The sequence below is a fragment of the Candoia aspera genome, chromosome 1 (assembly GCF_035149785.1).
Source record: "Candoia aspera isolate rCanAsp1 chromosome 1, rCanAsp1.hap2, whole genome shotgun sequence".
Lineage (NCBI taxonomy): Eukaryota > Metazoa > Chordata > Lepidosauria > Squamata > Boidae > Candoia > Candoia aspera.
Genome location: NC_086153.1, coordinates 115064606 through 115186367, shown reverse-complemented (window position 1 = coordinate 115186367; position 121762 = coordinate 115064606). Strand labels below are relative to the sequence as shown.

Sequence of the window (121762 nt, the reverse complement as noted above, 5' to 3'; positions counted from 1 at the left end):
GTTAATGATTTGGTTTTGCATTACTGTCACATTTTGAGCTGACAGTTGCAGGACTGTTAATACGACTCGAGAATCAATTGCTTTGTGTTACGTACATCCCCGGTGTTTGGAAACTATCATGGTATCAAGAACTGTGTGGAGATGCCATGAGAGTAATCCTTCGTTAAAACATTTTTTGTAACATCCAGTCATGTTTTTGGAAGAAATATTTACATACATTAATTTGACTTTGACACAAGGTTTAATGTTTTGGACATCCTTTGAATGTCAGCCCTATTGCATGGAAATTGATGGCTAAAACAAGGAAATGGATTTTATGGGCTTTTCTTATTGCTAAGAGACTAATGCTTCAACGCTGGAAAGATAAATATATGGCTCCAATTACTCGGGGAACTGAAGGCCTGATGTTACTTGCCACTTACAAGTTACACAGATTATACATGGATGATTATGTTGTTGTTTATTTGTTCAGTCGCTTCCGACTCTTCGTGACTTCATGGACCAGCCCACGCCAGAGCTTCCTGCCGGTCGTCAACACCCCCAGCTCCCCCAGGGACAAGTCCGTCACCTCTAGAATATCATCCATCCATCTTGCCCTTGGTCGGCCACTCTTCCTTTTGCCCTCCACTCTCCCTAGCATCAGCATCTTCTCCAGGCTGTCCTGTCTTCTCATTATGTGGCCAAAGTATTTCAGTGTTGCCTTTAATATTCCCTCAAGTGAGCAGTCTGGCTTTATTTCCTGGAGGATGGACTGGTTTGATCTTCTTGCAGTCCAAGGCACTCTCAGAATTTTCCTCCAACACCACAGTTCAAAAGCATCTATCTTCCTTCTCTCAGCCTTCCTTATGGTCCAGCTCTCACAGCCATATGTTACTACGGGGAACACCATTGCTTTAACTATGCGGACCTTTGTTGTCAGTGTGATGTCTCTGCTCTTAACTATTTTATCGAGATTTGTCATTGCTCTTCTTCCAAGGATTAAGCGTCTTCTGATTTCCTGACTGCAGTCAGCATCTGCAGTAATCTTCGCACCTAGGAATACAAAGTCTTTCACTGCTTCTACATTTTCTCCCTCTATTTGCCAGTTATCAATCAAGCTGGTTGCCATAATCTTGGTTTTTTTGAGGTTTAGCTGCAAGCCAGCTTTTGCACTTTCTTCTTTCACCTTCATCATAAGGCTCCTCAGTTCCTCTTTGCTTTCAGCCATCAAAATTATACCTTCTTCCAATAAGTGGAATTGTGGAGATTGTGGGACATTCCTGATGTTTCTTTAGAGAGTGGGTTCCCATGAGCATCTTCATCACTGTAATCATCTGCATGGATGATTATACTAAAATATAATTCTTTATTTAAAACTTTTAAAAACTTTATTACAACCATATACAGTTGTGCTCATAAGTTTACATAACCCTTGCAGAATTTGTAAGATGTGGACCATTTTGTAAGTAAGTAAGGTAAGTAAGTGAACATGAGTGATCAGACAAAACACTTTTTAAATTTATAATGTGATTCAAATTAAACTATTAGGCATCACAGAAGAGCACGATCATTAAATAAACCATTGCAATAAAAGAAATAATAAAATGGTCCTGTTCAAAAGTTTGCACACCCTTGAATGTTTGGGCTGATAATACAGTATAAAATTGACACACGCGTTGAGATGGCAATGAAGGGTAAATATGCACAGCTGTGCCTTGTTTGATTGCAATTAGTGTGTGTATAAACAGTCAATGAGTGTCTTAGCCCTTGAGAAATGCTGCACTGATGTTGCTGGTTCCTGAAGCATTGGGAAAGTGAAAGAACTGCCAAAGGATCTGTGAGCAAAAGTAGTTCAACTTTATAAATCAGGAAAAGGATATTAAAAGATATTAAAGGATGCTGAAGATGCACAGCTAACTACAGCCCAGGCTTTTGCATCTCTCTTGCTGTTTCACATCCTGGTTACACCCTTGTTCCTGCTATCCACTGTTGTTAGATTTGCTGTCAAGGCCATCATAAGATAGGTGATTTAATTACAGAGCAGTTACAGTTAAATCAACAAACTATGATTAAGCAAATTGTGGCTTACCCAATGGGGGAACCTCACCATTATACCTTCTTCCAATAAGTGGAATTGTGGAGATTGTGGGACATTCCTGATGTTTCTTTAGAGAGTGGGTTCCCATGAGCATCTTCATCACTGTAACTGCATGTATGAATGCAATATTACAGAGCTTTACTATCAGAACCAAATCAATGCTCTTCAGGTGAATGATCTGAAAATGCCAATCAGTACTGTTCAAACTCTGATCAGGAAATGGAAAATTAGGGGTTCTGTTATATCACGCCATGGTATTACTAAGATTGCATCAGACTAAGAAAGATGTCACATACCTGCCAGCAAAATTTGTTTGAATGCAAAGAAAAACCCACAAGCAACTTCTACTGAAATATGTGCTTCTCCGAAACCAAGTGGTGTGGCTGCTTCAGCAGGCACAATAAGGAGATTCTTGAACAAATAATAAAGGCGGGATTAAAATAAAATAAAACAAAACAAATAAATAAATAAAAATGAGCTGCAGGTAAATTTGCCAACAAACCCAAACCAAAAAAAAAAAAAAGCCACTGCTGCCCCAACACCACAAAACAGCCTGCTTACAGTACACCAAACAGCAGCTAGAGCAGCCACAAAACTGGAACAAAATAATTTGGACTGATGAGACCAAAATTGAACTTTATGGTCATAACCATAAATGCTAAGTTTGGAGAGGAGTCAACCAGGCCTATGAAGAGAAGCCCCCCATCCCTTCCGTGAAGCATGGAGGTGGATCTCTGCTGATTGGGGGGGGTGGGGGACAGGTGAGCTACACAAGGAATTTAGACAAAATTGATGGCAAGAGCAAAGCAGCGTATTATCAGAAAACACTGGAGGGAAATTTGCACTCATCAGCCTGGAAGCTGCACATGGGGCACACTTGGACTTTCCAATATGGCAATGATCCAAAACATAAGGCCAAGTCGACCCTTCAGTGGCTGCAGCAGAACAAAGTGAAGGCTCCGGAGTGGCCCTCACATCATTGAGCCATTTTGGGGAGATCTCAAACATGCAGTTCATGCTAGACAATGAAAATATACAGGACCTGGAGGCTTTTTGCCAAGAAGAATGGGCAGCTTTACCACATGAGAAAAGAAAGGGCTTCCCTCATTCACAACTATCACAAAAGACTACAAGCCATCATTGATGCTGAAGGGGGCAATACACAATATTAAGAATTAAGGGTATGCAAACCTTTGAGCAGGACAATCTTATTATTCCCTTTATTGCTATGGTTTAATGATTGTGCTATTCTGTGATACCTAATAGTTTAATCTCAATCACGTTACAATTTTTTTTAAAAAAAGCATTTTGTCTTATCACTCGTGTTTACATGAGTCCACATCTTACAAATTCTGCAAGATATGCAAACTTACAAGCACAACTGCGTATCTATGTATGTATGCCATATGTATAAATTTTGTGATGGTTTTTCTGTTTCTTATGGTGTTATTTTTCTTTGTTCTATTTAAATAGTTTTTAATAAAATACGAATAAAAAAACTAGATGTGGCTCATTTTTTAAATGAAATGGTTATAGGGTTTTTAAAAAAAATCTAATTCATACCAAGGGAGAGACCAGGAAATAAACAGTGCAAGAAGTTATCTTGAGCTGTGAAGTTTTATTTTATCAGATGGATGGTAAAAGCAACTTATTCTTCCTTTAAGCCTGAGGCTCTTGTGGTAGTACTGCTCTGTCTTGGACAGCTATTTTAAGTAACTTCTTATTAAGCAATTTACAAAAGCTTTGGTTTAGGAGTTTAAAATACCTGCAGTTTCAAGAAATTACAGTTTAAGATAAGGTAGGAAAAAATATTAAGAGGGACTTAACCAGTGGAATAATGCAGTTCTTTTACTTTACAGAACATCTTGGCAAGTTTAGAAAATGGGAGAGCATTATGAAGGTACAGGTAGTCCTTGCTTAACAACCATATGTTTAGTGATGGTTCGGACCTAGGACAGTGCTGAAAAACCCGACTTGCGACCGGTCCTCACATTTACGACCACCCCAGCATCCCCACAGTTGCGTGATCATGATTTGGGTGCTTGGCAACTGGTTTGCATTTATGACCATCACAGTGTCCCATGGTCATGTGATTGCCATTTTCGACCTTTCCAGTTGACTTCTGGCAAGCAAAATCAATGGGGAATTGCATGATTCACTTAACAACATGTGGTTCACTTAATGCCCACTGTGATTTGCTTAATGATTGCTGCAAAAAAGTTCATCAGATCAGATTTGCTTAATGACCGCTTTGCTTAGCAACTGAAATTCCAGTCTCAATTGTGGTCATTAAGTGAGGACTACCTGTAAACATATCTTCCAATCTTCATGATTTGATTTACTATATGGATTCCAATTATCAAAGTCGAATCTTATATAAAACTGTTTATTCCAAAGCTGTTTTAAATATCTTCCTATTAAGTAATTTTAAGAAAACTTCGGTTTAGGAGTTTAAAATACCTGCAGTTTCATGAAATTACAGTTTAAGATAGGGTACTTTAAATTCTGCACTACATACATTGTAAATACTTTGCAATGTTAGGTTCTAATGCATGCAGTGTGGTTTGTCTTTCAATTCAATATTGGCCTGGGAGGAATATGATCAGGTAGATATCAGACAGGTGCTGTTTTCTAAGTACTGGATATACACCCCCTTTGTAATTTATGATTATTGCATCTGTACAAGGAATAGTATTTCCTCCAAATTCCACTTACAATCCTTCCTGTTTCATTGCTAACTTTCCTTGCATCAGCAGTGCCAGCCACATCTGGACCCCATGAAATCATGCAGCAATTATTACACAAATCTTTGGTTTACATATGAGAATGGACAAGTTCAAGACAATGTCAGAATTTACTTTAGTTCTCAAACTTGAATAATCTGTATTTAGATTATTTCAGATCTGATTAATTTCTTCAAACAATGGACACCAGGGTTACAAACAACAGAATGTCTTTATTAGTAATCACAAACAATGCATAGCTTTTGCAATGAAAAAGGGTTGGGGAGAAAAAGTCCTTTGCAAACGTGTCTCAGTATTTGCCTTCGGCAGAAGGCAAATATCACAGTGTAAAATGATAATGCAGTCTTTAACAAAAATATCCTTGCATTATCAGACAACCAGCAACTGTTCAGCAATATTGAACAATTTCAAGTATTCAAAGAGATTATTTTTTTGGCTGTGTAAAATCCCATCCCCTCAACACAGGGTCCACTCACACAGGTGACTTAAAAGCAAACTATTTTTATTTATGGTTCAACTTCCTCTCTCAGAAGCAAAACTTGCTTCTTTGCTTCTTACTACTCAACAAACAGAACCTCAGGAACTGCCTATTTCTTAATGATAATGAGGATATCAAATAAACCTTAGAATAAATTACCCAAAGTATAACAGAAAAGGAAAAATATGATTTTTGACTGTTTCCAGATACTGGCAAGGAAATTAGGGAAGAGGTCTGAGCTCATCATGGGTTGCATAGTCTCCTGCAGTGACACGGGAAAATGCAAGTTTGAAGTCTTTGATTTCTGGCCCCTCTGAACATTAGTGTACACGCCTTGATGAACCCTTCAGACTTGGCACACTCTACAAACTGTCTGAAGCAGTCACCAACTCAAACCATTGCCTAAGCGCGTCACTGAGAGTCTCTGGGAGGGCATTCACATCTCTGAGAATTATGTAGAAAGGAAAGGGAAATTCTTCCATGTATGACCTTATTTCTGGCAACTCTCCAGGGCGTGTGAATACAGGTACTTTAATGTCCAAGACTGAATCCTGTGAATTAAAACAGCAAATTGACAGAAGTAAATACTGGATTACACATTTAGACTTTCTTTTCTTATAACCAAGTAATATTTACTTCCACATATACACACTCCTGTTAAATTAAATGAAAATAGTCAAAAGTACATCTGAAAAAATTAGGTTTTTTCTCCTTGATAATCATGCCCCCAAAACCTTTTAACTTATAGCCACTCCTTGTTTAACGACCACCTCAGTTACCAACCATTTGCAAACATGGCAGTAATAAACAGTAATAAAAATTTCATTTTCCAACCAATGCTCCTCTTTACAACCACATTTTGTGCACCTGACAACAAAAGCCTTCAGTGTGAAACTGATTAAGGTCTGGTCAGTTTCAGTCTGCAGGGCAGCTGGCTGGAGGGTTCTAATCAACCAATTAAGGTCACAGAGCTGAGTTTATTAACTTGCCCTTTGCACTTTTTAGGGAAGCACTGAGCTAGGGAGAAAAGCAGCTCAGAAAGAGATAGCTTGTTTAAGCAATCTCACTGCCCTGTGATGGGGCAAAAAAAGGAAAAAACGGGTCAGGCCCAGGACCCTGTATGAGAGAACTTTATCTGAATACGATGGCAGCAACCAGGGATCTTTGCAGTCTCTCCCTCTCTGTCTCTGTGTCACATGTTCACTTAGTGACAATTTTGCTTAACAACCAAGTAGTTGGAACAAAACATGGTTGCTAAATGAGGACAGGGTGTATTTATTCCACTAACAAACAAAGTCAATTGTTTTGGATTATAAATGAGAAGATTCTAAACAAGGAATAAGAAGATATAAGAAACAGTAAAAGAAACACATAACAAGGTAATTAATAAATGGTTTGCCAGGTTCTTTTTGTTTTATAGATTTTTTAAAAAAAATAATCCTTCATGTACCTTTATAAAACACTGAATTAAATTTGTCTTGTAAGTTCTTGTATTATATAGGAACAAGCAGGACTGAAATACAGACTGGTTGTGGATCTTTGCAGATTCCAGAACCCAGTGTCTGCAGCAAAATCAAACTAAAGAATCAATTCATAAGTTTGGCAGAAAAAGAGAAATTAGACATGGCTATAAAGAGATATATTTTGCAGGATGGACAATCTGCATTTATGTGACTGGAGAATTTTTAACATTTGGCAAGCTCAACAAGAACACTGACTTATTGTTGCTTTTAATAATATAAAATCTGGACACTTTTTATTGCCACCATTTGAAAGGAAACTTAGTAAATAACTTATCCAATATTATTAATTTCTAATTATGTATAACATACATTTTCCAACAGTTAAAAGTAGTACAGATGCACCGTTAACTCACCCGTGAATTAGGGTTGTCCAATATTGCAAAAATAACAAAGATATTTGCATTCTGTACAGACTGAACAGCTGCTTTGACACGTTCCTTGCCCTCAAGGAAAAGACCTCTTCCATCTGATACTATGAGGAGTAACTGAGCAGTTTCTAGTAAGAGACGTATTTTCAGTTGTTAAAAAAAAAAAAAAACAAACTATCAAGCACAGAGAAAACAAGAGATATTCTAAGAATTTACAGAAGCTCTGTACTGTTTAGTATTTTAAAAAATGAAAAAGTCCCAAAACAGTTGTTTTCTATATAGGATAAACTGAATGGAATCTAAACATTTTTTAAAGGAGTAAAACGTAATTAATATTGGTGAATATTCTGTACATAACAGAAGAAAGAGTCCAATCTTTCTAGTAATAATGAATTGGGGAACCAAGAATTCAAATATTTCTTCTTTACATTATTTATTAAGAACTACTATTCAATAGAATTGTGTGAAATACTTTGAAGTTCAAACACCTTTGAGTGGCCCATTCCAACACTGTTCCAGTGTGAAGTGCAAAGAGGACCATTCAGCTTTGAGATGTTGTGATCTTAAACACCTTGCACACCTTTATTCCATCAACAATGTTCTCATAGACAGCAATGCTTCTTACAGTCAATGCAAAAGATTTTATTTATTTATTAAATTTAGAGGCCGCCCAACTCCAGAGTGACTTAGACAGCTTACACTTAAGGTATGCTACTCTGTGGCATCAATGATTATAAAGAAGGAGGCAGAGACATACCTGGATTGATGTTTGGAGACAAATGCTGTGCTGCAGCAAACATATCTATTGATGATTCTAAAAACTGTAGAAAAACAAGAGAAAAAAATATTGTGAAACCACCTCCACCCTGAAATGGTCATGCTGATTCTGAGACAAAGAATGGAACAGGAGTGTCCTACTCTGAACTACAGACCTTTAAGACTTTATCTTTTCAAATTCAATCAGAAGCAAACCAATAAGCATTGTTGCATTCTGAGGTTTCCTGATAGAACAAAGTAAGTAATTATTTTCCTCAGTATGAACTAGGCAATACCCTTGGTTCCGTATGTTAGAATTCCTTCAGTCACTGCAACAGCATGGCACAGGAGCCATTTCTTTGCTGGGAAGTCAGCAGAAGTTTTGACAATGGCTTGGTTTATGAGTACAGCAGTATGAGCAGAATCCTGATAGAGAACAGTCCAGAAGAGTGGAAAATGGCTTCTATATAAACACAATTAAAAGAATGCATCTGCTCCCATAATGAGCAGATGAGATGGTGCAAACCAGTCTACTACATATTTTATTCAATTATACATTATAGACCAGCCTTGTGACATGGGTGTCTCCAAGGATCAAATTTCCACAGGGCTCTGCATACATCTGTAATACCCTCAAGGAAACCTACAGAAATAGAAGAGCTTAGTTTAGCAGCCACCGTAATTTCACAACGAAAATAGTAATTTTTGATCCAGAACAAGAGCTGTTGCAAAAGGACATTAAACATGTTCAAGTGCAAATTTGAACAAAGCTGTGCAATGCTTCAAGGGGTGGCTCTGTGTCTATCAACTGAAATGCCTCTCTGATGCTGCTCTGTGAAGCATGAAGGTGCCCAGTACTTACTGGAAGCTTGTAATGACTGAGCTGAAGTAGCTGCTTCAAAGGCCTTCAAAGGTCCTGGTATACATGAACGTGTACAGTAGACACTTTCATGGACACTTTCAGCAAAGGGAAGTGGCCCACCTTGATGCTTGATGCAGAAGCACTACAATCCAATCCCCAACCCTCATAGGCAATCCAGTAAGATATTATGGTTGATGGTATCAAAGGCCACCAAGAGGTCCAAAACAACAAGGAGGAGTGCACGACACCTATCCAACTCCCAACACAGGTCATCAAAGAGAGCAATCAATGCCATCTCTGGGCCTGAACCCTGGCTAAAAAAGGTCCAGATAATCCATTTAACTAGGGTGTAAGAAGTTGGTCCACCACTACTGTCTCAACCATCTTTCATAATAAGGTAAGGTTGGAGACCAGAAGGTAGTAATTCCCTGGATCCAGGGATAGCCTCTTCAAGAGAGGTGTCGACAATCTCCCAGATCCAGGTGTTCACCTCACTGCCCACTCTTTGTAATGGCCAGGACTGCTGGGGCCTAAAAGGCAGGTGGCAGATGACCATCTAGACAGCAACTTATCCACCTCCTTGGAAGTCAAAGACCAAAAGGAGTCCCAGCCACCATTAAGGATTCTGCCCATGCAGAGTTAAGGCTTCAGCAAATCTGAGCTGATTCATCAGTGAAAAGCTATGCAAATCAGTCACAGTCAGCCAGTCTGTCCATCAGTTTATTACAATCTTAGACCAGTACAAGCAGTATGTCCATGAGTGCTCTATGAGTACTTATAAATCTATCTTAAGTGACAGTAAATAAAATTTAAGACAAAATTAAAAAATGTTTATAAAATAATCTGATTAGAATCTGTGAGTGAAGTCCAAAAGGAGCAATCCATGCCTAGGTTATAAGTAGTATCTAAAATTAAATAAAAAGTGATAACATCTAAAATTACAAAGATGTGATGGTATCTAAACATTTACGTGAAATGTGGTAATATGTAAAATTATAAAAAAAACAATACATCTGTGTAGCAGGAACTTGGCCCATCAGTGTCCTGCAGACCTTCCATGCTGCTGCGCAAAACCCAGCCACATGCGCTATAATACAAGGCTATGCATCTGAGCACAGGCCGGGTCTGAGTGACCCAGAAATCAGTCACAGCAGGAGATTATCCTGTTGCCTTCCCCCCGCCCAGTAGGGAATTGGTCATCCTAATTAAGGCCACTGGACAAGAGTCAAATGAAGCAATAAGTGAAGAAAAGTAAACACACTCTGCCTCCCTTATTGCCATAACGAAGGCCTGAACAGGGGCATGTATCTGTGGTTGGTTGCATTCACTTCTTGTCTTGCTTGAATGATGCTCCAGGCATTGTTTCTGATGCTTCATTTCCAGAGGGTCATGGAAAAGCAAGGCACCAAGTGGGATCAGCCACCAGTGAGAAGACTCCACTTGGGGGCAATGCTGTTCAGCACACAGCACACTCCCTGATGCCAGGTACATAACAGACAGTGGACAGAACTGCCTGCCAGAGAGCTAGGAAACTCCCCAAACTCCCATAGGAAACCAGCTGGATCCATTAGGTGTCTGGGGCAGATCATCCCAATGATCCCCATCACCCTACGGAGGTCACAGGTGACTCTTAATTGTAACCAGACCAGGGGGTGTTCTGACCATAATGATGGAATCCTCTCTCTCTTCAGAACATCAACTAGCTGCTCAGAGAGAAAGACAAGAACCAAGGTATTAGTGCCATTATGGTTTGGGCCCAATATTACTTGAGAGAAGTCCATGGTTGCCATGGAGGTCATGAACTCCTGAGCCTTATCACAACCAGCTCCCAGGAAGGCAGACTGAAATCCCCAAGCGCCAACAGGCGGGGAGTCTCCACCAACAGCCCAGAAGCGATTCTAACAGTTTGGGGAGGGATCCTGCCATGCAGCAAGACGGTAGGTACACCAGCAGGGTACCAGATTTGTCTCTACAACTCAGTCAAAGATGAGACAATTGACAACACGGCCTTAAGAACTTTTAAAATGCTGGGAGATACCTGAGCTATCTTAGTCTTCTTTTGTTCAAATTTGCAGAGCTGTAGTACTCTTGCTCCTGATCGGTCATTGAATTGTTCATGGAATGGATGTAATAGCTGGACTGACTCTCCAAAACTAAAATAGAATGATACACACTTCTTAAAATTGTGTCCTGTGCAAGAATTACATTAATTTTCACTACCTAAAGTCAATAAAGGTTTAAGGCGTTCTTACCTACATATAGCAATTTGTCCCACTTCTAAAAGGGTCAAAGCGTTCCCAATCACTGCTAAGGATTCATATGCAAGCTACAGAAAACAAGTTGATACAGTTGGAATTCACTGATGAGTAATGGTAGTGATATGTATTATCAGTACATTTTAATATGAACAACTTGGCACAGAATTAACATTTAAACTGCAAAATTCTAAAAATGTTTCCCACGGATAAAACCCTTTTTTGAAGCTTGTGATAACAGATGCTCTCATACGAACCCCATAAGGAATTAGAAAATTGCAGCAATGACACTTTCTTTAAACCTCCTACTCATGTAAATATCTCAAGTACTAAATAGTCACTGAGGCAGAAGCAAAGATGTCTGCACATCCACTGAAGTGCAATGAGATGTTTAAACCCTGCTGTTAACTCTATATGGGAACTGGCATTTGGGAAACCTCAGGTGGTAAATGCACAAGAGCTGCCAGAATGAGCTACAGGCAGTCCTCAAGTTACAATGGCAGCTGGAACTAGAATTTCCATCGCTAAGCAATGCAGTCATAAAGCGTGACGTCACGTAATCACATCGCTTAGTGATGGCAATCCTGGCAATCACAGTTGCTGTTGTTAACTGAATCCCACTGGTCGTTAGCCGAGGACCTACCCTGATCCAAGCCACTCCTGGCTTGGTCCCTCCCAGCCCTGAGCCTTGGTAAGGCAAGGCACTGCCTCCTCTTCAACTCCCCCACCTGCCTATCTCCCCCTATCTCTACCCTTTTAGCCGCCTTGCACTCTGCCTGCTGTGCCAGGCTTGCCACCCTGAATTCCCTGGCCCTTCCGCACCTGGTGGTTTTGCTGCCCAACACTCCCTGGCCCTGCCACCACTGTCGGCCTTGCTGCCTCCAGCTGACCTTTGCTGGCTTCTTCCTGCCGCAGCTGACGAGGCACACCCTGACTGGTCCTTCACGAGGCAGCTCCTGGCCACGCCAAGACTTCTTCCCAAAGCCGTGCTCACCCCTTGTCCAAATCATGTGCGGCCTTCTCATGAGGTTTTGGAAGCAAGCAGGGGCAGCAGAGCCAGTGAGCACAGGGTGGCAAGGCTGGCAGGATGCAGGGCCAGCGGAGCACAGGATGGCCAAAAAGGCAGAGATATGGGGAGATAGGCGGGTGGGGGGAATTGAAGCGCCCCTGTGGTTGTAAATGTGGGCAGGCTGCCAAGTACCCGAACTTTCATCACGTGACCTTGGGGGTGGCCATAACTTTGGGGACCAGGCATAACTTATCATTCGTTCAGCGCCGCCTTAACATCAAACGGTTGCTGAACGAATGGTCGTAACTCAAGGACTACCTGAACAGCATGAAACACAGAAGATATATTATTAATTCAGTCTTGTAAGTTCACAACATTGCTAATTCATAATTTTTGTTTTACCTGTTTTGAGTGATTGTCTATCATACTGGCAGAGTCATCAAGGGCCAAGCATATCTGGTACTGCCGTTTGCTGGGTTTGGTCCTTCGTAACCAGATTTTATCTTTTCGGAACTGACTTGCAATATATGGAATTACTTTGCGCATGTTCAACCTTTTTCCTGTTCTATAATCACCTCTGGTAATTGAGAAAATTTGAAACATTAAGAGTACAACATTTTATGAAAATAATTAGGCAGAATATGAGTTTTGAGCAACTCAGCAGAAATTTAATTGTCAGAAATATGGGTTGAAGATTGCTAGAAGAAATTGCTAGATTTCTAGATATGTGCTTATGTGTATATATATGTAGTTGTCCTGACAATTGGGAAAGTTGCTGTTGACAGAGACCAAGGTTTGAAATAATTTTAAGTATTCTTCACAGTTCTTCTAAAAATAAAAACCTAAGGGGAAAATCCAAAGTAGTAGATACCAGTTCCAAAAACTGCTATTACTGTTACTTGCCACATAAACAGGACCATGTATTACTTCCACATTCTGGCAATCTCAATGAATTCTGCAATCTGTATGAATTCTGCCAGCTGAGCCAATAGGACATTGCGTATTATGCATATTTTATTTATTTATTTATTAATCCAATTTATCACCGCCCATCTCCCCCCGAGGAGGGACTCTGGATGGTTTACAATAAGAACAGAGTTAAAACAACAGAATATAAAACTATACAATAAATATAGTACATAATAAAATATAAATATACTGAAGCCCAGATGGCTAATTCTAGTTTTATTCATCATGGAATGTGTCTGTCAAGGATACTGAATCTCTGCTCTTACGCTTCAAAAGTATTTACTTAGCCATCTCTCTGGCACATTGTCCATAGATTTGAAAGCATATCTTTACTGTCATAAGGGCTAGAATCTTTTTCAATAAAAAATAAAAGATGAAATATTCAGGAATATTCATTCTGATTGTATTGTCAAATTGTACAGTTTTGTTGCATGTGTGCAAACTCCAAACACAATCGTATATATCCACTCAAATAGACTTCAGTCTGCAAAAGCTTATATTGCAATAGAGTTGCTAACCTGTTGTAGCAAAGGAAATCAGACTCCTGAATCGTCCTAAAAATATGAACTGTAGCATATAAATGAAGTAAATCATTAAGAATTAACACACTGAGAAATGTGATGATAGCATTAAATGGAGATATATGGCCGTTGAACTTAAAATTTTAATCCAATCAATATTTTAATGTACCCACATAATGAATACAGGTAGTCCTTGTTTAGTGACTGTAACTGGTTCCGGAGAAATGGTTGCTAAGCAAACCACATGACCGAGAGACAGAGATGCTGCAAAGATTGTTGCTTGCTGCCATCTCATTCAGATAAAGTTCTCTGGTACAGTGTCCTGTGCCTGACCTTGTCCCCCCCCCCTTTTTTTGTGCTCTCGCAGGGCTGAGAGATTGCTTAAACAAGCTATCTCTTCCTGAGCTTCTTTTCTCCGCAGCTCAGCACTTCCCTAAAAAGTGCTAACTGCAAGTTAACAAGCTCAGCTCTGGGACCTTGATCAGTCCATTAGAACCCTCCCTCTGCTGGCTGAAACTGACCACACCTTAATCAGTTTCACAATGAAGACTGCTGTTGTCATCAATAGGCACAGTTGCTGAAAAACGAATTTTTTTTATTACCATTTATTACCATCACATTTGTGAACAGTCGAGGCAAGTTGCTAAAGGAGGACGATCTGTGGTCTGCATTTGAAAAAAAAAAAGCCACTGATTTTGGTGTGACAGGAATTCTACTGTGAAACTCTGCTCTGCTGAACAAATGGTTTAGCTGGTTCCTGCTTTTCAGTCTACTTACTTCAGCTTGGCTGCCTGAGTTGGTTCCAGGAGGAGTCGGAGTTGCTCGCAGAGCTGCTGTGAAAGAGGCTCAGTGAGCAGAAGGTACCCCTGCCATGTCTCTTCAGCGGCTGCGTCCTCCTACAGCATTCAAGGTGCAAGACAAAACCCCCACAAAACCCATTAGTTAAAAGGGGGGGAAGGGGGAGAAGCCAGATGGTTTCGAAAACAGCCAATTATTTTGCTGTCTGCAGAGTGCGTTAGCACTAATACAGAATACACATCTGCTGTGTCTATAAAAATTATCTAAGTATTTTTCCCCCAGTGATGATGTATTAAAAATACCAGGTGTGGCCATACTTCAGGCTTCCAAGATCTATTAAAAAAAAAATCCAGAAATGTCTTTAATAAAAAACCTGGTTAAATCATTTCTTAATGCCTTGATGTCAGAAATATAGTAATTCTCCCACAGACTTTCAAATGCATTATTTTATTATTTAAGTGGTTTGCTATACAATTTTATGATTATAAAAATGCCAGTTATGTACTACAGAAGATTATCAAGATCAACACCACCATCACTTTGGGATGATTAAACAATAGTATTTAACACGACTGCCAAAACAAGGTTTAATTACCCATCTCATAATATATATATATGGATATCCTTAATTAAATATGTCACCAACCTCTAAAGGATTTCTAATCTTCCAGAGTTCAAGCTGCTTCTCCAGTTCTTGCCTCAGCTCTTCAGGGTTTTTAAAAATGTGCTTAAAATACAACAAATTGAAATCAGAATCCAACACTATGAACAGATTCGTTTTAGTGAACGTATAAATACTCCTTCAAAGGGTAACATTAATTTTATTCTATTCTCTAGGGTTGTGCAAAAACGGTTCCAGGAATGGGATGCTCTAGAAAAATCTAGAATGTTCCATTTCTCCGCCCATCTATGCCATTTTGCCAATTCTGAGGGTACTCCAGCAGTTTTCTGAAAGTTAATCCTCCGAACTGGAAGAAAGGTTCTCTCGGAAATCAGTAGTCCAAGCTAGAATAGCCAGTTTAACTTCTGGAGAAATGCTAGATCATGCCTAGAATACCATGAAACAAAAGAGTAATGCAACATTCCAGAATTACATGTTTTTTCCACATTATCCCCTGTCCTTTTTCAAATCTACACTAGTAGGAAATATTTCAGCTTGGTTCCTTTCTGCAGTGAAATGGCTTAGATTTCCAACAGGTCCCCATGCTTTTTGACATGTACAAGAACTCAACTGAGGAAGTCATTTACAGATTTGGAGAAAGTACCGTCAACACAACTGATTATATTCAGCCTTCTCTCTCTATTGTCCACCTGAATCAGATGAGATAGTTCAGGGGACTGCACCAGTATCTGGAGGCAGTTACAGGCTGGATGAGGGCTGATGAAACTGAAAATGAGTCTTGATAAGAATGCGGAAACTTTCCAGCTCTAGGTCTCTCTATTCCAGTCATTTCAATGTAGAATTCCTCGCCTTCAGGCATTGTCAACTCTTCAGTTTTGCAGTTCCTTGCCTACGTTTTGGAACTCTCTGATGCACTGACTACTGCTTTCTTTAATTATTTGGGATTTTAGTTGGTTTTTATCGCTCTGCTGATTTATACTTTAGTAATTTTATAATTCTAGAACATACTGATTTTTAAAAAAAACCTTTTCTGGAATCCTTGAGTAAAGATCAGCTTATAAATTAAATTAGTTACAAGCAATATGCTTTTTAAAATAAATTATACATTAATAAAATAAAAATACAATATTATGCATTATACTTATTGCCTCTCCTAGATCATCAAAATCTGCTGAGAATTGTAAGAGGACCTTGAATTCTGGTTTCCCAATTCTCCAAATAAGTATTTGCACCATCAAAACTAATATCATGACTTTACATGTATTTTTAAAACCATGAGGGCAGAGCCAATTTGTACTTTTAATTTTTTTTACAGGTATAATAGTAACGAAAGCAAAGCAATTTTATGCCACTTTAATGCAGATATATCTGACTCTCTATATACTGACTCTAACAATGTAAAGTAGTAACATTAATAATCTGTTTTTTCCTAACTCCAGTTTTATCTCCCCATCACAGTTCCAATCAACTGCATGTGAAAGTCCTTCCCCAATTTGAGCCCACTCTATTGATCGTACATCATCTGAGGCTGTAATCTGCAACAGCCTGCAACTACAGCAATATTGTGATCACATTAAGATTCATCTACTTAAATCAGTTAGCACATATTTTGGTTTAAAAATGCAAGCTGTCTTCTACCTGTACATTGGGATCCTTCAAAAACTGATGAGCGGTATGTATAGTAGAGTGCTTGTTTCGGTCCGGCTTTACTTCTGACAGTAATGTGTTTGCTGCACTTTCTTCAGCATCTTTAGAATTGGGAACTTGGCTGTCTGCCTCTGTCTGCTCAGGTCCTAAGATTGAATTATACATGCTTGCTAATTACTGCATGCATCCATATCCATTCCTGTACTTTACTGTGGCTAGCTTAATACATAGCCATAGCAGTGTCTTCGATAAAATCAACGAATTATTATTAATTAGTATTAACTTAATTTATTAACAATATTTCTGTTCTATTTCCACAAACATTCAGGAAGTTATTTCTTAAAAAAACTAATTCTCAAGGCAGTAAGCTGATGACTTACCCGATTTGGAAGCTGCAGACATTTTTACTTCTGGATTCAATCTTTCTACCTCCAAAGTTCTGAGATCCTCAGCAGTGTGATCTTCTGTTTCCATAGCCAGATCTTCAGAAACTGTTTCTTCACTGTCTTCATTAACAGGCAAAATTGGTTTTTGTTGTTCTTCACTAGCTACATCTGGTGGGAACATAAAATACCGTTTTCTCTTCAGATCACATAAAAAAAACCTTAAAAGAAGTTCTCCAGCATCAGCACAAGAGCCATCATACAAGTTGGAGCTGGTCTATTAACAGTCTAGAAACAAGCATGGCATTTTTCAAGCAAATTGACTTTTCTCCTCAAACCAGCCCACCACAGCCATCAGACAGGGATCTAACTGCTGATGTGCAAAAATAAAGTATTTTTGCTAGCGGTTGAGCATACAACACAGCACAGCTCTACACCCTGTCAGTCAGTACTAAGTCTCTTGAGTTCAATGGGATTTAAATTTGCACAGATGTGTATCCTGGGATGTAAAGCTTTTTCTAGGCTGAGGGCTGCACTTGACTTTTAAGAGGCAACAGGAGAGGATGTACTCCAAAAGGCAGTCCACGGAGGATGACACCCCCCAAAAGCATTTCATTTCGTTTACATTTAAAGCTAAGCAGGATTAACTTAGTCACCATCGCTATTTTATTTGCAAAATTATTTTATATCACTTTCCGTTGCAAAGAATATTAAAATGGTTTATGCACCTAACAATAGTAAAAGCAGAATTAAAAATTATTCTCCAGTAACGTATTTAATACTTTTCCCTTTCTGGCTCATGAGCAATTACTATTTGGTAACAACATTTGGGGTTTCTGGGGGCCACACCCAAGGCTTAGGAAGGCTTCATGCACAGTCTTAGGATATACAGCATGGGTTTAGAGAATATACTGTAGAGAATTAGCTGTGAAAGAATGAAAAATGTATTTCTCAAAATAAACCTGAAGTGTAAATGAATGTAAAAGGCTTTCGACATCCAGCCATCACATATCTGTTAGTGAACAAAGAAAAAAAATTGTTTCTCAAACTGTGTTGCTGCAAAGAGCTTAAAATTACTATTCCCTCTGATATCTTATGAATGCTGCCATACCATAAGTCTGGGTATCATAGGATTCACCGCCTTGTTTAATGTGCTCAAAAGTGTCAGCTTCACCCAGACGTTGTTCTGGCTGAACTGGCCTTTGCTCGGCTTCCTGGCTAGACTCTACAGTTCTCAGTCGCTTGTGAACAGGTTGGCTCTGATCTCCTGTTGTGCGTTCATTGTCAGCTAGTCCTGGCTTTCTCTTAAAACTCTGAAACACAGGAAAGGACAGTCAGGTAGTTTTCAGGGAGGCAAAGCAAAACCAAATTCCTATTCAGAATTACAAATTCAGAAAGGAGAATACAAAGACAAAGGTCCTGTTCCTTTTAATAAGAGAAAAAGCTTCTAGAGATGCAATACAGATAGCTTTGGGGGCTGCTTAGAGAGAGATATGAGGGCTGTGCATGGCTCCGGAGCCTCACATTGCCTTTTTATTTGTTCAATCATGTCCAATTCTCAGAGACTGCCTGAACAAGTCCCTGCAGTTTTCTTGGGAAGGTTCTTCAGAAGTGGTTTGCCTTTGCCTGCTTCGTAGGGCTGAGAGGGAGGGACTGGCCCAAGGTTCCCCAGCAGGCGGGACTAGAAATCTCAGTCTCCCGGATTCTACCCTGAAGCCTTCACCACTACACCAAACTGGCTCTCAAACTGGCCCGCACATTGCCCACCCCTGCCTTAAAATAATCAATTCTGGTTATTTTTGAGCTCTGCTTGTGCTAGAAGGCCACAGTGGCAGAGGATAGGAACATCTGGCCTGCAGCCTAATCTTGCTTACCAGGCTACAGATGGGGTACCTGCAAATCACCTTTGTTTAATGATGGACTAGACCAAAGCCAGATGCCCCCCAAATTCTGTTTTACTTTATCACTGGCTCTCTAGTTCAAGCAGAAGCTTTTCTTTTTCTCTTACCCAAGATATTTTTAGGCTGAGAGCCTTCTGTATATGATGGTTCATATAGAATTAAATCAAAATTTTATTTATGGTCCAAGACGAAACACCATTTAGAATTCCAACTCTGAATGGCCATAAGAGGAATAGTGCTAGAATCAAGCCAGTAAGAGACTAATCTGTCACACAAGTTCATTCAATCCTGCTTCTGCATTAATCTATTTTAATAAACACTGTACAAAAGTTTGTGTTTAATTCTATATCATTTCCAGATATATTTTCTCTTCAAATATGTATCAGCACATTGATACTTTTTTAAATTCAAAACTATCTTGAAACATTCAACAGTATGAGAGCCAGAGAATAATTTTCAATCCCATACGTTTAGTTTTTCCTTGCCTTTCCATTAAACATAGTCTTCAAAGACCATTAGTTTGGGAGCCTCAAATTTTAAAAGAGTATCTTACAAATTTTTAAAAGAATAAGACACCTGGGTATTTTTTCTGCTTTGTTTCTGAGAAGCCAGTTGTGCCATTAATTCAGATTCATGTCCTTCTGGCTGATTTGCATCAGCAGTTCCAGTCCCGTGCTCCTGAAATAAGACATACAAAGTAAGATCTTGTTTGCTAAAACACATCACAGGCATATTAAGTTTAAAGCCGACAACTATAGTATCTTTGGAATACAGAAGAACATTAGATTGCGGTTCTGTAAACACCCATCTGTTAATTCCACCTCTGCACCAAAAATTCATGAAATACGTAATTAGCGAAGTCTGGATCATAAGACAGGGAAAAGATCCCTGGTGAAGGATAAAATATTAAAAAACAGGTATAGTCCATATTATTTGGCAAACATAGGTATGATTTGACGCATAATTATGGACCCTTGGCCTTCTCAGCCTTACTGAGAACTTGATTAATTTAGCGATTCAAGAATATAACTGAGGGGGATAGTCAATAAAGTTTAAAGAGCACTGCATATACAAATAGCAGCTGTAACACATTCTGTCACTCTTAGAAATATTTTTCCTTCCTACTAAAGTGGAAATATTGGGAAATATGTAACACTTATGTTTTCCCTCTTTACAGGAAAATGGATGTTGGTACCATCATCTGCCTTATTTTCAGTGTTTTGAGACCTAGCGAACAATATGAACAGCTCCATCAAACTCTAAATCAAAGTCGACAAGAGAAGATGTTCTGAATGTGGGTCGGCCACCAGTTCTTAAAGCTATTACTCCTATAACAAGTTGCTAGGACAGAAACACATCAGGGACATAATGAGCTGGCTGCTAGAGAGGTTGCAAATTTCTCCTTCTGCTGCCATCTAAATTAGGGTTAGGGTTATAGGCTGTGAGATATGCTGAAGTGAGAGACTATGATCCAAAAAGCCAAAGTGAGCTCCCGTGGCTGAGGGTAGATTTGAAGCTGGACCTCCTCCAGTACCAGTACAACTCCTTATAAAGATGCTCCATTTCACCTCTTTTGCCTGATCCTTCTCAGAAGCAGTTCCAGCCAACTCAACAGCTGTATCGCTCTGCAGATTCTCTTCTCCTGCCTCTCCGTATGCCTCATGTTCCATTCTTTCCACAGCCTCAGGCAACTGTTCCTCATTATCAGTATCATTAACAGCCTCATCACTTTTCTGAAGCAATAAAAAAAAAAGAGTCAGCATCAGCTTGACAAAATATTTGAAGCTGATATACATATCAGAGTCAGTTTTGGACTATATACACTCTCTGTTTGTTGCATGAGAAACTGGAGAAATCATAGCATCACCATTTACTGGAATTTTAACCTGAAACTCTCAAGCTCTCTCTCCCCCCACATATATATTCTTCATATAAACTTCTATTAATAAAAATATGTGAAACCTGAGGACAAAGGCCCTGATCAGTAGTGGAAATATTCTGTTCTCTCTCTTCAGCTTTTTGCTCTTCTGCTGTAGATTCCTCTTCTTCGCCTGTATTTGCATCAGAATTCTCTATTCTTCCTTCTTCTTCCATTTTATCTTCTTCACTTTTATCTTCAGAAGACTCTTTTTCAATTTGCTCAGAATCCTGTCTATCTTCACCCGTATCTGCAGGATTCTCTTTTGCTTCTCCTTCATCTACATCTATGGCCTTCTCTTCAATTTCAAAAGGATTGTCTCCTAATGCAAAAAGAGATAGAACATACTTTAAAGAAACCACACTCATACAAATGATCAGCTGGGTGGAATGCACTGAATGTACTAAGACTCCTAAATTCCATACATGCACCATTATTTGCGGGACTGAATACCTGAAAAGACAAAGGACGCACAGGTACAATTCCTTCAGACACAAGGGATCAAGGACCAGGGAACTGAATAAAGTGCAGAGCAAGGATATGCTTTGGATACAAAGCTTTGGACCGGGCATGGGTGTACAAAGGATACCTATCAGTTCCTCCTTAAAGAAGCTGCCTCTTTTCTTGGACTTACATGGTAGCTGTACAATCCCAGGAAATACACATTTGTGCTAAGGGCGCATCAGCAGGGCCAAAAACTGGACACAACATGGACACCTCCTTAACCCAAACACCTATTTTCCTGGGATCATGCAGCTACCATATGGACCTGGGGAAAAACACAGCTTCTTTAAGGAGCCACTGACAGATATGGCATGCATGCCCATACCCCCTCTGAAGGACCTTTTCAGCTTCCCATCTGAAAAACAGCACATCCCTAGTTTATACCTTTCCCACTCATTTCCCCCAATGTTCATCTTTCTATCACTTTAAGGTGTAAATACATGTTTTGAATCAAGTCTTTGAATTACGAAGATAATATTAACCTCAGTGAAAAGGCTACAACCTTTTTACTTCATCAAGCTGATGAAAATTGTTGTAGATGCAAACATAACTTCCCCTTAGCAATGAATTTCCCAATTTTCAATAATATAAGTTACAAATGATCAGAAAGTTTAAAACTCTGATGCCAAGTTTGTAAGTTGCAGCTTTTGCACCAGGACACAAGTCACCCCACTGGAGATACCCATGTGTTTGATGCTAAGGAACATTTAGCCACTTCTACTTCTACCTTCTTCTTTGTCTTCCTCATCCTTCTCTTCATTTCCTAGGTTCAGCTCATGATCAAGCTCCAGAGCTTCAGGTTCAAGCTGTTTCTCTTGCCTTCCATGATAGGGGTCCACCTCATTCTCATCATATTCACACTGTAAAATAGAAGACACTATGAGAAGAATGAAGGTGGAAAGCATGGATGAAATTCTCTCCAGAGGCAAAGTTCCTGAGACTTGGAGTTCTACTGAACCCACCTGAAGCAGAAAAAATCTCAGAATGCATTAAGGAAGCTTATCACCCATTGGAAAAGCTATCTGTCACATCACAGGGTATAGTTTTAAATACATACTGTGATTGTCTCAGTGTCATGTTCACTGATTCAATGTAGTTTATACATCGTAACATTTCACATGCCATGGCTGCTGTGAGACCTTGTGCCAAGCTCTGTATGTGAAATTAGTACAATGGAATGTGTTTGGGTTATGTTCTCTGTTCAAGGCCTTTTCCCGCAGACCATCAGAAACCGTTAGGAGCACCTGGGATTGTGAACTTGAGAAGATTCTACGGGGGGAGGGATTTCATCTGCACCAAGGGTTTTTAGTTTGAATTTGGCGCGCTTTCATCATTCTCAGCTTTCTCTGTGATCCTGCACACTATTCTTTAATAAATCAGATATCTTTGAATTCCTGCTCATGAGTCTGATGGTGTTTTAGAATAGGCAACCATTACACTCATTTAATATCTGCTTGCTCGTTTGGTTGTTAAACTGTGAGTGAATTCTTGTTATTGGATGGAACTTTATGGTTACTATATTTTTCTGATTTGTACTACACTTTGGTAAAACCACATAACAATAATGACAATAACAATAAACATTGTCTAGTCATCAGCGAGACATCTTGCCTCACTGCTTTCCCCACTGTCAAAAACTTAGTTAAAAAATATGGTCAAAATGAAGATTCTTAACAAAGAACTTTATAGATTGCATCTAGGTTTATAAATATTACACAAACATTAATAAGGGAAAGAACAATTCTATATCTCCAATGAGACTGAAAGTAATGGACACCAGTCCTTTCATCAGGGGACACACTTCAAGTATTTACAGTACAAAAACAAGAAAGACGGAAATCTTCTAAATACATATCAAGATTAAGGTGGTGCATGCTTTGAAAATGATTTGGAAAAGTATTTTGGATTTTGCATGAGCACAGCCTCACGCTGCTACTAATTAAAGCAGCAATGTCTTTTTTTCAGGCTTCTGTGCCAACTTTAAAAAGATGCAGTAACTTTAAGAACTGATTGTTTGCAAAAACTGAATTTGTTTAGCCAAATTAACATTTCTTTCTTTATATTTATTTTATTGTATAGATACTTAAAATGAAAGCAGAGAAAAGGGAAAAAAGAAATGGAAAGACAGGAAAAGGGGGGGAAAAGAATACATTAGAGATTTAGAAATGACTCAATAAAGTACCCACATTTTTTTCAGAAGCCTGAAAAAAGAGGTGGCTGTTTTAATTAATTAACAGAGGACTGATGCATGCAAGGTCCAAAGCACTACTAAAACATTTAATGATGCACAGTCCTAGTGAAGACTATTTGGAAATAGAATATTTTACTGAATCTCTCACATACAGGTGCATATACTTTCAGTTTCTTAACTAGTATCCTCTGCTGCCATTTCCTCTTTTAATTCCCTGCCCATTGCACAAATAAGCAAATAATTATGCAGAAGGTAAGATATTCACTGGCTAGTCCTGATGGGCATTGGGTGTAAAACTCATTTTCCGGGAATTCTATGCATGCACAGCATGATTTAGAGACAAATTAACTTGCCACAGCATTCCCAGATGACTAATGAAAAAACAAGAGTCTGTTGTCTATCTCTCCCCTATAGGGACCGTGGAACTGGCTCATCTGCTCCCAACTATGCTTGTGAAATGCAAGGTGGTCTGGGCAATGTAACTGCAGTTATTTCTACAGTAACACTCACTCACTCACTCACTCACTACAAAGAACAATAAGCAGCTCCATACAGAGTTGCTATGCTATTACCTCATCTATTTGTTCATGGATTTTCTCTTTGGTTTCACCATCATCTGCTTGCTTCTCCTGTTCTTCATTGTTGGGTAATTTCTTCTCATTTTGATTGTCAACTCCTATATTGTCATCTTTCGCCACCAATTCTGAATCTCCCTAAATCATTCGAGAAAAATATCCATGCTTCATTAGAGCACTGCCACCAGTGTACACACAGTTCTTAGGTTAACACCGTTATTCAAATTGTTTTAAGAAATATGGTTACCTTTTTATGACCACAGATATTGAAAATAGTTCCCTACTTTAATAGAATGCATTTGTTATGCTTTCTCAACAGCAAACTGAGCTAAACCAATAAAACAAGGTACCACAAAGCAATCTAAATGTCAAATAACACATTTAAGTTCAAATAGAAGTAGATAAATTCATTACATTATACTCAGACTGTTTTAAAAATAAAGCTCAGTGTGGTTTCTTGAAATGTTAATACATACTCTGTTCTAAAAATAAGACAAAAGAGAGACACACATATCAAAATAATAAACAAACTGAGCAAGAAATTTTATTTTTTTAATTCCAAATTGACAAAAGCCTCAAAATCTTTTTTTGAGGAAATGGAAAGCCTTTCAAAAAATTCCAATAAAAGAAATTGACTGACTGGGGTTTATCCTCTATTTTTCTTAGAACACCCGATTCTACTTTTTCCAAAGTAATTAACAGTGAAGAGTAGCTCTTTGGGTGAGTCCAACACACTGCAAGAGGTCAGTCATGTGCTGAAGGCAGTTTGCCATTGGGGTAAATGCAACAGCATCCTCTAGCAGAAGTTCTCCAGAAGTGATCAGGTATTATCAGATACTCTGATATTAAAAGCCACCCTCTCTTTCATTTGTCTAATCTCCTTTTGAAATGAAGTTTTGGCAGCCATTACTATTGTTTTGTAGAGACAAAATCTAATTAACTGTATGAAAAAGCACTTACTTTTATGTAGCCTGAGTGAAAAAAAAAGCTTGAACTGAATTCTATGCAATGCCATGCATTTCACATAATTAATCAACAGTGCAACTCTTTTTCCTTCAAATATTATATTCCTTTAAAATTTTACCTCATCCATCCCTGGTCCGGTTTCTGTTTTACTATCATCATCATCATCATCATCATCTCCTCCCCAAAGCCTCTCATCCAATTTGTCAGCTTCTCCATCTCCAAGATTTCCCATCTGCTTATCCAAGTCTTCATCTTCATCAGAGTTATCATCCTCTTCTATCCAAGGTAACGTAAGTCAAAGTATAAAGTCCAATGTAAATCTTCAAAGAAGGAACTCCCATAATCATAAGGATGGAGCATTATGGGTCTGGAGACAGACTGGAGCCCCATAGGTGAACATATAGAGCGGGGCACATCATTGAGGTGGTGATGGGTAGAGGATGCTATGGCAGGAGCCAGAGGGTGGGCCATTTTCAGGGAAGACACCCCCAGTGTTTGTAACCGGTGGTGTATTCCGGCCCTCTGCACTCAGGCCCAGGCCCTAGTCAGCAGACTCTTAGGGGCCCTGGTCTTCGACTGTTGCTACTCAACGCCAGATCACTCAACAACAAAGACCCCCTCATATGTGATTTGATCACTGAGGAGGGGGCAGACCTGGCATGTATCAATGAGATCTGGCTGGGCCCTGAAGCGGGGGGTGCCCCTTTTGGAAATGTGCCCAGCCGGGTTTATAGTATGGCAGCAGCCAAGTCCACAGGGGTCCTCCTGGACTCATGGCTCCTGCTAGAAGAGCAGGTGGCAGCCATAGCCAGGAAAGCCTTCGCACAACTTCGTGCTGTGCACCAGTTACACCCTTCCCTGGATCAGGAGGCCCTTCGGATAGTCACTCATGCCCTTGTTATTTCCCACATAGACTACTGGTATGCGCTCTACATGGGGCTACCCTTGAAGAATATCTGGAAGCTTCAGCTGGTCCAGAATGCAGCCTCGTGGGCTGTTTTCAGTGCCCCTAGAAGGGTGAGTGTAACACCACTGCTTCGCGAGCTGCATTGGGTACCAGTTTGCTTCTGGGTCCAATTCAGGGTGTTAGTTATTACCTTTAAAGCCCTACATGGCATGGGGCCAGGTTACCTGAGGGACTGCCTCTTCCCCATGACATCAGCCCGTCCCACCCAATCATGCAGAGGGGACATGCTGCGGACCCCGTCTGCAAGAGAATTGCGTTTGGTGGGATCCAGGAAGCAGGTCTTCTCTGCAGTAGCTCCCACCCTGTGGAACACGCTGCCCCCAGAGGTGAGGTTGGCCCAATCGCTCCTGGTCTTCCGGAGGAACCTGAAGACTTGGCTCTGCTGCCTCGCTTGGGGCAGAGAAGGGAGTAGCTCCGCTTGGGGATGGCTGGTACCTTAGAGTGCTCTTCCCACTTATGGACCGTATTAGAGCCTCCTGCCACTTGGATTTTATTCCTATTTTTATTTTATTTTTATATCTATTTATTAAGGGTAATTATATATTTATATATTGTATTTACATTTTATGCTCGTTGTTTAATTGACTATTTTATTGTAAACCGCCTAGAGCAACTCCGATGGGAGGAGATGGGCAGGGATAAATTTAATAAACAAACAAAATGGTTTAACATGATATATCGGCAATTTCTTGTATATAGAGCACCTTTACATTGGGATAAGCAAAGGTTCTCATCCCATGCGCAAAAAGAATTTCTAGAGCAATGGGAATATTTACACTTTTTAGCTAGTCCACATAAAACAGAGATTTAAGATAAAAAATCTCAAATCTATAGTTCTTTAAAGTATTGACAGAATATTAAAAATATTATTTTTATTTCTGGCTGTGTTGTAGTGCCTAAGTATGCTAGAGCTGAGACATTCATTATAGTGATATATTGCAGAATGGGAATTAGAAACATTGCAATAAACGGTTCTTTCAGTTCAAACGTTGCTTTTTAGTTAGAACTGCTACTAACCACACAAATATCTTATTTATTAAATACTTGAGAAAGAGCAACAGCACTGTCATTTTCATGTTATAAACCATGACCTGTGGACTTCAAAATGCTGCTAAACTCTTGGCCTTCCAAGACTGAAAATCTTCATTCCACTTACATAAAGAGGTCAACAAGGAGGGAATGAAGGCTCTGTTTTTGAACTTGGTTTTGCTTAATTTTGTCACAGATACCAGGAAACTGCTGGGGTCACATTCTAAGTTAATTCTGTACAGCTACTTTTGGTTCTATAAATTTCCAACTTCCCTAAGAAAAAAAATCTCAAAAGTGTTTCAATGTTACCAAAAGACCTTCCTAATAACAGTATTACACAACAATGGGAAACCTATTAGTACGTTTTTATTAAATTCAAAGAAAAAAATACTAAACCTCAATATCTGCTCTCAGTTGTATGTTGAATTTCTGGGTTACTTTATATCAGAAGAGAAAGGTGAAAAATATAATGCTAGACACATACCTTGTTTTTCTTTCTCCCCATCATATGTTTTCCCTTCAAAATCTTCAGACATTTCAATTGCATTATCCTCTCCTTCAATATCTGGTTTTGAATCTGGGTCTTCGTTTTCCTTTTCCTGACCCTTTTGGTAAGAATCTTCTACCTGGAATATTTAACCAACCTTTATTTTGATGGGGTGTTTTCTTTAAAGTACCATAAATGCCCCATGCCCCTTCCTCAACTTTCAGCAAGATAATTTTAGTGTTCCCTCTTCCCTGAAGAATGCCGTAATTTATTTTTATGACACATTTTTCAGAACAGAAGTAGACTGTTAAGAGGAGAGGAGGGAGACAAGTAATTCTGAAACCCATTAAATGAATATACGAAAATAATGCAGAGATGTATAGAACATGCCATGCTTTAACCTTTCCTGCACAAATGGAACAGTTGTTTGTGTATGGTCTTGTGACTTAACCAATACACACATGTTTCGGTTGCTTTATTCCAGGCATAGACCAAAATGTGGGTGTTCCTAGCAGAAGTGGTTTGATGGTGGATGGTATGGAAAAAAATCAAGGACATCGGTTGCGGTGACTGAGGAGAGGCAGGCCAGCTGCTGGTATATGCCATGCTGGAAGCTTGACTGATACTGCCAAGACCATCACCATAAGGAACAAATGCCTAGGCCAGGACATTGGTAGCCATAGGGGCTGAGGAAAGGGAAGACGCTGAGAAGACGAAGAGGGGAGCAGGCCATGGGATATGTCAGGCTGGGACAGCAGTTGCAGAAGTGATTGAGGAGGAGGAGGGATTGAGGGAAGGTGCTCAGAAGATTGGGGAAGTGTGGGCTGGTTGGGATATGCTGCACTGAGACACCACCGATGCTAGTGGCTTTGCCTTAATTACCAGAAAATTGCTCTGGGATTGCTTTGGATGTTGTAGTATCAGAAACCTGGAACAATGCAAAGGCTCCCGATTTTGTTTCTGCTGAACTCTGATATGAAATGTTTTCCATTTTGTGCACATCCCTGTGCAATACTGTTTGTTCACCAAAAAGTATAAGTATTTTTTTCATATTTTCCATAAATACTAAGACCCCAGCATATGTCTTGTATTCATTATAAATAGACACTTCAAAAACCCCCTCAAACCTTAACTATTCTAGAGCTACTATTCCACTCACACATACATACCTGATCTTCATTTTCTATCTTGTCACTAACATCCTTTTTGCCTTCCCCTTCTCCAATGCCACCATCTTCATAATCATGGAATTCCATTCCTCCTTGTCCTCCATCATCCTCAATGACTTCTTTTGGTAAACAAAAACCCTAATAATAAAGAACACTCAGCTGAACCAAGTATATCATTCAATAAAATGAACACTGATCCCACCATTAAGGTTTCTTCTAGTTGGGGGCCAAAGTTTTTGTAAGCTTTCTCCCAAACAGGGAAAAATCTACTTCAGTAGGAATCCACAAAGGGTTAGTTACTTATTGACATGTAAATCAATTGCCATATAACTGGGTTATTCACCCAAAAGTTCCTCAAAAGCCCAAATGTAAAACTGCTTTCCTCCTAGAAAAAAAGACATTTCTTTTTATTCAAATCAGGGTCAGGGTCAGAATATCAAAAGAAAGCCAATATGACACCAATTTTTTTTTAAAGGACAAAGGGAAATCTTGAATATTATTGCCAGTTAACTTAACATTTCTCAGAGGCAAATTGGTGGAGATGGTACTCAAATTTTAAAAAAGTAACTAGGCATGCAAAAGAACAAGATTTGCTGGAAGAAAATTAGCATGTATTCTGCAATGGTTAAATCCTGCCTCAACCTTTTTGAGTTTTCTGAGAGTATCAACAGGTACATGGATTAAAGCGATCTTATGAATACTGCATACCTGGCTTTTCAAAAAGCCTGATGAAGTCCTCATCAAAGACTTATGAATAAACACAGAATAAGAGAATCAGTACTTTCATATACTTCTAATTGGTTAAATAGAGCTAGTTTGGTGTAATGGTTAAGGCATCAGGCTAGAAACACTAACCCAGATTTTCCTAACCTCTGCCACTGTGGCCTTGTAGCACAAGCAAAGCTCAAAAATAAACAGAATTGTTATTTTAAGGCAGGGGTAGGCAATGTGAGAGCCAGTTTGGCATAGTGGTTAAGGCACCAGGATAGAAACCAGGAGCCCACAAGTTTTAGTCCCACTGTAGGCACAAAGCCAGCCAGATGACCTTGGGTCAGTCACTCTCTCTCAGCCCTAGGAATGAGGCAAAGGCAAACCACTTCTGAAAAGCCTTGCGAAGAGAACTGCAGGGACTCATCCAGGCAGTCTCTGAGAACTGGACATGATTGAACGGATTTTTTTTTTTAAAATTGGTTAAATACAGAATGTCAATAGTAGGGAATAAATGGGCAATTTTCTCAGTGGAAAGAAATAGAAAGTGGAAGTTTTTCAAGGATCTATGTTGGAACCAGTGCTATTTAACTTGTTCATAAATTATCTTGACTCAGAAGTAAATAGTCAGGTAACCTAACTGTGGATAATACTGAACTATGCAGAGTAGTAAAAGCTAAAAATGACTGAAGAACTCCAGAAGAATATTTTTAAATTGGGTGAACTGCCAATCAAACAGCAATGCTAAGTAAGTGTAAAGTGATGCACATTCAAACAACCATCCCCTGCCCTGCCATTTCACATCCACAGTGTTGGGGTCTCTGCTGTCTGTAACTAATCAGGAAAGAAATCTTGAGGTCACAGTGTATAACAATGAAAATGTAGACTCAGCTGCTGTTAGAAAGGCAAATTCTGGGGTAGAGATGATTAGAAATCACCTGAAAAGAATGTCTCTATACAAATCTATGGTACATCCACATCTGGAATACCATGTACAGTTCTGGTTGCCACACCTAGGACATAGGAGAGCTGGAAAAAGTGCACAAATGGCAACCAAAATGATCAGGAGTTCAAACACTTTTCCTGTGAGAAAAGGCTACAATACCTTATACTCTTTAGCCTAGGAAAAAAAAAGTGAATGACATGGGACAGAATTGAGATGTATAAAATCATGCACGGCATGGAGAAAATGGACAGGGAGGTGAGGATCTCCGTTTTATCTCCACAACAGGCTGGGCTGAGAGAGGCTGGTCCAATTTTACCCAGTGAGTTTCTATAGCTGAGAGTGGATACAAATCTGGGCCACCTCAGTTCTATTCCAACACCTTATCCCTGGGTTCCTCAACCAGGGTTCTCTGGAACCCTAGGGTTACGCAAGAGGTCACTAGGGGTTCCCTGGGAGATCACGATTTATTTAAAAAATTATTTCGAATTTGGGCAATTTCACATTAAAGAAGTAAGGTTCATCCTTTATTTTCAGTTTAAGAACACTGTTAATGCATACATACAGGCCTACTTATGAAACAAATACAATAATTTGGTAACTTCTGGTCTATATTTGAGCCTGAATGTGCAGGGGTTCCCCAAGGCCTGAGAAGTATTTAAAGGGTTCCTCCAGGGTCAAAAGGTTGAGAAAGGCTGCCTTAACCACTACGCCACACTGGTAAAATTCTGAAAATTCAGTTAATCCTATGCTGGAAAACCAAGCAACACGCAACATCAAACACCACTTCATTTCAAAGGCCTTGTTTTAACCTCAGAAAAATGGTACAAAGTAAAGAACATTTTTTTTGGAAAATGAAAGGTCAAGCAGCTAATCTCACAATGACATTCGTACATTAAAACCCATCCCACTGCTGCCAAAGTATGTTGAAAACATTTATTTACAATTTAAAACATTTGGGGATTCTATCCCCTTTGCTTTCCTGGTGAGCTATCCACTTCTTACCTTTTGTGCAAGTTCAGTAAATATGTTTGTCAAGACGAAAAGCAATTTTGCAGTGCTCCTGTGTGTGGCCAAGGAAACCGTGAGGTAGAAAAGGACAATATTGGAATATTTGGAAAGAATTGGTGTTAGACGTACCAGCAAGTGGCAGGCCTGATTAAAAAGCTGTTAAAGTAAGAAAGAAATGATATACATTAGTTATGCAAAATATTTTTAAGTGTCTACATAATCTTTCTCCAGGACTGTTCTTACTCTTTGTAGTATTTATAAACAATTTCAGAAAAAATATTCTCTTTTCTATTCTAACATGCTATTGAGTATTTGAAACAAATGAGAGGCAAGGTGCAAAAACAAGTCTAACATTATGTTTAATATCTTTCCCCTAGCAATATTTCAATTGATAAATATTACCTTGCATTTGTGTGTAGTGTAATCCTCGCCGTAAGATTTCAGTTGCTCCAGGAGCTCAGAAATGACTGAAATTATTTTTTGTATATGCAAAGAATTCACATCGGAACAAACGTCTTCATCCAAGAGTTTAGTTAAATGCCCTGCCTGGAGCCCATCAACTGAGGATTCTTCTCCTGGAGTAAGAAATACAAAATGTGATTATCAAAAATGCATTCCAACTATCTCATGAAAATGTCCTATAATCCATTGGTTCTCCTTTTTCAAAACTATCATGCTACAGAAGTGTGGTGTTCACATACACCGGGAAAATGCCTTTGACATAACAACAGTTGCTTTCAAAACAAGACAAGCAAAAGAATGTTCAGCCTTACCATCTTCCTTTGGGGAGGTACCCTTCTCTTTGTCTTTTCTTCTTTCAACCAAACACTGTACAGAACTCAGGATAATGTGGATTGCAAGCTCTATTTGTTCTGAGAAGAGTTCTACAAATCCATCATCTGATGTTTGGTCCTCTATGGAAATACAGTTGAAAAATTAAATGTGGTAGATCTTAATTTTTACAATGGAGAGATGGATGGATGGATGGATGGATGGATATGTGCACGATACTTGCTTCTTCAGTGGCTGGTTGCCTAAATAAATAAATGCTACTGCCATGAAATTTTTCCCCCATTTGAGTATCTGAAGTATCAAAATACTCTCTATATTAAAACCAGGATACATACTATCCTGCATTGTAGAGAAAGTTGCTGGTTCAGAATTAAGTCTGAGATTCCCTTTGCAAATACAGAAATGACTGCAAGTACAGCTGATAATTTAATTGTATTTCTTTTTCAAATAAAATTACTACATATAGTTGAAACTTTAATCACCCAGAAACTAGATATCCCCCACTCTGCCCCACAGAAAGTTAAGAGTAGCCTGAGGGAGCTGAACTGTGAGGCGCCTTCCCTAAGCACTAACAAATAACCCTAACATAATCTGTCCCAAGATGGGAAAACCCCATAAGCTCCAGTGATCCATTTGAGACCTCAAAGGCATGGCTAGAAAAGCCAAGAGAGGATGAGACCAAAACAGCAGTAACTCAAGTAAGCTTGTCTTTCCTTTTTAGGTTGATCCCTTCTTTTCTTTTGCTTTCCAGCAGGTCCACCCTAATAGGCATATCCAATCTGCTTCCAAACAGCAGCGGTATAAGAAAAATGGCCTCAAGGAATGGGAGATGTCTTGGGGCCTAGCCCCTTAGACTATACTTTCACGTACAAAAAGCCTGTTTCTAGGAAGAAGAAAGAACATTCTAGCATCGTGACCACTGGAGGATATCAAGCAAAAAGAAATGCTTAGGAACAAGCTAATGACTCCTACAGGCAAACAGAGAACCATATCAAATCAATAAAGCCCTTGCATTGCCAATTAGAAGAAGGAAAGAATCATTTTTACCTTCACAGTGTGAAATTGAACTGAAGAGTTGTGTCTTCCAGATAGCAAAATCATCTACACTACTATTAATTTCTCCTTGGATATATATGAGACTCTTGATTAATGCCATCTGTGATCCAACTTGATTGAGTTCAGAATTAGGTGGTGTAAACAACAGCTCAATATCCTGCAGTTGGTTTGAAACCTTCAGCAAACAATCCACTCCTGAACAGCACACTTCAAAGCTTTTCCTGGGAAAGAACATTGAAGGAGACATTTGGAACTGAATAGAAACACCTTTCAATAAACACGGAGTGGTTTCTGTTGCACTTATGAGGGATTTTACATTATATATATACACACACACACATACTGTATACACACACACATATACATACATACAGATTTACAGCATCAAAACAAACTACGCTGTAGTCACAAAAACAACTTTAGAAATTTTGTTCAAAGTATTTCCCCCCCTAATCAGGGTAGTAAGAAGGAAGTCAAGCAGAAACTATTAATACACATTTGTTATATTGTTTTGTAAGATTTGTTTTAACAAAAGAGTCATAAAAATTATGAAACGTGATGGCTGTGAGGCATTAGTTTTAAAGTGAACAGAAGAAAGAAAAAAGGCCATTATTAATGGAGAGCTCGTAAGAACTGGGGACATATAATTTATGATTTAGCCTGTTCAACATTATTGGAATCAGACAGGGTAGGCAGCTGGACAAGTTTACTGAAAAGGGAGGCATAGGAATGTTTCTAAATGTGAAGGTGGAGGATACTATTCAACTTTACAGGGAGTTTCATAATAATTTTATTTTTAATATTTGGAAAATAATGGTTTGATATTTAGAAATACTGGTTCTATTTAAATATTATCAATTTCATTAAAATAGTATTTAAAATAGAAATATAAGTGCTCAACTATGAGAAAAAAAATTGTAAGAAAAGGTAATCACACACACACACAAAGAAATGCAAATTAGAAAAGATTCTCATCTCTGGCTTAACAATTCTGCTTGTGCTCCCACCAAAAAGTCACAGCAAATTTCTAGAATATCTATTTTAAAGTGTAACATCAGAAGAAAGCTAATTTGTTACAACACACAAAGGCGTTCTCTTGCCACTTCCCTGGGCATGAAAGAACGCAACGGCCAGTATCCAAAGAGCAGCAATGAGGTGCACACAGCAGTTTTGTAAAATGTGTTCTTGTAAACAGCACGCCACCCATGCCATATTATAAGCTGCTGTAGATTACCCCACCACGAAAGATCTATTTGAAAAATTATAGTTTCAAAACTGCCTGTAGATGAAGAACTATGGTTTGGGTCCAGGGTTGTAAGTGCAGTTCTGTAAGTACAGTGGTGCTTAAGAGTTTGTGAACCCTTTTGAATTGTCAGTATTTCTGCATAAATACTTGCAAGATTCTGTCACTGTAACCTTATAATCAAAGTAGTATTAGTATTCATAATTTTGGTTGCTTGGCCTGGACTACCTCCAAGGGCTAACGTCAATCTTGCAAGTCTGAGTGCACTTCTCCCCTCCCTGCCTTTTACGTTCCAGAGAACTAGGGAAAGTCAACTCTGAGATGCTTCCTCAAATTGATTTTGTTCATCAGACTTGTCTAGGCTGTGGCTCTCCCTCTTGTCCCTCAAGGTTACTCACAGAGCCCATTACACGATGCAAATGCCAGGTCCTCCACTGGGAAGAACCACTCCAACCTTGGCTTTGTGCTTTTGTGTCTCTAAATCCTGTATGCTACCCAAGTCTCAGCTTTTCAACCCCTGGACTGTGTGTGACACCTGGACTTCGAACTGCTCCTGGACTGTGTTTATCTATACTCTCCTTTGGCTTTGGAGTCTCACAGACAAGACTTGCTTACCTGTTCAGCATTGCGGGTACCATTGTGTGTGCATTTGCACATGCCAGCATTCTGCCTACTACAGCCTGGAAACACTTGCAAACGTGGAAGTAAACTGCTCACAATCCTACCCTGCCTGTGTGTTCAGCTTGAAACAAGGAAAGCCAATAAGGCTAGGCTATCAGCTCCCACAGCACTGAACACCTCTTTGAAACATGATGTACTCTGATCAGCCCTCCTATTGAACAACCTCTGGAAAAGGTATGATCCTATCGAGGTGGGTTCATGTAGGTTGCAGACAAATGCAAAACCCTTTTTGTCCCAGGATGCATCTCACTTACCAGGAATGGAAGAGAGTCTCAGAAGACACCTGTTTTATTCTGTCCACATCTGCTTTCACTGCCTTCACCCCGACTAGCATCTCTTCCACTCCGGAAGCCAGCTGCTGATATGCCGCATCCTGCTTCCTCATCCTGCAGGCAAAGGGCAGCTGTTCTGCACTCACTGGAGTGAGATACTGTGGCTCTGATGGATCCAGTTCTGGTAGTGACTTTAGAATAGGGGAAGAGTCCAGTTCCACCCCTTCAGATTTCATTTCCGTCCTAGGAGTGTTCAAGGTTTGGTCTTCTGGACAGCACTCTATAAACCAGGACAGCTGCTCTAGGAGCACCACACACTGCATGGCAAGATACTGCAATCTGTCAGTCCACTGCTGAACACCATCCTGGGGAGGGAGGACTACTTCATATTCACTTCCACCAGACAGCCTGGCATCAATCTCCTGTATACAGCTCAGCTGATTCCTGTTCAAGGGGTTCACATGATAACAGATTTATTGATAATTAAAATCCAATTGTTACAATTCAGGTGCAGTAGTTTAGCCCTTATTAGATTTGGCCATGGAATTTTTCCAAACAGAGTTTTGTTTTTTGTATATTAATTATGTACTTGATTTCTCACTAATCCTGTAAGAAGACTGTTCTTGTTCTGAGTTTTTTTCCTAAGATGCCCAGGAAGCCTGTGGATTTGTCTGTTCCAGCTTTCCCCAATTGGTACCCTCAGCCGTGCTGGCAAAGGCGGCAAGGAATTGTATTCTCGGTATAGACTGGGCAAGGCCTGAGTAATTTTAGGGATAACAATGACAACCTCAGGTGAGTAGTACTGTCCCCAAAAGAGTGACATTGACATCCTCATCTCTGTTTCATTTTCTTTGGCCAGACTTACAATGGGAAAAGAAAACCCTCCTATGAAAACAAACTATCTGAAATTAGATCAACTCAGCAACTATTGCAAGTAACCCCTAAGTATGAGGTGATCAACTCTTTCAAAAACTGAAAGAAGTAAAATATTCCCCAGGCCAGACAATGAAAGCTTCCCCACAGACTTTTATTTATGCATGATAAGGCCAAAAACCCTGTATACAGTATAATGATAATGAACCATGTCAACTGAAGAGAAGAATGCCTTGGAAAGTCTTGGAAAATAGCAATTCACAGTAAGAATATCATTGTTTTCCTCACAAGAATTCTTGTCTTGCCTAAAAAACAATCCCATTCCCTGGTAAGAATTCAGGCAAGTTATGATCTAAGGCAGGGACTCTCCAACTTTGCAATGCTTGGAACCCCAAAAATGATGAATGTGTGCAACTCCCCCCATGAATAAAACTAATGATTGAATTGGGCTTAAGGTTGGGACACATATAACTAAGTATATTATTTACCAATCAAGCAATTATGTTTTAATTTTTGTATTACCAAGGTTCTCAAACTTTGTGGTAGTGCAGTCACCCACTGAGGCTTCCTTAGACAAAGTGGGAATGCCGTCAAAACTTGCTCCCACTTTGTCTTGGCCAGGCCACAGCTTAGCACCTTAGGCAAAGTAGCGAGCAAAGCCCAGAATGAGCTTTAACCACACTCTCTGTAGGCCTCAGCAATGATGATTTGCTTAACAATCACAGCTGGAACTGATGTTGTAAGTTGGCACAGTCATGTGATGTTTCATTTTACAAGCATGTCACTCAACGATGGAGTTTCTGGTCCCAATTGCAGTCAGTAAGTGAGGACTACCTGTGTACAGTTCTGCAGAAGGCCCCTCTTAGTCTGAGTCTGAATGAGTAAGTTTGAAAAATATATAGAAAACAGAAAGGCAATACCTCAGGAAAACCCACTGTTCTGTCAAAGCAGTGAGAGACTTCCTCTGTTTGACAAGCATCTTCATGAGGTGCGCAGTGAATCCTTTACATCGCTCAACAGTACTTACTCCAATCTCCTGTAAAAAAAGGTAGCAACTCTCAACCTTCTGTTTGTCCAAACAAGTTCCTCTAATAATAACTGTAAAATGCTTGGAATTATAGGCCACACAATCAACTAGTTAGCTATAATTCTACATATCATTTTTAATTTCCCTTCAGCTACTTTGAGATATACATAAAATTACATTGCAAATCTATTCCTTATCCATATTGGAATGACTAATTAAACATTCTGGATATGCTGAGTTTATTATAAGCGCAGCCAACTGCTAAAGATAAGTAATGAAATGGTAGATCATTATCCTTCTCCATTTTTTTCACTTAATTGCTACATCAGTTCACAATATTCCCTCCTACATGGTGCCCTAATGTTAAGCTATAACTTCCAATGTTCTCAGCCAACAGAGGTCAAGGGCTGGAGATGATGGTAGTCATAGCACAAAACACCTAGATTTTGCCACACAGGGTAAGGCTACCCTATAACGAAAGAACACACACTCTAAGACAAAGTACAGTACATCTATCTGAGATAATCTCAAGTCTTAGAATGAGTGGTGCTATTTCACCTATTGACGAATTAAAAATAAATAAATAAAACTTCTGGTTTTGTTTGCTTTGTTTATTACTTTTTACCTTTCTCCTTTCCTTGGTGAACTCAAGGTGATACACATGGGAAATGACTCTCATTTTATCTAAAGCCACAACTCTCTAAGGTAAGTTGGACTGAGAGAAAGTGACTGGCCCAAAGTCACTCAGTGAGCTTTATGGTCAAGAAGGGATTTGAACCTGGGTCTCCATGGTCCAAGCCTAACTTAAAACAAGTGCATTACATTGGCTCTGGGAGTTTTACCTTTGAAGGTGCTAATAATGCTGTCTGAAGCCTACAGTGATGTGCAAGAGACTGATAGAAATATTTCTGGCATCCATCCCAGGACAAAGAGATTTTAGAGAGTAACCTGAAAAGCAAAACAGTTTTAATCCCCTAAAACAGAGGTTCCCAAACTTTGGGTTGAAGTCCACATGGGGCTATAAACAACTTATATAGAGTCACAATTTTTTTTAAGCTGATAAGACTTGAGCAGGCAAAGCGGTAAGCAAAAAGTTTTGATCAAAGAGTAGTTCTATGGGCCTAGACTTCTGCCAAAACCATCTGCCAATCACAGAAATATTTATTCATAAAGGGGCCACACAAATTAATTTACCTTTTTAGCAGTCTGGGATATAGCTTATAACAAACCCCTGCCCTAACAAAAAAAGGCAGAACACTTCAAAGTCTTTATATGATACCATATAATAACACAAAATGCAAGTCTTGCAAAATCTCAATCAGCATTTGATTATAAGCTGGATGATCTGCCCTGGCTTTCCGTGCAGAGTATTGGCTCCAGTAAATCTTGTTAGTTCCAGGGAGGAGTTTGTTTCTGCTGCAAAGAGCAGGGAGAGGACCTCTGATCAGAACAGTGGCAGAAACAAAGGCCAAAGACCCCCTCCTTTCAGACTGCTATTGGCTAAAGTAAAAATAATCTCATAAGGAGAAAACAATATGATGCTCAACTTGCTTACTCTGATTTTAAAATAATCTAATTCATTCTCTCCACGGACTCCAAAAGTCCAAGAAAATATTTTTGCCACCCTTTGTGATGTCAGGACTTATTATGGTACAGAACTAAAACAATACATACGTTGTATCCAATTTATGTGTGCAGTTAACTAAAGCCAGTGCTCTGTTTAAATCCAATGGATGAAGGAAAAGGACATCCTGGGAACTTTTGGAGCGCGACCAAGTCAGGCCTTTGCGATATGATAATCCTAGAAAGACATTTATAGTTGACAATATCTTCATCCTTCTGAGATTTGTAGTTATTAAGTATTTTGGCAAATCTACTCAAAAAGCTTAAGATTCCAAATCTAGTGCTCCTTTGGAAGGAGTGCCTAAAAGAACTACAACCAAATGATAGGAACTATCATCATTAGACACATATACTGGGTAGATATGGCTTTCTTCATATTTCACTGAATTTTCTTTTTTTGTAGGTTAATGTGACACAAAACATCCATTATGGTTTAGCATAATGTTAAGCTATAACACTATGACTTGTTCAACCAACTGTAATTTAAAATGCTGACTTGGCACTATTTATGAATGAATTGTCGTGGTTAGTTTATGTATCTGCCTAAGTTGTGGTTGGGTATTAAGAGAAAACATAGGTTCATATGACTTCCCTCAACATTCTCACTCCAGTTCATTTAGATCTTTATAAACTGCAGTACTCTCTGAAAATAATTATACTCAAGTAAGGAAAAATCCATGAGCATGAGTCAAACTCTCTTAAACCAGAAACTCAGAAGCACAGCACATGCTTTTCATTTAGAAGACACAGGCTCAATCAGCAGCATCTCTGATTAAGAGGATGAGGTAGCAGCTGATGGCAAAGCCCTCCTTGGAGAGGCAATGATTGAATAAAAGCCTAATAGGATAAGTGCTGGAGCTTTCTCTACTCCAGCAAACTTAACTAGAGACAGATTAAATAGTCTTGTAAGAGTTCTGTATTTTGTTTTTTCTTTTACATGAAAATTAAAATAATTCTTCATCCATATGCAGGCTTCATGACCGATGGGAAAACCATCAATATAAACTACAGGGTATATTCAGAGGAGATCCGTGTAACTGTAGGACTTCCATAAACCTGAATCACTATTATCTGTATCCAAGTGCAACTGTTTCATACCACTCCTTTTCCTATGTCACCACTGACTTTTCTACGGACAAAAACTAACTGCTTGCCAATGTGTGAAATTCACCCTATGAATGAGCCCTTAAAAACAAGGGCAGTGTCCCTTTTTTGATTTACATGATATGTTGCAAGAAGTTTCATTTAACTAACCTGTAGTTGCAAGGTGTTTAAAGAGCTCTGCTAGAGCCCTTTGTTTTTGCAGAAGTAAATGTTTGGCTTCAGATTTCTGTTTTTCCTTTTCTGAAGTTGAATTCACAGACATTTTCTGCAATTCGTGGGCAGAAGAAATTATGTCACCTGCAAGGAGGAGGAGAATCCACTGGAGCATCACATTCACTCAGATTGTTTTCTTTTGTGCATGCTAGTGTGGTTTTCTTCAGAAGGAAGAGCAGTTTACAAATGTATTACTTTTAATGTTGACTATTAATAAAACATTAACACCACATGCTTTTCTTGACAACTGGTTAAGTCCAGCATTCAATCCATTTCTAAAACTATTTCTGCCTCACTGTAGGGCTGAATTTTATTTTGCAAGTTCACACACTTTAATTGCCAGATTTCTTGTAATTCCAGAACAACCTGTAATTAGACTGAGTGGTTCTTGCCATCAGCCAAATGACCAAGGGTTGTTGACTTGTGAGAAAGAGACACAGATGGATGTTTGCAAAGTGCTTTGAAGAGTATTTGATCAAACATAAAAACTGTAACTTATTTATTACTTACAAATTAAATTTTGTGCCCATTAAATACGTATGCCAAGCCTTATATAAAATAAATCTTTTTTAAAAGTATGATATAACAAATAAATACAGTAGAATCTAGAACAAGACACATTACACAATGCCAAAATAGTTTCCTAAAACAAACCACCCAATTAAATCATAAAAATAAATAATATTTGGGATTTCTACAATGCTTACCAGTGAAATTGTCAAGATTCTCCACCAAACCCAAGATAGAACTGCCTTTCACTAGGGTTGTGCATATCTTCTTCATTCGCTTTGTGAGTTTAGGTAAGCGGCCCTGAAGTGATTCTGGATGAAAGGTACACCCCTGAAAGTCCTCTAAATGAAGAGCCTGGGAAAAAGTTCACAGCAGGAAAGTCAGAGCAACTGAAACCTTTGTGGAACCAGCACACATATGGACCTACCAAGAGCTACTAGCTTCAAAATGAAAAATGGAACACCTGATATAACAATGGGGCTGCCCACTTGACATCTTCTCAAGGACATCTAGCTGGCCTTTACCAAGATCAAAAAGTTGGACTAGAGACACCCATCTTGATTAGAAAGCCAGCTCCCTGGATTCATCTATACTTATACAGCTCAAGGATATTGCTGGGTAAAATAAGACTTCTGCTCCAACCTGCCAGCTGTCAGTTCCTGAAATCTATTCCTTTAAACTGAAAACATAGGGTCTGGGGGATGTTTGACTGCTGCTTCCCAAAGAAACAAACATTTTCCAAAGAGATTGCCATCATCTCAAATAACCAAAATAGAACATTTTTCCTAATACTCTTGACCTTTTTGAATATGGGAGGGAAGTCAACATGCAACTTCAGTTCTGTAATTTGGAATGCTATAGTGAACTATATGCTGTAAATGCTCTAGGAAAACTTCATATACACCACACAAATCATTAACTGGAAATAGTACTCTTTGAAAACAGAAAGAAGGAATCCAATGCACTGGGTAAAAAATGCTTAATGTATAGCCACAGGTACCTGAATAGCATCTAATTTGAAAGTCAGGTGTTTCTTCAGTATATTGTTTAGGCTCTGAATGTTAGTTTCAACATTCTCTGATGCCTTCTGTTCCTGCAGGGAAATGACTTCTTCTTTAGGCATCTCCACTAAGGCTGGTTGACAAGGTTCACCAAGAGCAGCTTCAAATTTCTTCATAAATTTAAACAGCATCCTAAAGCCCATGAAAAGCCAAAGGTGAGAACAAGGAGAAGAACAGGTATACATTTATCTTTTCAGTTTCTTCAGAACATGATCAAAGTGAAAGGCATCGTTCAAGCTTTGTATGTAATGTTAAGGTTTGCACATAACACTAAACCAGAACATGGTTTATTTGTTCTTGGCTTAGCACAATGTGCAAACCCAATGAAACATGGCTTACTGAACGAACTATGGCTTGTTGAACAAAAATAAAAGATCCTGATAGAATTGGACCTCATCGACCTCTGCCTCACTACCTACTTTCAGTTTGATGGACAAACAACAAATCAAAGAACAACCATGGGATCACCAATCTCAGGACTCATAGCAGAGATTGTAATGCAGTGTCTTGAAAGGTTAGCATTCCCACATATACAACTCAAAGTATGGATCCGGTATGTAGATGACACTTTCGTCATAATAAAAAAGGAACAACTGGAGGAAACACATGAAACAACAACATCTTCAATGGAATAAAATTCACAAGGAAGGAAGAAAACAACCACACACTACCCTTCTTGGACATCCTCATCAGTAGAGGAAATGATGGCAAGTTAGAAACACAAGGAAAGCTACCCACACTAACCAAGTTCTCCATTACCAAAGCAACAACCCAACCTCCCACAAGAGGAGCTGTGTAAGAACATTATTCAGACAAGCACTAACGCACTGCAGCAACCCAGAACACCAGAAAAAGGAAACAGATCATCAATGCAGCATTTTCCAGCAAAATGGATACCCACTTAACTTTATCAAAAGTGCCTGACCACTCAACCCACACAACACAACCAACAGAAGCTATGAAGAGGATAATGCTGCCATACATCAGAAACATCTCAGAAACTACCAACAGACTGTTACAACCATCACCACAGGAGTTATCTACAACATACAGTGTAAGGACTGTAGCAGCCACTATGTAGGACAGACAGGCAGAAGACTAGCAGAGCACATCCACAAACACCAACTAGCAGTCAGAAGACATGATGAAAACTCCTTAATCTCACAACACATGGACAGACTCAACTGTACTTTCAGCTGGGAAACTGTGAGCGTCCTAAACCAAGCCAAATCCAAAAACACTAGAGAATTCCTGGAAGCTTGGCACTCAGACAAAGCAGCCATCAACAGACATACAAAGGTAAACAAAAGACCAGAACACCTCCTTGCCAGCAATCAACACCCAGATATGCAAAGATTAACACCAGGATTAACACCAGATGAACAATCAAACAGTACATTATACCTTAATCAAGGGACTATTAACTCTGTCAATCAACCAAGCAGCAAATAACAGCCCAATCAAGGAACTCCCGAGGAGAGAACACCACCTCCACCAACACAAGCAGGACAAACCACGGTATATAAACAGAGGTATATAAACAGAGAGCAGGTCCCACTTCCTTTTCACACTGAAGATGTTGCCTAGTCTGGCAACGAAATGTCTGCAAGAAAACAACAAGGCTCAGAGAGCACCAAGGACTCCACAGGCAGGCTAGTTAGATCCTATTGTAGTTTTGCTGATTTATTGTGCACTGTAGCACTGGGCACAATACTCAGCAAGACAGCTGCTGAATTTTATTCTTCAATTTGTCTGTCTGTCTTTTCTTAACACTTTGCACAGTTGGTTTTAAAGAAGAAAACAATAGGTAGAAAAAAAAGGAAAAGGAGATCTTGGTGAATGTCAAAAATGGACCTTTTACCAGAACTTCATTTACCTGTGTGTCTTTTCTACAGACTGTTTTACAGCCCAAAAGCTGACGTCATTCCACCTGGAGATTTTCACAAACTCCTACAGAGGAAAACAAGTAACTTCATTTGTTATTATGTCTTAAAATAAACACTGCAAAGTATTACAGGTGCTCCTCGTTTAGTGACCACAATTAGGACCAGCAACTCAGTCATTAAACGAAGTGGTCACTAAGTGAAACCGTGACTGTGCTTATGATCTTACTTCAGCTTTCCTTTGATTTACAAACCTGTGAAAGTTGCAAATACAAGGACTGGTCACAAACTTACTTTTTCATCACCATTGTAATGGCAAATGGTGGCTATACGAGGCAGCTGCAAGCGAAGATTGCCTGTAATGTTTCCAGCTTAAAGAAAAACACTGACTTTTTTATTGAGCTTTTTTTTTTTTTAATTGTATGGCATAGCAGTTCAGTGTTCATGCTGCTTTTTTCTTGCTGGGAAATCCTTGTGAGGTCCAGCAGCCAGATGTGCAGACTATTTAGCCGTGACAAGTCACGTTGCCCAGGGTGCACCACGAGGAGGCTAGTCTACATTGCACTGAGTTGGGCTGAGAGAAAACTCTGACAGCCAGGGATTAGATAACTGTCATTACACCCAGGTATCTCATCCTCACCTTCAGTTCTTTTTCTATAGGATGTCGCAGTTCAATCAGCTTGGCATGGACAGATTCTGAAAACTGCTTATAATAATTGTATAGATTCCATAATACATTGCACAGCATATCTGAAGAAAGAAAAATATCATTTATAAAATCCTGCTTCAATAATAAAGTAATGTGAATACCACGGCATTATTTAGATTTCGTCCAAACTAGAATAAGAGCCCTGTTTTCACAAATCAGTTCTGCATCCAATCATAAGAAAAAGGACCTCTTTTACTTAGCAATTTTTAGGAAGATAGTGTCCAATGGATGAAAAAATCTTAGTCTGAAGGACTACTATGGAACAGAGAATCAGCTCTATCTATTACACTGCAGTAATAATGAAAACTTGTTCTCATTAAACTTTTTAAAAAAGTTATCTCTATAGAAAGTCACCTTGCAGTTCCACAACAAACCTTAATTATGTTTACTCTAGGCATATTAAATATTAGCAGTACTGAATCAAACATAGATTAAGCTAAGGGAAAAGAAAGGCAACCAACAGCCTTGTTATATTCTTTAGATAAAACTGCTACAAATATTTGCCAATTCATTGTACAAAGTTAATAAACTCACCTCATCATTGAATTAATACAACTTAGTAACCATCTGAAATGGTTATCCAAGTATTTAGAATCAATCAAATGCAATTCCATACTAGAAATGGTTTTCTAGATACAACTTACTTTAATTTCAATTATGGAACACGTGCTATGAAATACCATGCAACTCTAGTCAGAGGAAATATTAGCTAAAGAAAACTGAATATGACATTAAGTTGAGCCTTTTATGATTGATCAACCTTGGAAAATTAAAAAAAATCAAATATAAATGAGATCCTCTAGATAGTGGGTATGTTATATTAAAGAAACAAAAATAATGATTTGAAGTGATGTTGCAAATTCTAGCTTATACTAACAATTATGCAGCTTGTCTGAAACAACTGATTATTTGTTACGGCTGCAGACTCAAGCAGTTGTACCATGGGAATGACTATGAATCTAATTTAAATGCTGAGCACACTAAAACAAGGCAAAACACCACCTAGGCAATTCCTTTATTAAGGACAATCCCAGTGGCACAATGGTGTGCGCAAACCAAACTTCTCATTAAATGAAATTTACAAAACAGAGGAGATGAGGAAGAAGCAAAAGTCCCCACATCAGGCCGGGTATTTCAGCCAGAAGTCTACAGTTCAAATTCTGTCTTAAAATTGAGACTCTGGACTGAATTATATAGTATGGTAGATGTTATTCATACTAGGTTACATGTAGCATCCAGACAAACAAATGTTGCTTCCCTGATCCCCAACTCTTAATTTGCTGAAATTTTAAGTGATAGCAGGGGTTTCTAAGTTATGGTTAGCATAATTTGGTAAGTTTTCTGAATTCAGCTATGTTAAGGCTAGCTCATGTAGAGGTTGTTAGTACTTCAAAGGTTTCTTCTGTTAAAAAACATCTTGCCTCTAACCTGTCTGTCCCAGCTAGGCTCTTCCAAATATTTTAACCTACAACCATCATCCCTGTTCATGGATTATGCCAGTGAGGCCTGATGGGAACTGGGGTCAAAAACATTTGGAAAGACTGTGGTTGGGGATTCTGTCCACTAAACGGATGGATGGTGTGGAAAGTTTTCTAATGACTGGACTGCTCCTTTGCATTAAATAGGAAGAAAACATATCTTACTGTCTACTATCTAAATATTTTGTAGCTAGACTTGTTTAGTAAGCACAGTTATGTAATTTCACATGGAAAATGGGCAGCTGTACTTTCACCGAGAAGTGACTTAATGGTGCAAAGTCCCATCAGTACAATATATGGAAAGGTGGTCTGTTTAAATACACACACACAATGTACAAAAGCATTGCTAACCCTGATCCAGGAAACACAAAAAGATTACTTACCATTTCCTTCCTCTTGTGTCAGCAACAGGATATGGCAGTGGAATTCTAAGAGCATTTGAAGTCTTGTATGAAATTCTGCCAATGTGGATCCTTCCATGAAAAGTTTCAGTGTATCGACCACAGATGCTAAATTAACTTCTATCAATTTCAAGAAGTTGGAATTGTAAGGAATTCATGGGCAGCAGAAAAACGAGAAAACACATCATTGAAGCTGTTTAATGTTGATGATTTCCAACACATACATACATGTGTGTGTGTACTGTTTATGTATGTATGTACTGTATGTGTATATATATATATTTGCAACAAACACCCCTGCTACCCTAGATTTCTTTTGAGATTCAGTGCAAATATAATGTAACATAAAGAAAATTGCATCCAACTTCAAGAATATGATTGTTCCTCCTACAATCCCTCCCACCACAATTTCAAGAATGGATAAGAGAACTAGCTAATTAAATTTTTATTCAGTACAAAGGAAACTAGGGTGAGATGGGGTGGGGAAGAGAGGGAACAATGAGACAGTTAAATCATCTTATTCACCTCAACTTGTTTTGAATTAGATGTAGTTTCCAACCTTGTAGTTACAAATACATAAGCTATGGAGCTCTTGCGTTATATTCATTTCTCTCATTCATAGAGTTGCATCTTCTTCACTGGGTAAAGTTACCTCTCCAAGAAAGGCTTCTATTAACAGCTTGTTTTACCTCATGAATATTATAAACAGTTACCTTCAGTTTTCCTCTCTGACTGTTCTTGCCGGTATTTTTCAACCATCTGATAGAGTGAAAACCAGTGCTTCATTGATTTTTCTGTATACTGTTTCATTATGTTGTCCAGACTAGCAGACCAACAACTGAAAACATGAGAAAATAAAAATAAAAATAAAATTTAATACTTTGGTTCATCCCCAATAACAGTCATTTGTTTATTCTACACCAAATGAAGACCATTTTTTTCTTTTAACCCCAGCCTTCAGGACAATCAGTTTGGCAGAGCCCCTATTGTAAACAAATCTATGCCTCTTCATTACTTTTGCTCTTTTATTATATTTTACAGGTAGTTCTTGCTTAAGAACGATTTGTTCAGCAACTGTTTCAAGTTATGACAGCGCTGAGTGAATGGTATTTACGCCCAGTCTTTAAACTTACAAGCTGTTGGGAGCATCCTTGCAGTCATATAATCAAAATGCATGTGTGACCGCAGGGTGTGCTTCAACAAACCCCACCCATTTACCCCTATCTCTGCCCTTTTGGCCCCCTACACTCTGCTGCCCTGCTGCCCCCAGCACCAAGGCGCGAAGCCCCAACTGCTGCAGCCGGGCTCAGCCCCACAATGCAAAACCCCTGCTGCCTTAGCCGCAACTGTCCTCATCACCCTGAACCCTGCAGCCCCTGATGCCCTGTGCAACACCGCACCCAGCTGATCTTCGCTGTCTTCTTGCTCCCCTTGCTGACAAGGCGTGCCTGGCCTGGCCCTTCATAAGGCAGCTGCTGGCTGTGTGAGGCCTTCTTCCTGAGGTCGTGCACAGTGCTGGGAGTGCTGGGGTGGGCTGGGGAGGCTGCAGTTTCATGCCTTGGTGCTGGGCTGGGCTGGGGTGGCTGCAACTTCGCGAACAGGCCAGGCCAGGCATGCCTCATCATCAGTGGGAGGCAGAAGATGGCAAAAGTCAGCTGGGGGCAGCAGGGGCAGTAGAGCATAGGGTGCCCCCGCAGCAGCCACCCCCAGCCTGGCTGCACTCACAGCGGGGCTGCAGCACCCACCCACCAGCCTGCTTGTGAGCCACCCAGGACTCTCGACTTCCTGCTGGCTTCCCCACTGACTTTGCTTGTTGGAAGACAGCAGGAAGTTGCAAGGAGGTGCTTGCTTAACAACCCACAATCCTTGCTTAACGAAAGCCACTGGGACTGCCAGGATTGCCATCACTAAGCGATGAGGTCACGTGATGTTGCACTTTATGACCGCATTGCCTAGCAATGGCAATTCCGGTCCTAATTACCATCGTTCACTGAGGACTACAGTGTTTTTTCCTGTAATCCACCCTAGGATCTTTATGAGATAGTGGTCAACTATTCCTGTTTAAATAAAAAAATTGAAAAAGAAGTTAATGGTACATACTTCAGTTCTAGCTTACGCCACTGAATGATCATCTGAGTGATCAGATCAAGGTGTTTCCTCAGGGACACAGCTTGACTAGCATTCTCTTCCCAATCCTACAAAACGAAGTGATACCTTTCAAGTAAATTGCAGAAGATGATAGAAAGCCATTCTTTGCACATTATCTGTACCAGCCTTTCCCAATCAATTGCTTTCCAGATGTGCTGGAACTGCAACACTCAGTACCTGGAATGCATGGGAGGCGGGAATACTTTATACAGGTAGTCCTTGTTTAGCAACTGCCTCATTTAGCGACTGTTCGCAGTTACAACAGTGATGAAAAATAACTTTGTGGCCAATGCCAGCATTTATGACCTTTGCAGTTCTGTAAAGCAAAGGAAAGCTGAAGTAAGATTGTAAGCACAATTGTGGTTTCACTTAGCGACTGTTTCGCTTAACTATTGAGTTGCCAGTCCCAAGTGTGGTCGCTAAACAAGGACTACCCATATTTTAAATACAATCACACTTGTTTGACCAATCATTTTTACATGGTATCAGTGTGACCCAGTGAGCTTTAACTAGCCTACCCTGTTAATAAAATCCTGTCTGACTTAGCTGGGAGAGCTGTTCAGTTGTCTACCTTCAAGTCACACCCCAGCTAAAGTTTAAATAAATGAATGAATGAATGGCAGGAAAATTGCAGCTTTCTGGATCCTTCACACCTATCAAAGAAAAAATTGATCTTAAATTATTGCATGAATTATCTTCTGTTGGACAGTAACTACTAGGATAGGTAAAGGTTTCCCTTGACATTAAGTCCAGTCATGTCCAACTCTAGGGGGTGGTGCTCATCTCTGTTTCAAAGCCGAAGAGCCGGCGTTTGTTCGTAGACACTTCCGTGGTCATGTGGCCAGCACGACTAAATGGACGCCGTTACCTGCCCACCAAAGGGGTACCTATATTAAGATCCTGCTAAATCAGCTTTTTGATACAGGAACGTACACAGTTCTGTGCACCTCACTGACTTTCTCAACCTCTATCTTCCTTGCGATAAATCTTTACTCATAAATATCAAGGTGAGGGGTTAGGGTGGGTTTCTTTACATCTTTAAGGGACTGCTCCTCCCAGGAGGCTAGTCTGTTTGGATTGTTATTTAGTTAGCCCTGCCAAAGGGAAGGTGAGGGCAATTATTCTGGAGACTCTTTCACGCTAAGATAACCCTACCCTAATAGATAATCCTATGCCTGCTAGCCTACTTCAAAATGAACAGGCAGGAGAGAACCCTTTTCATTATTACCAGCATTCACTTTGTTAGCAAATTTGCTCTATAGGTAGTTCTCGTTTAGTAACTGCAATTGGTTCCGACGACTCGATTGTTAAGCAAAATGTTCGCTAAGTGAACACGTGACTGAGAGAGAGTGTGCATGCATGTCCAAAGATCACTGGTTGCTGACATCTCATCCAGATAAAGTTCTCTCTTATAATGTCCAGTGCCTGACCTGTTTTTTTTCCTTTTCCCCCCGACAGGTTGGGGAGATTGCTTAAAAAAGCGATCTCTTCCCAAGCTGCTTTTCTCTGCAGAGCAGTGCTTCCCTAAAGTACTAACTATGAGTTAAGAAGCTCAGCTCTGTGACCTTAATTAGTTGACTAGAGCCCTGGGGCTGCTGCCTGAAACTAACCAGACCGTACTCAGTTTCACATTGAAGGCTTTTGTTGTCCTAAATGCACACATTGGTTGGAAAATGAATTTTTATTACCATTTATTAGTGCTATATTTGTGAACGGTTGCTATCTGAGGCAGTTGCTAAACAAAGACTACCTGTACTATTGCAACAGTTTCTTACTTAGTTTTGTTATACATCCACTCATACACGGAAGATCTGACCTGAGACTTGGCTAGCAGAATTTCCAAGCCATTCAGAACCTTTGAAAGAGGGCTGGAGAGTGGAAAGCTACAAATTCTGTTCATCACCACCAAGAGCTGCAAATTGAAAGATAAAAATGTTTCTGGCCCACACTTTCCAAAGTTTGGAAATAATCAGCATTGTAACATAACCTACTTATAACTCTAGAAAAGATAAACTTTTGAATACAGTTTAATAAAAACATAAAACTATTTGTCACTACTATGTATGGCTGGATATAATATTTAATTTAGATAGTTCACAGTCCTTTGGATTCTATTACCCAAAAGTTTTAATACAGAATACGTCAATGCACTGTCAGCATTCAACATGTACTAACAATTACATACCTCCCACTTCAAAAACTCCCAAAGTGCTTACCTGGACAAGCGCGGGGTGTTCCGGCCATTCTTGCAATAGTGCTGTCACTTCTTTATGGAAGTTTCTGAGCAGAACTTGACACTGTTGTATTTGTTGAATGTTAGGATGGTGATAAAAGTCATAGGCCCCTTCACTTTTCAAGGCAAGCTCTGAAGTTCCTTTTTCAAAAAGTGTATTCTGCAATATTGTGCTAACTAGAAGTTGGCTGCCATGAAGATTATCATTTATTTCCGAACCTAAATTTGCAGTGGAAAGAGACCAAAAGAAAAAAAGAGAGTGAGAGAGAGAGAATTATTGTTCCAGTAATGAGCAATGGTGGAGAAAATGCAAGTGCCAGATGGTTTGTATAAACTGTGAGAGTTCATTCCAAAGTGTGTCTGCACTATCAGAGCATGCACATTTTAAAAAACTGCAACCTGGTACATACTCCATACTAACTGAGAAAACAAAACTATGTACCCTGTTTCCTTGCCTTAAGCACACTGGCATAGCTTTACTAATAAATACAAATTATTCGTCTTTTCTAATGAATACAAATTATTGTTAAAAAAATAACTTATTTATGGCAAGTAGGTCCCTCTTTTTCTCTGAGAGCACTTGACAGCTTACATAGGACGTTTCCTCTTATTTTATCCCAAGACAAATCCTGTGAAATAGGTTGTGCTAATGGTTTCCCCAAGTCACTCAGTGTGCTCCAAGATCAGGTAGGTGCTTAAATCTGAATCTTCCCATTCACAGCCAGCACCTTAACCATTACACTGCACTCAGTTTACACCAGTAATCAGCCTGCGCCACACAAATTGTGTATGTCCTAGAATCTTCTATAATCCTTCCTCCCCCAAAAGTGCACAAATTGGGGTCCTTATAGTGGAAGTGCCCTCTGAAAGAAGAAAAAACACAAGCTACTGGAACTGTAGCTGAAAACAAATCAGAGAAGCCTTACCAATCAAAGGATAAAAGTGAGCAACCAGTGAAACCCCAGTCTGGTAACAGGAAAGAAACATGCTCAACTGATGTTCAGTCTGACTGGATGGTAGGTTTTGCTGATACCACAAGGATCGGGCAAAGGAAAGACAAAGTTGCTGATGAACCATCATTACTGTTTTCATTGAGTGATGAGAAAGAAGAGGTTTTTCAGGGAGAGCTGCTGCTTCTAAAACAACATCTGTTTCCATTTTCCCCTCAAGAGTTGCCTGAACTGTAATATCTTCAAAGTCCTGTTAGAGTTTTATTAAAAGATGTATTTAACACAAATTTATCACACCATGTCTTAAGAACAGAAGTTGACCATGCACATTGCATACTTCTATATAATGAGGTAGATGTGTAAAATGGGACATAGTTATTTCCCATGAAGGAAAGGCATTGACATTAAAAAAAAAACAATAGGAACTAGCTGATTATGTGTATCAGTTCAACTGGACTACATGGAAATTGAAGTGGCAGGGTGGTCCTCAACCTGACTAGAAACCAGTAGCCCTACCTGGCCCTGCAAAGCCAAGGAATGGCCTTGATGAACCTCTGGAGAACACAGTTCTGTTACCTTTTCAGCTCTATGCTGTGCTGAAGCCTGAGAAGAAAGGGTTTATTGTGCTGAGCCCTTTGTACCACCTCAACCCAGTGAAGGAAGAGTTGGTTCTGGAATGCAGAAGCACATTCACACTGAATCTTACGGAATCCCCATTTATAATCCAGGAGACATAACCAGCCCTTTCATCCCTGATTTCCTCTTCCTGCCTGCAGAAATGGCTAAACTAATCAGTACCCTAAACACTGCATTGTCCAAATTGGGCCCCTGACTTATTGCTATAAACCCAAGAACTTTTTTTTTTTTTTTTTTTGCAATTCTGGCTTCTACAAGACCTCAGAAGCAAGGATTCTGGATCTGGATGATGTGCTAAACCAAACAGACTAAATTACTAGCTCAGTTAACCAGGATTACATCCTTTTCAGATATATTATTTTGCATGATCTGTGAGCAAAAAAAAAAAAAAATTAAATTAAAAATTGAGAAAGAAATAAAATCTTTTACTTTTTTTTAAATTAAAAAGCCCCAATTTGTGAAATTGCAGGCAAAACTATAAGGACTTGTGAGATTTTATCTTGTGAGATTTCCAGCATTTTTTAAAACTTACTTTAAAAAAATACCAGCTAATGACCTTGTGAATGCTCTGTTACCAATCCCTAAATTAGTCCTGAATAGGAAATGAAAGGATTGCATGTATCAGCAGTTGGCCCCTAATAAGACAGACTCTTCAAAACATTTATTTGCTACATATGGATGCAGTCAATTGGTTTATTCACTGTTTGGACCAAATCAGGATTTCATAAAACATGGTTTGTTGAATAAACCACAGATCTTAGCTTATATAACCATATTCAGTGGCAGCAGTATTCAAACATAGCGCTGAGTCAAAATCAAATCCTGTCACAGATTAGCACAATCTATCAATCTAGCCAGTAGCTTCTTGAAGACAGACCAGAAATGTACAACTTACGGTTCTGCCCCTATCAGGTTTAGTCTATTTCCTGAACACATTTTGTATTTGTTTTTAAATTCAAAAGCGTTGCCCCCCTCCTGAAGGTATAAATCTCAGACAGACTTTTCATTAGCTGCCTGCCTACCTTTTCATGAAGAGGAAATTTCCTCCTGAACTCTCTCTCCTCCTCCTCCTCCTCACTCAGGCCACTTCCATGGCTCTTGGTCTTGTATCGGTAAAGACTATTCTTTTGTTCCTCTGCCTCTTGGGCCTGGCGCTCTTGCTCATCCCATTCATTTATAATTACCTATGAAAGAAGAACAACCAAATACAAATTGTACGTATGCCTTGAGTTCAGGCACATGGTGGTACAAGACCTTTTCATACACGAGCTTGGGACAATTACATCACAAAGGAAACCTCTCTATCTCCATAGGCAGTACTCTCCCTTTGTAGGTGGGATGGTGAAAAAGGGAACCTCTGTCAATATATGCTAAAGACTGCCAAAAGCCTGTGCGTGTGTGCATGCTGCTCTTTCGCCTCTTCAAGTAATGCTTGCCTGTGTATATGCATGTGTGCATACACACTCCCATTCAAGTTTTTAAATCTTTTAAATCTTAATCCACTCTGCTTTGCAAACATTTCAATAAAGTAATGCACATATATTAAAGCAATTAGCTTAGAATTGTTGTCTTTCTTCAGTCTCTACTGTAACTCACATTTTGAAAGAAATTCCCTGGGAGAAGTAAGATTACTTCCCTCCTAGGGTTCAAAAACCAAGTAATATTTAGTATGTGCTGTGCTGCCCAGAGTCATTGCTTTGAGATGGGTGGCCATATAAATTGTTTAGATAGATAGATAGATAGATAGATAGATAGATAGATAGATAGATAGATAGATAGATAGATAAAGGCTATACCTGAAACAAATGCCTAAAAAGTAGCAGAGATGTATGGTCCACTCCTCCCTTGGACAACACATGGCACTGGAGATATAATAAAGCATTCACCAGCAGCTGCTCCCGGGTAAGGCACATCTTTTGCTCTCTCTCAGACTCTTCAGTGGTGTATTTCAGAGATAACCTCTTCAGGCCATGAAGGATGTCCAGAGAGCTCACCGAACACAATGCATCTGCATGGGAGAGGTATGTGGGGAAAATGCTACCAATGGAAGGGAATGAAAGTAGAGAGACAACAAGGCTTCCCAGTTTGGCTGGACTGACAAAACTGCCAAGGGTGGCCTTGTGGACTTCAGAAGCGACCAGTCTCAGGCCATGCTGCATCTGCAAAACGGCAGCTTGCAAAGGAAGGACTGCATCAGGGAAGGCAGCGTAGTTCTCTGCCAAATGTCTCCTGAACTGATGGTGTGACTGCTGCCAAGCTGCTTCTTCATTTAGCACATTTTGCACCCCCTGAGACACCTTGGACTTGTCTGCATGGAGGAACTGCAGAAGACGAGTCATGAGATCCTGGACTTTTGAAATCTGGGCAATGCTGCCAACGTACTGATGAACTTCTTGATATAAGGACTCAAACAGAGGAGTCTGGGGTCGAAAGGCTTGCTTTTGGTCAAGTCTAGCAATCTGATCTTTCAGCTTTTGGATTCTTTGGCATAACATCCTGAGAAAGGAGGAGATGCATAAAGTTAAACTCTTGTAATCCGTTATGATTTAAACCTTGTTACCAATAACACCATTAATGCCACTCTGATAAAATAAAAAATTTCTGCCAAGTGTCAGATCTCTGACTTCTATGATTGACCATTCTTTTTTAATATGAAGAACTCAGGCGACCCCTACAGTTTTTCATGAAAAAAATAAAGCTTTTTAAAAAATCAAATTCACCAGATAGAGGAGAATCAAACTAGTCATATTAATCAGCCTCTTCTCACAAAAACATTTTCCCTTTTCATTCATCAACCAAATGACAACTTAAAGGCCTCAGCAATACAAAAAGAATCCTGACTTGAACCAAAGGCCAAACGGACTACTTCAGCCATTTACAATCATTCTTTAGAAAATGGGAATAAGGTGAACATACAAAGTTCCAAAGATGCATCAGTTGTACTGAATCTCAACTGTACCTCATATGAGGGTGATCATGACTGCTGATGAGCTCATCTTCAGGATCTTTCCCTGTACATAACTGAGTGGACAGTTTGTGGGTCTTCCATTCACATTCCAGATGATGCAACTGAAAGCAGGCAGACTTGATTCAAAATACTACTTCGCCATTGCTTCAATTAAAACACAAACTAGTATGATGTACCAAGAGCTTACAGATGATACAGGCATTTGCAAGTCTACAAGTCTTTAACAAGACAATTAGGCACATCAGATAATTGAAACTATATCTAAAAACATTACACTTCTAAATATCTGATGATGAAGAAAAAGGAGAGCTTTTGCCTTCAAATGCTGCTCATTGGCATCAAATTGTCATCAAAGAACCTTGGTTGGTTCCCACATTTTATGAGTAAGGACAACATTTCAAGCTTTGCATATTTATGCATAGCTTTATTCATCCTATATGTATTTTTCTGCCCTTTTAATTACTCATGTATTTTTCATCTGTTTTGGAAAATCAGTAAGGTCTTTATCCTCCTTTCTGACAAGACTAATGTATTTTGCATATTAAATGCTGCGTTACTTTTTCTCCATATGATGGCAAATTCGTCCTGTTGCCTTATAACCCATTTATTTATGTTATCTATTGTTGAAGTTTAGCCTCCTGAACTTTTGAAATATCGCTGCTATTTAGTAAATCCAACTAACTGCAAGGCAAGGAAATATGCATTAGCTCCAAGCACTCACCTCTTCTACTGTATACTTGAGTTTATATTTTCTTTTCACTGCAGGATCAAACATGGTCTGAGGAAGCCAAAGGTAGATCTGCAGAAGACCTAGATTTACCCACAGGCTTCCTCGCTGAGCTGCTTCAGGCAAGTTATGGAGCCCTCCTTCCTGTCCACAGAATTGCTGAAGACAAGTCAGCCAGAGACAAAGGATCTGTTCAGGCATTATCTCCTGAGCACCAACATCCCTGAGTACTTTGCAAATATACTGAAAGGCCATCAAGTCCTTCGAGAAAACCTTGTCACAGTTTCGGAGATATTCCTCTTGCAGCTCTACTGGAATCAAATCTTTAAGGGCCACGAGTTGTCTATGTAACATTACACACTGGAACCTTGAGTCTGTTAGCCTGAAAGAAGGAAAATGGGTATGAATTAGTGAGCAACAACAGGAGAGGTCCATGAGACAAATCTGGCTACTGGAGGAGAACCAAATGATCTACTAACAACAGAGGCAAGAGGGCATATATATGAAGATAGCTGTGTGGCTCCATCAACAGGTTAACCCCTAAGACATATTCAGAGATGCTTCTCTTTTAAGACTAAAGATTAATCCAAGGGATTAAGGATTTAAGGGAACAAGTGTAGGAACCATCTTTTTTAATACCTAAATTCAGCCACCGAAGAAAAAGCTGCATTGGTCCACAAAACTTTACTGATCTCTTGAAGCTGCTCTGCTTTTTCCAGGCACTCTCCCAAGGTCACCCTGGAGGCCGACAGAATAGGAAGGCCTGTTGCATCCCACTGGCTCCACTTGTTGCTGCTAGTTAGAATTTCAGAGAGGCACTTGGAGAAAACTGCTCGATTCAAAATACCCACACCCTAAATTAATAAAAATCAAAATGCACATTTAAAGCATTGACAAGCATTTCCACATATAAAACTAAAAGAAGGTTAAGTCCACTAACCTTAAGAAGACATTTAAAAGACTAATTGTAAAAAGTCTTAGAATCACCCAAGGCTATCTCACCAGCTACTAATAAAAAAGAGCTAACATGCATGGCTTTCTTCTGTTCTGACACCCCAAACGTATCAAATCCACTTTGCCTCATATGGTAACTATTTCCTATGGAAGATGGTAAAAAAGCTGCGATTAAAGACACTGTTGGAATTGGGGGGGGGGGGCTCTCCCTGATGGCCTGATCATCAATATATAAACTGGAAAGAGAAAAGAGCATTATTCCATTGCATTCCCAATTTCCTGCACCTTTTCCATTCAGTGGCTTCACTGACCAACTACACTGAAAAATCATTGTAATATATGAAAAAGGAACAACAAGTTGTAGCAATGATTATTGTTAGAAATGAAACTTTGCACCCAATTATCAGGAGATCAATGGTGCATTAATTGAAATGACCATAGGAGCCCAAATAAGATAGGTGAGAGCACTGGACAAAAAAATGTACCAGCTGTAAAAAATAAAGAACAGAGCATTAAGTGGATTCAAGTCTAACAAGTACTACAGCATTCCATGCAAGAAAATGAGAACTCTTAAATCCTGTAAACTAATAGCAAACTCATTTCTGATTTGAACTTTCCAGCATCAAAGTAGCACCATCTATATACAATAAAATTTTAGCAGAAGTATCTATCTGTAGAAAACTATTTAAAAAAAAGGAACCACAAAATCAGTCCAGTGAGCATACTTGGTAGGCATAGAATGCCAAGCAGGGAGAATTGTGAAATGGGGCACTGGGTGGAATGGATGGGAGGGAAAATGAAATGTAGTCATCTGCCAAAAAAAAAAAAAAAAAAGCATGGATAGCCAAATGTACAAACATGTGCAATATTTTGCAAATGTTACAAGTAGTTTAAACCTGCTAAACTCTTGTTTATCTAAACTCTTGTTATAACAATGCTTGTCTAAAATATTATTAGCATTTGCAAAATACTGCACATATCCTGTTGAAAGAATAAATTATTACAATTTAACCATCCTTTTGAAAGTATTACACTTCCCCACACAAACCTGAGCAGAAGAATCCATTAATGAGCTGGACATCATCTTCTCTTCCACAGAAAATGGCTGCCAGGACAGCCAACGCTCAGGGCTTGTAGTTACTGTGCTGCTCCAAAAAGCCTGAAAGGCAGCAATGGCAAGTTCTGACCATAGGAGTGAAATTTCTTCAGCAGAGACCTAAAATGAAAGAGACAAAGGCAAAAGAGTTAAAGACTTCTAAAACCACACTGGACTTTTAAAAATTAATACTCCAATCAATTGTAGAAAGTGCATGAACGTTTTACTTTTCAGAGCAAGAGTGGGCTACATCTGGCCCACCATATGCTCCTATATTCCATCATCCTTCACCTCTGGCCACAACGAAGATGAAAGTTCAGCTTGATCTTTACTCTACAATGAGTCCAATTAACATGTTTCAATTTTCCCTTTAGCTCTTACAAAAGAAAAGTGATTTGTCAATATAGTTAAAGAAGATGGAATCATTAGTTTTGTGTTTGAATATCATGCAATCAATCATATCATTTTCTAAAGAAAAGGGAGGAAGAAGTTTACTCAACATTGAAATCTAAGACCTGGTTTTTTCAGCAGGCTTGGAACGGGAGGGGGAATAGCCACATCTGGGGATGGCTAGCACCCTAGAGTGATTTTCAATCGACCTATTACACTCACGGACTGATAAAGGACTCTGAGCCATCTTGATTCCATCACATTTTTATTTTTATTGTATTTATAATTGTTTTGAATTTTAATTTTGTTTTTATTGTAAACCACCGAGAGTCCCCTCCTTGGGAGGGAGATGGGTGGTGATAAAGTTTGATAAATAAAATAAATAAATAGAATCAAGTGATTTTTACCTTACAACAGTCCAGTAGATAATAAAGTCCTTGAAGCTGTTGAGAGGTAGCTGGTGTCAACTTAAGGCAAAAAGCAATAAAGGGCCTTATTTCTAAAAAGGTGCTTAACTGATCGCTGTTGCTCTTCCTGGAAAAAATGAAAAGATCATCTACTGAACCTTGGTTGATTGTCCAAACACGCTCATACTAAAGTACAGCAATAATGAAATGGGTAAAATTACCAAAATGCATCTCTATGTATTCAAGACAATTGCTATGCTCAAAAGAGTTCAAGCTAAAGCAAACTTCAGGAAATTTGGCCATGGAATTGATTTTATACCATACAGTTGCTTACATTTATGCTAACAGAATTTAAGCTTAAAAAACTCTACCTATTTATAACCCAAGCTTTTTCGTAGCAACAGTGGCCTATCAAAACTTGTAACTATGGGCTTATATAAATTCATGGTCATATTATTCTAGTACAGATACTCCTTGCGAGCCATCTACGGAAAGGCTCGTCACGACCAGTCGCAAATCCTGGTCATAACAACCCGTGATCCTCACTTAACAACAGCAATGGGGACTGCTGGGATTGCTGTCGCTAAGCAATGTGGCCACATGATGTCATGTGATCTATTACCACTGTTAAGTGAGGACTAACTGTAAGCAACTCTTTTTACTGAATGTAATCAAGTGGGCCTGGGCTACCACCTGAAGGCCAGGCTTAACTGGACCTCAGCTAGCCGTTTTCAACCAGACAAAGAATAGAACTTGTGGGATTTTCTGTTGTATACTTGTCATGGCGTTCTATGACAGCTATGTGCTTTGGGTAGAGACTAAGCTGTGAACACATGAGATAAGAATGTTGAGAACAAATTCAGATAAAAGTGTTTTCCTTTCATCATATAATAATGTTTTGCATGGTGAGTTTCTAAAAAAGCAAGAACCAGCTTCTGACTACTCTCACAGCCTCACAGTGGTGGTAAAGGCAACATTTAGATTCCAGACAGAAACCTGACCCTCACCTTTCCAAATAAACCTCAGCAATACAATCACAGGTCAGCTTGTACTGCCACAACACAGCTAGATACTCCATTGCAGGCCACAACTGTACCCTGTTACACAGCTGAGTTAACAAGGCAGGATCCAGTTGCTGGTTTTCAGCAGGCTTCTCTTCCTGAAGGCTAATTAAAGCTCCCCTTTCTTTCAGCTTTGACTGCTGGAGATTCACCAATGTCTGAAATTCATCTGTAAGTAAAGGAGAAAAGATTGATTAAAAATGGTGCAACCAAGACCTTCTCTAAAAAGAATCTAAACAGAGAAGAAATTCTTGTACAAAAGTTAACACATTATTATGACACCTTTCTTACAAGTGATTCAGACTCCAAAAGTAATTTACCTGAACAAAACTCTTTCAAACAACTGGCTCGGAAAACTAAGCCTTGAGCTTGAAGCAACACTGCTTTTATTTTCCACTCTGCTGTGACTGTTTTCAAAATACAGATCTCTTTCAGCCATAGATCATCTCCAACGGCAGGCTTCAGCTCTGGGATATGAAGGGCTTTGGAGAGTCTCCTGAGCTGGACAGCAGTTTCCAAGATCCTTCCATCCTGTAAAAGTTGACTGATAGTTAAAAAATTGGCAACCCTAGGCCAGCAATTTGAATGCTTTTCCCTTTTTCAATAATAAAAAAAAATATTGTGTAATTTAGGCTGAATTTTTGTATTAAGACTGAAGAAAGAGGAGAGGGATTGTGCACACACATTGAATATAAATGCCAGAAATTCCCACAAGTCAACTCCCAACAGTAAGAATTTGTTGTATTTATATGTATTTCAACAAGCTGTGGATGGAACCAATTCTGCTTGTGTCACTGCAACTGAAGAGAAAATTGGGTCCTCACTGGGGATGGAGAATCCAGGACCTTCTAGAAGGCACTGAACTCCCACCAACCTCTAGCAGAAGGCCCTTGCTAGGAGCTATAGTTCCCCGTTTCTAGTCTAATTGTACTATTTTTAATTGCTAAATTATTAACTCCTTGTAAACACTTAGAGGGTAATAGAGAGCTTGGCTAGGAGGAACTAGGGGGCCAAACCAGTTCTGCATGCAATCACATGCTCTGCCACCGTACATCCAACACACTTAACTAAATCAGGTAAAGATCTAGCACATGCATGTGAACAATTTGCTACACCTTGGAGTACTAGTTTTTTGTGGTTTAGCATATTATAAAAATTAAACCCTTTGATCGGTTTATAATTCAACCAATTGTTGCAAGGCAGAATTCAACAACCAAGTTAAGGATATTGTATGAATACAGTCATAGGGACACAACCCACCCTATGTACAGCCAGGTCTACCTTTCCATAGAGGGAGCAGGTAAGTTGTATATTGAGATTTATCTGAACCAGGGACTTTTTAGAAAAAAGTGTAATGAAGCAACTGAACCTGTGATTTGTATTACCTTGATCAGAAGTGGGCAACCTGAGGCATACAAGACCCCAGGATTCCATTTGCAACCATCCAGGAACTCCCAAGAATATGTTCCTGAAATTTGTTTTGCTTTGTTTTTAATTCAGTCTTAAAGGTAAGAATGGAAAGAGGCAGTCTTTGGGAAGCGCACCACTCCTATATCCATCCTTAAATTCTACAACTCCATCCCCCCAATGGCTTCAAATGTAACAATCACAGGCTGTTTATGGGGCTTGGCAATGCTCAAGGGTAGAAATGGAAGGGGTTTGCTTCCTAAAGACTTCCCATTCTTGTCCTCCACACATAAAACTCTGAATAAATAAATATAACTGAAAAAAAAAGCCTTTTCTGTTTCAGTTACACCATCATTGGACAGTCTCCTGTGGCCTTTGGACATAACAGGAACCTGAACTGCTCCATCACCACTCTTGATGCTACAACCCCTTCAGCTCTTAAATAACACCACCCAACTAGCTTCCACTGAACTAACACACTATTGGAAATTATCTGCAACAATATTAGTAGTTTCTAATTCCACTTCCCACTTATCAATAAACCTGCAAATTTCATGTAAAAGAAAAAAGGGAGTTTAAAGATGAGTAATATATTTTTAAAAATGGGAAATCGTTGTTTGAGTATTGTTTTATCTCAAGAGCTTTTGGACAAGTTCTGCATGCAATCAGGCACCTGACAGTCTAACCTGAAAGTAAGTAAATGTAGGCCTGATGGTCTGAACATCAGCTATTTTTTTCCTTTCATTCTCCTTACCACCTTATCCGATAAAGATTTACACACCAGCAATTACTCAGCCACTGCTGTGGAGATATAGTGATACAATGTCGGTGTTGGATTACATTAAAAACTGCTTCTGCGGAGCAATTTGAACTGAAGAGCTCTTGAGAATTCAACCTGCACATTATCTTGTGACCTCTAGCTCTCCTGATATAGATGCTGCCTCAGTATGGGTTGTGAAACTTTATTAAGGTATTCTAGAACAACACAACATAATTTTTTAAAAGATATTTTATTATATTCTCAAAGTAAAGATAAAACACAAAAAGATAGAAAAAGAGATTGAAAGGAAACTAAAAAAAGAAAGAACTAAAAAGTGCAGAAACAAATAGAAACAGATATAAAAAGAACGACTTCTGACTCTTTACAGCAAAGATATACATAAAAAATACACCAGCTCTTACTCCAATTGTAACTATAGTAAACATTATTTCTATAGTCCATTTCAAAACATAACATAATCTTTAAGGATTTTTTTTTAAAATCTATGGTTAGTTAAAAGTACATACAAATACATCATACCTTGAAGGGAAGAGGTTTTCCCAAAGCCTTCTGCAGCTTCTTAATGCTGGTGGAAATACCATCTGGATTAGCAAGGGAAGACTGAATTTGCTGTGACACAGACTGAATATCCTTGGACAACCTTAAAATGGAACAAACCAATATTAATACAAACATTTCAGAGGGGAAGGGTGGTCATTAAATCACCCATGGATGTTCCGAATCAACCTTCCCCAACCTGGTTAAGAATTCTGGGAAAAGTCTAACAAGTTGGGAAAGACTAATATATTTATGCAGTGGCCTATAATGAGTTTATGTATTGGACACTGACAGAAAGCACATGGACAGACAGATTTGTTAACCAAACCTTTGCATTTGAAAGCACCTGCACCGTAAATGAGCCAACCACACTTTTGCCTAGCACAATTGTGCAAATCCAACTCATCCAGCTACTTTATGTTTTAATTTGCTATGTGAATCCAGAAAATAGCTTAACTACATAAACCCATGTTCAGTTAACCAGGGACATAGGACTTCATCTGAACACAGCCTATTTGAAAGGAAGATTCTTGGACAGGTTAACAGTACTGTAGAAGATTAGAAAACAGACATACTTCTGCTGTTCATATCCACTCAGGAGCTGAGGCATTCTGCTGATTAAATGTTTCACAACCCAGTGCCAGTGGAGAGATAAGAGCATTAAGCCAGGAGAATCCACAGCCACCATGTCAGATGTTGTCCAAAACCTGTCACGCCACAATAAGCTATGTAGTATCTAGAAGCAAGTCAGGAAGAATAAGTTTTCCAAACATAGCAGTATGACTTAGATGAAGAACTAGTATTTTCATATCAAAAAATGATAATTTCTTGTTTCTAGGATGATAACTGCAGAAAGCAGTCTTCCATGTCCACTTCCCTCACATTCTATGCTACTCTCAGGAACATTTTCAGTAAAGAAGGACAGAGGCAGGAAATCTCTGGTGTCCTAATGGGATCCTGGGTGAAATTCTTAGGTTCCAAGCTTCTCAAGACAAAGATATACTACAGGTAGCCCTCAACTTATGACAGCACTTGGGACCGGAATTTCCATCGCTAAACGATGCAGTCATAAAGCATGACCACATCGCTTAGTGATGTCAATCCATGCAGTTCCACTTGCCATTGTTAACTGAATCCCATGGTTGTTAGGCGAGGCAACTTCCTGCCAGCTTCCCACAACCAAAGTCAGTGGGGAAGCTGACAGGAAGTTGCAAGTCCCAGGCCCGCAAGCAGGTAAGTGGCTGCTGCCGAGTGGAGGATGGAGTGGGGGAATGCACGGGGAGGGTCGAGGAGGGTGCACAAAAGGCATGGTGTGAATCCATGAGGCAGGGTGAGTGAGAGTGCCATGCAGGTTGAGGAAGTTGTGCGGGGGTGTGTGCAAGGTTCTGTGCAGGTCAGGGAGTGTGCGTGAGAGGCACAGTGCGGGTTGGGGAGGATGTGTGAGAGGTGCCACATGGGTGGGGGAGGGTGTGCAAGTGGCCAATGTGGCACAAGCACAGAGGGGCTGGGGGAGGGTGCGTGGGTGGGGGAGACTTACCCCAGCGATTTGCTACCTTCCCTGCCAGCTTCCCCATTGACTTTCTGGGGAAGCCAGCAGGGAAGGTTGCAAATAGTAATCACATGATTGTGGGGTGCTCAGCAACTGGTTGTAAGTGTGAACAGGTTGCCAAGCACCCAGATCACGATAACGCGACCAGGGGGTTGCTGGGATGGCCGGAACTCCGAGGACCAATCGTAACCACCATTCGTTCAGGCCATCGTAAGTTAGAAGAGTTGCTGACCGAATGGTCATACTACCTGTATTACCAAAATACAGAACCAAAGGTACCAAGCTATGCACAATTTTAAATGAAAGGGTCTGAAACTAACAATTCACTTATTAGGTAGCAAATCTATTTAAGCTATATTAATGAAATTAATTCCAATTCCAAAGTTACTAAATTTTTGAAGAGTGAAAAAAATATCATTGGAGAATACTGTTATATGAAGAGAAAGAACGATGTCTTGATATTATTGGAAGTCACATATTCTTCATCAGGGTGGATAATCCCAAAGCTCAGCAAGGGGTATATTATGCTTCCAACAAGTTTAACACACATATTCACTTTAAAAATGACCATACCATAAAAGCAAAAATAGGTTGGAAAAAAATCTGTTTCTCCACCTTCTAATGCCATCATCACATCGCCATCATGATGAGTCCTTGGATTATGAGACATCAAATTTATTATTTATTTATTTTTTAAAAAATGCAGCCCTTGCCCCAAAAACATTTAGTCCTCAATGTACAGTCTGGCAAGGCAATGGATGCTTTACTCAGATGCTAAATGACAGAATTTAGAAGCTAGGCTGTTATCCCAGCCTTTAGGACTTTTTATTTTATATATTTATTTAAAATATTTAATCCTATATGTTTACTTAAAAGAAACTCTCAAGTAAAAATACTATATTTCCTTCTTCTATAATCCAGGCCAGAAGCACACTTTTCTTTGCTCTCAATTGAACTAATTTTGATTCTGTTCTTTAGTCTTTGAGATGAAAAATGCATACATTCAAAACGCTGCAAGTCCATGATGGCTGAACATCTTCCTAAAGCCAGATCCAGTTCATGGATTCAAAAGGATAAGAAAATTATCTTCCTACCCTTAATATTTTCAAAATTACGACTTGCTTAGATTGGGCCTACCAAAGCACAAATCTGCCATATGACATACTTGGTGGTTCTTCGTCAGACATTTTTGATAATGGAGCTATTGGAAGTAGAATCCTAATTAGATGCAAAAGAAGTCAGAAGTTGGAGTGTTGAAGTGATTGCATTTCTTTTTGTTTTGGTCCTCCTTAGTTTGGATGTGATTATTTCTCATGTTTAGCAATTAATTACTAGTCTTTTGTTTCATTCCAACATGTATATGTTTATGGGATTAATCATTTAAAAAGCCATAATACTACACTCTTTCCCCACTATTCTTTGACACTGCTAAACATTTTTATGCTAGCCTCGTTAGCTCCTCTCCCTAGACCACCCTTCTCAAACAATCTTCTGCGACAATCATAACATTGATCCTTTGTAGAAAAAGTCCATTCAAACAAGTATCTAAAAAAGATAATGTGGGGGAAATCATCTGAAAGAAAAAAAAAAGATAATATGGGGACCTCATGAACAAGCAAGATAATTCTTAAAGCTCAAGGATTAGAAAATATCTATATTACCTACTTACTTCATACAATTTTTCATCAGACACAGCAACTTGTGTAGATTTCACCCAGTGCAGTACAAAAGCATCCCAAAGTTCAAAAAAGGCAGCAAGGTTGGCCACAATAGCATGTGGAAGTGAGCTGTGGTTGCCAGGATCTTTAAGTTCAAGATAAAATTAAACCAAAAGAAAATATGTACCAGTATCTAGTACAGGTTGCATTAACAGTACATTATTCAATTCATGAGTAACAGTTAACGAAACACCCAAGATTTCTGCAACCTGTTCTTCTGAATTCTTTCTAGAAAATTACTAAAATTATAAATGTGCTATTCTTTGTCTCAGAAGAAAATCACTAATTGTAGGGTGCACACAACTTGAGTTGTACAATCAAAGGCAGGGTATGCAACCACTACTCCTCCCTACCACGCCTTCAGTGCATTCCCTAGAGTTCTTCAAAAGTTGCCACAAAACTGTAATTTTGAATCTGATACAGAGGAAAAAATATTAGATACACAGAAAGAAATCCTATTAACTGCATTTAATTAATTTAAATTAAGCCGACTGCTTTTTCTGGGTCCATCCAGTATGTTACTCACAAATAAGTGCAGTCCTCAACCTGAAAAAGTCCACACACGCTCCTGAATAATAGTAATTCCCAATGGACTAAAATGGGAGTATGCAACTTGGTGCTCTGCGAATTTTGGACCACAACTCATACAAGCCTCTGCCAAGATCAGGAACTATGAAAACTGCACTTCAAACATGTGAAAAGCAGCAGCTTGCCTGCCTTTTCCCTGAAATATCCAAGAACTGTGCCATATTGTATCAAAGAGGTTATTCCAAAGCTAGCTCCATAAAAAACTTCAATATGGAATTTTACAAAGTTAAATCTACTTGCAAGCATAGCTTCTTTATTCATATTATCCACTGTAATTAAAAGAAATGGCAAGTTGCTGAATTTTCACTTACTAAAAGCAGAAACATAATACATACCTTTATGGAACTCTAAAGACACCCTCAAAGCACTAGTTCTTGTTTTTTTGGTATTAATCATGCTTCTCTCAACATAACTCTTTTTCTCCCGGTTCAGAAATAGGATTGCTCTGTTATTACAACATAATAAACGACAAATATCATTAATATTGGAGTAGGAAACACATGGCCCACAAAATGAATTTCCTTATGACATCCATGTTGCACCAATACAACATCAAATGTTGTAAGATACACTAAAATGAAATGGACCATGCCAACCAATTTATAATTCTTAGAAGGTAAGCAAAACAGGAGATCAGAAACGGGAGGATATTATTCTTTATATGACAGTCAACAGTAATGAAAAGTGGTTTATGGATTTTTGAGGGTTTATTTAAAAATAGGGACATGTATTCCCTTGTAAAATGATGTGATGGATTCAAAGAAGAGCAATGGAACCCTGTATTATCAAAAGCATGAGAATATGGAAACTGATTATAGATTTTATTGGACATATTTTATACACACATACACACAAGCACACACATGGCTGGGAACAATAAGCTTTAGTTCTTCTAATCCAAATAAGAGTACTCATACAATTAAACTCACCGATTTGAAAGTGATTTTAGAAGAATAAGTAGCTGATCTGAGTGTTCTACTTCTGTATCAAAATCAACTGAATTGCTAATTGTATCCAAACACTGCATGTTCCATCTTGGATCCATAGGAATCACATGTTCATCTAAAAAGATAAATGGCCAGTGAGAGGACTTGTATGTTTATGATCTCCCTACTAGATACAGAGAGGTAGACACACTCTAGTGAATGAGATGTATGTCTGTAACTATGTACTGAGAATGTAGGTAAAACGTTTAAAAACAAAAAACAAAATAGGGAACAAATATATTTACCTGACATAGAATCAGATAATTACTTCCTATGCCTAGCGTCAAAAGAAACAAAGAGTTTCTGAAAATATTCTTGTATCACCAATGTTTAGCTCAATTTATGCTTCCCTGAGACTTTCCTTGTTACTAGAGCATTCATAAAGCTGTTATAAAGCTTTAAAAATCCCATTCCCATTTCTTAATATTTATTATTTTAAAGGTTCAGGAAGACAATATCCAGAGAATACATACAAAACACAGTCCAGGGGAAAGGAAGATTGTCTTACCTGTCATATTTGGCTGCAGCATTTTTATTACATTACTAATTCCACCTGAGAGAGGGCTGAAGTAGAAATTATTCAGAGATGCAGCACCAGCTTCCAGTTGAGTATACACAGAATCTGCAGAATAGTAGAATTGTAAGCACAGGCTGAGATCAAGCCCCACCATCTTCAGTCTGAGATATGGGTACAAAGTGCTTCTGTCCACGTAGGTGTATATGCGCAGGGAATGGTGGTGGGGATTCCTTCTAACAGCAGAACAACAGAAGCTGCTCTGAAGGCCACACCAACCTATAGGACATCTTCCTGCTAAGAGGAGAGAGCCAACCCTTCTCGCACAGAATGGAATCGTGGTGCTACTCCACCACTATGTCAACTTCTTCTATTTAATCAGAAAAGAAAGAATTGTGCAGCACATTTTCCTATTATACCCTTTCCGGAAAGCTCCAATTCTGTCCATGATTGACAACAAGAACACAGTTAAAATGCAAAATATATAAAAAAGGGCAGCTGTGACTCAGACACTGAACTGGCTAAAACTTTTTGTGGTGCAATGCTGAATGAAAATCTCTGGTAAGCCTAAAGGTGTGAACCCATAAAACTCAGCACAACCAAAGAACATGCAGTCTTGAATACCTCTACAAATCAGACCAGAAGGAATCTGTATGGAAACCTTTCAAGTTTCATTCTCTGGAATGCACAGTGGAAGATGGCTATATAGTAAGGGTGAGAAGCTTTTATCGCCTAAGGAACACAGTTTTATTATAACAATGTTCTTCTGGGCTCTCATAAACGAAAAAATTAAGTCTGGAGTTTTATGTACGTTTGTGAGGGAATAAAACTTGCTGAATACTGTTAGGGTTTACCTTCAAATAAAAAGGATAATATCCATCCATCCATCTAATGATACAGGTTCTCTTTCAGCACTATGAACATTACAACCAGCCTTTCTTAAGCAGAAGGTAAGAGCTGATACTTACCGGGCACTTGAGGTAAATTCTTTTTTATCTGATTAAGCCATCCAACTCTCAGTGTCCAGTCCTGATTGGTGGCTTTCTCTATGAACAACTTAACAGCTGCAGAAAGAACCTCCATGTCATCCGCCCAGGATTCATTCATCTCTACTGCAGCAAATTTGAGACAATCTGCATTTGCAGACTGCAGAATTTTCTCAAAGTCACGTATATTAAGAGGAAGTGTCCTGAAACACAAGTTATATTTTTAAAAAAATGCAATACAAAGGACACATCCACATCTTTATACAAATGCCAAAGGTCTGGGGGAAGACATTCTCTAATGGCACACAGAAATATCTCTTCCCCACTGCAATTCCTCCCAATCGGATGTAGAAGATATTACCCAAACCTTCAGAGCCAGCTTGGGGGAACACCCAGGAGGGGAAATTCTTCTGGTCACTGACGAAGGCGTATTTGTCCAATGGACAGGCACTACTGCATATAGCCAAATTAGGTATTACTTGACCAATGGTTAGAAGCAAACAGGGCTTTCAACACATTACATCAAGATTTTATACCCGATCCTTAACTATATTTTACATTCAAGCAAAATGCTTATTTACAATTAAGAAAAAGAAACCCTGATGAGAAATGTCTATACAAGGCCATAAATTAGCCACAAGTCTTAATATTAGCTATATTTTATTATCACCCTATTTTAAAAGCACAACCATCATATGCCAGGAGAGCCCGAAGGATGCCGAATTCCCCTTTCCCTTGATAATGTAACTATCTAGAGAGAAGGCTCTGTCATGCCTACAGCTTACTGCAGAGAGGCTTCCAAGTGAGCTAAAACACCTCTTTGAGGAAGACTCTTCATTTAAAACTGGACATAGAAAGGTCCCTCCTCTGAGACATTCACACAGACACACCACCACCCATTTCTATTCACATCTGAACACTTATCTGAAATGCATGGCATGGGCTCCCTATATATCTGGTGATACCCTGAAGCAGGACATGAAACACTAGTCCATGTATTTCATTTTAGCATATGCATTTAACAGAATTAAAATGTGATTTTCAGTACAGATGATACTTCAGGGCTGGTTCTACCATTAGGCAGAGGAAGGCTGATTTCAGGCAGAAGATGCTGAAGGCCAATGGCAGCAGCCTTCCCTGCATCCTGGGTCATCGCCACAATCTCTTTTGGAGAACCATGTATCCTATGTTCTAAAACCTATAGTCCCTGATGCCAGAGAACACAGTTTCCTTTGATTTGAAAATTAGGTTAGTTAAAAAATATGTATTTTTCAGGTTTATTGGACTACTCAATAGATGTCTAAAAACGGTCGATTGTCATCCTTCCTATATTGGAGATGGGAGGAATTCAAAGGCACCTGTGGGTTCTTGGGGTGGGGCGGAAATGTAAAGATGCTAAGGTTCTGTTAAATTATATCCCCCAAGTATAGAATGTGTCTACTTAAGAGAAGCCTTGGATACGCTTGAAGTATGTGATTATGTACACTTGGAGGATGCTTGTCTACTACTAATTGTGTACATAGCCTTTGAATTGGCTTTATTTTGACAGACAGGAAAGATCAAACAATATGATTCCATTTGGTACAGATGTAATATGTTCTTTTAAAAACTGAGCTATGGTGTTTTCTATTAAGATGCAAGTCATAATTCTGTGTGATAAAAAATAAATGTTCACCTTTGTGCTATTCCGTATCTTTGTTTCACCTAATTTTTCTATTTTTGTTTTATTTCTATTTGCTACTTGTTTGGTTGTATTCTTTAGGATTTTTAAATATATAGCTTTGGTTGAATTGTTTGTACAGGATTTAGAAGTTCTGGTTTCCTGTTTTTGTTTTAAATCTTGTTATTCTTTTCTGAGAAAATCAATCAAATTATTTAAAACAAGAGCACTCTTTTTCTGTCGAGCTTCAAATAATGTGGAGGATGCTGTCATGCCACTCGTGCTGAAGGAAGATCCAACTGGCTTCTGTAGAGGAAGTGGGGAGGGGTCCTTTCTCTAGAGCCAGCAAATGGTCCTCAGCCAGAATTGATTAACCTGGAAGCGTTAATTCTCCCTTGTCAAATGAAACATTTCTTGCCCACCTGTTGCTTTTTAGGTTCAGTCTGTTCAGGCAATAGGCCAGGACCTGCCCATGATTATGAACTGTAGAAAGGAGAGAATCTTCAGCTGCAAACACAGCACTGCAGGCGGAATCTGGCCATAATCCCAAGGCAAGGAGGGAAGCGTCCTTTGTTTCATCTGAATCCAATGCTGAAACATGCTTCATTATCAAATCCAACACAAGCTAACATACAAGAACACACAAAAGATTGCAAAAGAGGGGGTTATACAAGACTTCCTCTACTAAGAAGTATGACAAACGAAAGTGCTTTCATTGCACTTTATGAAAATAAAGAGTTAAATAACATTACTTCTGCACATACACAATTCCTCATTTTCAATTACTTAACATCTACAGTATCTCTATTGACAAATGTTATGTTTAATGTTCCAACTACAAGGAAGTTGATGTACAAGTGTCTTGATTATTGTATTTGCTTAAATTACTTGATGTGAACCAGCCTGACAGCTGAAGGCCCACATCAGATAAGACAGCAACAGATCTAGGATTTAAACAACCCTCATGTTTTTGTTAAACCTAAATACCACTTCAATGGGCTCTTCTCTGGAGTGGTGCTACAAGTCTGCCTATTTGGGTATGCATGCATGTGGTGGAAATAAGGCCACTTTACATCCTTTACTCTGGCTCTGACACTATTATTTGGCCTCTGAGGAAACATATAAGGCTGGCCTTTTTTTTTTCCTATCATGGCCACAGCAACAGCATGAATATATTTATTATTCAGTTTGAAAACCCAATACTGCATCAGATGCTCATATGCTTGATATTTTAGAAGAGCTAGATAAGAGTAGGTCATTTCTTAGACTCTAGGAAGGAACAGGGATACAGTCATGAAATATATTTTAAAATTCTCAGCTGAGACCCTATTTTTACTGTGCCAATCTTATACAGCTACTTCTTTTTTAAGGTGGCATTCAAGTTGCTTTAAGCAAACTTTGGATGGTACCTAATTTGGGATAAACTTGGAATAAATAACAGTTTCTGCTTTGTTGGCTGTTTCTGCTCTGTTATTTGATCCATTTTTGTTGGGTGCCTCAGTGTACAGGAGTTAATGCTTATGAAAACATGGAATACGTTTTAAATGAGTTAATTGTTTTTCTTCTACAAACCGGACTATGTCTGAAAGCAGAGGACTACCTTTCGGTTGTCTTGTGACTGTTGCGTAGATGCATAAACCTCCCAACATGCTTTATAGAAACTCTTTGCTAAACCAAGTCCTCGGTGCAACCGCTGCACAATCAATGTTGCAGCGTGGATCAGAGTTGACAAAGTGTACGTGGAACCTGAAAAGCAAAATGTTACCATCCAGTGAGCATGCATGTGAACACCTATGAATTTTCCCATCTGTGTAAAGCTTTATTTCACTATTTTTATTTAGGAGCAATAAACCACTTCATAAAGAAAGTTTAAATGAAGATACGAGGAATTTACTAAATACCGATTGGCCTTCAACATTATTTTGCTTGGAATAAACGATCTTCAATCTCCTTCTTTCTGCCTATATACTGTACTGGATCAAGATCCAGCCAAACTAAAGCTAGTTCAGGAATTTATTTCCAAAAGTAGGCAGCAGCATCTGAAAGTTCACAAGCATGCTATGCATGTGACTGTCTCTAGCATTTAGGCACTGAAGTTTCTTTTAAAATTATAAATTGAATCTGATACGATGTTAAGAAAGAGTATCACATATAGATCTGAGCAAGGAATCCCTAAGCGTATCATTAATTATGTTTCATTTTTGAGCAGCAAAACAAGTAACTTGATTATGTGCCATCAAGTTGGTGTCGACTCTTCAGCGACCACGTAGCCAGATTTTCTCCAGGAGGATCTGTCCGCAAACTGGTTCTTCAGGTCTTCCAATGGCGCACCCATTGCTGCTGCTAGTTGTCTTTTTCTTCTCTTTCATTCAACCTTTTCCAGCATTATAAATGAACATTTGAGCTTGGTTATTTTCACTCAAGTGAGAACTCTCGAGTTGATTAAAAAATACATACTCTGTGCTTTCACCATCTCAAGGTCTTTTTAAAGAGCCCTCAAATGTATCTAAAGAACATTTATCCATCCTCTGCCAACTTATGATGTGCTTGCTCATCTCACCTGCTACAGTTTCCTTGGCTTCTGTGTGCACAGCTACGAGCGTATCGCATATGCCATTTCCCAACAGCCCCAGGCCATGCAACAGCAGCTTCACATCATGAGGATCCAGTGAATTTTCCTGAGTATCTCCTGGAATATAGATTTCAATTCCACGATTCCGCATGGCTCGGGATATTTCCCCGTGTGAGGGATCCATTGAAAGAAAAAGTCTATTAATGAGAGCAGAACATCCAGAATTTTATTCTGCTGCTAATACAGAGTGGGAGGTACAGTAGGAAAAGAGAAAACTCAAGAACCTTGTAAGACACGTGCCCGTGATGCTTAGTAAAGGCAACCTCTGCAGTACTTTTCTAAATTGCTCCCCCCACCAGTCCAAAATGCTTGTACGTATTTGGTGTGCTTGACACTACAGGCAAGGCTATACTCCTATCTTTGCTTAATTTTAAGCAGGCAGTTAAATTTTTCCATTTTGTTCAGTGTTTAAGATTTTGTGATATGACAGTAGTTTCCTGCTCCAATTTTAATATCTTTGTCCTTAAGCTGATGTTTCTTTACAATGTGTTATAATATCACTGACCTGAGAACTGTTATTAGTGTCAAAAGCCTTTTTTTAATAAAAAAAATATTTTAAAAAGTATGAAGAAAAGTGCTACATGGAAGCTTTCTCTTGCCAGAAAAATAATTCAACGCATCAACCTATTTAGAGTGGTCCTTTGTTAGGTAAATAAAGTGGCATGCTCTGGTCTTGCCTTAATAGGGGAAACCATTGCCTTTTCACTGCTTTGTTGCTCATGCCAGCCTATGGCTTTTCTGAGCTGGGGAGAAGGTGAAAAGTGAAAGATCACTAATGAAAATGCACTTCTGTGTTTTTCCATGATGAATGAAGCCCAACTCTATTACATCTATTTTCAAAGTGACATTTATAAAAGGTGTGTGTGTGTGTCCCTCTGTTTATAGTCCAAAAGGCATTTCTATGAGTGCTCAGAGAGTAAGCACAGTACCTGAAATTTGGATGAGGAGCGACACTGGGAGTTACTCCATCTGCCACCCCTCTTTCACTCAAGGTCAGGACTCCTCCGGGTTCAAGCAGAGCATTCAAGCGGTCCAGCACAGAAGGGCTACAAATTAAAAAGGAAAAACACAACCACCTCAGTGAAATTATAAAGTGGATTCAAAACAAAATTCACATGGAAACAAAATAGATTGATTTTATTTTTTAAGAAACAGAAATCAGTTACCATTCTTATTAATTTATGGGCCTATTCACTAGTGGATTTTTATTACCATATGTGCATATATAAAAAAATCGTAAGTGTGCATTGGAGGAATGAGATCCCATCTACCTAGGAAGACATCTGTGATGTTGAGAAAGGGCACCTTACTTCAACAATTTGCACATATGCACCATCTTGCTTTATACAGGTATTATAGGGGTATTATGAGCAAATACAAAGTATAGTTTCAGTTTCTTTTATGACATGCAAGGCAGATCTGAGATCAAACTTGCTGAATAATCTGGTATCCTCAAGGATCATTTGAGGCAAAACAGATTAAGCCCCATATGAATCATTATCCAAATTACACTAGAAATGAGGAGGTTGGGATTGGGAAAACAGCAACAAACTCATTATTTTTCTCTTTATCTGCATACGGACTCAGTTCAAATTCTCCTAGGTCTTTAATTTAACTAGCTTGGGTCAGAGACAATTAATTAAGTCAGTTAATATATTAATAAAAATCCTGTCAAGAATTGGATGTTATACAGCAATTATTAGGTAGGATTTTACTTTATGATACATTTTCTCTTTAACACCATATTTGTAACCAAGATTCTATTTTTTTTACAACTTAAGTAAAAACAAAACTGCAACTCCTACAGTGATTTTACCTGCAGAAGTTTACATTGTCCATTAGAAGCCAGTCTCCAGCCTCTAAAGCCTGAACCAACATCCCATCAACCCATTCAAAGGTCCCATGGTTGTGGCTATTCGTAAGTTGAACGACTTGCAACTTGAAGTGCCGAAACTCTTCCACAAGTGTTGAAAACCCTAAAATGAGAGTAGCCAGAGGCTTCAATATTTCTGTGCACCAACAAGATGGCAACATTTTCAAGCATTATCCCTAAAAACTGTTGCTCAGGGAAGAACAATACATACACTTTGGTTTCCCACCATTCTTATTTTCATCTGAATTTGTAATTGCTTGTAACTGAAACTGAAAACGTGGAGTAGTAACGTTAGGAAAGAATATTTTCTTTCAAAACAGTGACAGCTGCAATGAAGCAGCATACAAATTTGGCTACCCAAATAAATAAATGCTAAAAACAAGTAAATAAAATACACATATAAGCATTTCAATTATGTTATCAAGCTATCACCTTCATCCTGGAAATGTCTGATTAATCTTCCAAACAGTTCTTAAACTCTGTATTGTTGAGGCTTCCCCCCCCCACACACACAATTAATAGAACACAGGAATCTGAATACTTGTATGATCTCTTTATATATTAAAAAGAAAGAAAGAAAGAAAGAAAGAAAGAAAGAAAGAAAGAAAGAAAGAACGAACTATGACTTTCCTGAATACCTGACTTTGAGTAGGAGGTGATCTTGGTATTGAGTCTCTGGACCAGCACAAGCACTCCTTCCAATTTATTCACTAGTTCAATGGTTATATTTTGATTCCCTTCCCCAAGAGATTTGGGTTTGAAATTAAGAATGAAATTGCTCCAGGCACGCAAGACAACTTCAGCATCGTCCGGGCACATGGCGTTGAGGAGGAGGCTGTCTCTAAGAAGTGTGCTGACAACATTCTCCACCTTCTCCAGTAAGCACCTCCATGGTCGAATGATATCCACCTATAGGAGATTTTAATATGTACATCAGTCACAGCTGGACTCTACTGCCATGTTAGCGCTGGAGTTCGACTACTTATTCAGAATGAATGCTGTTTTCAAAAAGAACTAACCTAATGATATTTAGTTAAGGATGTAGTTGGCCCTTACTAATTAGCACAGGCAAGGTTAAAGAACAGTGTTAGGTGGGACAGCTTCTGTTCAGAGTTCCCTTGGCAGCCATCATTCCCATCTTCCTTACAGATTAATATAAACTGATGGTTGGGGTGTGGAAGACGATTCTTTTTGGTGGAAATTAACACAGCCACCCAAGCTGCAAAAGAGATGAACCCAGACTTCTCTGTAAAAAAGAAACTTAGGAAATGAATAGAAGATTCCACTGGACTGGTAACATGGAACATAACACTATAAAAATGTTTTCTGCCATTTACTATTGGATTAGGTTAGGTAAAATAAATTCAAGAATTGCTCCCCATCACTATTGTCCTAGCCAATAAAGAAGAAAGGGAAACTTGATTTAAGCCATCCATTCCTTCAAGTAGACAATCAGCCTAAAGATGACAGTTCCAGCCTCCTACTGATAAAGTAAAACGTATCTCGCTCATTATTGCACATGTACATAATTTGGGATCATGTGGGCTCTTAAAACCTGCACAAGACCACTTCTCTGCTCCCTTTCCCAAAATTTGGCCTAGCACACACTAGTCATGCCACTGCATCATCAGCCATCCCCTAATAATAGCCTGCTTTTTTAAAGTGACCACCCTAGTTTCAAAAATTTACCCGTCTCTGCTCTGTTCACACATACAACGGTAAGTCCTATTTATATTAAACCTATTTTCATTTACAAATGTATAGGAACTGCAAAGAAAAAGGTAAACACTTACTTGCTCAAATCCACCTAATAGCTCTGTAGTATCCATAGAACTGTTCATTGGCATAATCTTTAACTGGTGGCCTGTTAGATATGCCAGTAACTGAAGCAGGCTAGTCTTGCCAGCAGCAGCTGGGCCCACCAATATTACCATCCAGCTCATATGTACACATTTCATGATGGCTTCCAAGGGCTGAAGTGAATGGTGGAGAAGTGACAGATTTCTGCCCAGAGGGGGGACATAATTGGTGCGGGAGAGGACTGAGTAGCCAACCTTCAGGAGAAACAAAAACACCATTACGATCTCAAGTATACAGGGAGAAGTAGAAGGGTAAACAAAATAACACTGAAATAGTAATGGTCTTTATTTCCTTTCACCTGAATGTCATAAGGAGTGATGTGGAACTGTCTGCTTCCCATATATGGATTACAATTCCTCCCAAAAATGTCCTTGAACACAGATAATACCTAAATAGACAAAAAAGCAGCAGCCAAATCACATTCATATTGAATATCCAATGTTCATTTTTTCCCCTGCAATCATCCCATGAACTATTACAGAATGCTTTCACCTAAAACTCTTCTTCCCTGAAAGGGTTGTATGTAGTCCTGGTGCAGACATTCAAAATTACCTGATTCAAGATAATGTATCTGTCCCACCTTTAATACTTGGGGTTGTTTATCGCTACAGATGTTCTACAGCTCAGAGGGTAAAGTCTGACTATGCTCATCTGAGACTAGTATATGAATTGTAACTCACACAGAACTGTGGATATTTTAAAGGCTGATTTTTTAAAGATCTAGGGAGTTGTGTAATTTATAAGTTATTCATTCAAGGACATAACTCAGGTAAGTTGCCAAATCTTGGAAAGAAGATAGATATCAATCACCCTGTCATCAGATGAAGTTTTGGAAGCCCCTCGATCCAAGTGAACATACTCCTGCATATCTACATAGAAACATACCTACATATACACTTTCTCCTTTCACTAGGAGTAGGCAGCCTGGCAACCTCCAAATATTTTATTTCTTTATTCAAGTTATACCCCACCAATCTACTACAGTGATATCTAATAAAGTTTTTTTAAAAAACCAAAGCTGAAACGTAAAGTCAATACTAATACTGGGTAACAATTGAAAGAATGTGCTTATGCTTTCATACACACTGAGAGATCATGGCCCTGCACAGCGGCTTTAATTGTGCAAATGCACTCCTTATCACAGTTGCTATCTTACCACAGTGACAGCTGAGGATCAGGGGACATTCCAGACTGCTGACCTATTCTTTTATGGGGAGTGTGTCAACCCGGTTAGGTAGACCAGACTAAGAAACAGACCCTGTGTAGACCTAAAACTACTTTTATTAGAACAGCTATAGTAACACAATCTTGCAAGTCTGAATGTGCTTCCCTTCCTCCTCATTTTATCTTCATGTGAATGGGGGGAGGCTGACTGAGTCATTTTTGTAAGCCATTTTCTTGGTCTGGGCTCAAGCCTTGTTCATCTGACTGTTGCCTTGGCAATGGATCTTCCCTGTCCTTCAAGGCCATCCTCTATACTCACTACAGAGAGTAAATTAATCTAAAATAGGCTGAACCTCAATCCCCAAGTCGTTTTCTTTTTACCAATATTACTTCTATCTTATCTAGATTTAATTTCAGCTCATTCTCCACACAGTAAATTATGAAATTCAGGCAACAATGAAGGATAATTATTCATTTCTGTGGACTTGAACCGCAAGGGGCTCTAAAATTAATTATCATCAACATACTGATGGCACCTAGCTCCAAAACTCTGGATGACTTTCCCTAAGAGATTTCATGTAGATGTTGAACAGCATCTCTTGTAAGAGACACCAAACAACAATGGTTTCCTTAGCAAATCTCAGATCTCAATCTCAAGTCTACCTTAGCCATTCTTCCTAGGAATCCTCAGAATTGTCCCAATATATCCAGAGGGTGCCAGCTTGAGAAAAAGATGCTGTATGGGGTTCTTTCTATTAAATACTCAGTGCACTGAAACATATATTTAACCTGAGGCTTTGGGAAAAGAGGTTGACTTAACAGAATCATTTTAAATTATACAATTATTTTTACTGAAGATAGCATGACATGTTCATATACACAAAACATTAAAGCAACATCCTGAAATGAGCAAATATGTTGTCTCTGCTCCTTACCATCTCTCTGTCTGTTTTTGTTCTCATTCTTTCTCCATAGATCAAAAACATGTGTTTGCCAGGGTCATAACTTCCAGGTGACTGATCTACAAGCATTAGCTGACACCATCGGAAAAGATCACGCAAGTTAAATTCCCAAGGTCCGCCTTTATGTCCCCACTTCCTCTCGATCATAATTTCTTGATCAATCTAAATAAAAGCACCAATGCAAAGGATTACAAATACCAATGTGATTTAGTACTTATTAATACTTAATACTATATTAGAAGGCCATACCCAAGTATTACATTAACACATAAAGAATCTCAATTTACAATCTTATTATTCATCCCTCCCCATTTGTCTTCTCACAGCATTGTATTTACCTTGTTGTTGAACTCAACCATCTTTGCAATAATTTTCTTGTCAATGGCTGGAAACAGGGTATTCCCAATGTACTCCATGTCCGATGCAGAAAGTGGGTCTATGTAAACCTATGCCATATTAACATTAAGGGAAAAAAAGTATGATTATATACAGAAAATATAAGGCACATGCATTCTAAAGAAATAATTGCCTTGGCAATGCTGAGTTTAACACAGATTTCCATCAATATATTTAAAAAAAACAACTTTACTTCAAAGGGATTGAATCAGCATAAATTTAGCATTCAAGCTTATCTAGATGGTATGACTCATTAACATTCATTTTAAAAGAAACGTTAAACACAAAAGGGACAATGGAAGTCATTCTAAATGAAATTATGAACTTGCCTGTGTGAATCTGTTTAGAAATGACTTGGGTAGCCCTTTTCTGCCACCTCCTTGCCTGTAGGGATTCTGGCATCCAAAGATCTTTGTCATCTCATGCTGAACATGGAAATTCATCCCCAACTCAGGAACATAAATCTCTGCCCGGTGGTCAAAACAGGCATTCAGGCCTTCTAGTACTGACTGAGAAGCCAAGTTCAGCTATTTAAGACATATAACCATAAAAAGGTTACATTCTCCTTCTTTTTCATAACAAAAACATTCATGCAGTATATACTTCCCACATGTCATATCCTTTTGACTTCATCCAAGACTTTTGCCTGGATCTCTTTAATTCAGTGATAATGATGTGGTGTGGGTGCACCTTGGCACGCCATGCTGCATAAGCTAACTGGCTCTCAGTAGGGTTCAAGGTGCAATTAGATGTGCTGGTTGTCCTACATGGCATGGGGTCAGATTACTTCCAGGACTGTTATCCCTGATGGTTTCTGCCTGTCCTATTAGATCTGGCAGGGTGGGTCACTCCAGGTCCCTTCGGTGAAGCAATGTCACCTAGCAGGGCCTTGGAAGTGTGCCTTCCGTCATGGTACCTGCCTTATGCAAGAGCCTTCCCCCCAGAGGTACGGATGGCCCAGACCCTGTTGGCCTTCCAGAAAGTAATGGAGACCTGGCATTTCCCTCAAACACTGGGCCAGGATGTTGAGAGAGCTGGCTTGGAGTGGTTGGGGATGGATGTGATGTTATCAGGGCCTCGACACTGTTTATTGTTTTAAATAGTTGTTTTACTGAACTATATTTTTATTTTGTCTGCCACCCAGTAGACATTTTGGTAGATCGGTGGCTATATAAGTCTGTTGAATGAATGAATGAATGAATGAATGAATGAATGAATGAATGAATGAATGAATGTTCACACCAATGTAAATGGGCAGTTAAGTTAAAGAGACTAACCAGTATCAGTGGTAACTCAATCTCATCTTCAAACCCAAGTAAATAGTATTGCCCTAATAATGATCCAGTTTATGTTTTCCTATTCAATTAGACCCTACATTTTCAAAGTAAGTATAATGAAAATGAAATATTTAGATCAAAGCAATGAATTTATTAGTAAAGACAGTTTTCACTGGCGTGTACTTCTACATGCCAAAACAAAGCAAATAACTCAACTATGCAGTGTAAGCCTTTACAAATATATTTATCTACTCAGAAGTACATATATACACAATTCCTTCAATCAGAGAAGGCTTCTACAATATTTGCCAAGGCAGACCACTATATAGAATCCTCACTGAAGGATTCTCTCCCCCACTGCTCCCCCTGACTGCCCTCCAGTGTTGGGAAGACTAAACAATATTTGGAGCAAGGCCATCACTCCACCAAAAAGGGAACAACTATACATTTAGCTGTACTCACTTCATCTAATACAATCCAGTGTCCTGCTTTCAGTGCTGCAAGCAATGGTCCATCACGCCAAGCAAATTCCCCACCTTTGCCTCCTTCAACAGGCAAGTCTGTGCCAAACAAATCTGTTATATCCTGATAAGAAAAAGAGAGGTGGCAAGCTTTACAAATATTATGAAATGGTGACAATTCAAAAAACAATCATCCAGGCAAGAAACATGTTTTAAAACAAAACAAGACAAAACAAAATCAGCTAACACTCTACTGGAGCAAAAAATCTAGGTATTTTTTCACCATCAGTCAGTGAATACCATACACACATATACACACCAGCATTCCAGTCTAGCTGCCTTTGCGTTGTTTGTGTTGTTCAGAGACAGTTGGAGGCTCCAAAGTGTTGACTGCAGTGTCCAGAAACTTCAAAATGTTGTTACCAGCTTGTAATTTTCAAGATCATGATAATTAAAAGAGAGTATGTGGCTAGAGAATAATTGTGCCAACTCCATTTAATTTTCCTTAAACTCAACTATAAATCAAATAAAATGAAATTTAAGTTTTGTCCTGGTTCCACCCTCTACTTTTTAGAGTGTGATCTTCAGCATGCCACTCAAAGGCCAGGGATGGTCTTGAGATGAGAAAAAGTTGGACAACTTTGCTGTACATTTGCAATGCATACATCCTTCTGGTAAAGAAAATAAGGAGCACCAATACTTAGCCAGGACATTCTTCTTGATGGTGCACAAGGATATCTACAGCAGACAGTACTTGAGATATCTGGTTTCTCACTGAACACCCCTCCCTCCCTCTTTACAGTAAATACTTTTTCCCCCCTCTTTTGTGGCATGGCAGGATATTCAGGCTAGGATATGAAAAAACAAAACAAAGTGCCATGGCCCCAGTGAGATTAATAATTGTGCCATTACGAGAGTATGGAATATTTGCAAAAATTGCTTCTGAAAAGCTGACTCTGCAGAGAACAGGGTCTATTGTTTTGTGCATGTAAAGAAGAAACAGAAAACTCTGGGGAAAACTGGTGAGAAACTGGTGAGATTAGATGTTTTCTCCAAGGAGTCAAAGGATCAAAAAAGCTACATAAAACCTGTCTCTAAAGCAGGAATATCATTAAGTTACTTAACATACTTCTAAACTTCCTTCCCTTCTCCTGAAGACTTAAGAGGAGTATTGGACTCCTGACATTTTCTAAAAGAGTTTTTTGCATGGTCAGAAATTCCAGGCTGCACTGTAACCATCTACCTACTGTTTGCTCAGAGAGGTTGATTCGAATTAGGCAATTTCCTGAAGCCTTGGCCAGGGCTGCCACTAGGCTGGTCTTCCCAACACCTGGAGAGCCTTCCAAGAGAATAGGTTTGCTTAGCTGCAAGGCTCGTAACAACCGCTGTGCATTCATTGCTGTGGTCCCGGCATTTAGAGCATAGTCCGAAACACTGTTCTTCTGGTAAAGTGGGCCTGCAGCAAAAAGAAAGATTAAGCCTAAAATAAGGTCAAAGCAGCATATGCAGAGCTCCTGTTCAATATTTCAAACAATCAATCATGTCCTTCCCTAGGATATTTCATTCTATTTCCTTCCAACCTGACTTTTGTTTCACTTGACCTGTTAGCCACGTCCACTGAGGAAGCTCAGTTCTCAGTGGGCCAATTTTGGAGTTTCCTCAGACTGCAGGATCTATTTCCTTCACTGCAGATTCCCTTACCTTACATGGGACTAGTACTGTTTAACTGCATAAGCAACAACACCCATGCCTGAAAATCAGAGAATGAACATTTTTTATTATAGATTAGGGAATCAAATGTTTGAACATTCTCTCATTAACTCACCCATTGCATGCATACTGAAGTCTTGCAGATCAACAAGGTTCTGCTGTATTCAATGCAGAACAGCTAGATTAGGCAATAGTTTTGTCCCCTGGGCTATTAGACTTCTGAACTCTTAATATTTCCCTCTTACTTCATGGCGATATATGTTGTATGTAGGACCGTGATATTTATTAGGGATAATGATTAGGGGAGTGGAATGGTAAAGAATATATATTATATATTATAGTATTTATTTTTTGTGAGCCAACTGCAACGAAATTTCATTTTAATGTGTACCTTGGTGTATAGTGGAATGAAAATAAAAGTTTATCCTATCCTATCCTATCCTATCCTATCCAAGAGAAAGGCTTAAAGCATTCTTCTTGATATTGTATCTTCTAATTTGCAGAGATGGCATATTTTTACACAGGGAATTGAGCAAACATGCCATTGGGAGGACCATTCCACATTATTTTTCTCTATGTCTAAACAAAAGCTTGCCATTTCATATATTCTGCTGTCAAGACAGGAAATTCAGTAAATTCGCAAAAACAAATTCTTGCCTCTTGATATAAAAAATGGATGGATGCCTACGTAGTTCTCCATCCAAACCATTTCCCTTTTTTTTTCCAGATCATACATTCTCAGTTCATTCTTCTGATCATCACTGAGTTGTACAATTTGGGAAATCTTTCTACACAAATATTCCAGACATTTTTCGCGAGCCAGAGTGGTTGAGCCAGAAGAACAGGACATTGTGCCTACATTAAAAAAAAATCAAAACAGTTAAATGGGAACAGCAAAAGAGTTTGTACAAATTTATTTATTTACAGCATTTTAAACTGTCCTTTACTGAAAAATATGAAAACTGTTTACAACAGATCCTATGCCTACAATTAAAATAGATTAAAAACAGCAAAACTTGTAAAAACCAATACAATCAGCAATTTGAAATTAAATGTACCATTCTTAGGGCAACTCTTGAGATCAAGGAGAAGTGTGGGCAAATATGTTCTCACTCTGTAGCAAAAGCATTTCAATGTAGAAGCTCACCTAAGGGCCAAAGGAAGTTTGTTCCACAAAGTGTGCAGGTCACACTAACAGTGACCACCTCTACCCTAGAGTAGAGTATTAGCAAGCTATGGTATGTCAGCAGAGGAGAAAGAACAGTACCATATCCCTTATATATGCAACATAGTACAGTCTTCATCCTATGCCAGTATGGAGTAGGCAGTATCTTAGGTAAAGTGGGCCTGAGATTTTTAGGGTATTAAGCAGAGTCTTTAGGACAGGTGTAATATATACATAGTAAGAAGTTCACTGTGCTAGCCACAGATTCTACGATAGCTCCTCTTCCCATATCACTGTCAAAGAAGCCTCACATATAATTTTGACTACCAAAGTTATTAGGATATGGACTATGGTAAACTATCTCTGTTACCTCAAAAGGTTGTAGCTGCCAAACCAGCTAAAACTGCTAATAGATGCTCTTGGCCACTAGGGCAAAGTTAAATCCAAAAGCATCCACAGATTACATACTGGGTCCCAGAAGGAGCACAACCCGCATCCAGAGGAAGTAAGCTAAACTCCTGTACCAGTGAAAGATCTACCCATAGCATCTCAGTCTTATCAGAATTCAGATTCAGCCTACATATCCTCATCCACATTATCTCAACATTCAGGAATTAATCCCAGTTATAAATGGCCACATCTGATTTAAATCAAACTATTTATGTATCACTTGCATATCGAGGAGAACTTGCTCCAGATCACTGAACAGTTACATGCCACATCTTCATAGTAATGTTATGTAATATAGGAACAAAACTATCCATGGGGGTATTCTTCAGCATAATTACCAGTAACCCAAATCTCCCAATGTTACTTTCTGAAACGGACCCTACCGACAAGGCGGGGAGCAAGATGTTTCCCACTCCAATTTCAGAACCAATACAGGAGGATACTAGGAATCAAAAGTCACTGACAAATCAAGAAGAGGTGTCATGTTCACCCAGTCCTCCTGAGAAAGATTACCCATAAGGATGACCAAACGCTGATTGTCTCCAAACCAAGCCTTAATTCAGATCAGAACGGGTCATGAATCCCCACAATTATGTTGCTGACATTCTTTCAAGTACCTTGCCCATAACGGGGTATTAGTAATCAGGCAGTAGTTGTCATAAACGTCTGAGTGCAGAGAAGACTTTTTCAAGATTGCTTGCATGGTCTCTTTAAAGGCAACTGGGGCCACTCCACTGCACAACAACACATTAACTAATCCCTGAACTATTCCAGGTACTCTCCCCTCACCCCCATCCAGCCTAAGCAATGCTGGGTTGAATCAACTCCACTTAGATCATCCAGATGAACTATCCTCCAAAGGATTCTTCTCCAACTCAACCTTCCCACCACCACTCTACATTCTACTCATGACTGCAGTGCTACAGTCCACCCATCCACCCAATTCCTTCCCTTGTATTCTGTGCCTAGACTCAAGCTTAATTTACCCACCATTAAGCCACTCCTCTCACGTAAAACTATATGATTCCTACTCTATCCAGTACTCACACATCCACAAACTTATCTTATATATAATTATTTGTTCAATCCTGCCAGTCCCATTAGTATACAATTCAACCACTCCAAAATACTGTTACAAGCACACCAACATAGAAATGGGTCCCATTCACTACCTTCAAGTTCAGAAACTGTTCAGCTAAGGCTGCCATTCTCAGCTGCTAAATCATTCTGCCATGAAGAAAAGCCTGAAGATTTACCTGAGCCAATTCCATCAATATACACGAGACATGCAGCATGGACAAAGGTCAGCACTGGGGAAACGCTAAAGAACTGGTGTTCCTCTGAGCCACCAAACAGTCTGTCTTGTGCTATAACATTCATGAAATTGACCCACGACAAAACATTCCGGATACTGAGAATACAGTTGTGCCCAAATTCTTGATTAGTCAGCCAATCTATGAAATCCATCATGAGTTTTGCTATATCCATTCCTATGGGAACTGGGAGGGGAAGAAGAAAACAGAGAAATGAAAAAAATACACACAGAGGAAAGCAATTTTGTAATTATACTTTTAAAAATACAGATCAATAAACAGAAAACTTTTCTAGGAAAGTTAATAAGGAAGGACAAAGATAAAATGCTAAAGAAGTATAAAAACCTATAAAATACTGTCAAAATATTTGTTAGCAAAAATGCAGGGGACTGCTTGTTGAAAACTATCTGTCTTAAGACTGGGAATTCACTTATTAAGCATTTTTCAGTTAGTTTTACCTTCGTCATTTTTTCTGGCCAGACAGAGTCCTGGATATAGATTGTGCTTAACAATCTGTATTAAATCCTCACCGTTGTTACTTTGCGGACACCATATTTCGGTAAACCTATTACGTAGGGCAGGCGATAGCTGCAGGCAAGAAAATGTAGCTGAAATTACTGTCAGCTTATTACAGTTAGAGTTCATTAGCTTATTGTCAGTAAGGCTCTTAAAAAGATTTTATGGATTTTAAAAAAGGGAAGGATAACTACAGAGGACAACATATTTAGTTGTTGGTTCTGACATCCATATCAGTATCACACATGCAATAGAACATAAGCAATTCTTTAAACTGTAACATGGCACATGTAATTAGCGCAATGGCAATCATAACAGAGAATTACATTGGCCTTCGTTACCTCTTTCTTCCCAAAGTCACCCCCAGGATTCATTGTAGCTAAAATGCGAAACTTCTTTCCTGCAGTCAGCAGCTCAATTTCACTGTCCTCACTAGCCTTCTCTGCTAACACCAGTGTCTTTTCAGTTTCCAGCACACTAGAAGAAAAATCCCAAAGGGATAGTTGGATTACTGTACTGCACCATACACAGTGGAGAAATCTGGGGCACCTTAAAATTAACCAGCTAGATAAAGCGTAAATTCAAAATTTTTCCTCTGATTTTTCAAAGTAATTATAAATCCTATACCCTTGCTAATAAAAAATAAGAAGCTCCACAATTCCAGTAAATAAGCAAGATCTGATAATCCTAAGCATCAGAAGAAGCTGGAATATGGTATTATTTAATTGGCTTTAGTGATAAGTGCATCAAAGGAAGTGAGATTGAACTGTCCCGTTTTCAAGGGCGTACCTATTAAGTCTTTCTAGAACAGAGTCATCTGCTAATGAAATTTCATCCATGAGGAAAAAGCCGTCCTCTCTCATTGCTAAAACAAGGGCTCCATCATGCCATTCAAATAGCCTAGAACTGTCAGTTTCATCCTATTAGGAAAAAGGGGGAAAGAGACTGAGCATAGACATAGTCGTTTTTTTAAGCTCTTAGTTGTACTCAGCATCTTGTTGCCAACTGACCTTGTTCTTTGATCGCTGTCTAACTGGCCGCAGTCCTCCCAGGAAGTCTGATGTCTCCATGTGCAAGTGGCAGTTCACAGAATGCAACTTCTGATTCGCTATAGCTGCAAAGATCTGACAAATAGTTGTTTTGCCACACCTGTGTAGTGAAGTTGGTAAAATCAATTCCATTAAGCTTCTTGTCTTGTGTCAGTGGTTGATAATCTTTTGATGGTCAGTGGCCATTATGGCAGATGATGAATGTCAAAGAGAATAGGATGATGTCATATGGAAGGGAGGGGCAACAATGCAGAGTGGGAGAAGGCACATCAGGTTTTGAGCAGCAGGTTCTTTATTTATTTATCAAATTTTGCCACTGCCCATCTGCCCCAAAAGGGGGGACTCTGGGCGGTTTACAACCAGGATTCTTGGAAGAATTATTTTTAAACTATCTTAACCTTATTTTACAAGCTATTCTAGTGCTTTCATATTCTTCCATCTTCAAAACACAAAAAAGCCGTGCTGTCATTCTTTGACATTTATGATTGAAGGGCTTTAAAAGCCAATGAAGCTAGAAATAAAATAAACCAGGGGCCACTGACAGCTGTAGAGCCTTAGGTTTCCCACATGTGGCCTTATGCTCTGTGGCTCAGCTCAAAACAGATTAACATAAAAAGAGAATAGTTTACCCTGTGTCTCCAACCAGAAGTATGGGTTCACCAAACTCCAAAGCTCGGCCTGCCAAGACTGCAAGTCTCCTCATCCCTTGAGTCCATACAATGTGGCTGAACTCCTCATCCATTCTGGGTAGCCCAGCAGGTGATTTAGCTGGTCCAAAAGAGATTTAAAAAGAGATAAGCAGGGACAAAAAGCAAGAAACTAGAAATGAAGGAACATCAGCCAAGCATTAAAACCTGAAGGAACATCAGCCAAGCATTAAAACCTATTTATAATGAAATCTGAATCTGATAATAAAATATTAACTCCCATTTAGGGAAGTTACATTAAAATGTTCACTCTAAACACAACAGCAATTAAAACTCATAGTCCCAGTTATTACAAAGTTGAATTTCCCTTGTGATGAGATCACTGCTTTCCTTTTCAGTGACCAATTCTTAAATGCATCAAGGGCAGGGGCAAAATTCTTATCTGCAGCTTTAGCCTATAGGAATTGGCTGGTGCTCTTCTCACAGCTTTGATTGTTTTGGGCTTCCATGTAATATTTGTATCTGTATCTGTATAGGTATACCTGTATGTTCTAGTATTTGTTGGTTCGGTCCTGGACTGTAAATTAATAAATAATAATGAATCAATTCTGCAAACTCACCTAGCTGTTTCTTCACACTTTCTTCTGAAAAGAGATACTGGGGATTCAATTTTCTCTTAAAATATTTTTCAATGATTGTTTGAATAATATCCACTTCTTGTTGTTTTCTGACTCTTCCTGCTAAAAGCATAAATCCTAAGAACAAAGAGACAACAGTAACATGGATAAAGGTTATGACTTTTTTTAAGAGGACAGTGGCATTTGATATTTGGTTTACCAGATTATATAGACTGTGTAAGTTGAAAAGAGGAGTGAAGTCTCACCATCATTTGCTAAATGCTGAAGCCAGTCATAGTCCTTCACTGTCTGCTCTGCTAATCGGTACCTTTCAGCCCAGCGAAACAGGTCACGGAGAGTAATGAAGCCATGCTTGCCTGCAAACACTGATGAACCTCTGCGATAGGACTACAGAAAACAACAGCCTATTATCACTTCTTGGCTGACCTTCCAGGCCCCTTTTGCCCAGTATGTCTTAGCAGCTATTCATTGGAACTCTCATTACTGACAATGAGGAACACCCAAGCAAGATGCAGATGGGCTGTATCAGATCTGATGAGAGAACGGTGCTCAAATTTTTGGACCATCTGATGAAGGTTCTTTTTAATATGATGCCATAGAGGCTTACAAGAGGGAGTTATCTCCTACCGCCCAGGAAAGGCAGAGATCATGTGATCTAGATAATAGTACAATAAGTTGTTTCCTTTGGTTTTTTTCAGTGGCTGAGTCCAAAATCAAGTATAACCTGAGGGTGTCACTGAACAGAGGAAAATACAAGAAAATAAATTCCCCTCAAACTGGGCCTAGCACAAGCTGAAGCATACCAGAAAAATGTGAAATCGGATGGGTGGGGAGAAGAGTGCCTTTCCTGTACTTAAATAAACAAACAAATAAATAGGTTGAATTTGGTTATTTATTTGTCACATTTATATAACTGGCCATCTCACAATAAAGTGACTCTAGGTGGCTTACAATAAAAACAATAATAAAATCCAAATGTTAAAAACTACAATTAAAAAACATCAGCAATATTATTAACAAGATAGTGGAGATAACTGATATTAAAAACAATGCAACCATCGCATCAGCTCATCATCGCCTTGAGATCCCCAGGCCTGCTGACACAGCCATGTTTTAAGGGACCTCCGGAAGGATGTCATGGACGGGGCCAACCTCACCTCAGGGGAGACAATGTTCCACAGGGCAGGTGCCATGGCAGAAAAGGCCCGCCTCCAGGGTCCTGCCAGATGAAACTCTTTTGTAGACAGGACCTGCAGCATACCTCCTCTGCCAGACTTGATGGGATGGGCAGATGTAATTGGGTGGAGGCAGTCCCTCAAATAACCTGGCTCCATGCCATAAGGGGCTTTAAAGATGTTAAGTTCCTGAGTACATGAATTACATAAAGGTGACCGTATCTCTGAAGAACCAGTTGTGATCTGCAATTGGCCTAACATAAAACTGAGAAGCTGACTGGGGCCTACCTATATTTAAGGTCTAGATAATAAAAGTTAAAGTCACTTCTTCGTTACCCTTTGCATTATTTAAATAATGCCTTCTACAGTAGGAGGGGGCACATTTATTCACTCAGATTCTGTTAAAAAGAAGCACATGGTCAGAGAGGTTCAAGCAGCTGTGTACAGTACACCTTTAGTGTATATGACTCTGAAGGTCAGCTGCCACCAGCCATCTGGAAAGGGAGGTACTCCTGCTTGCCTGGTGAATATTCCCTTTTCTTTTCTTATCTTCCCTATCTAGTTACTTCTTTTCCCTTGCCTTATTTCCAATTCAGATTTATTTCCTACCCCACCTTCATCCTATGCTCTTCTTTTTTGCTACTTCAGGTAGAAGGAAAAAAGAGTGTGTGTGTTTTGCTGCATGTTTGAGAGTGGTTTGTGCATATGTGGAAGAGAATGGCTAGTCCATGCAGATGGTAGAGCAATTCATTTTATAAATGGGATATCTTTACAGTCAGGCAATTTTAACCAACAGTTACTAAATCAATATTAAAATCTTTCTCCTGGTTCTGCCCATGGAGTGTGGCTTCTGATAGATCTATACATCTATGTGTATATGCACATATATACAGAAGTGTGTCACACATACTTGTATATTGTGGAGAGGAAAAAGTGTTGTATATTGTGGAGAGGAAAAAAAGGATTGGTTTCTGCTGGGATTGCCAAATCTAGATGACAAAATGAGAGCCAGTTTGGTCTAGTAGTTATGGCACCGGGCTAGAAACCAGGAGACTGGGAGTTCTAGTCCCGCCTTAGGCATGAAAGCTGGCTGGGTGACCTTGGGTCAGTCCTTCTCTCTCAACCCAACTCGCCTCACAGGGTTGTTGTTGTGGGGAAAATAGGAGGAGGAAGGAGTATTTGGTATGTTCGCTGCCTTGAGATACACAGACAGACAGAAAAAGGCAGGATAAAATAATAATAATAGTAACAGCAGCAGCAGTAGCCGCCGCTGCCGCCAAGCATTGCATATGTCTGTGTCTCTACTTATTTATTTTTATTTATTTATGTAGCTCTATTTTTCCTTTTCTGTAGGAGAGTGTCTCAAATCCTATCAGTTAAGCCGGGTAGATACTTCCTAATAGGAATCAAGGGCCAACTTTTAAATCAGAATCAGTAACCAGATCATCCTTGGAAAAGATATACTTGAAATCCAATTCAGCCTACTTTGTTTGCTTCTTCCTAAGAAAGCATCACAATGATTAGCAGTACCTGTAGCTCCAGCATGACTTTGACCAACTTGCTACAATAGGAAGGTGGAAGCTGACACCTTTTGTGCAAAATGCTTTCCAATTCTGTACTGGGTAACTCATCAAAATGCAGCTCCACAAATCTATTTCTGAAGGCTCTAGATAAGACCTAAAAAAATAAAGTTTACTCCTTATGTCTGTCAACATTTGTTCAAAGATCAGTAGTTTTTTTGAAAGATTACAAATTCACTGTGAGATATCCATTCTATGGAAGTTAAGACACGCACATCTTATATACACATTTCTTTTATGTTGCAGCAAAAGAGCAATAATACATATACTGAGATTAGACCATGTACATGTATTTAGCAAATTGTTAACAAACATGGGAGGGAGCTGTCTAGGACTACGGACATACAGTACATTACAAGTACTTGTACATCTGACAGTTCTCTCAGATCAAGATCATGCTCTAGTCCATCAAGCTTAATGGACAAAATCACTTTGCAGCCCTTCTGTCTGTATTTCACATACTGGTAGTGATTTCACTGATTAATCAGAGAAATTTATTTACATATTTATTTACAGGGATTATAGGCTTCTCTAATCTACCTTTTCTAAGCATCATAGAATACCCCAGTAAATAATTGGGATCAAAACGACATATATCAAATTTAAAAAACAACAGAGGCATCATATTCCTTAGAATCTTGCATCTAAGAAATGTCAGCTTTTCGTTCTAACCTCATAGTAGCTTCTAAACGAAAAACACGTCATGACACGAAAAGCGACCCAATTCATACCATTTTTACATCAGCATTCTTCAACCAGATGTTCTCCAGATATTGGGATATAACTCTCATTGGCCAGTATATGTTAAAATGGTTACCCAAATACCAGGAAAAATCTTTTCTCAGATCCTTTCCAGCTATCCTGCCATATCAAGTCCAGTCTGATTAAGGTTTAAGGTAAAGGTAAAGGTTTCCCTTGACGTAAAGTCCAGTCGTGTCCGACTCTAGGGGGCGGTGCTCATCTCCGTTTCAAAGCCTTGGAGCCGGCGTTGTCATAGACACTTCCGGGTCATGTGGCCAGCACGACTCACGGAACGCCGTTACCTTCCCGCCGAAGCGGTACCAATTAATCTACTCACATTTGCATGTTTTCGAACTGCTTGGTGTGCAGGAGCTGGGACGAGCAACGGGCGCTCACCCCGCCGCGCGGTTTCGAACCGCCGACCTTCCGATCGACAGCTCAGCGGTTTAACCTGCAGCGCCACCGCGTCCCATTGATTAAGGTTTACAAGCAGTGAAATACAAGGATTGGCAACAATGCATTTGAACATGGTCCGTTCCCTGCAGCCACCTTTGCCAGAATATTTCAATACATTATCACTCTCATACCTCAGCAACCTGCAGTCATAGAAATGCCCAGGCCTCACTGGGATTTTAATATATATTTAAAGTCCCACTGGTTTTTAAATATATATTTAGGGTATAGATTATGTCAATTTGACCACAAAAAGAATAGCTATTGGCAAATACTTGCTATTTATATGCAATATATCATAGTATGAAAAGAAATATAAAGCAATAATGATCTTAGGGCAGTCAACAAACCTTCCTGCCTCCATAAAGTCCTGGAGGATTCTGGGTTGCAAACAGCATGAATCGTGGGTGAGCTCTGACTGTTTCTTGAGTCTCTGTTATGAACAGTTCTCTGTTGTCATCTAACAATCTGTTCAGTGCCTCCAAAACATCGGTAGGCGCCAGGTTCAGTTCATCTAGGATAATCCAGTATCCCTTTTGCATTGCATCAATGAGGACACCTTTAAAGGAATTACCAAATTGTATGTGTGTGTTTTATTTACATTCTGCAGTGGAGAAGCAGTGAAAAATCCTGGAAAATCAGAGAATCAGAGCTGGAAGGGATCTTAGAGGACATCTAGTTCAACACCCTATCCAGTGCAGGATTCATGAGTGCAGTGTTTCTCAGCCTTGGCGGCTTTAAGATGTGTGGACTTCAACTCCCAGAGTGCTGACTGGGAAATTCTGGGAATTGAAGTCTACATGTCTCAAAGCCACCAAGGTTGAGAAACAGTGCACTAGAGTATCCACTGGAGCACTCCCCCTCCATGATATCAGATGGCTCTATCAGTGGTCTCTGGGGTTTGAAGGATTACTTTTCTCCCTCCTGGAGGGTAAATGGGTATAAGTCTTATGGTAGTTTGAGTAGTTAATATGGTACATTGTTGTCCTTTTAAGTTTTTCCTCTTATTACTCTATGAAGACCTGTCATTCATTCAGAGTCAGACATGCCTGGAGAAGCATATAAGCCTAACCTCAATCAGTCCACAAATCCTATGGCAGATCCACCCTCTGCATCCACCCCATTTCAATCTCTCTAGTATAAGGTAACTTGCCACTTCGTGTGGAGTCTGCTTCACTGGGGGACAGTTCGTAATTAAGAAATTCTTCCTGATGTATACTCTAAGCCAATTTCCTTGTAAATTTTAACCCAATTCTGGCCCTGCCTTCTAGGACCACAGATAATGAGTCCACTCCCTCTTGTGCTTAATTTTACATCCAAGTCCAAGTATCAGTTCCCTTCTATACATGACAACAAAACAAACCACCTCAACAATTCATTAGTAATAACTAACCTGAAGCTTCATGAGAGTAATTTTACTGGACTCGACTGCTTTTCTAATAATGACAAGGAAGATAAAAAACTGTAACCCCAGGCACCTAAAAGTAGCATCCCCTGAATTTATAGTGGCTTAGTTTTAAGTAGAAATGCAAAGAACTGCTTATTCTCTTTGTACTCACCTATCATTTCATTGCTACTCCCCTGATCCTAACTTCTGCTGAAAGGCATCCCACTGCTTCTGGCTACCCCTAAATGCTGCACAAGTACAACCAAGGAGAAATGTGCAAGAAGCTATTGCAGTGACACAGCTCAGGTTCGCAGAAACTCGCTTGAGGCAGCTGGCTAATAGCTATATGCGAAACAGCCAAATAATCAGTATAAATCCCTGATTTGACTCAATGAATTGATTTAACAACTCAAGTTTATCTGAATTATTAAACTAGATTGATGTATCAGTTTAATTTAAAAAAACACAAGCAAGCACACGTGCCAATTTGCATAAATTGACAAACTGATCTGAAAACGCTCAGTCTGATATATTGATCAGACAACCTGAACATTCAATTCAAAGGGATGATTTAACCGAATCACTTTTGAATTGAATATCTGAAATGCTTATCTGCACAATCATACAAGTTACTTCATGCTCCCATTCTCCTCCTTAGCTCGTGCTTCCTTCCAGTATAACAGCAGGTTGCAAACCTACCTGCCAGAAGAATGTATTTATTTTCAAGAACAAGCCACTTCTTACAGAACAGAACAGTTCTCACTGAACTTGAGCTACAATCCATGCTCTAAAAGTAATACTAAAGCAAAAAGAATATCCATAATCCTGTGGAGTACAATAGTGGTTTTGTTTTGCAATCTTTGAAGTAGCATCCAACACAACCCTTGCTGAAAAAGAAAAGAATGACCGAGAAATTTGCATAGTAACCATGGTCCTACCTTCCTTAAATATCAGCTTTCCAGAAACATCTGATGTATAACAGCCAATATACTCCTGAATGTCAGTATGCTCATGATTATTAATCCGAACACAATGGTTTCCACTTGCAGCAGCCAACCAACGGATTAAGCTGGTTTTACCAACGGAAGTATCTCCCTGAATCAGAACAGGGTACGTCCTTGAAAAATTAACAGATCATAAAGTTAGATGTGACTTTCTATAGTGGCCACGAGTTTTACAGAAAAATTCCTCTACATTTAATTGTCTTCACAGTCTTACTCTATACTGCATGTTGTTTAAGACCGCTTCCAAGCAGTGGGATTTAATTTTCTTGTCGTCAGCAAGATAAAAGTCGATACTGGGAAGCATGTTGCATCAAACAAAAATGCTAGTTTTATGTACCAAATCAAGTGAAATTATTTTCACAGAAAAGAAAAAGGAAGAATTAACTCCAACATACCCAGCTGATACAACTCGAACAATATCTCTGAGGTTAAGTTTGACTGAAGGTGTGAGAATGTAAGTCTCATCAACAGCAGGTTCATTATCACCAGTTGAAATCCAGTATCCCTCTACTTTTATCATTCTGCCTCCTTTAGGCTCTGGTAAGGACTAAAATGGTGTTATAAAAATATAACCAATTTAAGCTATCAACAGACCCTCTTGAAACATCATTACATTGCATTCCCCCCATATGAGAGCTATGTGAGATTCATTCTAGCCACCCAGATATAACATCCATGATAAACTCAGTTCACATCAATCCTTCATGCATCTATGTAATGGGAAGGAAAGGTTACAAGAAAATCCCAGTGAACAGACAGAATAAAGCCAAAATGTACTCAGTAAGATTACAAGATTAAAGCTCCACTGTAAGGCTATGTACAAAGCATAAAACATTGTATTCTTAGCTTAGAACAAAATGGTCGCATTTGGAATTCAAACAAGAATTCAAAAACTCTTACAGCATCATTTTTCATCCCAGCACTGTAAAAGCTGTCGGGATGCTAGTCTCTTATGAATGCTACCTAACACTCTAGCTATAACAATAAACATTATCCATATCCTACTTTTGGTTTGCTATGGGTACATACTTTTAAAAATAATCCCCTTGGTCAATTTTTCCATAGTTTGGATGGAGGGTAACACCCAGCATGGACTGACATCTTGCCTAAATTTGTGGCTGAAGGTTGAAAAGTAAGGGCGTAACAGGCTTTTTTTCAATTTCCAATTGTTTCCATAACAGAACATTTGAAACAATGTAAACAGAATGCCTCATTTTGTCCTAAGTTGGGGCAAAACACTGAAACAAGGGTGCTTTATTCTGAAAACTCAAAATGGCCATTCAGAGCTCAGAGCATTTAATGGTGAAAACTTATCCTTTATTTCAACAACAACAAAAAAACATATTAATTCTAATTATTCAGAGAATACTTGCCTGCTTTAGACTTTTTGTGTTTCCAAACAAAATATGCTGACATATGAGGTGCTGAACAATTGGGTAAGAATTTCTATCAAGCTGAGTAAGAAAGCCCAAGCAAAAGCCCTATGAGAAGCAAACAAATTAAAATGTATTATTGGCGGGTAGGGGGGAACACACTCATAAAATGTTAAGTGTTAAGGTGAGAAAATATTGAGTATTTTCCAGTTAGAGTTCTCAGTGTTTAGGAACAGAGAACAGGGGTAATCACCTCATAAAGTGAGCGCTGGATATTGTTGCATGGATTGGATGATGCAAACTTCAAAGCTCTGCACAGGGTGCGAAGGCTAAAATGAGGCTTACGGCCTGTCCCATCCACCAGTTTTGTTTCACACTCTTTTCTCACTTTCAGATAGAAGCTACAAATGTAAAGAAAGGAATAAGTAACTCAGTTTCTCTGGGTTTGACAGCAACATCTTCATTAAATTTGTAAGCTGCCAAATGTTTTAGACTCACAGAAGCTTACAACATAAAACACAAAAAAGCATCCATGATAAAGTAACCCTTAACCCCCATAACATAATACAACAGTCCTGAACAAAAACAGAACCAGAATTTACAATACATAGTAATAAGTAACTAATCAAAAGTCCAATTCCAGATGGTACAGTCACTCCCCAGAGGCCTTCCGGAAGTGTTTGGTTCTCACTCAGCCATGACTGAGGGGGACAGCCCTCAGTTCTGTAAGAGTTCTTATCCTGAACCAATACTTGCTTGAGAAAGATACAGAATCTACACACACACACTTTAATTTATAAGATTGCCCCACTCAAAATTTGTGATTCTGGGCACAGTACATCCATTTGAAAAAAAGTTTAAAACTCAAAAGAAAAAAGGAATACAACATAAAATCAAAGCACAATCACCATGTAGCCAAAGCTGGGCATAGCAAATACTCATTCTCACAACAGACCTTGAAGTAATACTATTCTACAGGAAATGTCATCCTGCTATATTATCGTAATGGTATGTGGGAGATAGGAGGAAGAGCTGCAGCCTAGACAACCATCATGCAAAAGGTATCTTAATCCACAGAAGGAAAAGCGGTGTGGGCCTCTCCCTAGTTTTCTGGCAAGTAAAAGTGCTTTCCGAAATGGCAAGATTGTTACTGTAACCTTACAATAAGAGTAATGTTAGTACTCATTCTTTGTGCTTCTTCTCTGGACTACCTCAAAGGGCTGACAATTATGGTGTGGGGGTTCTATCATATAGCAAAGATTTATGAATTGTTGTAACTGCTAAATTAGATCCTAATAGTAAACAAATATACAGCATTTGACTTACTTTATGATTCCATGAACTGTATTTTTGCTCACATTTAGCCCTTTCAGATAATCCATTATAAGAATCTGTAAATCTTCTTCATTCTGTAATTCTTCTATGTAGATTTCAGTAAACCTATAAAGTGACAAGACATTTTAAAAGACTTGCATGCCTGTTGGTAAAAGTTCAAGGTATGTTCATGCCAAGTCACGCTAATCTAAAACAGAAGACTAAACACCAATCTGCCAATCGGCAGCACAGAATTGTTACATGGTAGTAGGATTTCTAACCAGTTACAGAGGAACAAAGCATGAACATTCAGGTAGGGCCCAAAACTCACTCCTGGACCTCATAATTTGCTTGTATAGTATCCCAGGTTCAATAGCAGTCAAAAGCACCTAATATTATACAACATGACTTTCATCAGAAACAACACTGTGCAAAATGGAGAAACAATCAAAACTACTGTAATACAGCTTCACATATACATACAGTAGTAACACTGGGGCACTGGCAAGAGAGGAAGGATCACTGGTGCTCACAGATTATAGCTATCTAGGAAGTCAAGCCAACATTTGAAAAGCCCCAAATTTCACAATATGCTTTCTCAGAATGAGAGCATTCACTTACCTGAGTATTAGTTTTTGTGGAGCAAAAGATCCCAAACTATCTTCAATAAAGTGTAAACAATGAATAAAAATAATTTACCTTAATTGTATTATTTAGGATGATGCATGGGCAGCTTTTATTGCTGCAAAAGGTCAAAGTATTTGGTTTCTTTTTAAACTATGTTTTTACAGCTAAAGGCCATAGGAGCCAACACGGGAGAGGAATGGCATCATTCAAGAGGGAAGGATTGGAATATTCAGATTTGTTTTCCTTTAATTTTGGCAGAAAGTTTTACTGAAAGATTTGTGTTGAGCTTATAAGGAGTTTAAAACATTACTTCACTTTGTTTTTCATTGAACACCGACAGGAAATCGCAGCATTTTTGCTGCTGAAAATAGGTGGTGTATCTTGGGAGGGGGGCTTGCAGGGACTAGAGAAAAAAAACTGGGGACCCACGCAGCCCCACAAGCAGTCCAGTCCAATTGAGGCTATGTAAACAAACACAATGTACTGGAATTTCATTAGCAAATCTTACTAAGCAACATGTAGCTCTTTTGCTGCTAAATTATTTTGAATTCCCCAGAGACAATTCCAGAACCTTAAATTTAATTCTATTGTCAAGTGAAAGCTGCTAAGTACTCAGTGGGGAAATCAAAGTGTAAGTAGGGAATGTAATGCTTAACAAGCACTTGGCAGGCTACCACTAATGACATAATTCTCACAGTTCCTACTTGCTATGCTAAATTGGAATGTGTAGCCTATGATAGATCAAATAAGCATAAAATTCATTCAAATATGGCCATCCATCTGCTTTGCAGCTTACTTGTAATGCTGACTGATCAGAAGATACCCAACAGTGCATTTTTCCTTTGTATTTCCCAAGAGATCACTATACAATTCTAGCCTTGTGCTGAATGTGATGACTCAAAACAAACTCAAAGTGAACTACAATTCCCGAAGTTTGTACAATATCATTATCTACTCATTCCAGAGACAGACTGTTAAGGCTCTTTGCCTGTATGTTAGCTAGTAGTGTGCTCCAGTTATAGTATGATATACTATAGATGTATTTCCGAGATATTCAAAAATATTTGTACTTTGCTTCATGAACAAACGTGGATTTCAGAACAGTGTATGAACAGAAAATAGCATCAGTTACTGCTAACATGAGCTTCAGAAGCATCAGTTCTCAGCTTTGTAGAACTGATAGTTACCTGTTTCGTATTCCTGGAGGTAGATTTCTCTTTCCAACATCAGTAGCTGGGTTCATACAGGCAAATAAATGAAAACTGGGATCACGTACCAATGGCTCTAAATAGAAAAAGCATAGGCATCCAATTTCAGTTCCAGTTTTCCTCAAGAAAACAAAGCAAAACATATTAACAATTAAGCCTTGGGCAGGTATTGTGTACTTAAAAGTATTTAACAGGTTGGTTAATACCACCTTTTCAAAACTCTCCATGTAGTTTTGTTATCCTATTCTGCACTAGTCAAGTTGATGTCTCCATAATATCTACCCAGAGCCTATAAAAACAATACCAGCCTCCTGATCTCATCAACTACACAGTATTTCCAAAGAAGCATGGCCAGACATTGACATTTCAAGTCTCCAGCTATTTAGTGGGTTTCATTTCCAATTTATAAATGAAAAAGTAGTGATGTCAACTCCAAGCTGAATCTGAGATATACATAGAAAAAAAGGAAGATTCCAACGAACAATGACACTGTGAGGCTGATAGTGGACAGACAGGATTGGAACCAAGTTAAATTCTTTTAGACAACTTCTGAGAAAAGAATAAATTTCTCCTAAATGTCAGAATTCAGTGTACTGACAATAACAATTCAAACTATAACTCTAGGAGAAAAAAGGAAGAGTTCTTCTACTTAAGCTTTCTGAAAACTTGCCCTGAAATGACTAAGAACATCTCCACTAGGGCAACTACTGGCAGGATGATGGCATCACATTTTAGCCTTTCCACCTTCTGCTGAAAATACATCATGTGAGCACACCCACACACATACAAATATTAGCATCTGAGGCTCCAAAAACCTGCCAGACGTATAAGGCAATTAAGCTAAAATATTCTAGCTAAAGAAAAGGTTCATTCTCTCCAACTACTGCAAATGAGTTGGCCTCCCCACGTGTCTCTGTCTTGCCTGCCCCAATCAATCTGCTGTCAGTTTTTGGTGGGTGATAAAAATCTTGCTTTGATACAGCAGGTCTCTGGGAGTGAGAACAATAGTCTTTATTTGGATAAATGATGGGGAAATGAATATCTAGTCTAGCATTCTCAAGCCATAGCTACCAAATAAATAGGAAGTACAAAAACAAGGCCTAAACTGAGCAAATCATCCAACTTATTGTCCTTATCTCTATCAGCATTCAATCATTTACTTTTGTATTGGATGGAGCAATGTAAAGTTGTCATGATATTAATTATGGGTAGCTCTCTTCTCTAATGGGTTGCCGCAACTGGTTTCTTCATAAATTTTCTTGTCCAAGTCTACACACTTGGTATCTCAAACTGTGAACTGTAAATCCAAAAAATCCCAAGAGAACCTCACCCATATTAAATTAGAGTTTAAAACTATCATCCCAGGAAGCATTGTAAACAAACAGGTTACCAAACATCAAAACTTACTGCTATAAAACAAACGAAATACCTGTGTCTCCTCTATCTAGTAAAACTAATGAACCAGACAACCCTTCAAGTAAACCACTTAAACATTCTAAGGTCTCTGCTGTAGCTAAGTTAATCTCATCTAGTAGAATCCATTCTCCTTTCTTCACTGCCTGTGCCAGGGTGCCCTGAAAACAAAAACAGAGAGACAAGTTAGCATAGCTCACGGAAGGAACTGAAAGAAGGAAAAGCAAGGAGAAATATAATGAATGAGGGTAAAACTGCTCTTCTAATGCAGCCCATGGGCCCTACACCAAACTTCTCAGATACAGGTAGTCCTCACTTAGCAATGGCAATTGGGACCATACTTTCTGTCGCTAAGTGACACGGTCGTTAAGCATGATGTCATGTGACCATGCCGCTTAGCGATGGAAATTCTGGCACTTCCAGTTGCCATCATTAAGCAAATCATTGTGGGTCATTAAGTGAAGATGTCACTTTGTCACCATCTGCGACCTCCTGCTGGCTTCCCCATTGACTTCGCTTGTCGGAAGCCAACGAAGAAGGTTGCAAATGGCAATCATGTGACCGTGGGATACTGTAATGTGCTAATTGTGAGCCAGGCACCGAGCACCCAGATCATGATCATGTGACTGCAGGGATGCAGCAACCAACATAAGTACATGGATCAGTTGTAACTACCACTCGTCCAGCACCATCGTAAATTCGAACAATCGCTGAGCAAGTGGTAGTTAAGTGAGGACCCCTAGCCTTCAAAAGTTTCAAAATGACATTTAGGAGATAAAGGCCACAGAAATGGGAGGATGCAGGACAGCCCTATTTAGTAAATGTTCTATTTGAATATTAAAGGACTCCTGGTAAAAAATAAAATCCTTTTTATCAATACAAACTCCCTTTGCTACCAGAGGGAAGAATTTACAGAAGGGTGCACCATCTCTTTTCCCAGACTCCTACAGCCTTGGGTGCAACTCTCATGCAACTCAAAACATTAGTAACTGATACTGATGGAATTTTTGAATGCATCTTTACCTTCAAGCTTATTTCAAATTTAACTTTTGTTGGGAGGCTGTGCACTTTCTAAAATACTCCCCCAGCCTTAAAGATTATATGCTGTTTCACTAAACTCATCTGGGTGTAGTATGATTTTATAAGGTGATATCAAAACCTGCAATAAAATATTCTGCAGCCATTATTTTTAAAAGATGGTAACATGAATAAAAATAGCACCTCTACAAATGCAAAGACCAGTGCATTTTCTGTCATCCTCATCTGCTGCTGAGCATGTTCCAATCGGATACCAAGTTCTTCCCATTTTTCCTTCAATGGCAAGCCTACAGTTACAAATTTCTTCATTAAAACCAAGAGTGTAATACAAAAACTTATAAACCATCATAGTAATTCAGTATAGTTAAGACATATCTGATTTTAACTGAAGCCCCTATAGAAGGAGGTTTTACAAATGAGGCATTGAATGGAACTATGGAATACTTTGAACAATAATTAAAAATTTGATTATCCATAAAGCTATTTTTTAAGTATGTGTTTTTATCTTATAAAATCCACTAGCAGGATAAGGATTTTAGATAACTGCATCAAATAAGTTAGTATGATGTGAGCCTTGTTATTTTGTTGCAGCACTTATCCAAGAAACTGGTAAAAAGCAAGAAACTGCAATAATTTGTATCTCTTTCTAACTTACTTACCTGACCTTCCTTTGTTAAGAAAAAGGCATGGTCATAACATCTTGCTTTGTATCTGCCCAACTGATTTGATCCTGCAGGGTTGGTGCACTCCGAGAACCTTTGATTAAACAATGTCATCTATTGGGTCCCCAGAAGCACACCTTCTCTTTAGCAGCACCTGCCTCTGCAATGAGGTTCCCCCCCCCGAGATCCAGATGGTCCCCACTCTGTTTAGAACAGCTGTGAAGACCTGGCCCTTCACCCAGGCTTTTGGTGAAGGAGACCGAGACCCCTCGCTTCATTCCATCTCTCTAATGTGCCTGCCATCTTTTATCTTTATCTTTTATTGATTTTATTGTAATTTCTTTGATTGTTGTGAGCTGCTCAGAGTTGTTGGGAGTCAGGCAGCATACAAATTTAATAAATTATTATTATTACTATTACTATTTACTAAATGCATCATGGATACATCCTCTTAAAGCTAATTACTGAGGGAGCATTTTCTTCTGACTTTTCTTTTCCCATTTTTCATCTTAAAGCATTTTCCTCCTTCCTTCTTCCATTTGTCTTCAAAATGTTGCAAAGCTTACATGGGATGTAGATTGGACTACTTCACCTGCTGCAATTATTTATTTCCTTGAAGACAGGTATATGAGAACACCTGTATATTTTCCCCACCAAGATGAAGAAGTTTGTAAAATTGCTCCAGGCAATATACATAGGAGTCCCAAATTTCTCCCATCCAATCTAAAAAAGAAACATGTTCAAAGGCATGTCCGAGGCACCTTATAGCTCACAGTAGTCTTACCAGATGCATTTTCTTTAGCTTCCTTATTAATAGCAGATTTATAAACATGCTGCATCAGTTTGAGAAGATCATGCCAACGCTTTTGTCGGTAACATGTCTGGATATGCCCTAAAAAAGTCTGGTTTTGCTTTCTTGAAAATGTCTGTGCAAACAGCTCCTCAAAGGACTCTCTCAAAGGCAACCAAATCAGCTTGTTATCCACTGGCTTATATCTGTAAAGAATACACAACAAAACAGCCTCACAAGATTGATGACACAAGCAAAGCTGAGCAGGAACATGAAGTAACGTATGTTTTGTCAAGGTTTCCCCTCCGTAAGAAATGTTTTTGCATTTTCCCTGTACCTTTGCCTCCCCTCCCCCCTCCATCAACCCTATGGGTGGAACATCCCTTTCCTTCTCCTTTCTAGTATCTTTCTTAACCTGTCAAATAAGCAGCAAACAATATTATGTGAAAAGTTTTACATGTTTTTTCAAAGTTACCCCCACCCACCAAGTATGCTTTCTTTCCTCCCAGTCTTGCTGACTGTGGCCCTAATTACCTATTTACTTGGAGCTTTAAAAAAATACTGTATTTTATTCCAAGGAATAAAATGTATGTTTCTATGTTGCCAGTGCTGTTTGGCTAGGAAGGAGATCATTGGTTTTTTTAAATTCACTTATCCACTCACCCCCCTAGAAGATCTGCAGTATCACTTTGCTGATTCATGTTGATAACTTTCAAACGGTGCCCTTAAAATAAGAAGACACAAGAAGATGCTGAACTGGTTCCTGAGTTACCACTTCTATCTTGGTTAAAGTCTCAATTCTATACTTCACCTGTAATTTGGGCCAAGTATTGAACAGCAGAAGTTTTTCCTGTTCCTGTTTCGCCCACTAGTAATACAGGCTCTCCTTTGTCAACACACACCGCAAGCTGCTCAATCAACACTGAAGATGGGCGTGTGGGTGCAAAGCTTTGCTTTTTCCTGCCAAGAGATGAAAAGGCAGAATATTATATCTTTGCATCTCCAAGTCTTCTGCTCCTAAATTCCTTAAATATACCTCTCTCTCATATCATTGAAACAAACACCCAAAAATAATATCACAAAAGATCACTGCCATGGGATTTTGTAATTATAAGCACTTCTGCCCTGTGCTACAAATACGCAGGGGAAAAAATGAGGATTGTTACGTTACACATTATGTTAAATAAGTACCACGAAATTCGTTTTCCTGTATTTCTTTAATCAAAAGGAAGAATGAGCAACTCTTGGGAGGGGGGGCTAGAGCCACACTTTTTTTTTTTGCCCCAGCACTTGAGGACAGACTGTGATATAATGCTGTCAGCAGAGGGGATGGGATTATTTCTGTGGGATCATTGGCCTCTTTTGAACTCTTCCCTGGAAACCTCCATAGCAGCTGAAAAAAAGAGAGAAAAGCCTGTTCTACAATGGAAAGCACCGTTTCTTTCCCTTTTGGAAACTGCTGCCTGTGAGGAGGGGGTTCAAAAGGAAAGCAGTTCAGGTGGGAAAGATCAAAATCTCAGCCAATGGAAGCATATGGCTCACCTTATCTGGGCTCAGAAAATACGCAAAAGCTGGCTTGGTTAGTACCTGGATGAGAGACCCTCCCACAGAATTCCAGGGCTATAAGCTAAATTGGAAAGTTAAAAAAAAAAAAATATCCCAGAAAATGTGAAGGCAATCACTTTGTTATGGCTGGCAAGAAAACTACATGGACGTGTCACTCAAATCACCAGGAGTCAAACTTAAAACCCCATACAGGGGTTTTAAAAACACAGGAGCCACAGGCTACATAATTAACGTAACATGCAATCTGACCCAGAGTTTAAAAGAATGTCTCCAAAGCTATCAATACCGTTGCGTAAGTAGCGTGTGCGCCTGCTTCTTAATGAGCTGAACTCTTCCCACGGAGACATCTTGCTCTCCTATTACAATTTCCGGTTTATGAAGTTGACAGTAGTATTCCGCCTATGGAAAAGGAACATCCAGATCCACCCTTATTTATTGAAGACCAGTTCATGTACCATACTCCTATGAATAGTCAGCAAAGTGACTTTGCTGCCTGGGAAGCAGCTAACCCATGAGTTTCTCCATTTCCCCAAAGCTTCAGGTTATCAACTGCTTTTCCAATTACTCTCAAGGTGAATTCACATATTGGACTGAGCCATCCTGAGTTACTTTGATTGGATTTTAAAAGTGACGTATGAATCCAGCTGTCATTATTTCTGTTACGGTTTAGTATGTTGTAAGAGCCCTCCTTCAAAGTACACAACTAGCTGCACACCAATTTTGAGTCATTTTCCACTGAGAGAAGCACTTACATGGAAATAGACAATTAGTAAAGGTACCTTATGCTTGGAAATGTTCAGTTTGCTTCCAATGACTTCGGCCATTTTCAGTCTACTGGCTTGTTTTGACAGCATCGCTGTGAAACAATCTAACGCCTGTCAATGGAGAAGGCAAAAAACTATTTCCAGTTAAGAATCTATTGTCTCCCAATAAACCAACTGTAGTCCAAGAGCAGTTAACTTTCTAGCAACGTATCGCTCATATACTCCTGTGATGGAAAGAAGTGGGTTGTCTTATTCAGACATCTATATTCTTCATATATGGAAACATGAACATCTCAAAAAGTCATACACTTGAAGAGGCCATTTAAACCCAAAACCCAATCTGCAGTGTCGGAATCCACGTTAAATCATCCCTAACTGTAATTCACACAGTCTTCCACATTATCTTAATGACAGTTCTATTTGATTTACATCTATTAAATACTAAAACTTCTTAATCCTGTATCCATTATCTAAAAACTGAATTTGAATTTATATACTGTAGGTAAAGGTAAAGGTTTCCCTTGACATTAAGTCCAGTCGTGTCTGACTCTGGGGGGGGGCGCTCATCTCCGTTTCAAAGCCGAAGAGCCGGCGTTTGTCCATAGACACTTCCACGGTCATGCGGCCGGCATGACTACATGGAACGCCGTTACCTGCCCGCCGAAGCGGTACCTATTAACCTACTCACATTTGCATGTTTTCGAACTGCTAGGTTGGCAGGAGCTGGGACTAGCAACGGGAGCTCACCCCGTCACACGGATTCAAACTGCTGACCTTCCAATCAGCAAGCTCAGCAGCTCAGCAGTTCAACCTGCAGTGCCACCACGTCCCTCTTATATACTGTAGAAAGTATTTTAAAAAAACCCCACCCCCTTCTAAAAACAAGAAGAGTTTAATTCAGACCTCACGAAAAATGTTCAGTGCAGTAGAGGAAGATCTATTAAAGTTGAATGCAATTCTGTTGCACCAATTGAGTAAATCCCTGAAAACAAAAGAAAAGGTGATGTGAATATAGTTCCTGAGTAATGAGTTTCCTTTGCTCTCCCTATCTGCAAACAACTACAGCTTCATTCTCACTTCATTAGGTGCCTAGTTGGTGTTGGCATTTTCAAAAAGCACCCACTCACCACATTTTCACTCAATTAATGCCTTCTCAGTAGGAACTTCAATTAACGCCAGCGCATATGACCTCTAAAACTCCAGATAACAGTTGTCTGAGGATAATTTGCCTCCCCCAAACTGAAATATTCATCAGCTTAATTACGCATTTTAATACCTTAGAGATAACTCTCTGCCCTCCAAACTTGGCTTTTTATTTTCAGTCAAGCATGATGCACCTTCCATTATGTTTTCATCACCCACAACTTGGTTTTCAGATAAATGTTTATCACCAGTAAGCTCAATGTAGATATCCAACAGACAATCTGTTACAATGGCAAGTTTAGGGTAACTTCTCTGAAGAATCTGAAGGAAGAGCATAAGTTATTTTTAATGTTTTGACAGCTATATCAGGGTTTCATCCAAATTAATTACTATCTTTAACATGGCATAAAGTTATAATTATATTCTACTGGTTTCAGTAGGAATTAGAAATTCAGTAGGAATTTTATAATTAAATTACAGATTCTAAAAGAAAACATCCTGAAATAATTTTGCTATCACTTCATGGCGTTTTATTCCCTCTCCTCACTTACCTCTTTCAGCTCAGCCTTAGGCAAGTTGCTGAGCCGAATTTTTGTCCAGTACTTGTCCAAAAGAGCAGCATGGCTGTTTTGTTGCCTATACCAACCACCGCCATAACTGAAGACTCTACATTAATAAAGCCACAAATTAGTGTTTAGATTCTTGAAGCATTAGATTTCAGATGTGAAGAACCTGCAGCCCTCCTGACATTGCTCAAATATAAGTCATGGAATACATTTCCACTGCTCATGTTCAACAGGCTGTTGGGTGTTGCATTTCAGCAACATCTGAAGTGACACAGGCATCCCTGCCAAAAAATATTATAGGCTAGTGTATAGTTGTGTCCACCTGTCATTAGTACTGTATGGATACCACTAGTTGAACAGATCTGGGGAAGGTAACTCCTATTGCCCAAGTATAGTTACATTATGTTGGATGCAGCCCATTGTTTAGAACAGAACAAGCTTAATAATCTCAAGCCTTAGGAAGATTTCTAAAGGGTTCTTTCACTGCAGCACAAAAACTAAAGAAATTAGAATCCCAAATGATAGCAATAAGAAAATGTTTGAATACACCATTATTAATTTCCAGGTTTTCATTTGCTCATTATATTGAGTCTCTAAATAATGGTATATGAGGTTATCATTAATCTAGTATTAATAACAGGCTATGATGAACTGGTAAGAATATGGTTGGATTCCTACAATACTATGAACCACTAAAGTATGAATCCAGCCACTGCTCCTAAATTTTCAGTATATACTTGTAATATTTTTATAAATAGCACCTTAGATTCAAGGATGATGTTTTTGGGTATACTTAGATATGCACAGAATTATAAGTAACCCCTCCCTGCAAAAAATCTCTATGAAACCATTTTAAAGTCTTCATTAATCAGCAGGTCCCTGGTTCATATCCAGTGCCCCCTCCACCACTCCTGAGTTTTTGGAGGTCCTTCAAGACCTGGGTGTGCCAGCAGGCCTGGGGACCCCTGGGGATGGGTGAACTAGTAAGGTGGCTCCAGTATTGTTAACATCTCTCCATCTATTATTTCCTTTCTGTTTTTAGCTCTGTTTTTATTGTTTTAACGTTTCTAGTAATTATTATATACTGATTTTAGGTAATAATTGTTTGATATATTTACTGTATTAATTGGAATATTGTATGCTGCCAAGAGTCACTTTCGTGAGATGGGCGGCTACATAAATATGGTAGATAAATAAATAAATAAACCCTATCTGTGCAGACTATACTGTCTACCTTCTAGTAGCAAAAAGATGGAATCCAGGGGCTACTTTTATACAGTCATTTCGTCCAGGAATCAATAACTCTCCATTTTCCAGAAGAGGAATCAACACAGAGATCTAAGGAACAGAAAAAGAAAAAAAATAAAAACTGAGCAAAACTGCACTGGCCAATATCTAGACAAGCAGTTTCATTCATGTTAAAGGAATTTTCTTTCTTTTCCATAGCTGCTCCTCAAAGAGGTTCCTGAAAATCAGATCCTCCAGAATCCAACCCCAATACATCCCAGCCATGGAGGAAGCCTGATTCCACCCATCTGCTCACTAGTTCAAGCAACTATATTGATCCTATTTTATTGCAAACACACTGGACTGTCAGCTCTGCAACATGAGTCATCTCACAGGAGAGATAATAATAGCATGGCATCCATTTTTTCCCATCTTGAAACACATGCAACTAATTCCGTAAGATAACACATTTTTAGAAGGACACTCCCCAGACAAGCAATAGCAAATGCTTTAACTTATTATGGGTAAAGTAACTTCCAGGGCACTGGATAACAGAGCAAGGGTGAGACATTCCATTTACATTCGTGGGGGTGGAGGTGGGGATGAAGGGGGAAGAATATTCCATTCTGATTTGAACAGCATAACATAGTTGTATGTTATTATATGACACATTCGGCACTCAGTTGTAAACCCAAGATCTACAACTCATCCCCAAAGTGAAAAGCACAGGGGTCTTCTGTCTGGAAGAGCAAATTAAAAATAAATAATCTAGAATACTATCTGGAGGAATGAATTGCTAGTTTCCATGAAATAAGTCTTTAAGGTAAGTTAAGCATTCTCATTCCAAGCATTCATATAACACTTCTACAAAGCAGAAAACCATACCACATCAAGGGCAGCATAATCAATATCTTCTAAAAGTATCCAGTGCCCTCTGCTAACTGCTTGAGTCAAGGTCCCTGGTTGCCACACAAACTCTCCTGGTATATCTGTACAACGATACATGCCCAGCAAAGTCTGTTAAAAAAAAAACAGAGACAAAATGTTTGCATCATTCTGCTTTTTCTTTTAAAAATGTGAAAGCTTCTGAACTACAAATTTCTGTTTCTTTTTATGAAGATAGTCACATCTGAATATTTTCTGTTAGAAAAGTATTTTTCAAAAAAGCTCCCCAACAGCAACAACCACAGCAAACCACAATGTCACTGAAATGAAGTGCACACAATGACCTCATTATTTAAATGCTCCATTATGCATCTGCATCCCAGGGCCTGACACAAGTATCTGAGATGCATTCGCATGATGATGTCACAAACGTGTCATTTGCCTTTCTTGCCCTCTTTGGATGACCAACAAAAGATCAACTGAGATAGCACATGACCTAATTTGCTTTTTAACCTCTTTTAAAAATATCAATCTTAAGGTGATAATTTCCTAAAATGGCTAAAATATGTTTCCATTTACCTTACTGTCAGTCTGATCTCCTAGCTGGACTTTCAGAATATGAGGTGGCTTCGTTCTTCCTGTAAGCACTGCCAAGAATTCAACCAGAGATGTTTTGCCACATCCTACTGGCCCTTCGAGGAGGACTGCCTTTTGTGAAGACACAGCCATGGCGAGATTCTGGAGATCTGCACAGACGGAATTCACCAGCACAAAATGGTTCGAGATGTTTTCCTGCTGCAACAGAGAAGACAATGTTTCAGCTAATATTAGATTTAAGAGGAACAAGTATAAACTAACACAATGTCCTAATCATTTCTTAAGTATCTCAGGACTGAATGAAACATAAAACTGGAGCCAGTTGGAGTACAGCAACAAATCAAGATGCCAGCAGGGGGAAAGAAGAGTTAACACTTCCCTTTTGCCATATGAAGCTTCTCCTGAATCTATTTGCCTTTCTCAGGTATCATTCTCTACAAAGAAACCTTCAGGATATGGAAAAGTCAGAAATACTTTTTTTTTTTTTTTAAAGGAAATCCAGTTCAGGCCCTCTCCCCTCCCCCATCTCTAGTAACTAAACTTGTAAAGAAAATGTTGACAAATTATAATGTGCTTAATGTTGAGTTCAGCTTTAGCTTTCAGTATTTAATTTTAAAGTCCTCCCTCTGATCCAAGAAGCGGACAGTGAAAGGACCTGTAAGTTGCTACCAGCAGTCATTGGCTTTGTTATTTGGGGAACACAATACAGGTCTCTTAACCACAATTAAAGCTAATCTAGGATTAGTACTGCATACAAATGCATCCAGTGTATGTGTTTCTCCCCATGACTGATGTATTTGCAACAATGAATCTGTGGAAAAGTTGCCAACTTCTTCAACCATTCTGTAACTATACAGGTAGTCCTCGTTTAACAACCACAATTGGGACTGGCAACTCTATCACTAAGCAAAGTGGTTGCTAGATGGGAAATCATGTGACTGAGGCTATGCTTTCATTTTCACCACTCTACCGCCCTTTGGAATGCTCACCCCGGCGCTGGGATAATTAACAAGAAGGAAATTGATATTTGTATTTACATTCATTGGAGAAGAAGGGATAACAAGAGAGTAAGCAGGCACACAATGGGGAATACACATCAAAAGCAATGCATTGGCACCAGCAGCCACAAGTGCACTACACAAACAGCCCATGTATTCCCCATTGTGTGCTCTCTTGTAATCCCTTTCTGCCCAATCTCTATGCTCTATGATGGAGAAAAAAAAACAAGCAATTTCTGTAGGCAATCTCTCCTGTGCCTGACCCGCCCCCCACTCACAGATCTGTTCTCCACACAAGTCCTAAACCTAGATAAACAGAACCCCATTAAACAATGAGTCAAAAACATTATACTTCTTCATTTATTGAAGAAAATGATCCAAAACTACATATTTGCATGTGGCAAAAATATGTGAACCTTTGCTTTTAGTAATTGGTGTGCCCTGCTTGAGCAGCAATAACTGCAGCTAAACATTTCTGATAACTGTTGATCAGTCCTGCATATTGGCATAGAGGAATTTTAGCTCGCTTCTCCTTACAGTTTCAACTCAGGGATATTGGTGGACTTCCTTGCATGAACTGCCCCCTTTAGGTCTTTCCACAACATTTGTACAGGATTAATGATTTGGCCATTCCAAAACATTAACTTTCTTCTGCTTTAACCATTCTTTGGTTGTATGACTTGTATGCTTTGGGTCATTGTCTTGCTGCATGACCCACTTTCTCTTGAGCTTCAGTTCACAGACAGATACCCTGACATTTTCCTGTAGAATTTGTTGGTACAATTCAGAATTCATAGTTCCACCAATTATGGCAAGCCATCCTGGTCCAGAGGCGGTAAAGTAGGCCCAAACCATCATACTGCCCCTTGTTTCACAGATGGGATAAGGTTCTTATGCTGGAATGCAGTGTTGCCTTTCACCAAACATAATGTTTTTCATTCAAGCCAAAAGATTCTATTTTGGTCTCATCCATCCACAGAACATTCTTTCAATAACCTTCCAGCTTATCCACATGGTCTTTCGCAAACTGTCGACAGGCAGCAATGTTCTTTTTGGAGAGTGGCTTTCTCCTTGCAACCCTGCCATGCACACCATGTTGTTCAGTGTTCTCCTGATGGTGGTCCAATGAACACTGATATTCACCAGTGCAAGAGAGGCCTTTAGTTCCTTAGACATTACCCTGGGCTTCTCTAAGACCTCCCAGAGTATTACATGCCTTGACCTTGGTGTGATCTTGGATCGATGGCCACTCCTGGGGAGGGTAACAACGGTGTTGAGTTGCCTCCATCTGTACATGATCTGCCTGACAGTGGACTAGTGGAGTCCAAATTCTTTGGAAATAGTTTTGTAACCTTTTCCAGCCTGGTGAGCATCAACAACTGTTTTTCAGAGGTCCTCAGAAATCTTTGCTCAAGCCACAATACACTTCTACATCCCATGTTGTAAAGATCAGACTTTGATAGTGAATACTCAGAATTCTGTTCTTTAAGTAAGGCAGGACCTCTCATACTCACACCTGATTATCATCCCACTGATTGAAACACCTGACTCTAATTTCCCCTTCAAATGAACTGATCATCCTAGAGGTTCATATACTTTTGTCACACACAAATATGCAGCTGTGGATCATTTTCCTGAATAAATCAATGAACAAGTATAATGTTTTAACTCATTGGTTTAATTGGGTTCTCTTTATCTGGTTTTAGGACTTGTATGGAGAACAGATCATGCTTTAGGTCATATTTATGCAGAAATATTAAAGAGGCTCGCAAACTTTTAAGCACCGGTGTACACACTTGGCTGTTCCAGGATCAGCCTGCGCGACAGGTGCTGTAGCTTGTCCAAAGCAGTGTCCAGATGGTCTATAGGGTGTAAAGATCTGAAAAACACAAGGCCTTAAATTCTCTCATCCAAGCCATTATACACAGCAATGTTTTACTTACATTTTCTCTGTGTCCAAACTGTTGTCTAGGTAAGACAACTCCACACACAGCTATGACCTTTGCACAAAGGTCAGCAGCAACCAGCTCTCCCTGAGTGTACCGCAGCTTCTCCCCTTTGTTCCAGAAGATGTGGTCTGGATTGGCCAGAACTAGGGCCTGCTCAATGTTCTGCACCTGGGACTCTTCCACAAGCCTATCAAAATTGCAGTTACGTTTACTACAGCAGACCAATTTACTAAATTATGTAAAACATTTAAGAAAACATGTCACCAAAGGAAAACAAATAGAAGAGAAGGGTAAAGACTTACTTAAGCCTAAAATGTATTAACTCTTCTGGATTAAAGATCTTCTTCAGGAAAGATAATCGATGTTCATCATTCATGCATGTAACCAAAGCAAGACAGCTGGCAGTATACCTAAGTAGGAACAATTGCTCAGGCAATATTTTGTATTTGTATTTACTAAACATATTTTCTTCCAGAGAGAGATGAAAAATGGCTATCTTACCCTATATAGCCATTTAGATTAATATCTTAGTTTCTCTAATCTATATCACTGGCTTCATGAAATCAATTATAAGTTGCTCATAAAAAGTGGGTTGTACCAGAGGAGAGACAAAAAGAGAAAGAATATTGCTGACAAAGAAAGGATTAAAGTAATGGGAAGAACAAATCAAAGAAGCAAGTTTTATATTTTAGAGTGAGACTCATGAAGAATTCTGGACTTGAACTGTGGAAATCTATTACCTTAATGAGGCTCCTAACAAACCCAATTGCTTAATTATTTTTAAACCCAATATCCTGATGAAGGGAAGAACTTTACGGGAAAAGAAACAAATCCCATAAAAATAGAAACATCAGACTTAGTGGCCTGGCCACTTTTCATCGTTACTTTGACACTGATCTGATTTTCTAGAAAGATCACTTATTAAAATGAGCATGCAGGGCAATCAAAGATAAATGTTTAATGTATGATGTTAGATCCATTTACCAACAGAAGTAAAGGGAAAACATTACCCATTACTAAAATTTCTTTTAAGCAAAACTCATCTACCCTGGGGATTTTGCAAGTCTGATAAGATTTCTATAAGAGCACTTTAATGTGTCAATAAGCATACAGTGCACCTGTTGCTATGAATATTCCTTAAGTAGTTATTGCTACATGCGCTCATGTAGCAATTTCCATGACACATACTTGTCCATACACACGTGGTCATTAAGCTATCAAAAACACAGTCAGGACCAGAAATACTGGAGCAAGGATAACTGTAATGCAAACCCCTTGAATTACAACTGAAAGTCCTGACTTCGCTCCCATCTGGGTGTGATTCCTTTCAACTTCAATGTGGTGGTATACAAAGGCCAGATGTCAAAACGGTTACCCTTGTTCCAATATTTCTGGTTCTGACTGTAGCACTCTAAATGATAAATGCAAGATAAAACTAATTTCTATGCACATCAGATGTAATTCTCATTTTCTGGGGGTCTAATGAAAACATTGTCTAAGAGTCCATTTTGCTTATATCCAGTCTACATAAAGTTACTCTGAATAGCTTGTCACAATGTTCCTCTGCCTGTCAATTTAGAAGATATTATGTGGTCAGGTAATAATCTTGTCTGCTTTAAAGTCCAGCTCATGAATTATTCACTTCATGGAATAAAGGTAAAAAAATGACAGTAAGGCCTTCCCTATTCATTAAATGAGCTACATAAATGTAAGAAAATTAAAGTTACCATCGAACTAAGGTATCATGACTCCTCAATAAAGGGACACAAACACTCCAGTCCCACAATTCTCTGAATACAGACTGATCTTTTTGGAGAAATTTGTAGGCCGCCTCCATGAGATCCCTTAACTTCATTCTGCGCCGCCCATATCGAACCACGCTTGTATCCGAGCTCTCCAGGAAAAGTCGCTGAAACACTGGTGAAGTGTCCTTAAAGTACTTCAAAGCAAATCTGCACAAAACAGTATTATAGAGAATAAACACAGCAAAAGTGATGAACAAATTTCAACTCATTCAATGTCCATGAAAGCTTCTGCTACAAAGAACATATATATCATGCTAATATCTGTTGAATTTGGAAAACAATTTTAACTAAAAGCTGAAAAAGGCCATTAAATAGGAGAAATACACATAATTAATTAATTGCTAAAACCTTGCTTTTTCAGAAATTAAAGTCAACTTACATATGCTAGAAGAAAAGCTATGTTGAAATTTGTATATGGAGTCAAAACCAAAGTATGAATGCCTCAGATGCAGATCCAGGTATAGAGTGGATCTGAGCATTATCCAGAGAGAAAATCATTTCCATTTTTTCATAGTAAAGGACAGAATAGAGGTATACATAATCATTACAACTGGGTAACACTTCAGATTCAGTTCCAAAATGGTGCTCCCGAGTGCTCAGAGGAACAAATATGTCTAACTGAGAAGAGGTGGTTATTAAATGACCAACTATTCTCAATTAAGTGGAGTCCCTGAGAAAAGCATGTACGTAGGCACAAGTGAATTGTCTTGTAAAACATCTGTTTTTAAATCTAAAATTCCCAGCCCACATCTCAACTCAATACACTAAAACTTAAACGATCTTAGAAAATGCTTGATTGGTGGAACAACTCAGTGAATTGTAGATTAGCCTCCTCGTGGTGCACCCCGGGCAACATGCCTTGTCACGGCTAATTAATCTTTACACCTGGCTGCTGGGCCTCACAAGGATTTCTCAGCAAGAAAAAGCAGCACAAACAGCTTACTGTTCCTTATCAATTTCAGGTTTAGTTTTTTTAAAAAAATCTTAGTAGAACTCTTACATTCCTTCCATGCAAATCTTTGGAAAACAGTACCTAAACAATTCAATATGTGTAATATCATTATCATTTAATAGCATTTTATTCTTGGGAAAAGAGGGACCATTTCCCAATAGCTACAATTTTGAAGGATTTCTACAATTGCTTTAGCACTGCTCCTGAGACAAATATTTTGATAAATTATAAAACTTCATTTCAACCTTTTTACTGTAAAAGACAAGGCATCATATGATACATATTAAAGAGAACTAGTACCAGCAGGCACCTTTTAATATGAATGCTATCTGATAAGGAACCACTATAAACATGAAATTTTTCAATTCAGGTTAAGAGACCAGGTTCCATACTCATAGTGCTGACTTTAACTAACGAATAATCATCTATCACAATCAACTGAGACAAAGACCACTTATAGATAGATCAGCAAAAGCTGCAAACACCATCATAGATTTTTCCAGTGTAGTAGCCAAGCATAAAGTCCTGAACCAGTATCTGGAAATTGTAAGGATCTGGATGAGGCAAACCATTCAGATAAAATCCTATCAAGACAGAGCTGCTGTTTGCCAATAAATATCTTGGAAATCCAATTAACATTGGCCACAGTAATTACTCTGAATGTGGTCACGCTTCATGCAAAGAAAGTAGCTGTGACTTGGGGGTCCTCCTGGACTCTTGATTGTGGGGATTTGTTATTTATTCTTTCTTTCCACTGTCTTGCCTTGTTGTTCTCTGACCAGAGTCTGTTAAGACTGGAGTAGGATATAAATATTGTTCAAATAAAAATTAAACAAAACTATCTAGCATAGAATAGAACCTAAGAAACCAGCTTGGTTTTTTAGCATAATATTGTACTAATCCATACACGTTTCAAGCATCCAAAAAAAATGTAGAATGTTAAGCAGATACCTAAACAAATTCAAGAGAATCTAATTACTTATGCACATGGCTATACACATGTAAGCCCAATATGAATGTTATATATTAAACACAACAATTGCTAAGCCCAATCAGAGCCCAACACACATACAATTTTTCTCCTGGGCAATCATGTGAACCCATTTTTAGTCTCCATCTAACTATCTGCTATATTAAAAAATAAGTACACATATATCGTCACTTACGGCATCACATCTGGATGATCACCAATAAGTTTGCTCATTGCCACACAGAGTCTCTCATGAAGATCATGGTTGATCTGGCCACTAGACTTAATTGTTTCTGCATTTCTCTCCAATAAATCCAGCAAGATTGGACGAAGCTGACGGCCAATCAGAAGTGTGCATTCTTTATCCAGTAATAACTGTGCTAAGGCAGTGAGAATGCACTGACGGTCCTGATGACTCCAGATCTGAAAACAAAGAGATGTCTAATAAAAACAGGATGCCTCCCCATCTCTAATTCCAGTACCCTTTCAAGTCCTCCACAGAGATTAGAGCTGAGGGTAGGAGGCTGGAGAAAACTCAAGAAAGTAAGAATGAGAAAGATGGGCATTTTACAAACTGTAAGCAAAACATTCATTATAGCAATGGAATCCTCCTTCAAGCCTTACTAAATGAACAGTAGACACCTTTACGATAGTGCTTGCTCTGTTATAGCCTGTAATCTCTTCCATGACAAACTGATGGCAGATATTATAGTAGGGGCTCATACAACATAACAAGCTATGGTTTGCAAAATAAATCACAATTGTCTGGGTTCACAACACTTGCTAAACCATAATCCATAATTTACAAGCCACAATGGCTGGATCTGTACAACATCCTATACCATCACCACCACAATAATAAAAAATGTGGCTTAACACAATGAGTGAACTCTGTCTACATTTGCTTGAAGCCATTATACATGTTTTCAGGTCCCCAGTTTTTATTATGTCATAAACAAATCACTTTGTCTTATATATTTATCTATGCTACAAATATCACAGAAATGAAACACAGAAATCAGGGGATGCATGGGGAAAAAACAAAGACCTGGGAAGCTTCTGGATCAGGATGAATCATCACTAGAGGGAAGAGGATAAAAATGTTGCTGGTTGCCTGAATGAGAACCAAGCTATAAGCAAACATACATAAACTACAGGACAAAGAAGCAACAGGAAAAATGCAGATGCTGAAGACACTTGGGAGAGATATTGCATATTGGAATTTCTATCTGCTAGAAGATTTTCAAATGTTTTTGACAGAGTCCTTCACCAAAAACAACTGAACAAAATTAGCAGCCACCAGGTAAGAGGAGAGTTCTCCTCATGGATTAGTGATTGGTTAAAGTAAATGGAGAGGATAACTACCGTAAGTGGACAATACAGGAATATAAAGTTACCTTATAGCTGGCATGCATGCAGGCAGGCAGGCAGGCATTTATTTATTTATTTAATTTCTATATCTGCCCATCTCAACCAGTGACTCTGGGTGGCTCACAACAATAAAAACCATAAAACAATAAAGCAATTACGATTAAAACAATTACAATAAAAATAAATATACATGGCTGCCAAGTAAACAATGTAAGATGTCAATACAACCAAGAAACGGGACCATTACCACATACGGGGGCCCAGGCACATAACCAGGTCTTCATGGCCTTACGAAAGGCCAACAGGGTTGGGGACATCCTAATCTCTGAGGGGAGAATATTCCAGAGGGCAGGCGCTACAGCCGAAAAGGCACGCCTTCTAGTCCCCGTCAACCGACATTCTTTGGCTGACGGGATCCGTAGCATGCCCGATCTACCAGATTGAATTGGATGGGTAGAAACAACTGGGAGAAGGCGGTCCCTTAGGTAACCTGGTCCCAATCCATGAAGGGCTTTAACAGTGACAACCAGCACCTTGAATTGCACCCGGAAGCACACTGGCAACCAATGCAGCTCCCATAGCAGTGGTGTTAAGCATATTTCAAATTCACTATTTCTACCATACGTTGAAGTAATGGTCACCAATGTGGATGACTTCAAAAACAGGATCAGGCAAATGCAAGAAAGATACCATGAAATTAAAATATTGTTAACCGCCATGATTATTATATATTAGTTCTAGAATCAACTGAAACAGAAAATGGCTCTGTGATCATATTCATTATTTCTGAGATAATGTTTGTTTCCAGGTGCAATTCAAGGTGCTGGTTGTTACCGATAAAGCCCTACCCAGCAAGGGGCCTGGTTACTTGAGGGGCCGCTTGTCTCCCATAGTCCGCCACTTTGATCTTGGAGAGTTGGCACACTCCAGGTTTCTTCAGTTAAACAATGTCATCTGTCGGGACCCTGGAAACGTGTCTCCCCTGCAGCAGCATCTGCCTCTAGAATGAGGTTCCCCCTGAGATCTGGATACTCAGCAACTACTCTGCTGTTGTTCAGAAAAGAGATGAAGACCTGGCTCTTCACCCAGGCCTTTGGCAAGGGAAAGTGAGACCTCTCACTTCATTCCATCTGGACTGTCATGCTTGCCATCTTCTACCTTCTATTGATTTTATGTAATTTGATTGTTGTGAGCCACCCAAAATCGTTGGGAGTTGGGCAGCATACAAGTTTAATGAATTATAATTGTTATTATTATTGTTATTTCTGAGATAACTGCTGGCTACACAAACTTGTCTATACCAAATTGTAAACAGATGTTAAAAACACAACTTTATTCAACTAATAAAAACACAGATAGTGTTAGAGGGAATTAAAATGCATGATATTTGCCAAATTAATGAGAGTTTTTAAAATTTGATATGATGGATAAGATCCAAAAGTTTTTGTTCCTGGAATTCTTTCATCACATATAATGTACAGTATAAGCTGATCATTGTAACTTCTTTAACTCCTGCTCTCTGCCTCTGGTAAAAGCCGATGCATCAAAGATCTTGCCTTAGGCAAGAAGTCAAAGCAGAATATCCCTTAATTAACAAATCAGATTACATACTAGCATGGGGTATAAAAGTATTAATCATGGTTTATGAAACAAACTATGGATTAGCACAATGTGTGAATGAGGTCAAGCAAAACAAAACCCCAACCTTTTGGGGGGTTTTTTAACAACAAAAGGATATTACTCCTGTTCAAAAATGTGCTATGGCTGTATGCTAAACTGAGAAGCTGAACATTTTTCTTAAAGCTCTAATAAATAATCTTATGGTTCCTGTGAGAGCCCCCTAGAGTTTATAGGAAATGTAGATCTTTCCTTCTGAGGAATGTGGAGAAAAAGGGAAATCTATCCTTGTATTTCCCCTCCCCCACCCCAAGTCTCCAAGATACCAGAGATGTAAAAATGGTATGCTTTGAGGAGCTGTTTATCTGCTCCCAAAATATTAGCAAGTTCAGGGGAGAGAAACCCATTTCCATCCTGCCAGTAAGAGTCCAGCATCACTCAGGGACAGCGGTTGACATACCTTCAGAAGGTCAACCCAATGAGGTTACTTGCTCATGTAACATGCATTGCATTAAATATTCTTTGATTGAACAGAAAGATGTAGAAAAAGAATTAAAACCACACACAGACTCATGGGATGGTTGCTTATGCATTATTTTATATACTAAACCTATATATGATCAACATACATGACCAACACACAATTTCCCTTTTTATTATACACAATCTTCCACTTAAAAAATCTGCAGTAAACAGAAGCAACCCTAATCATTTTTCTTCCCTTTCTCAAGAACGTGAACTTGTTGCCACAATTCCTGCACTTTTAACGTGCTGCCAAAGTTCAGACATGAACATTTCACTTTCTTCTCCTGTCTCAAACCAATGGTAGACTGGCCTATGACTTATGGATAACGAGAAGATACAGTACCAGTCTAGTTTTGACTCAGTAAACTGAGAAATCTCCCAAGCATCAAGAGCCAAAGTTCTCAGGGCTGGGGCAGGTACAAACTAACAGGTGAAAGTGTGGCTTTTTTCTTTTGACAATCTAAAACATCAGCGGCGTTTTAATATACTGCCGGAGGTCAGAGAGTTTCCAAAATGCACCACTCTCTCTTGGAGGCGACCAGGCGAGAAACGGAGGAAGTTGGCAGATGTTGTTGCCGTCGCGAGACTGGTGGAAGGAATTCTCCTGCATCCTCGCCTCTCCCTCCCCCACTCCCCAACCCCCTCTTCAGACAAAGGAGGTAAGACCCAGCTCGCCCTCTCTCCACCTCAGCTTCCAGCCAGGCCATTCCCATTCTCCAAGGCCGGGCCGTGGAAGATGGACGGTCGCCCCAGGGAAGATTACCGCGCTCCCCTCCCCCTCTGCACGTCCACCCTTCTTCCCTCTCCCCTCTCGGTGGCCTAGGGCGAAGAGGGCGCCGCTGCCGCCTCGCCGCTGCCATTGTGGCTCTCCCACCTGTTTGGCGAGGAACCTGCTGAGCTGGCCGCTGCTCCTCTCGTTCCTTTGCGCTATTAGTTGCAACGGGGCCGCCAGGCTGAATTGTAGATGCTCCATCTTTAGGAGCTCGAGGGAATCCTTTCGGCTCGAGGGCCCCTTTTCCCGGGGAAGGGAAAGGGGGTGTGCACGCCAAGCCAGCCAGCAACCACCCTTCGCCACCCACTACTAAAAGCGCGACACGTGGGAAAAGAGAGCGACTTTCGCTTTTCCCCGGAATGCTCACGTCATCTTCCAGCGACACAAGCCTTCAAAGGAGCTTTCTCAGTGTTGGCTTCTGGCCGCTCCTCCCCTTGGAGAATCCAAAACAAAACAAAACCCGCCCCCGCGCGACCCCGTTTTGTACTGCGACATCTCTCCATAACACGCAAGTTTAATAAATTACTATTATTACTGGGTAATAATTATTACAATACCTGTGTACTTGAGTTGT

At 39.2% G+C, this 121762-nt stretch overlaps 1 protein-coding gene across 1 annotated transcript; it reads right to left on the bottom strand.

Moving 5' to 3' along the window:
• Window positions 1–5013: 5013 nt before the first annotated feature.
• On the bottom strand, window positions 5014–121477 carry MDN1 (midasin AAA ATPase 1). Its single transcript, XM_063312224.1, has 102 exons — window positions 121291–121477; window positions 117100–117326; window positions 114904–115128; window positions 113479–113586; window positions 113171–113363; window positions 110212–110424; window positions 109633–109764; window positions 108755–108858; window positions 107506–107620; window positions 107088–107275; window positions 106715–106793; window positions 105827–105922; window positions 105334–105446; window positions 104293–104441; window positions 104145–104205; window positions 103476–103687; window positions 102213–102316; window positions 101008–101152; window positions 99558–99654; window positions 97756–97869; window positions 96683–96830; window positions 96430–96537; window positions 95452–95603; window positions 94991–95169; window positions 93016–93224; window positions 91422–91568; window positions 88962–89103; window positions 88699–88833; window positions 88061–88199; window positions 87393–87531; window positions 87172–87302; window positions 86724–86859; window positions 86325–86454; window positions 85810–86043; window positions 83596–83793; window positions 82476–82684; window positions 81230–81352; window positions 79820–80017; window positions 79433–79540; window positions 79068–79256; window positions 77267–77356; window positions 76902–77162; window positions 75747–76017; window positions 75052–75211; window positions 74165–74281; window positions 73164–73372; window positions 72204–72349; window positions 71026–71228; window positions 68926–69146; window positions 67952–68065; window positions 67387–67519; window positions 66793–66902; window positions 65821–65954; window positions 63178–63338; window positions 62585–62705; window positions 60198–60408; window positions 59824–60046; window positions 58817–58943; window positions 57972–58139; window positions 56609–56823; window positions 55964–56351; window positions 55234–55343; window positions 54071–54770; window positions 53297–53458; window positions 51615–51888; window positions 50672–50907; window positions 50272–50367; window positions 48408–48502; window positions 47021–47145; window positions 46290–46427; window positions 44360–44469; window positions 43713–43786; window positions 41776–41968; window positions 40973–41129; window positions 40203–40349; window positions 39000–39126; window positions 38168–38273; window positions 37219–37334; window positions 35408–35869; window positions 33221–33450; window positions 32155–32295; window positions 31784–31956; window positions 31376–31537; window positions 28720–28857; window positions 27548–27689; window positions 25186–25343; window positions 24099–24239; window positions 22057–22195; window positions 20876–21150; window positions 20482–20646; window positions 19490–19591; window positions 18124–18325; window positions 17010–17183; window positions 16621–16775; window positions 15007–15087; window positions 14340–14458; window positions 12475–12649; window positions 11061–11134; window positions 10847–10961; window positions 7948–8011; window positions 7176–7318; window positions 5014–5850 (listed from the first exon to the last, which is right to left on the bottom strand). The coding sequence occupies exons 1-102, from the start codon at window positions 121387–121389 to the stop codon at window positions 5662–5664; spliced, it is 16596 nt and encodes a 5531-aa protein (XP_063168294.1). The 5' UTR covers window positions 121390–121477; the 3' UTR covers window positions 5014–5661.
• Window positions 121478–121762: the final 285 nt, after the last annotated feature.

What these genes read in the sequence shown, in the direction of transcription:
- MDN1 (XM_063312224.1), bottom strand. Translation starts at nt 121,389, where the DNA reads ATGGAGCATCTACAATTCAGCCTGGCGGCCCCGTTGCAACTAATAGCG. An exon ending in CTAAGGCTGAGCTGAAAGAG is followed by an intron (nt 107,276 to 107,505) that starts GTAAGTGAGGAG and finishes CTCTTCCTTCAG; the next exon opens with ATTCTTCAGAGAAGTTACCC. An exon ending in TCCAGCGCTCACTTTATGAG is followed by an intron (nt 96,538 to 96,682) that starts GTGATTACCCCT and finishes TGCTTCTCATAG; the next exon opens with GGCTTTTGCTTGGGCTTTCT.